This window comes from Micropterus salmoides, unplaced genomic scaffold, assembly GCF_014851395.1.
Source record: "Micropterus salmoides isolate LMB-PRFRI ecotype aquatic unplaced genomic scaffold, ASM1485139v1 Ms_hic_scaffold_15, whole genome shotgun sequence".
NCBI classification, from domain to species: domain Eukaryota; kingdom Metazoa; phylum Chordata; class Actinopteri; order Centrarchiformes; family Centrarchidae; genus Micropterus; species Micropterus salmoides.
Window position 1 is genome coordinate 27,827,750 of NW_024040596.1, and position 104,335 is coordinate 27,932,084.

General features: G+C 41.4%; 4 protein-coding genes and 1 long non-coding RNA gene across 6 annotated transcripts; 3 read left to right on the top strand and 2 right to left on the bottom strand.

The window, feature by feature from the left end:
• Positions 1–13,908: 13,908 nt before the first annotated feature.
• On the bottom strand, positions 13,909–58,020 carry kdm6a (lysine (K)-specific demethylase 6A). Its single transcript, XM_038721388.1, has 30 exons — positions 57,535–58,020; positions 57,301–57,364; positions 53,462–53,570; positions 53,070–53,119; positions 47,786–47,844; positions 38,193–38,313; positions 33,983–34,037; positions 33,483–33,517; positions 30,915–31,008; positions 28,333–28,459; positions 24,942–25,040; positions 24,339–24,558; positions 23,811–23,951; positions 22,556–22,648; positions 22,394–22,471; positions 21,857–21,964; positions 21,289–21,680; positions 20,199–21,089; positions 18,256–18,385; positions 17,953–18,058; positions 17,204–17,409; positions 16,946–16,998; positions 16,771–16,845; positions 16,446–16,594; positions 16,244–16,358; positions 15,957–16,144; positions 15,561–15,702; positions 15,342–15,468; positions 15,051–15,221; positions 13,909–14,931 (listed from the first exon to the last, which is right to left on the bottom strand). Exons 1-30 carry the CDS (start codon positions 57,705–57,707, stop codon positions 14,905–14,907), a joined length of 4,398 nt encoding a protein of 1,465 aa, XP_038577316.1. The 5' UTR covers positions 57,708–58,020; the 3' UTR covers positions 13,909–14,904.
• Positions 58,021–60,029: 2,009 nt separating this feature from the next.
• On the top strand, positions 60,030–64,203 carry fundc1 (FUN14 domain containing 1). The gene is made up of 5 exons (XM_038721387.1): positions 60,030–60,182; positions 60,572–60,725; positions 62,528–62,603; positions 62,722–62,850; positions 63,398–64,203. Exons 1-5 carry the CDS (start codon positions 60,110–60,112, stop codon positions 63,473–63,475), a joined length of 510 nt encoding a protein of 169 aa, XP_038577315.1. The 5' UTR covers positions 60,030–60,109; the 3' UTR covers positions 63,476–64,203.
• Positions 64,204–65,375: 1,172 nt separating this feature from the next.
• On the top strand, positions 65,376–76,556 carry efhc2 (EF-hand domain (C-terminal) containing 2). The gene is made up of 15 exons (XM_038721389.1): positions 65,376–65,587; positions 66,610–66,798; positions 67,413–67,563; positions 67,768–67,991; positions 68,182–68,433; positions 69,241–69,348; positions 70,492–70,630; positions 71,672–71,837; positions 71,944–72,086; positions 72,631–72,827; positions 73,063–73,196; positions 73,522–73,716; positions 74,629–74,721; positions 74,980–75,079; positions 76,336–76,556. Exons 1-15 carry the CDS (start codon positions 65,546–65,548, stop codon positions 76,462–76,464), a joined length of 2,262 nt encoding a protein of 753 aa, XP_038577317.1. The 5' UTR covers positions 65,376–65,545; the 3' UTR covers positions 76,465–76,556.
• Positions 76,557–78,986: 2,430 nt separating this feature from the next.
• LOC119904599 lies at positions 78,987–87,018 on the bottom strand. The gene is made up of 3 exons (XR_005444727.1): positions 86,882–87,018; positions 83,911–84,167; positions 78,987–79,313 (listed from the first exon to the last, which is right to left on the bottom strand). It is a non-coding gene; the product is annotated as an uncharacterized LOC119904599 (long non-coding RNA).
• LOC119904598 (norrin cystine knot growth factor NDP) lies at positions 84,241–100,201 on the top strand. Of its 2 annotated transcripts, XM_038721393.1 has the most exons (3): positions 84,241–84,431; positions 94,263–94,737; positions 97,662–100,201. In XM_038721393.1, exons 2-3 carry the CDS (start codon positions 94,531–94,533, stop codon positions 97,884–97,886), a joined length of 432 nt encoding a protein of 143 aa, XP_038577321.1. In that variant the 5' UTR covers positions 84,241–84,431; positions 94,263–94,530; the 3' UTR covers positions 97,887–100,201. The 2 variants fall into 2 exon arrangements, with proteins under 2 accessions (XP_038577321.1, XP_038577319.1); XM_038721391.1 differs by lacking the exon at positions 84,241–84,431 and having other exon boundaries at positions 94,211–94,737.
• Positions 100,202–104,335: the final 4,134 nt, after the last annotated feature.

A 104,335-nucleotide genomic window follows, 5' to 3' on the forward strand; every position in this document is an offset into this window, starting at 1 on the left:
AAAATCAATAAGCAGGCTCTTGAAACGTGCTTAAAGCATATACCATCAATATTTACATTTACATTTAGGGTATTTATCAGACGCTTTTGTCCAAAGCTATATACAATTACAAGTACATTTTTCAGAATAAAGTTAAAAAGCAATAATCGCGTCGTAAGGATGTCAATAGAGTGAGTTTCCTGCATTCATAATTGCTCGGTTGGCCATTGCTGGGAGACAATAATATATAGTTAGGCTAAGATGCTACACAGTACTGTGTTTTTAAGAGCCATGATGTACAAACATACAAGTGCGTAAGAGTTCTTTTTGTTAATATATTTACATAATAACCATGCACGAAATGACAATGTGAAAGGGGTTGCTACCTTCAGAGAATTATCAGCTGAATCTGCAGCTCCCGTCAGCTTTACAGGGCTTTTTATTGATTATCACTGTTTATCTGTCCGGCCCACATCTTAACTGTTTTGATTCACACTCGGCACTCTGATAGCGTCGTTTTCAGAGAAAAGCTATAACAACCCTCCGTACACTGAGCAGCAAGCAGCAGACAGATGAATGATCACAATGCAGTGTAACTGCTGGATGTGTCAATAAGACGCTGTTAGTTTCTTACATCCGCTTAAAAGTTGATGAAAGTCAATGTTGTGTTCACAACTTGTTTGGCTGTTGCCCCTACTAATCTGCACTGATTTTCCCTCCAACTGTCATGTAACTTTGGTGTTTACCATGATGAATTCTATAATTCAAGGGAGATATAGACTACCTCATTTTCTTATTGTACAGAAAAGAATAAAAGCCAGTGGCAGCAGGGAACCGTACAAAGAAATCAATCCGTTTTCAAGTCTGTCTTAAAACAATAGTCAGGAGCCCATATGAATATTGCTTGATTTAATCATTCCTCCTGTTGATACTGGTCATACTCATCATGCGCTTCAAATGGAAGTGACGGGGGACAAACTCTGCAGTCCTCATTCTGTGTAAAAATGCATTCAAACATTCAGTCAAAGCTAATATGAGGCTTCTGTTAGTCAGATCAAGTGGATATCTTCCAATGTTGGTGATTTTAATTCCCCCGAACAGTGTTTCTGCGCTGCACTTTGAGGTTAGCCACATAAAGTACTAAAAAGGCTGTGGAAGATATCCACTTGATATGACTAACTGTGACAGATTATGGACTGTGGATTTCTTTCCCCCATCACATTAAGAAGTGATCTCTTAACCACCGGCATGTACAGGAGGAATTATTACAGTTAGAATGTTTACATAGGCACCTGACCATTGTTTTAGGACAAACCTGAAAACAGTCCTTTAAGGTAATTCTTCTTTACCTTAGTATTATTATTTTGTGCAGCTAAATAATTTACTATACTACATTTCAGAGGAAAACGTTATTTTTCCTATAACATTTGACCTTTGTTTAACCAATAAACTCTCTTGTGAAACATTATCCTCTTTATAAGTAAGACATTGACTGTCAGTGTCTGACTTAATGGGGATAATGTATCTACTCTAAAGTGCCAATATGACTTAATGGCACTTTAGAGTAGTCAACACAGGATTTATATACAATACAAAAAGAATGGCCCTCAGAGACATGAAAGAGAGAAGCTTGACAGTTACAATCTTCATAAAACATGTTTTGAATGTGGTGTTCAAATGTTTTCAAGTCCGAGGTGCAAAAATGCAAGGTCAGGACAAACACAGAGGACACTAGATTTAGATTGAGACAATCCATTCACACCGATCAGCTGTGTAGCCGCAGACCAGTCAGGGTGTCCATGCCAAAAGCACCTACGATGGGCATGTGAGCATCAGCACTGGACCACGGCACAATGGAAGAAGGTGAACTGGTCCGTTTTCTTTTACACAGGGCACCAGGATGCACTATGGGAAGAAGGCTGAGGCAGTGTGATGCTTCGGGCAATGTTGGGCTGGGAAACCTTGGGTCCTGCCGTTCATGTGGAAGATACACGTACCACCTATGTACCTACCACCCTCACATGGAAAAGGTATTCCCTGATGGCCTCTTTCAGCAGGATAATGCGTACTGTCACAAAGCAAAACTGGTTCAGGAATGGTTTGAGGAACACAACAACAAGTTTAAAGTGCTGGCTTGGCCTCCAGATTCCCCAGATCTCAATCCAATCGAGGTTATAATGTTATGGCTGATCGGTGCATATGATCCTGTATGATAACATTAATCTGATGGCTGCAATTACTATATTCTGCCCGCACAACATAAGGAGTATAAACCAAAAATTGGATGCATTGTGTTACATCAAACTGATCTGGGTAGTTTGACTGAACACCACCGGAGCTTACAACGCTGCTCTCATCATCAACACACTCGGAGGTGATTCTTTAAAGTAAGTACTTGTACTTTACACACACACACACACACACATCAGGGAGAGCACACTGTGTGTGTGTGTGTGTGTGTGTGTGTGTGTGTGTGTGTGTGTGTGTGTGTGCGCAAAATCACAAGACACTCATCAAGTTAACCCGATGCTTCCTGTGACTCACAGCTCCAAAACCCTCAGACTCATCCAAGAGGAATCTGGGGGACTTCTACCACATGGAGACCTTGTTGTTGCCTTGGGTGCTTTCTAAAAACATTAGCTGTACGGTGAACGCTGTGTGCACTTGGCAGGCAAGACAGCTGAGCTTCCTCCGTCACCTCCAGTGATAGAGGAGGAGTGTGATATGTGACGTGCATCCTGTCCACCTGTTTATTAAAATGGATGTCACACTGCATGCAGACCACGGTGCCCTCTCCGTCCATATCTTCCTTTTAGGTGTGACTTGCTTTAGTATTTCTGTTTTAGCATTTTCTGCTACTTTTGCACTTTTACTCTACATTTAAAAGGGAAACCTTGTACTTTTTACTCCCCTACATTTATTTAATAATTGTAGTCATTACTGATCAACATTTTGAAAACAAACTCCAACCTATAAAAAATTATTTTAGATTAAACTACACAAGACTTTATAGTTAGTCTCAACTGCTTACCCTTTAATGCATAAATGCAATTAATCCAATTATATAAAATAATAATGATGTAACACATTCAGGTAGCAGATAGTTCTGCATCAGGACTTTACATTTTGCTTGTGTACTTTTACTTGAGTATATGTTTTAATACAGAACTTTTGCTTGTAGAAGAGTATATTTATGTTGTAGCATTTTTACTGAAGTCAAGAAACAGGAGTGCTTCGTCCACCGCTGATCATCAGCAGCTGATAAAGGAGACACATGGAACAACGCTGGAAATTGAAATCTATTTGAAAGTTGCGATTAAAAAAACAGGGGAACATGCGGTGGCTTTCCAGATAGTCTGATGACTTGTGCTGTCCAGAGGTGGAAAGTACATTTACTCAAGTACCAGTTCATGATGCTTCAGGCCTACTTGAGGAAACTGGATTTGAGAACTGTTTACTTCACTGGCCTGAAAGCTATGGTGACTGGTTACCTTGCAAGTTAAGATTGTGTTGGCTAGTTGCTCTTTTTAGATTGTTATCTCTAAAATGTCCAGTTTTCAGGAACTCTTTTTTTGACATTATCGAAAGAGATAGATTTTTATGACATCAAAGCAGATGATTCTCAGTTTGGATTCAAGGTTTGGAACATTATATGTTCACCTTTAACACTCTGATGGGGTCATTTTTCACTCTTCTAATATTTTAACTACCAGTAGTTAGGCTACCTTTACTGAAAACAAAGACATTGTGACATAAAGCAGGATTTATTAGCTTTTGCTTTATGCAGTATTTTTCCGTTGTTTACTTTATTCTAAGGATTCAACTCTTCCACCAGTGCATGCATCACATGGACTACATAAATAACTAATAACTTCCACAGGAAATTAGTCATTATTTTGGTTACCAGTCACGGAGGGACTTTTTCCACACTTAATATTTTCATGAATGGACGCCTTAAATGCAAATATCTTCATCCATCTATAATGTCGGGCATTTTTGTCAATATTCTATGTTTACATTTACAGCAGAGTTTCCGTTTCCGTTGCCTTACAGAACAACCTCATTGGGTTGTTTGCGGAGGTTTATTCATCCCACCATAAACTTTGCAGTGTCCTCGCGCCCAGGGAGACGCACGCGACCCACCGCGGCGGCGCTGACTCCTGTCTGAGTCAGCAGACCGCACCGGGCTGCCGCCGCCGCCGCCGCCTATTCCTGGCCCGTATATGAGGAGCTGAACAGGGCGGATGATGCACCGCACTGCCACGCTGCTGAGCCTCACCAGCCATCGGTTATTAAAATATAATCTATACAGGGAGTGTGTCTGAAACAGCCAGTCAGTGGAATCATTTAGGTAAAAGAAGCGTCCATTATTTAAAATAAAGAAATTCTGCATTAAAAAATAAAGGTAGGCCTTAATAACGAAGCAAACTGTCAAGAGCTCAGTAAGAAGAATAGTTGGGTTATGTAAAGTTAAATTATTGTGCATCAATGTGTAATAATGATTTAAATGTGACCGGTGCAGGTGGTGCTTCTGCTATATATAGGCTACTGGTGGAAAGTATAAGAATTAGTCACATTTTATGATGTTATGAGGGATTTTTGATATTGTTTTGTGTGAATATACATGAAAGTACAGCTGTCAAATACAAATAGTTGTAGGCCTAGTTGTAAAAATTACAGTCACTGTCTCTGAAATTGGTTGCATAAAATGAAAATAATTTCCATAACATTAATCTGAAGTGCAGCTCTTACTGAATAAATGTACCTCTGCATTAAATAGAAAATGTATAGTGATTCTTTTCTTTTCTAGTTCATATTGCATAAATGTTCCTTTGATATAAGAAGTGTTTTTTTCTGTGATGTTTTTTGTAATAAGAACATTTTTTCTCTTTTGTTGTGGATACTTAACACTTTTTTAACTCTCAGAATTAGTATTGTCTTTGAATAGATGACTTTACATTATTTTTTTATTGATCAAAGTTATGACATGACTTTTATTGATTGACACTTCCGATAATTAGAAACTAAGCTCATAATGATATTCCAATTTTAATTTCAAGGGGTCAGTATAACCGATAAGTTGATGCAAACTGAAGCAGTTGAATGCAAACCAGAACATTGCTTGGTTTATTTGAATAAATATAATAATATACAATAAAAACAATAATCAAAAACAAATTCAAATGTACACATAGCAGACGCTCAACAAGCTCCAAACTGTTGGGTGGCATTCACCGTCAACGAGCATCTTAACCAGTCTGTCATTGCCTTGTCGGGCTTCACATGGCTTTCTGCATTAGCAGTAGTCTGTGCTCCTCGCAGACACATTCCTCACAAACCCAGCACTTCCACAAATGACTATGATTTCCTCTTGGCTGCTGAAAGCACTTGATCCACAGAGTCCAAGAAATATAATTTTTGCCCTTCTGTACATCCATTTCCTGTTCCAAAATACTTGCATATGTTTTCTCTGTCAACTGAAGTGTGAGTCACTTGGTTAAAGAGTAAAAACAAATACAAACGGAACAAATACAAGCTGACTCACATCGGTGACTAAGACATCTGGAATACACCTTTAGGATTTAGGCACAGCTTTGATCCCCTTTATTAGTGTGTGTGTGTGTGTGTGTGTGTGTGTGTGTGTGTGTGTGTGTTACAGACACAAGTTAGCATCCATCTCTTTCATAACTACAGTGACATCTGCTGGCCCCAGGTTGTCACACTTCTGGGCTTCCTGTCTGTATGAGGAACAGATGAATTATCATGCACCAGATATTTGAAACTGCACGCAATATGAAACTGCGCTTGGCCCCAGTGCGAGAAGGTCAGTGGACATGTCCTCTAATCTTTCTACTACTACACAGTGCATGCAGCTCAGCAACTTAAGTTCCCTTGTGTTTTGCTTATTGCTACTTAACTTGAACAGTATGGAAATAGCTGCATGTATCAGAGTATCTGTCTATGTAAGCTTTCAACAGCAGAGTGGGTGTTCATTTCCTGAAGATGTTCAATGTACTCCAGTAATATGATTATTATGTAGTCAATACCACTTTGACTCAATACTTTGACCTTCACTGTGCAGAATTATTTGTGTGTAGAGTTGAAGTGATGTGACAGTGAAAATGGACTTTTCAGGGAAGTGGGGAACATCTTGTATTCAGCTGTGAAACATTTGAAATGAAAAATATTTTCACATTCAAAGGCTCTGCATTTTTAAACGGGGGAAATGGAGTAGACATACGTTTAAGAAATTTTTATTAGATAATTGAACTAAAGCACTATTCACCAAAATAAAAAGTTGCACTTATTATTTTTGCATTTCTACCTATAGACTTATACATATCCTTCTTTGGTCTGCTCTATCCTTGATCCGGGATGCTGCTGCTTTCTTCACTGTGACTCACTGTGTAAAACTCATTCTGTCCATCTTCCTCACTTCATCATTCATCTGAATCTACTGCAAGAGCCAAAAACACAATCTGCCCCTCTTTTTCCTGTACTAGAGAAGCTGATGACAATATAAAATCAGTCATAACTTAAAGATAAATTATTCCTAATTGATTTTCAATAAAAGTAACTATAAAACTTCATCATCACACTGAAGGTCTCACAACAGGGTTTTGTTTTAGGATACATATATTTTAGGTATTTTTGGGCAGTTTTTGCCTTTATTGGAGAGTCAGAGGAGAGGGGATTTGGGGAGGCAGTGGATCAAAGGAGCCAGGGACTAAATTTAGCAGACACCACTTCACCTCCACTGGTTCCAAAAAAAGAAAGCACTCTTAAACCTGTCTTAAAGCGCTAGGACAGTAGGACGCCCCATATATTCACAATTTTTCACATGAACAATCTCAAAACATTGTAAACCTGCTTACTCTGGCGCATTCTCCAATGTTTCCCAGACAAATTGAGACATCTAACTTCCCTGCACCCTTTCACATGTCTGTATCTCAACCATTTTAGGATTTAATAGTTCACTCTTCTTGTATATCTGTTTTAGTCTTCACCAAATCTTAACCTTGTAGATGGTTGACTTTGTTCACCTGCGAGTCCCAAACTCTATCTGTCAGCCATTTGGTGCTGGGCATGTAATGTACAGTAGATTTAGACCATTTTCAAACAACAATAAAATAGGAAACACATTGCAAATGCTAAATAAATCTAAACTCAGCAGATCAACACATTTATGTTGCAATATGAACCTCATAAATACATCCAAAAGAAAAAAAGAGAAGAATCAAAACAGGCAAGTCCAACTGCGTCTTTCTTTTAAGAAATACAAACCACATCTCACCCAGACATTTTATACGAGGCCATGCCTCAGCTTCCAGCTTTGATATTTTCTAAAATGTCAACCTCCTCCCCCTTCTCACTTTTGAAGGTAAGTGGAAATGGGGAAAAAACACAGCCTGCCAGCACAGTTTTTTTTTTAAACCTGAAAATTCAAAAGGGATCACGAATAAATTAAGCGTGTATTGGTTGAAGTGGTTGTCAGTCCGTCGGACCAATGCAGCCACCTGCGGTTGTGATAATGACATAACTGTCAAGCATAATGCGTACAGGCTCTGGTACAGATGAATGATCCCGCATTTATGACTCACTTTGTTACAGGAGCACAATGAATGTCATCTAGCGAGTACAATGAACATCCCCCATCATATATGTTTTAAAGTTTGGAGAAAAGGTTTGGGTGAGGGATTTAATGTTAAATGATTCTGGCACCATAACGGACCAAAATTCTAATTTTACTGTTATTGTGAACTGTGAATTTCTCACCCGGTGTTCATGTAAAAGGCTGTCACGCTAACTCATACCACACTTGATTTTTGGTTCTTTAGGATCCTTTTAATACCTAAAAGGCAGAACAAAACGGACAGCGGCGACCTCTCACAGGCTAAATAAACATCCCAACACAGATGACTGAAAAACTCCTGTTTTCATTTGCTGTGGTTTGATCAGTGGATATTTCCAGGACAGGCTGTGATATCTCACATCTCTTTGTACACAGGCAGGCAGGCAGGCTGCTGAAGCTTTGTCTGTCTGTTGCTTCCTGAATTCAGAGGTTGAAGCATTAGCATCTATTCATTAATTCCCTTTTTTACTTGCTTAATCCTTTCAGAGGCACAGGGGTTGCAATGGGCCCAAGGATGAAAGACCTTCAGAACAAGCTCGATTTATAGGATAAGGCTGGTGATATTCTATATTTTTATCATTAAAAATAAAGCTAAATCACTTCATTTATAGATAACTTTGCTAAAACAGGAGTCTTCTACTATTTATTGCAGCAAAATAAATTATGTACATGATAATGATCACCCAGTGCAATGGTGCGAGGCATTGATGTGTTTTGAATTGTTCTGGACGACAATAGAGCTCTGTGGCTCAGAGGGATAACCAGATTTTGGCCAGTACTTGTTAGCAGGATTATTTCATCGTTGGCTGTGGTTGAATAAGGCTGAATGAAATACTGAGTCAAAATATGAATAACTTTAATAATAGCTTTGTGGAAGAACTACAAACTAACAAGCAAGCCAAACAAGTTTGTATGCTTCATCTGAATGCAAAATAACAGCAATGACAACAATGTGCTTAAAAAAAACAAAACAGTCATGTGTTCAGGAGAGTGGAGCAGCATGTCTGTCTGATGTGCACCAGCTACACTTTACTCCTGCTGGGTTGAGTGACGGGCGAGATGCATTAATAGCTTAAATGGAAATCACTCTTCACACATGTAGAGATAAATAACAATAATTTAAATACTTTTCTCTAAGCCCAACCTTTTATGGCACTTTTTAATACAGTCACACAGAGCTTTACAAGGATAAACGCATAAAATAAAATAGAAATTGAAGTAGCTAAGGGGCCAAAGAAAAATAGAATGTTAGATTAGAGTAATCAATAAGAAAGATTAGGGAAGGGGTTTTAGATATAAAGTGAGTTTGAGCGGGGACATAATTGAGGGAATTGATTTTCTGTGCCTGTTCTACAATTGAAAAGCCTATAAACCAATGTGACACTGAGAGCAGAGGAACCCATGCAGCGATCAGCCTCATAGGGAGTTTAACAAGTCATCATTGTAGGCAGCAGCCTCACTGTACTGAAAACCAACAGCAAACATGTTTCTCAACATCAGCAGGTGAAGACTGGGATTCAACCCCATTTTGTTTCTTTGCAACTCATTTGAAAGTATCAAACCCAATAATACAAATGCATCCCTCGTTAAAATTATTTAGGTTTAGCTTTTAAGAAACAAAAGTTTAAAAAAGAAATATATTGAATATTTCAAGTCAAAGACCTTTGAATGACTAAACCTCTAGTTAGCTAAATGAGTACCTGTACGTTTCTAATGACAGAGGAGAGGGGAGATAAAACACAGGCCTTTCTCACAGCAGACATTTTGACACACACAGGTGTTACTAATCACATTAATGATGCCTCCGTTCTAAGCAACTAAATGGCATTCAGCCATTGTTCATTATATTGTTTACTCCTGTGCTTTTTTCTACTGCGACATGTCAAAATGTCATTTTTGAATTCTAGCTGAGATCACACAAAAATTTCAAATACGTCAGGGGAAATATTTATAAAATGATGCAGAAGTAATGTAGAATATTTTCATTTGATGGAAAGGTGTTAAATAAAAAACCCAACATGTCTTGAGTTAGAATATATCACTTAGGACAGCTTCAGAGAAGAGATAGTACAGAATACATATGTAATGTCAGACAGGAAAAGAGAAAAGGGGGGAAGGTGTGTGTTATACATGCAGTTATATTTGTTTTCCAGCACAGAGCTGAATCCAAAACGAAACCAGCTACATGGCATCCACTCCTACAGGAAGCCAGTGAAGGTAGTGTGTAGGTAGCAAGACAACATGGTTGCATCACCGTGGTACTCAATCATGCAGCAAAAGACAGATTTGATTCACACATCACACAAAGACTACAAGCTTCTGAGTCACAGTCAAGGATGCACACCACAAAAGCATCAAATACATCTGGTTCAATACGTGTGCAGCTGATAGGTCCGATGAAAACCATCGTACTACAGACTTTTTGTTGTGCAGCACTGAACATAAAACATTGTAGGACTCATTAAAATGATGAAATGGCACAAGTGGCTTTTGTCAGCCGGTGAGAGAGGAGCACGGTTGATATTAGTACGTTTGTTGTCTCATCTCGGGGTTGAGTACATGGCAGAGAGCCAAAAACATCAGTTTCTGAAAATCCACTCTGCTGAGTGGCTACTCATAGGTTCCCTTTGAAAGGTTGAGTACCCTCTAAAAATGCAGCATGTGACAGTTAGTTGGTCAAAGCAAGACAAGCCATTTCTCCACACACCATCATCAACAGGTTATTGTTGTTTAAATTGTTTTTCTGCAAAATTCCACATGCAGTGGCTTCTTGTCATAGACCAGTTCAAAAAGAAAAGCTTAAATGTAACCTCTTTTTAGTTGTTTCTTATTGTATAATTAAAAAATAATAAAATGCATTTAAAAAATATTATGAGTTGTTTATTAGCAGAAGGTAAACCAGTCCACCCAAAACATTTTCTATAGAAGCAAGTAAACCATCATGATCAGTACTGTTGCCTTTGATATGACTGATCTGTGGTTAAAACTCTCTTTACACCCTTACTACACCATAACAACATCTTAAATACTGTAAATTGGCTGTATTAGGCAGAAAAGGAAATAAAAAGTGGAAGGAAAGGAAAACTAATTATTTTTGATTGAGTACATTTAGAATTTTTATTTAAAAACAAGAAGGCTTATTTATTTCTGTTCATCATAATTAGTTAACTGTAATTTTACTTTATTCCTAATTTCTTTCTATACATTTATTTTATTATTTCTTTCTGGTTATATCTCTGCTATGACGAGTATTACTTTTAATAAAGTGGGTTATAGCAGAGCACCATTTAGCAGTATTAGCTGTAATTACAGACCAATCAGCACAGTTAGACATCATCATTGTGCAAGTTATAGGCACATAAAAAGAAGGTAGCTGCAGGGTAGTGGTAGATTTGAAAAAACCTGTGGGTCTTTGCAATAAATTAACATTCTGACCTGATGATGGAGCTAGAGGAAAAGTCAGAGAATCACCAAAGTTATCCTTATCCTGAGGGGAATATGATTTCCCTGAAGCAAATTTCATGGCAATCTATCTGATAGCTGCTGAGATGTTTCAGTCTGAACTACAGTGGTGGATGGACCGACCAGCGCCACCATCCATGAAGCCATGCAGCTACACAACTGAAAACACTTTCATTTTGATGGCTGAATTCATGTAGTGCAGTGTATTCTCCCCAGTTTGATGATAGGATCCATTACACAGTATCTGTCAAGCATGGCAAAGGAAGACTGTTATACACTGGCCACAAATAGTCTGAAGTCAGTAGCTAAAAATCACTTAAATATCCATTGGACTTGTTGCATCATTTTTATATATTCATTTGTAGAGGAAGAAAATGCTTTCTGTTCCTCTTTTACAAACTGACAATTGTCAAAGTTCCTCTTTTCATCTCCCGTAAATCATGGCATCATCAGGTCTATTTTTAGGAGGCTAAATCTTGTGCAGTAGATCCAGAAACTGGGCTGCACACTGTAATCTGGGTGGGGATGTTATATACAGAAAACCTTGATTGATCACAGAAACATCAGAAACGCTTTTGATTTCTCACAGCTACTTTGTTCTGATTCATTATTTTCTCCCCAAGATAAATTTTTTTCTTCAATGCTCATCGACTTCATTCTGATAAAAACAGTTCCCACCCCGGAGACGGTCAACTGGATGCACCATGTGGACATTTAATGAGGCATTATGTCTTTGTTATGATGCAGGGATCTGACTGTGTGGCATGTTTGCAGTGGACTGTATATAGTGCAGGGCAAAATTTGCAGGGATAACAGGCTCCCCAGAATACTGTGCATAAAACCAGCAAGCACAGAATGAGACTTCAGCTGTGTCGAAAAACACTAAAAGACAAGAAATCAGATTGTAGTTCTATGAATCGCACAAAGGCTCCCTGAATGTGAAACTATGTCCTTTTTCATAACTTTCATAAATTGAACACACTTTAACACCATGTTACAGTTATTATTAACTCCTTAATACACTAACAGGATGCAAAATCTTTTTCAAGTCTCAAGTGATTGCTAAACATTTATAACTGCTTGGATAACATATCTTTCATCTGCGATCTGCCATCTGTATTGTTCTCACTTGCTCGTTAGCCCAGAACTGTTGTTTCATTTGCTCTTGGTGCAGATCCAACGCAGCAGTAGGCTACTTTGGTTTTCTACATTTCTGGCCACATTCAAATACAAATTTGTAAAGTTTGGGACATGGGTTTCAATGTGTTCCTGATTACAAATACCTATACTCTGACCAACATATTGCCAAGATATTTCCAGAGTCACATGAAATGATTTAAGAAAGACTGAAGTATTCTGTGAGAAACTGTTTTAATGGACCTCCTCGTGATCGTGGCAGCCTGCTGCAGACGAGAAGACCAACTGAGATGGACAAATGGTAGCCACGAATTTGCCAGTGCCTCTCTGTGTTCTTCACAGCACAGTTGCACATTTCATAGCAACACTCATTGTAAAGAGAACCCAGTTGTAAAAATAAAAATAATTTGGTCCAGTCATGTGAAGTAATGTAGCTATCCAGTTCATCCTCTGGGAAACATGAAAGTCTGCACAAAATGTCATGGCAATCCATCCCGTAATTGTTTGTCTAGCACTGAGACACTTTCTCCCAGTATGTTCTCATCCGGACAGACAGCACCCCAGCAGTATGTCGTGTCAATCATCGGTAGTCACCAGGTCCAGTCAGGGTCTGCGAGTGTCATAACAGCTTCTTTTTCCCCCCCACTTCCTGAGCCTCAGGGCCATCCATCTCCCAGATGCACAGGACAGTGCAGCAGAAGTGCTGTCCCACCGAGGGGGGGAGACTCCTCCCAGAAGTAGCGGGAATGATTTGGAGTCAAAATGATGAAGCAGAAGTGGACATCTTTACAAACATAAATGCATTGTCCTCTCTGGTACTCCCTAAGAGGACTGGTCTTTTAGGCCTTAGCTCATGCTTGGTCAACCCGGAGGCCTGACTATTGCTAGCTCTATCAGTGAGCCTGAAATGCATGCATGCCTGGATGGTGCATGGATTCCAGTCCTACCGGATCCATTCTTCCTGCCAGAGGGGCCAGGAAGGCCTCATGTAAACCAAGCCATCGAGTTGGCTGCATTTGGCCCACCAGGCACAACTGAAGGGGTGAAGGAACAGTTAAAGCTTCTGCAAGAGCCGGTGCTAATTTGCGCAGGTCTGGTAGCTTTTCATTTGGTATGGGGGTTGAAAACCAGAGACTTCTGGATTGTGGATGAGATTCTAAATGCTTATAGGTCGCGAAGCCTGCCTGCACCTAGTAATGTGAGGTGTCACTCTACTCTGTGTGTCTGCGTCTGCTTCTACTCCTTAGCACTTTGAATTAGTGGAAAAATGTCAAATACACATTCTCTTGTCCAGAAATAAGGAGCTAACCATCTTGGAATTTCCTTTCCCCTTCATATTCATAACTTTGAGTTGCTAGCAATGTGGATCTGCTGCGGGTTTGGTGTAAACCACAAACAGTCCTGCAACACAGACTCTGCCAATGGGTATGCAGCTTTTCTCACAAAGCAAGACTAATGAATAAGATGGATAACGGCTCAGTGTAAAACCAGCTTGTTTACATCTGTATATACTGTATTCCAAATGTGAGGGGATCCAGGTTTTAACAGGTGCAATTATCTAGCTTAAACTAACAAATCTGGGCAATTGTGGAGGCTGAAAGATAACCCATTAACAAACAATGATCTGGCCTTTACTTGCATCAAATATATAAAAAGTGTAAAAATAAAAATTCTAAGAAAAGGTACAACACAGCTGCTGAAGTAAATAAAGACAGTTCTTGTTTATTGACTCATAAAACATCCTTCAAACGATAAACCCATTTCAAGGTAAGGTCTCTGTACAATGCTTACTAAGCAGTTTTATTTATATAGAAAACGTATGAGGGGCCGTGCTTAAAATCACAAGGCTCCTTCAAATTTAATGGCAGGTACTCTGGAAAAAATTACAGCATTCCATCAACAAATATTTCCAAGCAATAAATATGCATTTATAAATAGTGTAAATTTACATCAAAATAAAAACAAAACAAATTAAAGTTCACTCTTTTGTCTATGTGCAACCCTTCTTCTCTGCGACTTGGCTGTTTGTCTACAAACGATTTGCTCTCCACCACCCCAAAGTGAAAAGACTCATCATAGTTCCAGCAAAATAAAATTTAACTCATCTTAAAAAAAAAAAATAGGGGGAAATGTTGCAATAAGAATGTGACACTCAACTTTTCACATTACAAAACATTTTTTTTTTTTTACCTTGTTGTCCTGACCAAGGAGGTGTCTAACATACAAAAGACAGGCTATGCTAATTACTCATCTCATGGTGGAGAGGGAACAAAGCTCTTGTGTGTCAACTCACAAACAGAATACAAAAACGGAAAAAAAAGAAAACTATCAAGTCAGTAGTCTTTGTGTGACCATGTTGCCAGTTAGAACATAATATGTACAAAACTTTAATTCATCATTTTTATGTGGGATTTTGTGTATTTTCTAGTGAAGTCCAGCTGGGCCAGCAGTAGAACAGTCTGGTCATGACAGGAGGAGCTGCCGTCCCCCTCCAGTCCACTAGGGGGAGGCACACCACTCTGGGCAGGTTGCATAGACGCACAGCTTTCACGCAGCTGCCTTACGGGATAGCTACAGAACGCCGTTTGAGGACTGCCGGCTTACTTCCTGAATATCAGAAAAGAATGTTTCCGGAGAGTTTTTGATTTAAGTCCATTATGGTTCCAACTGTCCTCAGAACAACAGTGTTACCATCAAGAGGAGGAAGGAAGGGGACTCGCCTGTAGGGAGGTAAAGGAAGAACACACTGAGCTATAAGAGGGCATCAGTCTCCTTTATGCTGATCCACTCTGGTCTGAATCAGACTAGTACTACTAGTGGTTTTGTGCACGATACTTACAAGTGTGAACTGGTCATAAACCTGCATGAGGTCCTCTATCTTGTACTGCTCTAGCACCACAAAGTTGTCCAGGTTAGTGCTCCCCCTACGGGCACAGTCCTGGCAGTGCACCACGTACGTTTTCCGGCTGTTGCTCTCGGTGGTTACAAACAGCAAGTCAAACACCTCCACCTGGGCACAAGAGGGGGCCAGAAAGGTAGCAGAAACGTTACTTAGGTAGAAAAACAACATTCACACAACAGAAATGCAGCAGAAAGGATCTAGGCGTGGTTTAGTATACATGCGGTTTACCTCACAGATGCTGCAATAATGTGCCGGCTCGCTCTGGGTCCTCCCGTGCCACACTAGTTCTTTTCCAGCAGCCAACAGCAGTTCCCGCTGCATCTGACACTGCTTCAGAGTCCGTAACAAACAATACCTAACATACAGAAACACACATGTTGGGTTAGTTCAGGGTAAAAGCCACATCAGATTTTTTTTTCTAAAGCAAGAGAAACAGTGAATTCTCACTTGATCATCTCAAAGAGCTTGTGGTCCGACACTTTGATGTTCCTAGCCATGTTCCAGGACAGGTGGATCATGGGAACGATGGATTTGACACTCTGCAGTTTGTTCCACTCGAAACGCTCCACTGCCAGCTTGTACTGATAGGCTGAGGACAAAAACAGACAGGCACTCTTCACGTTCACCTCTGTATCGGTGGAAACTTGTGTATTCATCCAGCTGAGGTTTACTAAGCCTACAGGCTTTGTTTCACATTCATGCAGCTGTACCTGCCTGCACCTGGAAGCTGCACCGCAGGGATGATCATGTTTGCCAGAGGCTGTGCTTTATCTCAGCAGGCAGCACGGCAATGAGCGTCACCATCAGTGAACACATTCATAATGTCCGATTCTCTTTTCTCACCTGTTAGAGGTCCAACATTCCACGCAATATTGTTGCACCAGCCGATGGCCTGAACCCAATGAATAGTGCCCGTGTTAAGCCACACCAAATCACCAGGGCGCTGGATGAAGCGATACACAGGCACGTTGGACTCATACAGGTCCTCCAGGTTGGGCCACCAGGAACCCATCAGGAAGTTGATGTTGTTCCTGGAAGAGGAGGTAAAACGAAAACCGTGCACAGCTATCAGTGTCAACTCTGGGGACTAGCTCGGAAACTAGCCAAGAAAAAAGTCTGCGGCGATGTACCTTTCACAGAAGTCGTTGATGACACCCCAGTACGTTTCAGGCACAGCAAACCACTCGCAGTCCCCAGGACCAATGTTGATGTTGACGGAACAGAAATTGTTGTTCTCTTGGTGACCTGCAACAGAAAAAGGACGTGATTACCAACAGAGTGAGGAAACGTGACAATACTAAGTGCAGTGGTATTCATTCTGTAGATGTATACCTGGTGTCCTGCTCCCTGGAACCTTCATGTAGAGCTGCACGGTGTTCATGCCCAGGATGGTGTGTCCTACATGGCTGAGCAGGTTGCCGGCTGACACAACCCTGGCAAAAGCTGGCAGTTTAGACAACTCCTGAAGCTGCTGTTTCCACCTGAAAAAGGGACAAAAGTTACAGGTTGTCATGTGACAGTATAGGGACAAGTCATCCCCTTTCCAAACTAACAGGTCAAAACCAACATAAAGCGGAGAAGATGTGACACTTTATGCAACCAGATATTTTGTGTTGAGGGAAATACAGTCTAACACAACACATAGTAGTTCACTCACTTCTTTTCGTCGGAGAGGTCGATGTTGGTGCCAAACTTTATGTGTCTGAAAGACCCTTTCCTGCGCCGCATCATACTAACAAGAACATGAGAGTACAACGTAGTTAGCAACAGAAGAAAAGAGGCACACATTGAGTGTTCAAATGTTAGGACACAGAGAGGCAAAGGAGAGTCACCTGTCCGAGGAACCTGCTTCTGCTTCCCCCTCTTTCTTCTTCTCATTCTCCTCCTATCACAAAAAAAAAAAAAGCATTGAAAGAATTGGAAACGTTTGGAGAGAATTTAATTTTAACAGGAAGTCATAATACATTTCAGGCACTATTCTTATCATACCATTAACAAAGATGATATGTGTGTATCGTCATGAATATAAACATTTGTGATAGTAGTCAGCAGACCATAGTCTGTAGTGTGTGCATCTGTCTCCCACTGACCCGTAGAGATTCCTGGAAGGAGGAGGCCTGGTACTGGGCGTATTTGATGATGGTGGTGTGGGAGCGACTGCTCTCGCAGCGCCACATCTTCCTGCTGCCGCTGGGGTCCCAGTTCTCATCAGTGGGCTGAGCCAACTGGGTCCGCACCTCCACCAGATGGTCCGGGTTTGCCTCTACCAATGTTTTCGTGGAGAACAGACCCAGATCTGTGCATGAATGATAGGAAGAAAGAGAGGAGCCAAAGCAGAAGAGCCGTTAGAGGCAAGTTAAGTGTTAAAATATGACCAGAAGAGGATTTTTTTTAAAATAACTTCCTCTCATGTCCACATTATTTTTTTAATATAATTTTTCTGATCGCCATCTTCTGACTGAGGAAGAACAAGGGAGACGTTTTTTGACAATCTAACACCAGTAGTGCAGTAGGGAGGGAGCAGGGCAGATGGGTTGTTGGCTGTGTGGTTCTGTGTCAATTTAGTCTTACTGTAACTTTGGCTACAGCAAACATGTGCAGTTACATTTTCCACTTGCAGGTGGTGCTGTTGTCATACATGTCAAATTCATCCACACACACTCCCTTTCCCATGATTACAGACACACCCACAGAGCCACAGTGAGACTGGAAGAGACAGAAACATCCAGCTGCCGTGCTCACAGCTGCTGTCACAGCTAAATTAAACAAAAATTCAGTCTGTGGTGGACTTCAGCAAAGTGGAGCGCAGGTTTGTGGCCCCTCTGGCACAGCCTCATACCTAGTTTGAGTGCTCCGGCCAGTCCTCGGATGACGGTGACCGGGTTGGAAGGATTGGTGCAGAACTGATGGAGGGGAGGGAAGAAGGCATCCCTCTTGTTTTCTAGCTGTATTTCAGAGAAAGAGACAGAAGAACGGTCAGGAAAACGAGGACTGACGCCAGACCTATCGTGAGAATCAACACATTTAAGAGGAGCTCTGAACTGCGAGTGTTTGTATTTGGTACTGTAGCCAAGACTCTGTTGCTCTAATATTGCACACAACATAACGAATACTTCTCCTTCTACGGTGTAGCTGCACTCACATAAATACTGGGTGTTGGAGGATTGAGTTTGTCCTTTGGGAGTGGTGGAGAGGGCGGGCGAGGAGGTCGCGGAGGAGGACACTTGTCCAGGAGGATGCTGCTTGTTGACAGGCCGTTCTTGCCCAGGTTCCTGCAGCCAGAGCAAAGAAGAGAGATAAGTCAGCTGATCAGCTCTGGTAAAAGCAAACTGTTACCATTAACAACAACAAACAAAACAAAAACATCTGCAAGACAGAAAGCACATTTTGCCCCATATTCTCTCACCATTTCCACAGAACAATGAATTGTGATACTTCATTTCACACAAAACCTATGTAATAAATTATAACCGCTCAACCTGTGGACATTTGAGATGCCATCTATGTTTACTGAATCAGGACTTTACTAAGGTTAGCCTTTCCAGTCAGACATTTTTACTTGTGAAGTGACATGCAAAGCAGGGACATGCAGAGCTGATTGAGGCTACAACTACACCACTATGTTTTTGTACCGGGGTAACATTTTAGTGCGGAAAGGCGACAACGGAGGACTTTAAAAACTACGACGCAGTCAGTAGTTTTTTTTTTTCCATGGCTACGTTTTTGTTTTGGTATTTTTTTTAAACATTCTGTACTGTGCAACACCACCACCATATTTGCTTTGCGACGACTCCCAGTCTGTTTTCCGCCACCACAGTCTCTTTTGTACTCCTGTGTTACTTTCAGTAGCAGTTCCACCTCGTTGTCGGTGCATGCAAAGAAATCTTTGGTATGGTTCTTCACTATTCCTATTCTTCGTTCATCTAGTAGTACTTTTTCTACAAATCTTATTCAACTGCAGAGTGGACAATCTGCTTCCTGTTTACACGAGCATGCCCAGCGTACGTGAATGGGAACTTCACTTCATGTGTGTTTTCAGTCATTTTAATATAGATGGAGATCATTTCTGATACGCAGCTAAAATGCTAGTGTGGACGGAGATCATTCTCATAGAAGTATGGATGTAGCCTAAAGCTTTTGTAAATGAACCAGTACTGCTGTATATGCCAGAGCAGAGGGGAGAAAGCAACATCTTTCTATTAATGACGGTTATACTGCATGATAGTACTGGATTATAAAGCCTGCCAGTGAACAAGGTTAAAATGATTCATTACAGTACAAATTATGCCTACTGCTACTTTCATGCAGTGTCTGCATTTTTTCAACCTTGTAGTGACACCATATAAAAAGCCAGAAGTAGCAACTTTTGTCGTGGCCCATATTTACAGTGGTTTGTTAACAAGTTAGTGAAGGAAGATATAAACAGTGTAACGTTAATTTTAAAATGAACCAAACTGATTGCATTAGTGTCTTTGAAGGAGATACTGTTGAGGACAGAATGTCCAACACAAAATTACAACTAGGAGGCTGACGTAAACAGTTCATCGGACTTTGTCTAAATGATATGATGTGAATGTGATATAGGAGGGGACTCTGCATGTGGACTGGCTCCAAACTACATGGCTGAGAAGTTTAGAACAACATGATGGAAGTAGCCACACCCACGCACACCCAAAGATGCAGCCAAATGTGTGTCTGACATCAGCTCTGAGCTGAGTATTTATGCAATTCTGTCTCAAACAGGCAAACAAGATAAATAAATACATACAGCACACAGAGCAGGGTCAAAAAGTGCAAAAATCAACACATTACGCATTTCTACAAACAATTTCACTGCGCAACTGCTACAAACAAGCATTAAGCATCATACCTTTGCTAGTTGTCTATAGGCTGGTGTGAGCAGTGTTTTGCACACACCTTGTACAATAACAGTTTCTAATTGGTTACCTGACTCAATTAATTTTTAAAGAAGCCAAAAAAAAAACAAAAAAAACAAAACAAAAAGTAGTTCCAGCACAAAAGGATTCAGCACATCACTCTCTCTGACCCACAAAAAGGATAACGGGTGCCATGCAGGCTTCTTACCTGCATGCTTTGAGCACTTCACTGGAGCTGGGGTAGATGGAAACCGAGGACCAGGGTGCCAGACCAGCAGGGACTGTGTGTTTATGAGCTCCGCCAGAAGGCTCTACCTTCAGTGGGCTCTGGGAGTCCTCCAGCCCCTTCCCATTGACTGTGGGCCCCTGGCTGTTGGTGTTGGACGGGCTGTTAAGGCAGGAGAGGCTGTTGGTGGCGTGAGGTTCTGCTGAGCTTGGAGAGGGTGTAGCAGTGGCTAAAACTGGCGAGGATGCCACAGACTGCTCCGACACTGGCTTGGCGGCAACGTGGAGACCCGAGTGGACGTTGTTGATTTTCTCTGAGGAAGGCCCTCCATGGTTACTGTAGTTATTGTTATCGTCATTACTGGCAGCATTGGCTTTTCCCTTTAGCAAGGCTGAGAGCTGAGGATTGTCTGAACTGAGCACGCCGGGGGCAGGAGAACCAGGCTGAGACAGGCTAGCAGAGCTGTCCGTCACCCGCGGCTGGACGTGATTAGTCAATCCCTGTGCGGGGGTGGTGCTGGGACTTAGGGGTGTCCCGGTGGAATGCCTGACGGTGGCCTCGGGACCTGATGGCAAAGTGGCAGCTGCACCATTGCTGCTGTTGTTGCCCCCTGAAGGCGTGGTGTCTTTGGTGTGGACGCCTGAGGTAGTAGCGGAGTGGGAAGGTGAGGACAAGTGGTTGGGTGTGGTCTGGGGAGAGGTGGGGGATAAAGAGGAGGCTGAGGAGGAGGCAGTGCAGGGCCCAGAGGAATGTCCAACCTGATTCAGAATGCCAGAGGAAGAGAACGAGGTCTGAGGGGAGGAGGAGGAGGAAGAGAAAGGGGGTTCTCCATTGGGACCTGCCGAATGTGAACCTGGACCTTTTTTGAAGCCCCTGAAAAGAGAGAAAGACCAAAAAGTACACAATTAAAAAAAATAAGAAATACAAACAGAAATACATCAACACTGTTCAAAAGGCAGACACGTCACCATCACAAGAAATACTATGTAGACTAAAAAAAAACAAGAACACAGGGAAATACAAAGTCCAGGAAGGCACAGAAAGGCAAATATCAGCCTGAAAACAAAGGAACCAGTGAGATACCTGAGTGGTAGTGTTGCGTTGTTGGCTCCTCCATGTCTCGTCTGTATGACTTGGACTACTGGTAGTGCTGCTGGTGCTGGGATGACTGGCGGCTGTGCAGTTGTGAGGTAGAGAGTTCTGCTGCGGGTAAGGCACGTTTCCGTTGCTCGTGCCGCCACCTCCCAGCCCCAGGGTGTGATTTTTGTCCAGGTGTCCCAGCAGCCCCGCTGAAGGACTTGAAGAACAGGATCCATTGGCTGTGGGCTGGGTGACACACGGGGGCCGGATGGCTGTGTGATTGAGGGGGGATGTGCGGGTGAGGCCTGCGTGGTTGTGAGAGGATTCAGGACCATTGGGAAGGCCGTGCCGTGGCTGGCCACTGGCTGCTGCCTGCTGCCTCATCTGACACAAGAGGAGGGAAGCAGAAAAGATTCAAAACACACAGTAACACCGACAGCAATGCAATCTATTAACAAGCTGTGTAGCTACATTAGGAACAAGAAAACAAACAGGGACTTTACATAGCAGACACAAAACTCTTTACAGTCGCAGTCCTGTATAATCAAGGTTGCGTGTACCTGCTGCTGATGTTTTTGCATGAGAGAGAACTGGTTCTCCAGCTGCTCCAGCATCTGCACCTGAGGAGGCTTGAGGTTTGCTCGGTTCGTCCGCAAGTGATCTAGTTGCTGCACATTCCACAACAGTGCTGTATTAATTCAGCATCTTACAATGAGTTTTAAATAGCAAAGTTAAATGCATGATGCAAAATGTTCATCTACAAATGTCGGACGTTAATGATGTCAGAAAAATGTTTGGATGTAACATTTTTATTATCAAACTGGGCTCCAGCTCTCAGAATGAAGACCTTCACGTGATTCAGCATCTCCAGTATCAGCTCAAGAAACTCATCAAGGTGGAGGTTCGTGTTAATTGTAGAAGACCTAATGAGGCTACACCAGACTATAAACGAGTGAGTATGAATCCAGCTTCAGGTGTGGCAGACTCATAACTCATTTACGGATGCACTGAGCAAGTTCTAATGCGTGTTCAATAAAAACAAAACTACTAAGTAAGGAGAGTTGCTGTGAAAGTTGAGTTTTTTAAAAGATTCCTACCTGAAGCTTCTGTGGTGTTAGGTACCAGCTGGGGATCTGCTGTTGATTGGGACTGTTTGCCCACGAGTCTGCACCACCCTGTAATCGAGACAGAAAAAGTGCATGTTGGCTCACCTTCTCAATTGTCCAGCCGAATAGCAATGTTAATGTTCTTAGCCGTACCTTAGCTGGGCTGGCAGTGCGCTTCTTCTTTGCAGGGCTGGCCTGTGGATCTGTGTGATTGCTGGCGGACTGGCCTCCCTCCCCCTTGCAGGCCTAGAAAGTCAGCAGAGACGCAGCTTGTGAGGACACGCTGGAGTAACAATAATATAGCAAAGCTTCTTCCGAGTAATCTACAGTTCAAAATGAGCCATAATGTAGTGGTTTAAAGGGGGAAAAAACACAACATAAATCCACACTGCACAATGAAGGATACAGTTGATACTACGTTTACATGCACAACAAGTGAAGCATTTAAATACTGCATGTTTGGCAATACTCCGATTAAAATATGGTTTGTGTCATTACCTTAATCTAATTGACAGAGGATGATTAAGGTCATAATCAGAGTATTCATGCCTCGTGATTAGGATGTGAGGTAATGCAAAATTATTTGCATCAGTGGAGGGTTGTTTGGACATGCAGACCAAACATTCTGGCCTCTTCAGAGTTTTCACTAGTTGTTGACACAAAACTACACAACATTAAAATGTATACAGATAATTTATCTTTTATTAAAAGTGCTTGGTGAGAGCGTAGATCACGCAAGTGCTAATGATGGAAATGATATTAAAGATTCTAATAGACATAAGTGTATGAAAACAGATTAGATGAGGAAAATAAGAGGACTGATATCTCGATGGGGGGGGGGGTCAACCTTCAGATCTTACGTGCACGTGAGAGATATGTCTCATTTTCAATGGGGGATGTGACAAGTAAAACTCTTTATGCCAGGAAAATATAAAATGTGTGCGTCAAATACTTGACACAAAACTACATGCATTCATCCTTCTTCATATACTGTACCCATTGAGCATGCATTTTCAGCCTTGCAGTTTGATTTGAAGAGAAGATTTGTGCTTATTTGCATTAAGGGTAAGAGTTGTAGGACATTATGAATTCTTTATAGCTGTGCTTAATAATTTTAACACTTGTCATGTGACACAGAGAGGCACTATGAAGGTCAACTACACTCTGGTAATAAGATTTATTGAAAAATGGCCTCGCTCCAATCCCTTCACACTGTATCCCTTTTATCTTTTGGTCCAGAAGCCCTAATTGGCCACGGATGTAAACCAAATATTTTGAAAACATCAATATTGTCTAATGTGGATAAAACAACTGAAAGTGTCGGAGCAAGGCCTCGGCTTTAATAGTCCTTGTTAATGTTCAAGTCATTTCCAAGAGGCTGGATTCTCTTGGATAAGCTGGATCTCACCTGCTGTGCCTGTGCAGTGTTCAAGGCCCCCTGCCTGGACGTGAGCTCAGCAGGAATGGGTAGGCTCCACGCCTCCTCAATACTAGGAAGCATTTTACTCTTATTCTGCAGACTACCTGGCTGTAGGTTACACAACTGAGCCTAGGAGAAATTGTGTGAGACACAAACTTTAGTGCTGAACTTGGGTTTAAAAAGAAAGGCACTACAAACACTACTGCTTACTTATAGGTGGTGGTTTAGGTAACTGTATACAGAATATAACAAATGTTAAATGCCATGAAGGTATGCTTTACAATTACAAGTGAGAAAATGTGTTTAAACACACCAATATGAATAATAATTCATATCTCAGTGGTCAGAAATCAAAATGACAAAAGCACAATCTGCATTTTAAAAAAGCTGATTGCTTTGGCGATAAACACAACACTTCTGTACACACACACACACGCGCACACACACCAAAATACTGCACAACATCAACAAACAGGGTTGCTTGATGGGTATTACCAATCTAAAGGCCAGCCCTACCTGCAGCAGTTTGATGCGTTGTGTGAGTGCAGCAGTGTTAAGGCAGGCCTTGCTGCGTGTAGCATTGATGTAGCACTTGATAGCGTCATGCGGCTGCCCGCAGGATTCATAGAGGGTGCCCAGGTCCATCCAGGCGGCCGCGTGGCTGTGGTCTAGTTGAACAGCACAGATGTAGGCCTGCAGTGCATCCATAGGCTGGTTCTGCTGCTGGTAGAGCACACTGAAGGCAGAGGCAAAGGGGGCAGATGAGTGTTTTGCCATCTACCAGGATTTAGGTCTTTATCTTCCTGAGCAATGCCAACTGTCAGCAACTCCCAGAGGACATACCCCACCCTTCATATATCTATCTATAGATCCTTTCTTAATCTCCTACTGCTCTGTTATCCAGCCTCTCCCCTACATCCTCTGTCACAGTACAGTTGCTCTATCACCATGAGGTGTTTTGAGAGCCACTGACACCCTGAGCACAAACCTCCCTTGAAGAGATTAACAGTTATATGCCAGCTATTTATCCCTCTCTCTCTTACAGATGCTAGCAATCCTATTCTTGTGACCTTTATTATGTCTCTCAGTATAACAATATACTACAAGTTCTGTTCTTACCCTATGGAGCACCAGGTGTCAGCACTGGCCTCCGACTTATCAATGGACTGACGGTAAGAGATGAAGGCATCCTGCACCTTCCCAATACTGGAGTAGCACCTGAAGGAGAGAAGATGGACAAAGAGGAAAGATAGCCAAAAGGGTAGTGAAACGTCTGCTCACAGGTAAAACTGCAATTCAGTTCAAATAGAGCAAATATGTTAAGTCATCCATCAGGCCTAGCATTCGCTTGCATCTATAACCCCATTTACACCAGCAGCGTGTTCCTTTTGGAACCCTTTATCACCAACCTAATGGCTTGCAATACCCTAAAGCAGGGGTATTCAATTAGAATTCAAAGAGGTCCAGTTAGAGAAAATTCCCCGAAGCAAAGGTCCAGAACATCATAACGACTAAAGCCTAGTTCACACTACATGATTTTAGCCTGATTTGCTGCTCGGCGAGCGTCAGGCTGTGATCGGGGGTAAATCAGTGGTTGATCGGCGGTCACCAGTCGTTATGTTTGAACTACACAACGATGCATCAAAATGGCTCCCCGACACATTTCTGACACATCGCCGACATCTGCCAGATCTGCCAAATATCTGGGCATGAATCGGCCGACTCGACATCCAGCCACTGAGAGCAGGCAGCTACTTTTTCACCACAAAACACTTTTTACTCCCCTCCAGCTCTCTCTGTAGCTCAGACGATCCCTGCTTACCTGCGTGTACTAATTCATCCTTTCACCCAGATTCTTTGTCTTTATCATTGCTATCTTTATGAATAACAAACAGCTGTTTCGTGTGTAGGTATACCTCATTTCCCGTTTCACATTTCACATGTGTTTTGAGAAAACGTGGTTTGGAGACCTGCGGCGGGTGACAGAGCTGCTGTCAGCTCATGTAGTGTGTGACCCTCTGTCAACGATCAGTCACGTAGTGTGAACGCCACAACGACTTCAGACTACCGTCACAAGACGCTGAAAGTCATGTAGTCTGCACGAGGCATAACTTGCGTTATCATTCAGTGCCATAGCATATAGTTGCGTTAACATATGTTTTTAGTCAACAACAGACTGTCAAATCAAATAATATTTCAAGAATATTTAGTTTTCACATCAAACTGAAGGGATAATAAATAACTACTCTAAGAATAAATTCTGAATTTAAGTAAACCAAAATAAACTTAGCTTAATTCAGAAAAAAAATTAAATAAAAAGTGTAGCTTGAAGTGATGAAGTGCAGTCTTAACCAATTTTATAATAAACACTCAACACATCTTAACAAATGAACAGCTGTAATACCTCCTCTTCTCTTTCATTCCCTTTTATATACCACTTTCCTACTTTCTCTTGTTCAGTGAGAAACGTGAGCTCTAGTTTGTCCTGCCAGCTAGCATTGGAGATCTATGAGATATTCTGGTTTTGAACTGTCCGTGGGAGGACATGTAAAAATCTGTACATTCTTGATTAAAAGCCATGTGAAATCTATTTTAACTTTCATTTCCTCAATTCGCGTGCATTTCCAAAAGTCTCTGGTGAATCTCGGACTCGACTCGCAATGCTTATCGGAATGCACAGATTTGATTGGCTGAGCTGCATCACATGACACAATTAGAGCACATACGATTAGTCTGAGTTTCCTGGGCTGCTAAACCAGTACAGTTAATTCTTGAAAAGCTGTGCAAGTTAAAATAATAACGCTCCGTCACAAGGTAGTAAGTCTCAATAACAGATCGGCTGTAGGTCGGCGGTCCAGAGAGGAGATACTTAAATAAAAACATTAACAAGCAACTGTAGCCCACAATACAGCAGGCTGTGACAGCTACACTATTAAAAGCATATTTTGCACACCCCTCAATCACACAAATGGAGATAGTTAAACAAATGTGTTACTGTTTGCAAGAACCTACTGTAGCGGGAACTCCACAGAAGTGGTTTTGACTTTGCTGTGTGTTTGTTTGTCTGCCGGTGGAGAGATTCTGTCAACATGATAGCGCCACAACCGTGCAAGATGCAGACACAGAACTTGACAGGTGTGTAGTTGAGATCAAAATGAAGGCAGTTTAAACTATGAGTCATGAGTATTTGTGAAATAATGTAATAAATGACTACTAAGTACCGTAAAACTTTGATTAATAGCCCGGGCTTTTATTTGCTAAAATCACAGAATTGACCCTGGCTACATTTGGGACAGGCGTCCATATGGGACAGGCCTTTAATTCCTTTTGCAGAAAGCTGAAATAGGCTACTATGAAATAGTTTATTTCAAACATAATATTACTTGTATAAAAATGCATCAAATACACATCATTCATTTGATTTACCGCAGAGAGACAGCTTATGCACTTTTATTTTGTAGGCAGCAACGTCACAAAAACAACACGGTGCAGGATGAGAAAAGTGTGCAGAAGTTAGGAGACAGAGCGATTTTTTATGAAAAGCTGTTTTGACACTCCCTTACAGACTAAAGGAATATAAATAATCAAGGAACAGACATATTTGGACTGACCGAGCGCTTCAAAGGTAACGGGAGTCGGCACTTCCCCCCCCCTTCCTTTTTCATTTCTTGTACATGCCAGTTACAGCGCTAAATCTATAAGAATTAGACTTTGGGGCTCGTTGTTTCCGTTAAATGACGTTTAATGGGGACCTGCGTTTATTTATCCAAATGTGTTCCCACACCAGGCCAGTAAACGGGGTAGGTGGCTATTTGGGACTCTGCTATTAATTGAAGTTTTAAGGTACTCATGGGTCGGTAAGTCAACATGTTAAAAGGACAGAGCGGCTGGTGGGACATCATAGGATGGTCTCTAGTTGAAACTGATATGTTTCGCTATTCAGCAGCTGTGTGCTGGGACTCAGGCGAGTTTCAGATACAGGTGCAAGACTACAGCTTATGGACCGGTTCCTACAGGAATGATTAAGAACGGTGGGGAATCTATGGAAACTGGACATGGGGTAATTCTCGAACATCAACATGCTGAGGGCCGAGTGCCGACTGCTTGGTGTAAAAAGGCTGAAACAGAACAACACAGACTAGCCAAGCCTAGCTAACACATTAAGGGACAGCATGGACCTCGAGGGGGGTTGTATGCTTATGCGGTCCAACGCCTGTGTTCATTCAGCCTGTTTATTTGCCCCCAGGAGAAACCCAATTCAACAGCATAGGAACAAGACCATTTGATGGGAAGCATGTGCCTCCATTGGGCCTTTGGAGAATTAATATGTACCAACTATACTCTACCCACAAAAAGCTTGTGTAGCCAGGATTATTATCATAGCACAATGGCAGATGGCTTCTAGCTACAACAAACAGTCTAATCAGGACTCACACAACGTCCCAGGCTCTCTCAGGTTAGAGGCAAGCCCGGAAAAATACACAAACACTCACACCCTTGTTTGCCTTACCTGCCGAGAAAGTACCAGGACTGGCCAGAGTTTGGGTCTGCTTCTAAAGACTTCTGCAGACACTGGATGGCATAGCTGTCCTTGGTGCCTTTATCCCCCAGCTGCTCCACCGTGTGATGCATCCAGCCTGGAAGAGCAGAGCAAAAGATCAGGGGTGAGTCTCAAACACCTCTAACGAAACAGCTGGCTTTGCTCTGGCTCCTAAAGCATCACCAGTCTAACAAGCGGCAGCTATTACATGCAACAGCAGAATTAGGGTAATGTGGAGGTGAATTATGTGAAAAGCAGGTGGAGTCAAGCACCTGAAAGACACAATGCACAACCAAAAAGGCAAGACCACTGTCTGATGTGCAAATGGATTAGACTCAAAACAAATGGCATGACCTTCCAAAGCTCGAAAGAGGAAGGGAGAAAAGAGGCAGACAAAGAGGGGGAGGGGGTATTGTCGAGCACGTACACACATACACGCCCACACAGACAGACACACACTTCAAAAGATCTCATATGAACCAGCCTTTACAAACAACTCCTCCCTACTCTGCAACCACCAGGGACACACACACATCCAACAAACAGCACGGCAGGCACAGACCTCCCCATCTCTCCTCCTCTACACCTGTGGTAAGCTCCACAGGTCACCATGACAATCTCAGCAGGCTAGGCTGGGAATGGTTTTCACAACTGGGTGAGCGGGTCTGTACAGTGGAGGGGATGAAAATGAAAACCTCTCTGTGTTTGTCTGAGAAAACGCACTTTCACAGCAGTGACTTTGAAGGTGACCATAAAGCTTAATTAATAAATTATCACAAAAGCAAACCCATCCTCCTGGTATTTCCCCCCCTTCCTTCAAGAAGAACTTAAGAACAACCAGTGCAGGAAATTCTCCGCTGATAAAGCACCAACTACAGGTTCCTTTTAACCTTGGAGCTACACATTATCTGCTTTGTTCATCACTTTTGAAAATCATAGGCATACATATATAATTCTTTTAATACAAAAAGCCTTCATCACATGATTTGACACAATAATACAACAAACACAAAATTGGAGTTCTATGCTACAGCACATTTACATTAAACTTCAGCGTATGTCGGCTTTTTCTTAGCGCTTTATGTGCATCACTGTAATCAGTGCCTTCTTGTGTTGTAAGCTGCCTCTGGAAAAACCAAGTGGGAAGCTTCCGGGCTGAGAAGTGAATCCAATGCGGAAGTCCCTTAAACTTGCATTTTATTTAACGGCCAGCAGGGGGCGACTCTTCTGGTTGCAAAAAGAAGTCCGGTTCCTTTAGAAATAATGGTAAAATGACCCTACTTCTCAGCTGAATAATTATCTCAGTAAACACTTTCATAATGAGTTTATGGTCTCAGTCACTAGTTTCAAGTCTTCTTCAATGCAGCATGATGTTCACTTAGTAAATTATGGTCCTATTTAGAGAAAAATAGACCATAAAGCAGGGGAGGCTTCAGCGCAGGATTATCTATGATTGACAAGTTGTTGCCATGGCGTCCTGTCAATCAGGCTAGAGTGACTCGTATCCTCGGCACTGTGTACATTTAACCAGCGCTGTTGAAAAAGCTTATTTGGAGTTGGCTATTCACTTTCTCTGGTGAGTACATTTAGTTTTAAGACTGGTGTTTCCTAGACAACATTGTCAGTCCTGTTAATGACAGTTAACGTGAATTACAGATGCACCTAGCTAAGCAAGCTAGCTAGCTCCACACACGGCCTTTAGCTCCACAGTCTTGTCCAAATATGGTCACGTCCGGTGCTGCTGGTTGTAAAAAAATATCCACATGATGGCACCCGGCCAAACACGAGACTTCAAAACGGCAGTCCACAAACCAACATCACGATGACTACGTCCACTTCTTATATACAGTCTATGGGGAAAACCTAGATGATCAGAAAACGGTGATCTAAGCCTTATAGCTCACTGGTGATGTAGCGGAAGATGTAATTAACCAAAACAAATTGAATTGTTGCAGTGTCATTTAGTTTTAGATTTAAAGCAAACATCCCATCATAGATAAGATGAACAAAATTGATTCTATGATTTAATTTGTCTTTCCTCCCTCCTGCCTCTGACCCACATAATCAGATTCCTAGTGTACAAGTTATATACTACCACATTTGTCATGCAATGACCAACAAATTATTTCATATGAAATCACTCCAGTGTGACCACAGACTGAAATTTCTGTAGCATATTTATTAGCAAAATTGTTTTCTAAATGAACTCCAATCCTCACAAATGTACTGACACACACAAACACACGGTATAATTTTGCATTTGAGCACACGTGCATGTCTACACCCTGCGTGGGGGAAGGGAAAGAGAGAAAACAATGCTACGCTGCAGCACACACGCCCAAATCAGCACTCTGAAAAGCAGGTAGAAAGTAGCAGAAAACTAGATTGAGTGACAAATGACGGTGGCAGAGCACACACACAGCATGATGCAATCCTAAACAAAGTAGTAGTAGAATGACAAAATGTCAAGGCAGATTTCAGCCAGTGTAATCTCTTTAGGATTTAATGTGTGGAGGTGAGTGTATTAGCCTGCATGAGCAAGGGACACTCACCAAGTTGTTGCAGTGTTGTCGCCTTCACCTGTGCAGGAAGATTTTCCGTCTGCAGCAGACTTTCATAAGCTTCTTTCGCCGCTCTGTATTTCTTCTGCATGCAGAATGAGAGGGAGTGGAAAATGAAAAGAGAGACACAGAGGGAGAGAGGTTGTTTAAGCCAGACAGGAGTGTCAGTCTGTTTTATGGTTCTATCGGGACAGACACAAAGAGTCTTAAGACCTCCTCACACTCGTAATGGCCAGTCAGACGTGCACACACACACACACACACACACACACGGGGGAGGGTCAGTGTAGAAGTGGAAGAGGGACAGGCCAGACTCAACATGTCTGGCAGCTTTAAGTGTGTGTGTGTGTGTGTGTGTGTGTGTGTCCACTGCAGTGCATACTTCGTATTTTGGGGAAACCTGAGCTTCCTGGTCTGAGGTGAGCTCACTGTTTGTTTTAACTTGGCGACCTTATTGACCTTGGGTCTGAACAGATACGTAATGGTGCGTGTGCACAGCTGAATGTTCTCTTATCAGCTCATGAAAAGTCTTCTTAAAAGCCCCCCATTCCCACAAGCCCTAAAGCTCCAAATGTCAATGAGGGTGTGTGAGGGTACACAAACACACGCACACACACACACACACCCACCCACCTTCCTGTCTGCACACAATCAAGGCACCTCAGGGTAAACAGTGACACTTGGGGCATATAAATGACACAAGCTCTTAGTGGTTCCTTCCTGCTTGGACTAATGATCGTCATCAAGCTAGGTCTGGACTAGACAACAAACACTGCTATGACAGAATGTCTAAGTAGCTCTTTGATCGATTCAAAGCACTAACTCAACTAAAGATTCACTGAAATAAAGACTCAAGTAAAGAGAGATAATTCTACTAGTGCAGATGATCAGCTGTCGATTGTGTTTTATGTTCAAATCTTAGTTTTTAATGGAAATGCTGATTAGCAGCAGACTGAAACCTTTCTGGATGTTTACAATGACTCCACTGTGATAGTAACCCTATCAGCCCTAAAAAAAGTAAAAAAGAAGGACGAGTTGTTGCAATGTGCGGAAATAATGGACAATGTTGAAGCAGAGAACGCCTTCTGTGTCCAGTATTTTTGCGTATTGGTACACTTTGGAATGCAAAGTCAAACCATGGTCCCCACAAACAAAATGGTATGCTATGTGTAAATAGTCAAACATGTTTGAAGTTCCTTTGTAGTCAGTTAAACACCTCGTCTGCACCAGCTGTGCAGTAAAAACAGCCTGTCAGCAGCAGCTGCATGCCTCCATCAGTCTACCCTGAATCTGGTCAGCTGTAGTTCTGCTGATGACTATCACAGTGCAATAAAGAATAAGGTACGTATATGTTGACAAGCTGAAGATTAAAATGACGCCTAGGGTTATAGTTTTGTGAACAACGCATGAGTGACAGGTGGTAATGTAGCATGAACTAAGCACTGTGAGTCCCTCAGACTTGGTGTTACCAGAACTGAGCAGAGCAGGAGTGATGTGTAACCAAGGATGCGTTAGGGAACAGTTCCTGGTTACTCGTCTCCCAGTTATCAAAAATAATCCAAGTAGATTTAATTTGTTGTAGTGTACCAACAAACATTCCTAATGGACACCTGCCAACGTAATTACAGTAATTCCTCCCTTGTTGGTGGAGGATTTACAACCTAATGGTACCTTGAAAGTTTTTTCTTGTACTTCTGGTTTTTACATTGTGTATTTCAATCGCTGAGCTCAACAGCAGTGTGGCTGTTTTCAGGAATGCTGATGTGGCATCCTCTCTCTAACAACAGTTTAGCAGGCAGGCTGAAGTAGTAACATTACATAAGCATGTTGACATGCAAAGAGTCAACGAGCTAGTGACTTGTGTGTTTAACGTGGCCAGAGCTGAAAATACTCGCCAATATTGTTTGCCAATGGTGAGCAATACAGCCACTCAACAATAAACTAAAATGTCTAAAATTAGCATAATTCTGTCTTTGTGTGTGATCTCAATTTTACATAGACTCAAAGAAAGTAAACATAGCAGTTACCAAATGCTCTTTAAGCAAAAAGGGGAAAATGCAGGCCTACGTAACATTAACTTTCATTCCTGTTCTTCAGAATCAAAGTTCACCTGAATGAATATAAGATATAGAGGGGGAAATATCTGATGTAGTACACTGCTGCAAAAAAAGTGGTAACCTAATTTAGTCAAGGGTGTGACTGACTACTTATAGCTTAAGAAGGAACAGCCCTTGTGTGTGAATGTCAAGGCAAGATAAATAATCGCTCAATGATTAGTAACTTCTTTTATTGCCTTAACCACAGGATCTTGAAATTGTTAAAGATACGTGAGAGCTAAAGAATACACTTTTGCACCAAACCATTAACAGCAAAAATACATTTTTAAAGCCTCAGATTGAGAAGGAGGAAGGAATCTTGCAAAAATCTAAGAGATTAGGGGGAACAATGCTGCATTATTAAACAATATGACAAATTGTTTTTACTTCCAGAACTGTCTATAAATCTGTACAACATTAAAATGCCCTAAATTGTGAAACAAAAATGTAACTGATTGCTTACCTGGATCTCATACAAATGAGCAATGTGGAACTGAACTGTGGAGGGAAAAGCAGAAGAAAGAAGAATAAGGTTTTATCAGAAACACACACCTTCACATTTATTTTTTTAAATATCAGGGAAACAAATTCACCCCGTGGACTTCAGTGGGTACAGACTGCAAACAGTGCAAAGCACAGATGGGAGGGGGAGTAGGACAGTTTCCCCAGAGTGTACATATAATCTGAAATCACAGTGTGTATGTGCAATGTGCTCGCAAGCACTTCCAGTTCCTTCTCTCCATGTGCTGTCTCCAAGGCAACCCAAGTCTCGGGCAGAGTCAGCGGGGAAACGTCAGCAGAGGGGAAAATGGTTCTGTAGAAATATTCCTGTGCCCTTTTAATACGAGGTGTCTGCCACTGACAAGCCGGTACATCAAATCTAATTTTACACTGAACAGCAGCGTGTGGCAGGTTCCCATGTAGCCTCTGGTGATTACAAACAACAACAACACTACTACTTACTTTCAGCTTTGGACAAAGTGCAGAGATTGGAGTCGATCAAAGCCAGCTGAAAATGCTGCGGAGAGAGAGGGGGGGAAAAAAGAGATTTTTATTATCAAAAGAAATCTACATAAACTTTTACATGATCAACGGTCTGCATATTCATGTTACTAATGCAAAAAGTGAATAAACATCACTCTCACAACATAAAGCAATAAATTGCTTGCTAGTCTTAAAGGAAACCAGAGAGAAAGTCCCCTTCTCCATCCAGTCTGCTTCACTGAAAGCCCCATCAGATCCAAAACAAACCATGAATGAACCCTGCTGACCGTAACATGAGAGGACACTGATAGCTGGAGGGGGCTGAACCATAGATATTCTCGTCTCTGGGATCACTCATCTTGCTCCACCCTTCCCTCCTCCCTCCTGTCCAACAGTTAGACAAAGTCTTCAAATTGAGACACTGATATCCAGCACTTACGGCATCCTATCCCATCATCTGAGCTAAAGACAGAGTTGCTTGGTAGGGCAGATGTCTGCAGTGGCTTAGCCTGGCTGTCAAGGCGTGGCATGCTACCAGCCAATACCTCCATCCAGGATCAACGAACGGATTAGCCCACAAATACGTCACACAGATACAGACACAACTCTGGGGTTTCTCTTCTGGCTTTCTCCTGACCCCCTTTAGGGTTTCCATACAAGTCTATGACTTCCCTCATGATAAGCCACCATTATTTTGATCATATAAAGTATTGAAGTGTGTGAACTGTAATGCCTCGGGGTATCAGAAATATGCAGAGCAGACTACACCAACCAGCGGGTGAACAGCCAGGCACCTGAGCTGATAAAGTGTAGATATGAATATGAAATTCCAATGAGGATTCTGATCAGGGAATTCTGGCTTCAAGGTGACAGGTTTAATTGCAGTTACAAAACTGCTCCATGGCCCAATGAAGTCACACACAGCTTCATGCCTTTAAAAAGGCATCACCGGTATCTCTTATCTGGGTCAGTAAAAACTGACAACCTCCTGAAACCAGGAACCCACACACACACACACACACACACAGAACAGAGAACAGACTGTGCTGCTGGTGTTGCTGTACACCACTGGTCAACTTGTGTAAAGGGAAAAAATAAAAAATAAAAAAATACAGAAATGCTGTAACCTTAAAAAGGCAAATAGCATCTGGGCATCTGGCAAACGCACACACTTAAAGGAGAAACCTGTAGCCTTGCAGCAGCTACACAGACGGTCAATGTCAGATAAATATCAAGGAGCGTCCAGCTGGATCTTTCTTTGCATGCTTCAGCCAGGGCCAGTGGAGCTTCCACTCACTTACACGTGCGCACACGTACGCACGCGCGCACACACACAACCACGTTTAGAATAAACTCCTTTTAAAGCAGCGCTATGAACCACAAAACATTACACACACACACACACACACACACACACACACACACATCACAGCCAGATGCATTAACGTCTCGCACACAAACACGTTACCTAGATCGCTAGCACATCTCACTCCTCTTGGAACCCCACTGCATCCCCCTGTAGGTCTCTCCCTCTGTCTCGTCTATCCTCCTTTCACACTTGCTCTACCACCAGGCAGATAATGCAGTAGGATTGTCGGCTTGGCATTCCACCTCCCTCCCCATGTCTCGCCTTCCTCACTCTCACTCTCTCTCTCTCTCCCCCTCCCTCCTTCCCCCTCTTCTATCCTGGTGTCACTGATTACTATTCAGCAGACGGCTGCAGTGGAGAGAGTGCAGAGAGATGACACACAATACCTCAAAGCTGGAATAGGCATCACCCCCCCCCCCCCCCTTCCATCTCTCCTCCTTTCTCAGCTCAAAGTACTTCTCTATGGCTACAGGGCTCTGCAGAGGCAGACAACTCATCACCTCACCAATATACAACGCACAAACACACTCTTGCAGTCTCATTTCCCCTTCTCTCACTGGCTTAATTAGCAGCCATTAATGGAATGAAGTTAGTTTGTATGTATAACGTGGGTAAAGAATAGAAGGTGAAGTGATGTGCAAAAAGCTGCAGAGCCTGGCTCCTAATTAGGTTACAATGATTTCTCAGAACCTGCACGCAGTTCTCCATCACTTGATGCCTCTCACTGCCACTTCCTCTATCCAGTATGCTCCAATGGAAAGTGGATGAATAAAGAGGAAGCACCATGAAACATGTATCGTTCATAAAATGTCTCTACATTCTTTTCCTCCCCAACAATCATCATCTGCAGCGATATCCTGTTTTTCCCTCTTTCCATTTCCCTTTTCACTCTATCCTACCTTTTATTCAATATCTGTTCCTCTAAACGTGTACCCACCCCTCTATGAAGATAACTGGGGCAGTCGTGTGTGTGTGTGTGTGTGTGTGTGTGTGTGTGTGTGTGTGTGTGTGTGTGTGTGTGTGTGTGTGTGTGTGTGTGTGTGTGTGTGTGTGTGTGAGTATGTGTGAGATTCTGTCGGTGTGTGCGCGCGTGTTGCTGGCAATGAGCCGGGACTAAGAGGGAGGGGTGCAACCAAGACAGAGTGAGGACGTGCAGCACGTGCAGCCTACTTTACTCAGTGCTGTACCACCACAAGCATCAACACACACAGATACAGTACATCACCTCCTAGACACTACAAGATCTTGCATTTGATTGTAAAAGGGTAGACAAACTACCATCAACACTTGTTAAACGCAACCCACTGCAGCACCAATAGCTTTGCAGTAAATACAACCTGTGTAAAACTCAATTTGCTTGTTGAAACTGTGTCAGACGTAGGGATTGGGGATCGAGACCCGGTTCTATAAGGACATAGTTCCATATTTTTCAAAAACAGAAAATCAATAAGGTCTGAGCTTATCACTGATGGTACCGAGACTGGCAGGTCCTAATGTAATGCAAGAGTCATGTCATTTCAACTGGTGCACAATCATACATCAACTGTCTAATAAAGGTTTGAATTTTACATTTATTCATTTAGCCGACACTTTATCCAAAGTGACTTACAATTGCTATATATGTCAGAGGCTGACGCCTCTGGAGCAACTAGGGGTTAAGTGTCTTGCTCAGGGACACATTGATGGATGCTGCAGTGGGAATTAAAACCGTCTCCAGGCATGCGTCTTATCCATTGCCCCATCGCTACCCGTAGAATTGCCTGCCAATCACCGTTAAACTAAAGGAAGTAGTAGTGAATTTCTTCACAACGTCATTCCCCATCCAGAGGTGCTGACTAACATTAATATGGAATAATAATAACGACATGCTCCTCTAAACAGAATTAGAAAACTAACAGGAATTAGTCCATTCACCTCATAGCCAGGTAATTGTAAAACAATGCTCTGCAATTGCTTATTAATTAAAATGCATTATAAAAACCTGGGTGACAACATCTGGAGCAGGACAAAGCCCAGGATCTGATAGCAGTCCGTCCCTAAAGGCAACCAGAACTCTCAGACAACAAAAGATTCATAGGCTCTAGCCAGAAAGCCCTTTGTTACAGCCTGGACATCTATGACTTCCAGGTGATCGTAGACCAGGTTTAACTCAGACAGACAGGACAGACTATCCACCAGTCTTTGTTAGTCTGAAGACTAGGGAGGACAGGTCCATTTAGGGAGTAAGGAGGCTTCTATGAGTACACATCAGGTATACAATACAGACTGGCATAAATGGAAAATGATTCCACATGCTGTGTATGAACAGACAGTCTGAAGAGAAGAGTCCATGGACATTGTGTGTTGACAGGTCAGTTTTACAGTTTGTGAAACCAGGTTTGCAGTAATTACTATATAGTATAATTAATCTAAATCATTTTAGTAAAATATTTCTTACAATCTCTGTTGAGACCATGACCATCTGCATTGTATATTCTAATAAAATGAAATTGATGGTGGTTCATTTTTAAAAGAACTACAATTAGCTTTAAATGTTTTTCATATGACTCACTGCTGAAGCCAAAAGCAATTCAATCCAAACATGTTTTTTTTACCATAATTTATATTCAATGTATCACTGCAAACTAAATAATTAACTGCACACCTTCCATCGAAATTTGCACAAAATATATTACCTTGAAAAGACACAAGATGTGGTAACTGGTTCTAAAATTTACTCATCAGGCCCTTCTTGATGTGAATCACAATCAACACCATGACTCATCTATTTTCATTCTGTCTATAACACAATTTGTGAGTTTCGCAACCATTTAGGTTTACCTTTAAACTGGACTCGTGGTCCGTGTTGACTTTGAACATGAGTCCCAGTCTCAGATGAATTTCTTTAGCTCTTGAGAAACCGGGGTCAATGTAAAGCACCTCCTGGAATGCCTTGATTGCCCTGGAAAAAGACACAGAAACAGGTATTCAACAAAAATGGAAATGTATACAAATATTACGAATGGCAAAACGATCATCTACTGTACATCCCCTTGCGTCATTTTTCTAACAACAGATTATCTGACTTTTAATCCGCTGCGGTTTCACAAACATTCACCAGAACTGGGCCAAATTGACAAACTTAAATATTACAATATGACTCAAGATTTCAACACTGATAATATTGTGATTATTTAGGTATGACTTTAAATGGATTAAAATCATTTTGAAAGCAAAGCTAAGAAAGGAGGAAACTTCCTAAATGATAAGATAATAATACAGCTTCTACGCGTGACTCAAACTGTTAACTCATTAATGTTTCCATACTCAACACCCACTGAACACCCAGTTTGGAGACTCAGTGCCCTATATCGACTATTTCCCAAGCTACTCTATCATATTTCGCTGGTCCCGGGACTTTCACTAGAAACAAAAGTCTCGCTCAAAGACCAAGTGTCGACTTGTGAGAGAACGATGGAAACGTCAGTCAGTACGTCATCTTACTCTTCAACAAAAAGGTCCATCTCTGTAGGAATGCTGCAGTCTGAGCCTGTCGGTGGCAAAAACAAGCACTTTTAGTGGACGTACTTTTAACTGCTCACAATGATTATATTGCAGCCATTGCAGCCTGTTTCTCTGCTAACAGCTAAAAGTCACTAATCATTATAGTCAATGCCTGCGAGTCCATCAGACGCGGCCGCAGTGCGTCCCAGAAGTGTCTCTCCGCTAAGCGGCACAGAGCAGATCGAACCAGGCAGGAAGTCCGACACAGAATGACATAGAGAATCCAGTGAATTTTCAAAATAAAACACGCTGCTGAGACTCCTGATCATAAAACACGGTTAAAACGATACAAAAAGAAATCACTTAACTACGTAGGCTACTTAATCATAGTAGAAGTACAAAATGCAAACACAGATTACCAAATCAACAAAATCGAAACATGTCAGCAAATTCAGGCAGGCAAAATGTTCTGATTCTGAAATGCTCCTTGTGGGAAATGCAGCCTGACGAACGAAACAGGGTCACAGAGAGCTGTGAAGAAGCTCTATGGACGCATCAAAACAGCAGCGCAGCTGTAACATGCTGTAGCCGGAGTCAGCGGATTCCTGGTGTAAGGTTAATAAAAAAAAATAAAATAAAATAAAATAAAATACTATTAGAGGTGGATGATATTATAACTGAGAGAAACATGAAACAATAGCAATGCGATTAATGTCCGAACAGCTACAGGGATTCTATGTTGAGTTAGGTAGAGCAGCCAATGCTGCCGTTTATAGGACAGTGTTTCCCCTGACAGCTCTAGTCACACTTTTCTTTCTAGTGTTTAAAATTATATCCTGTCTTTATGTTTCACCACTGCTATTGATTAGAGACACCTGCTGTAGATACTACTGTATATGGGTGTTTGACAGTCAGCTGCTTACCATCTCAAGAAGTTATCAATGGGAAGTTTACCTTTCTTAGAGCGTACATGTTAATATCTAACATAAATATCACATTCTATTAATTGGGATATAAAATAATTGAGAGCTTGGGAAATCTGACCCATTTACACCTGCTATCAAAAAGTCTTCTTGGTATTTTAACCGCATGCACTGCAGTTGAGTCTCATTGTGCAAATTTGGCATGAGGAGCTGGCGGACATGCCAACAACCATGTTCCCAGGTCATGAGAGTTCGTGCTGCCGTAAGGGTTGTATCTAGGGCTGTAGTTAATGATGATTTTAGTGCTCGAAGCTTCTATAGATTATTTCAAGGATTCATCGATGCGTTTTAGAAGAAGTACTTTTGTTTGAGTGTGCTATATAATTGAATGGATTAAACGAGGCGTTGATGCAAAGAATTTGCGTCGATGCATTTTAGTGAGCGATTTAATCGATGAATGGTTTCAGCCCTAGATGTATCGTTTGCCAAATTATCCTAGTCTTTTCTCCGGGCTCTCTTGAGAGACTCAGACTTGAAACAGTAGCTTAAAAACACATTGCATTGGTTGTGTTGCTTTGGGAAGCTCAGGTGAGACTGACGATGCACTGAACCAACTGCGAATCGTAAACATAAAATAGTACAGCCAACAAAGAGCACATTCCCCAGACACTAGCCGAACGTTTGGTGAACTACAGGAATTAACACTGAATAGCTGCAGCTGACTTAATGTGTTGGTGACAGTTATTGTCTGCAAAAATCAAGTGAGATTAATGTCTGTTATAGCATAGCTAAAACGGTGGCTCTTTTGACCCAGTGACATTTGTCTGATTTGGCGATCAAAAAGATAAAACAAAACAATGAAATGAATAATAGTATCAGCAAAGTTTATCTGGCCTCTGACCACAAGGCTGGCTAATAAGTGCAGTAAATGTTGTAATGGTGAAAGGCTTCTGTCATGGTAGCATTAAACTTTCTATTGCTCTCTTAATACTGAAATAAACCACAGTCTGCAGAGACAAGAGCACAACAAAACGAGTTTCCATTTGAACCCACTCACTGTGTAGCTATGACAATAATGGCACATGCATGTCAGCATGAAGCCCCTCTCCTTCATGAAACAGCAGAGCTCTGAGCTCAGTGCTGTCTGGGTGACACACACACACTGAACTCATTGCCCCCTATTCCCTCCTCCCGATCTCCTCGTTTATCTGGTCCCTCCCTCCCCCTCTTCCTCCCTCCCCTCTATGCTCTGAGTTCACCCTCTCCTCCCTCCCTGGCAGGATTCAAAGTGAATGTTTGGAGAACACAGCTCCTCTACAGAATCCGTTGTGACACAGCGCGTAAGGCAGACTCCGGCCAAACGATGAGCAAAGAACTAGTCTCTCCTTTAGAAAAGGGCATCTGACAGCAACACTACACATTTTCCCCAAATAGGCCACACAAATAACGTAATTTTGCTCCATTCAATAGAAGCCATTTGCTGTACTAGTTGATATTTTATGGCATAAATGTTCCACAATTGCTCTACATTAAAATTTGATTATATCTAATCTAATATTTTCTTGGGGTGAAGCTTGTTTTGGATGGACTTTGTAATGGCTATAATACTATAACGAGCTCAGATGGACAAGCTGGGGAGTTGAGCCAGTGTCTCTCCGGGTGAACACCACTTCAGCCCTGTGAAGTAACATTCACCATTTGACAGCTCAGCATTCCTTTGGGCCTTAGGCTCACGGTGACGTAATCTATCCTCCAGAGCTCCACATGGTACCCCCCCTCCCCCACTGACACATTCATTTGGCAGGGCAATAACACTGTAGTCCTTCATGGTCATGGATGAAGTAAGGGGGTCAACAGCAGGCCAAACATAGGAGACCGGCCACGGCAAACCAGCCGAGTTGAAGCAGGTATCAGAATGTGGATGTGGTTCAGAATCAGTGCAGCGTAAAACTGCTAGCTTGTTACACCTGCCATTTTATAAGCAAACCGCTTAACTGAGAAATTAAATAAACAAAAATTAACAGGTCAGTGCTGCTGGAAAGTTTGCAGGTTGCGCCCAGTCCCGACCTGCACGATTGAGTGTGGATAGGTCATCAAATAGCTGTTAAATTATAGAAATATTTAACAATAGTTTATGCGACCATCATCACTGTTTTTACCGCTGCCTTGTAGTAACCCATTATGTGACAAATTGAATTTGGCTTTGTAGAACGTACACTTTCCAAAAATTATTGACTCTAATGCGGGTCAGACAGCCAATAGTATATACCCCAAACCACAAAATGACATGGAGTTAAATAGTCAGCAATATAAGTTCATAGTCCTGGTGTGACATTTTTAAAGATGTCATTTATTAATCAGCTGGATTACAAACACATTTATTAGTTTCTGACTGTGCCAAAGTAGAAAAGTGAAAATGTGACTTAACTGACTGATAAAGATGAACAAACCTATTGTAGCTATTAGTGGTACAAGAAAACAGTAATTCTGTCAGTGACAGTGATGCTCTGCTCCCTATGGGAGAGAGAGAGACGGGGCTCACGATGTAGTCCCACACTGGTTCACATTCAACAGCACAATCCCCCTGAGAAACTGAGCCACAAGGGGGCTAATGGGCCCACCTGGACCTCTCTTGAGGAGGCGGATGTGACCTGGACTTCATAAATAGCACAAAGGCAGCAGACCCTGCTACTTTGGCAACATGGTTCATTTGAGGACACTCCAGCAAGCGCAATCCTTATAAGATCTGCCCCTATTTAAAACACGATGCCTTCACTCACATAAGGCATCTCTCTCTGCTGCCACTAAGAAGCTCACATCAATACTCTCACTCCACTTAGGGCTGGGCGATATGGCCAAAAATGTTATCACGTTAAAAACCTATCATTCCATTTTGATAATTATCACAATAAAGTTCGCCCCTGAACGAAAGCTGAAGGGCCACATGGTTAATTGTGTGGTTAAACTATACTTTATGGTCAGAACGTGACAAACAGTGGATCTTCACATATCTGATGTAGCACATTCAAAACAATTATGATAAAATTTCTTTAAAAAAAAATATGATTAGTAACTTATTTCAGTTCCTTTTTCAACAAAACAAACATCTTAATAGAAAAATTAAGTGCTAATTGTGATTCTAATGAATTAAATCAAATATTAATATATAAATATAATATTGAACATTTGTTATATTGTTATTGAGGTAAATTATATTGGGATCATTTTCATTAGTGTTTTATTGCACAGCCCTAACTCCAATCCACAGTCAAACATCCCAAATCTGTAAATTCTCAAGCAGTCAAAAAACACAGAAAAACCCTGTATCTATACTGACAAGCCAAGAAAGACACCCAAATAGAGAAAGCTCAAAATGACAGGCATACCTTTTAAATAAATCAAAATGATGCCACTCAATCATGAACTGTGTTTCCAATTAATTAACAAGACTATGGCAGCCAGTCTATTTTGTTCCGCCATAGTTTCAAAGTGAACCGAAAATAAGGCTGGAAATAGGTGCCAGGGTCCACGTGGTTAACATTAAAGACTTCTAACATTGTGTTTTGCGCCGCTGCTCCCTGCTGCTGTAAACGCACGCGTTCACACACTGGCATCTGACTCGAGACAACCGCTTTTCTTTTGAGGTAATTACGAGAACGTTAACTAAGGGTTTGAACAGTATTGAATATATCCACTGTCTCTCATTTAAGAACGTGATCGTGCTAGTCGCTAAATATAGCGCACACATATAAGTGCCTTTCTGGTAAAACAGGGTCTATACAAGAATCCTGAAGTAAAATTGAATACCTTTTTAAGACCTTTTCAGGACTTTTTCAACATATTTTAAGACTTCCGCGCCACTTTGAGCTGTAACTGATTAAATCAGCCACACACACACACCTTTAAAAAGGGAAATTTTTTAAAAGGAATTTAAGTATAACATATTTATTGCCTATATGTCATCAGGTTGTAACGCCACCTAAAAATTGAGGCATTCACCAACTTTCTCAGTTGCCTATAACAGCCTGTATGGGCAGTTTTCTATTTGAAGGACTGGTCAGATTTCCTGCGAAAAGCAACTGTCTTACATAAGCTATGCAGTTTATGTACGCAATATTACAGCAAATAATGTGAAACAATAATTTTGTGTTTTATTTGGTTTAAACTAGATAATGTGAGCTTGCCTGTAATGATATGTGTGATAACTTTCACCGTCCACTTGATAAACACAACAAAATTCAAAACAGGCCAGGAGGGAACAAAGATGAAAACAATAAACTGAGTGATGAATAATGTAAGTAGTGTAGGCGGTGTAAAACAGGCACAACCTGGAGGAGGAACTAGTCTAAATGACTGTATGACATTAAATTGAAAGTATATTGTTAATTTCATAGTAAACTAAAAGTTTGATATTAATATATTCATTATGCTACTATATTCAATATAATAGTATATAACTTACCACTAGTATAATATTAATTCAAATTACAGCTGCTTCGGTTTGCGGTTGATTTTTATTCATTAACTTTGTGCCTTAAAAATGCTCTAGGCTACATGATAGTCTCCAACCTTGATTTTAGGCAGGCTACTAACTCATCAATAATCATAACCGTTTATGCAGAACAATGAGTTCAACATTTATACAGTTTGTTGCAGCACATCAAGCTTTTTTTTTTTTTTTTTTTTTTTTAAATCCCGCTCCATCCAGGCTGTGATTGATTTGTTCACAAAAACTGACATTGACGAGAGCATCGGCTTTATGAAAAGTTGAATGTGTTTCAATAACAGGCACCGATTAAGCAAAATAGCCGGCTAACGTTAGCCAAACCCACACCCTCCTTGAATTTTCCCTGTTGTTTTCGGTCTTACCGATTCAGCTGCTGCCGGCGCATCTCGCTCTTGTTTTTCCAGGAACGGAGCTGTTCAGGTGGCCACAGAGTGACTGGCAAACCGGTTTAATCCCGTTACTACTGATCGCCACTCCGACTGTGTTTTGGACGATTAACATTGCGGGTCCGGCAGGGTGGGAGATTAAGGTCGGTTGTACTCGTAAATCACTTTCCGGTTCGCACGGATCTATGTTTTTGGAGCGTTTAAGAGTGAAATAGGCGCTCGGTGGATCCCTGCGTCTAACGTTACAGAAAGGAATCACACAGTCGCTACTCACTGCCTGTCTATGCATTATAAATAAATACGTTCACCTACACTTTTAGCAAACAAACTTTTGGACAAACAGGATTTTCACATTGAAAAAAATATCTTCAAAATTTAATACCTGTTAAATGGTGATTAAGACTAATACTTTTTAATGGCCTTAATTTTCGCAAAATTGATTTATTACCGTTTAAGACTTTTTCAGACCCCGCGGACACCCTGTAAGAGCAGTTAAAAGGAGCAGAGCGAGTGTTAAGAGTGTGAAAGTCTTGCCTGAAGAGAGGCTATTAAGTCTTAATTGTACGCAATATGAGCACAACATACAATATAATTTAACAAATTGCGTCGGACATGGTGAATGTTGCACAAGGATACACGTGACAGTCCGGTTTTCAAAATAAGGTGTTAACACAACATGTATGGAAATAGGATCAATTGGATTATATTCACAGGAAGTATAAAACATGCTACATGTGTCCATTAAAAGTAAAATAAAATGGTCATTACTTACAAACAATTCTTTGATTTAAGGTTGCTGGAAAAACATAAAAATATTAGTAGACGTTTTTGCTGTTTCATCACCATTTATATCTATACAGTGAGTTTATCATCAAAGTGTTTACTGGGGCACAAAATTGTTTCCAAGAGTTCATAGTTCTTCATAGATCTAGCCTCTTAATTTTGCTTTAAAAGTGAACCAAATGAATGCACTTAATTTTAAAATGTACAAATCTTTCTTCCGGGGGGCATGCCCCCAGACCCCGCAAGAGGATCGATGTCCACCCACCATAGTCTCACAAAATCCTGTGGGAAACACTGATGAAATCATTGATTCATAAAGTTGACACACAAGTGGAGTAAAGTGGGAGAAGATATTTTGATACACAAAATGTACTCGTGGAAATAACTTTAAACACAGCTGCATCTCATTTAGATGTTTAAAATAAAAAGGTTTGCTGTGAAAAAAATGTTTGCTGTGAAAAAAAAAAAAAACTATCACCACCGTATAAGTCATGAGAATCCACATTACTGTAGAGCCAAGAAAGAGATGTTTCTCCATAATTATGCTTCTTATTCTTGAAGGCGTATCAAGTGCAAAGTGACATCAGGTGGGTCATAAAGACATCACATTCCTCTTTCTCTTATCCTGCACATCATATGAGAGCAGATTTCAGGCTAGATAGAAATCTCACATTACAATAAACTATTTCCAAAATGTGCACAGAGCTGAGGAAATTCAAAAAAGTGTGTTAGCACAAGTGTCTAACTGGAACAGGACTGATGGCTTACTCAGTCCCACAGGAGACCCCAACACCTAGGGGGACCCATGCAGACGTGCCTGCAGTTAGACATGAGAATCAATATCAATTTCATCCGTGTCTGTGAGTTAGAACATTGTTAACCTAGCAGACTGGACAGGAACCAGATAACCTCAACCTACAGCTCCAATTTTGCTCTAGACATTTTTTTACAAGTTATGAAAGTGCGCAAAGCTGGCACCTTCACTGAGACCCAACTGTTGACGGTCAGTAAAGAGGCCCGTTTCCCACGCTACACGTTGAGGCGACATCAGCTGGGTAGCCTCACAATGCCTCCGAGCAGACAGGAAGTGTCCCGTGCTTTGAAGTAACTTTAACTAGCGGTCAAAACAGCGGCTGTAACACGGTGGATCAATATATTTTACCGTCACCCGTTTCACTATCAGAATGTGATCCACTCTGTCGATAACATTTGAAAAGGCTACACCAGCCGCACGTATACAATTTTACCCCCATTCACGTTAACGGAGTGCTAAACAGGAAGTTAGCTTGCTCTGCTGACAAATGCCAACACAGTGGACGCTGTAGAGCTACCGCCAACTAGCATTTGGGAGTGTGATTGCAGAATGACGGCGACACTGACGCACAAGTATAAATGCATGGCTACATGCGTAGTCTACGGCATAGCTACGCACGTAACCCTGACACAGAAGTATAAATCAAGGATAACCCAGAGCCATACGAGAACTGAACACTGCCAACAATGATAACGACCGTTTGGGAACTGTGCGACTTTCAGCATTATTATACTTCCAGTTACATTCACAGAACACTGCACAGATGTTTATGTATGCATATATGTATATAATCTCAACTGCACAGCCTGTACATAGGACCTCTGCAATTCAACAAATGTGCAGTAACATGAACAGCAATATCTCAGCTGCTAACTATAAGCTGTACTGTTTTATATCCGTTTATATTATATAATAATATTTATATTATATTTTAATATATTCTATAGTCCTATATTCAGAACCTCGTTCTTTTCTTAGCTCAAACTTTTTATATTTTTAATTTTGTTGTCATGTTGGGTGTACAATGCACCGTAAGGATTGCACTCAGTTTCGTTGTACAATAAAAGGAATCTGAATCAATTATGGTAGACCTGAAGATTTTGCTAGCAGAGCATTACCTTTTACAGAGTTAGGAAGCAATGCTAAAGTCAAGCCTGATGTCGCCGTACACATAAAATAATGATTCCCAGTCTCTTCCTACAGCTTGATCATTTTAAACTGGTGATGGCATCAGGACTGAAAGTCATGTCGTGCATCCCTGATAACTATGACAGCTATAGAGTAATTAGAAGGCTGCTCTTAGGAATCAAGGACAGCTGTTTTTGCCCCCCCATTTAAAATGTTTGTGGCCTAAACTTTCTACTGAGCACACAGAGATGAAATTATATCAATGTTCTCATCTTACTGCAGGTATGAAAGCAAAAGATATAGGTGTATTCAAATCGTATTTGTATTCATAACGTAAATCATTGTGATGCCATGCATGCAATGAAAAATGTATCTTTTAAAGCACTTACCACTGAAATGCGTTGTAATGGTAGTAAACCATGCCAAGGCCATATAAAAAGGCAGCATTCTGAAAAAGAGCGTGGGAAAATTGTTACCAACAGCAGCAGAGAAATTCTTCAACAAATTGTAATGATTACTTGGTGAAAGCTAAAATCTAGTAGTTATAACCCTGTCATGGCATTTCTACATACAAACTGTTCAATAAAATGAAACTGCACCAAACTGTATTTATCCAGTCCTTTCTTGGTTTGTCTGGTTGTATTATGCTTGATAAATCGTAACATACTACATGCCAAGTTGAACAAGAAACCATTTTCCAGGAGAAGACATCCAAATGACAGACCCTACCATTTCCATGCTAGTTAATTGGGATTTGGAAAATGTAATTTATAGTAAAGGGGCATTGGTTCACCACGGTGCAAGACACACGCAACATTTCAACTCATCGAGCTGTAAGGAGAGGGCGGTATGACCAACATATGTCAAGGTGCTGATAGTAACAACAAAAACCAAGAGGCCGATCAATGGGCATGCACCAGAGTTACATTATGCCCTGATCAACAAGTAGCCGAAACATCTCAATCACTCACTACAAAAAGGACTGTGGCCTTTGTCTATCAAATCAAATCTCATAACCAAACCTAAGAGAAAACAAAATATCAATTGTATCTGCTACCAGCAGGTTTTTCATATCAAGTAAGTATATAACCAGATAACACATCATACAAACTAGTGGTAGATCAATTAATCGTGCCGATATCTAGCATTTTGAGATAATCTGCATCGGCCGAAACCTGCACTCACATGGCCGAGCTAAATTCTAGCAAATCTAATCTAAAACCTTTACTGGATAATGTTAAATATATACTGTTATACTGTAGAGAATAATGCAGTTCAATGACGTCACTTCTGACAAACTGCTGTATTTTTGTATTTCCTTAATGTAAATTCCATCTAAAACATGTTACTGGCTAAGATAACACATATATTAGACAGTCTACATGGATAATACATGACTTTTTTTGTTTTGATATCGGCATTATACATCCGCCATCGGCACTCTAAATTTTGGCATCGGCCTTTGAAAAACCCATACGGTTTGACCACAAATACAAACATTAGACTGAGTCGAGTTACACAGCCATGATGAGATTCAGCCAATGAGTCGCACAGACTCACTGAGCATAATTTAATGCATTTCCATTATCAACATAATTAGGTTGACACATCTTTTCTGCCCTAAAAGTTTTCCCTTCCCAGTTGGGAGACCAGTTAGAGCCATATTTGGTCAACCGTACCAGTTTGGCCCTGGTTTTGGGCTCCAAGCTCAGATTCCCAAGGGAAGTCTGCCCCACATCATTATCTAGCAGAGGGAAGGACCTCACACCCTCACTTCACTGTGCAGATCTGAAATCCCGAGGAGCCCAGTGCTGTCAGATCTGATCATAATCGAATTCTCAGCACCTCTGCTTAATGGGCACTCCAAACAGTGAAACATCAAACGAGCCTATTTATCCACACAGAGAGCATAGAGAAGGCAGGCTGGATCCCATCATATCACAGCTGATTGGACAGTTTAAATCCAGGCCACGAGCAGGAACTGTATGCAATCAAAAGTGAGGCAAATATGTCTGAATACTAACATTGTTACATCCACAATTACTGACCACATCCTCATAAACTGTGCTACGCTGTTAAGCTCGTTAAAATGAAGAAAGTTATGCTATTAGCAAAATTAACAAAGAAAATTATCCAAAGTGGATAGGAGTTCCGTAAGGCTCACGTGGAAATTCCACCCCCCCCTTTGGAACTGCTTTGTATTCCCAGATCCACAGAAACGATTTGGTCGAGTCCAGTTATAATACAATGCCAGTTTAGCTAAGAGCTAAACAACCCTAATCCTTCTACCCAGTGGTCCCAAGAAATCCATTACATCACTCTCTAGCTCTGTCATTCTTGGTTAAATAGGTGAAATACAATAAATGGAGGTGACGGACAGCTAAAAAATTGGAACTTAGTGGAGGCCCCCCCTGGAGCCACAAACAGGTCCCTAGCATCCTGAGCAGTTAGGCTATATTAAAATGTAAACCTATATTAAATCAAAAAATAGATTCTATGTTAAAGAGACAGGTTGGCTGAGATATGAATGAGCCCATTAAACCCACACTAGCTGACATGCAGTAAATATAAACTGGGCAAAGTTGATTTGCTCCAGAGTTTTTCTCATCAGTTATACATTTGTATTTCCCTGCGTGAGACAATTATTGTGTGGCTTGACGTGTGAAAAACACCATTTGCATGAGTCTTGCGAGACAGCTTTTTACCTGATGAGTATTCTGCTTACAATTTAATCTTGCGAGATCTCATCACAGCCCTATTAATTATATTTGTGTATTTCATTTGAAAATATTGAAAGACTACCCTATCGCCTTCTTTCATACCCCTACACCTGTCTCCTACTGCGTGCACACACCTGCTTGTTTCCCCAAAAAACACAACTAGTCTTTCGAAACAACGTGGTACTGAATTACAGTGGCACCAACAGGTGTGTTCCCTACTCTTTGCTTTACCTGGCTAAAATATCCGCTGTGTCCACGTCTTCTAAGGTAACACCAAAGTCTCTCTCTCGTTTCTCTGCACAAATGTGTCACCAAATATACTGTTAGAGCTTTTTGCAAAATGCGAGCTGCTGTACAGCAACATGCCCGTGATTCGACCAATGCAAACCATTTCAAGATACAATCACCACAGCAGGTACAATCTGCGCCTCTGTCAGACCAACCAGTACAATCAAAATTGACACGACTCACCTATGAAGCCTCATAGTAATCCACCGATCAATTATACTCCTACAAAAAAGGTCCAGACGATCCAATCAAGTAAAAACATTTAGTCCAAAACACATTATTCCATCAATAAATCCCCAGGGACAGCTGCCGAATCGTTTCATATTTGCTGGCAGACGTGGCTCGTATGTCATAACTGTAATAACTCCGATTTGGATGTGAACAACTACAATAGCTTGTATTCAAAATTAGCTACTGAACTCTAACCTTTCGATTGACACCAAATCTGACCCATTAGGAGCTTACATGTCCGTTTCACAGCCTACAACAGCCAATGAGAGACCGCGCTGTAAGGAAGGGCCAGCCCCTATTATTTCGTGGGTAGGCTGAGCCAATTGCAAGCAACAGTCACGATGACTGGCACTTTGTGTAGCCAAAAAAATTCTGAAAATAACGATTTCCAGCTTTAAAGAGATACTATGCAATTGGTAACAACATGGTAACCAGGCCTACTCTGCTGAAATATAGCAGAATCCACAGCGTCTGCTGTCCGAGAGCACGTTAGCCTCAGTAAGAGGACATGTTTTAGCAGCACTGTAGAAGGTGTGACAAGCCTGACAATATTTAAATATGCATTGAAGCAAAATACTTTTCTAAGCCTAAATCTAAGACACAGAGTCTAGTTTATTTATCGGTAGGATTATCGAGAGGAACTTGAATAGTTACAATTAGTCAACAAACATCAAACAAACGACAGAAACGCAGCATCCAAAACACAACAGAGTAAAAATGTAAAGAGAGTTATTTGAAATAGTTTGTACAAAAATACAGTGACTAATAAGAGGTGGGAAGCACAAGAGCAACTGTTTTTCTCCAGGGCCGAAGTCAATGCTAACTTTGCAGCTAACCCCCTTCACTTTATTCAACAGTTGGCAGCAACACACGGGAGCTCCTCTTTAGTCCTGAGAAGCTGCAGTCTTTGTTCACCAGCCACTGTAACTTCTACTGTACATTTACTGCTGAACAAGGTGCTGACCCGCTCCTCTCTATTCTCCGTTCACACATAACCTCCGTCTATTCCTCCTCTACCGCACACATACTGACCGCTGCGGCAAAGCTAGCAAAGCTAACCAGCTGGGATCATCACAAACATGACAGACAGACAAGACTGTAATACTGAACCTGTCGTTAATGCGGAACAGTAAAGCTAACTTTACTCACCTGTCCGGCAGAAACAGAGCAACCTCAGCATCGGTTTTCATTCTTTTCAAATCTAGATTTATTCAGCATTGAAACCCCTCACCGATGTTAACACGGGTCTTCCCCCCACCTGGTCGTATAACTTGGATCACAATTCCTCAGACCTTTCCCTCTGTGGCCGTTTCTCAGCCATCGTCCCATAATAAGTCCAGCATGTTCGAATGTACCTCTGTTTGTTTACATTCTCTCTCCTACTGCTTCGAAAGCGCCACCGCCACCTGCTGCTCGCTCCGAGCAGCTTTGTGTGTGCTTAAGTTACAGACCCAGGGCTGTGTAGGAAAACCGGATTTTTTTTTCAGAGCACATGAAAAACAGAGCTAGCGACCAATGAGGAAATATTCCCCGAATTTAACAAAACACATCTGAGTCAAGCTACCAGCTAATACAGAGCAATGCAGCAGTAGCCGCCAAGACATACACTTAGAAAAACCTGCGTATAATAGTCATTTTTCATGGTATTGGTATTAAATTTAAACTAGAATTTATGCCGTAGCCCTACAGTGTTTTCCAGCTAACAAGTCCCAGCTATTGTTGTCTGCATGCATTTGTTAGCAAACATTTTCAAGCGGAAACAACAAAAATATTTTAGTTTTAGTGTGTTTGACTTATATTAATCAATTCCAATAGCACTTGCAATCATTCTGACTTCTGGGTTAAACACTCCAGAGTGTTATCTTTCAGAGAAGCCCAAAACCATGCGTATACTCCAAATGGTTCAAGAACTACATTCAGTTTAGGTTGGATATGCCTTGAAAGGCGTTTTGCATGAAATTTACAGGAATGTTAAGAGGTTAACGGCCTTAAATAATCCCTCACAGAAGCCTTACGTGCACTGAACAGTAAAGTAATGCCACATGTCCTACAGAAATCAAGTACATACAACAGGCTGACAACAAACCCAGTCTTGTTGTGTGCGCAGAAATCTTTCCGTCCCTAATCAACACATGTCAACACATACAGTAGAGTCCACTTGATCTGCATTCCAGGGGTTGTTCTTGTGCAGCGCACTCACAAAGTATAAGGACAGCGATATGTTTTTCCATTGTTTGGCTGCGTATATCAGCACACTGGATTTGAAATTAAATGACTACAGTGACGTTAGAGTGTAGACTTGCAGTTTTAAGACTAGCTGAGCATGTTCTCGTTCATATTAACGTGCACATAATGTTGGGAACATTGCATAGAGACTGCCACAGTTTTAGGGCGATGCATGTAATGTTGCTGGTTTCATTTTGTGTAAACTCACCTTCCAGTAGTCCGACTGTAAACTGAAGTACCTCTGGTATGCAGATAGTGCTGGGAAAACGGTGAAATGAATAAAAGAATGTGATAGCGTGAGAGACACAGAAGGAGATAATGAAGAGTTAGTGACAATGTTAACTTCTTCAGATATTCAACTGTTTTAAGACAAGCTGAAAATGTTTAATCAGAATAATCCTTTGTCACTGTTAACCAAAATATTGAGCAACAACAGCGCACATCGAATGACTCATGAAAAACTAGCCATCAGTTCTCTATTTTGAATCAATATAACACAAAGGGAAAAAACAAAGTTCAGAAAATAATGAACTGATGCGGAGATACAGATTTGGAAGGGAGAGAAAACAGGCAGGATAATGTATACATTGAGACTCTCACCTTTTGAATAGTCCTCCAGCAGGAGGTTAAAGTGGCCCAGCTGACAGAAAATGTCAGGGTCCACTTTCCCCTCTGCTTTCAGGATGAGGGCATCATAGCAGCTAACAGCCTAAATGAAAGAGCAGTAACAGCGTAGAGTTAAAGAGATGCTACACAGCTGCACTGAACATGAAAGACTTCAATGGTTGGTAGAGAATATGCATGTTACATAAAAATTATAAATGGTCAATATGGCAAGCAAATTCTGACAATAGCTTGACCTTAATGGCATAAGTTCACTAGGCGATTATCAGAGACGGCTGACTCACAGAATACCAAAGGCGTGCGTTTTTCAAGCCTTCCAGGGCGGTTTTGCATAGTACCTGCTGTATGCCCACATATGGGCCTTGTCAGTCAGTATTTAAACAACGGCTAAACAAATTACTCATGATAGCCCATACTGCAGCCACTGAGGAGGAATGGTTTTGAGTATAACTCTCTCTCTCTCTCTCTGTGCTAGTCAACAAAACAATTATGCTGGATGCAATATGCCAATTTAGAAAAACTATTTAGATAAATTTCAAAAAGTAGTCATTTTGTGGTGAACAGAGCATTATCTTCAACGTGTGCTGATCTTGTTGAGCTAAAACAGACACCAACAACAGCTTTGTAAAAATCAAACGATTCAGCAATGTATCTGTGATAAAACTGAAAGGCTAATGCAAAGGTCTGGGTGAAATGAAATTACTGTACTGTGACATAATAACTCTAGACATTATGTTCTTGCACAGTTGATTCTGAAGTTACCTGAAGATTTTTGCCTGTATGTATCATTAAGAATACTATTATGAATGTCATGTTTGTAACACAGTAGGTGATACACTCCTTTGGTATTTATTATTACAAAAGACAGAATCTCTCTCTTACAAACGAACAGTTATCAGGTTAAGAGCAGTCAGAAAAGTCCCAGCTTGCAGAAGTAGGCAATATAGAATGTTTCTTATTTTTGCTTCTTGTTTTGAGGAACCTGCAAATTATATCTGATCCTTATGAACTCCTATGCATCTCTATCAAGCAGAGACACCATTAAAATACCTATTATGGTTGTTTATTCGCAGCACATAGTTGAGAGTATACGACCAAAGTAACTCTCGTATGATTGACTGTATGGAGATTTTGACGTCATCTCTTTTCAGAAAATTGACTCTGGCTGTTATTACCACAAGACTCTAGATAAATTCCTAGAACATTTTTCCAGTAAGTGTGCCAAAGAGCTAATTCTGATACCAAACTAGTAAATCACATCCTTCACTGGACAGTCCAAGAGGCAGATACTGTTTTTTTTGCTGTCCTAACGATCATCATCAATTTAGTGCACTACAAAAAAATAAAAATAAATAAAAAACCCACATTCTAACTCTTCATAAATGATGTGGCACAATTTATACAGTAATGTCAAAATGCATATATTTAATAAAAGATTATGTTAGACCACAAAGCAATATATTCAAAAGTGACAAAAAGAACCTCTGATAAGATTGTAATAAAACATTCATGCATCATTCATCACTGGAAAGCCACTCACTTTGTTTTTAAAACTAGTGCCTCAGTGTAACATTTGCAGAACTGTCCATCCATCCATCGTCAACCGCTTATCCCAAGTACAGGGTCGCGGGGGGGCTGGAGCCAATCCAGCTTACATCGGGCGAAAGGCGGAGTACACCCTGAACAGATCGCCAGTCCATTGCAGGGCCACACATCGACAAACAACCACTCACACTCATACCTAAGGACAATTTTTGGAGACACCAATTAACCTAGCCTGCATGTCTTTGGATGGTGGGAGGAAGCCGGAGCACCCGGAGGGAACCCACACGCACAAGGGAGAACATACAAACTCCACACAGAAAGGCCGGGGAAACCGGGGTTTGAACCCACAACCTTATTGCTTTGCGGCGAAAGTGCTAACCACTGCACCACCGCGCTGCCCCGGGAGTTTCACAAATGAAAGAAAACTGAATTATTATGACAAGCCTTTGCTCAAAGAGCCCAAATCTAATCACATTGTGATTAGACCCTACCTCAAGCTTCTCCTGAGGAAAATAATCAAGCTCACATTTGCAAATAGTATGTCTCCTCACACTTCTGTCATACAGCAAATAAAAAAAGGGCATTATTACACACATTTTGCAAGGTGCTGGCATAACGCCAAGCTGCTCTTCTACTTATGAATTTGTGCCACAGAGGTTATCCAGCAGAGCACCCTGCAGACAGTGTGACCCAGCGAACAAAACTACACTTACAAATATCCTCAAATTGTGAAAATTATAGTGGGACAGTACCAAAATGAATTAATGGGTTCTTATGTTCAGCCTCATGCTTAACTCTCCCATCCCCCACATTTTAAAATGGTAGAGTCGAGAGAGAGCATCTAAAGGGAACTTGGTATAAGTACAGTTATAAATATAATTGCGTGTGACACAGCCTTACACATGTGGTGTTATCACGCAGACAGATCCCACAAGCAGACCTTTTTAAGTTTAATGTTGTTGTATGAAAAGGCCTGCTTGGGTACCCAGGTATCCAGCAGAGAATGAAGGACAGCAGCAAACCAAAAATGACAATAACTGAGTGCATGGCTGGGCCTGATCTCAAAGTACACCTGAACAAAACAACGTTACCAGCCAACCCTTCAACAAGAAACCCAGAAGCCACATGTTGAAGACGCAGATCAAGCACAGGCAGCGGAACGGTGCAAACATGGACCGCATGTGCACGACTGCCGTGTGTGCAACAAGCACTACACAGTCAGTTAAGTGTGTTCCACTGGCTTCCGGTTTATAATCAATCACCTTTGTTAAAACATCGTCGTGATAAGGTTTTTTTGCGAATGGTGATTAGCCTAGCCGCTGCTGCTAGTTAGCTGGCAAACGTTTGCTAAGTATTTTCTTCCCATCCCCGCCATCTTAGGCCAAGTCAAGCAGCCATTATTTTGCAACCCTAAAACTACCTCTATGTATTTACTTCTCCCTCGTTGTTGTCTGATAAGTGGCGCCGTAGTAGCTATGTGTGCAAGTGAAGGGGGGGGGGGGACCGCTGGAGAGTTAGCAGCTAACATGCTAGGCTAGCAGAGTGAGCTGACGCACAACCCCAAACTCTGGCTGCCGTTTCAGAGGATGCGACGCAGGGTTTTGCTGGGATATTGTTTCTCCTCTCAATAAAAGGAAGTGTGCATTTACTCTCTACTTTTGCAGGCCACATAGTATAACACTTAAGTTAGATAGCAACGTGTTACATTTAGTTTAGCCCGATTGCAGCAAGTGTAACAAGCAAAGTAACAACAGTTTGCAACATAAAATGTATTTTCTTCACACATGCTTGTCTATCCTTAAAAATATATGTGTTGATAGCGATTTATATGCTTTGACAAACACGTATTCGACAATGCCATCACGTAGCACTGTACCTTTTCTCTCTCAACAACCGATTTTTAGCAGGGTGGATGGAGATTCATATAACGTTATCGTCCTGCAATTTTACCGCAACGTTGTGTCTGTTTAATAATAGTGTAGCGTTAGTTTAGAGAAATGCAACCTTAATAGAGTCATTTTATATTCTGTGCTTTGGTTTCCGAGCAAATGTCGCTCCCGTCTATGCAATATAATCAGGTCCACATTTGTAAGCTGCTTTTACAGTCTGATTCAGCTTCAAAGTTGGAGGGGGATGTAGGTTTGTGTACGTCGCGGCTGGCCATATGGCAAGAGCTGCGTTGGGAGGTCTGTACCACTTATTTCAGGTGGGATATACACTAATCAAGAGGAGATAACCAGGCGGCTGTGATCTTGTTTTCTGTGGCATACCTTTAACAGCAAGGCCTTCGTTCTGGCGCCATCTTCTTGAAGCCTATGAAATCCAAACAGTGAACTGCAAGTAGAGGACAGACAACACACACATACACACACACACACACACACACAGGCGGTTCCGTATTACTTAGGGGGCAATAATAGTTGTTGTTTCAAACTGCGATGAAGAAAAATATATATTTCAGGAGAAGAAGCGGGTGATAGAGCTCACACAAGACATTATCTAACCTGTCAGTTCCGACCAAGCTCTCTTTTTCTTGCGCTGTTAGCTTCGGAAAGTCCTCTTCGATTTCAGTCGCTGTTCCCGACGCCATTTTCTCCTCGTCATTACCAGCAGCAACGCCGAGTCTCCGGGCAGCGGCGGCGGCAGCGGCTGTGAGCGACACTCCGCACGATTTCATGGGAAAGAAATGAGAAGACCGACGGGCACCGAGCAACTCCGGAAAAATGCAATAACAACGAAAAGTGTTGCACACCTATCCAGGACTAGACGGGGCGTAGCGTAATTCTTGCCAAATCCTCAAGGAAATGATCCCGTCAAGTTACCTTCCACACTCCTCATTGTACATCGACACACAGCGTGTATTCCAGTGCCAATTTATGCATGAAGTTGATGTAATGTTGGGTTTTAGGAGTGAGTGTTACTTGATAATGTCGCAAACTTCCCAACCATCGGCTGAAAGTTGTTGTAATTGTGTCACATAGGCAAACGCACGCCGCCACCGTCGGCACGCCTTCTGTTCGCCGTGGCCAATCAGTGGGCGGCGTGTGCAGTCACGTGACAAATAAAAACGGGTTTTCAAGACCCGCCTCAAGCCCTGCAATTGGTTCCCCGTGGTATATTATGATTACGTAACTTTATTTCAAAGAAAGCCATTGGTCAGAATTGCTGTCATTTTTGTCTATGGAGGGGGAACGGCTGTCAAGGATGTTTGTTGCAACGTTGCACAAAAACAGTTCTTTACAACACAGTTAAAAGCCCAATCACATAAATAAAAAGGTAAATAAATATATAAATAAAAAATAAATAACAAGATAATTAAATTAAATTATTTCATTTAGGTAAATTAGAAAAGTAAAATAAATACTAAATAATGAAGTTATGTACGTTAAAGTGGCACACTAAATATATGTATATTTTGGTCTCAGGTCTCTGTGACTTTATGTTGTTGTAGTACATCTCCTATTTTGTTAGCTTATCCTCCCACTGTACACAAAACTGCATTATTATATTATTACAGAAGTTCTGCACACTGTCCATTACATATAATACATACAATTACTAATCTGTTGTAACTTGAATTTAATGGCATTGTTTAATAAACTAATGACTGTAAATCTGCAAGCACTCTTATTTATCTCTTTTCTGATATTCCCCCACAAATATTTAGTCAATGTTTAAATACAACAGCCAAATCCCATAAATAAAAACACAGGATCGTTAATCAAATTTAATTAATTACTTTAGGTAAATAAGAAACAAAGTAAAAATGAATAATACATAATGAAGTTATATACATTAAGTGTCACAATAAATATAGATTTGTTGTCTCAGGTCTCTGTGACTTTATGTTGTTGTAGTGCATCTACTTTTTTGTCTAGCTTATCCTTCCACTGTACACAAAAAAATGCATTATTATATAATCAAAGAAGTTCTGTCCATTATTAGGCCATGCAATGATTTTTTTATTAATCTGTTTTCACTTGAATTTAATGAAATTGTGTATGTAACTAATAACTGCTTGACTATAAATCTGCTAGCCTCCTTATTTATCTCTTTTCTGATGATAATTCCTCACAAAATCTACTAAACTACAGTTTTAAATTTTTTAAGACAAATGAGATGCTAAATCATACTTGGGGCATTTACTTAAAATAAATGTGAACGTTCACCAAAACAGTAATTGTAACATGTTCTCAGTGTTTGTGACAAACCTAGGTGACTTGAGTCTTGTTACCTGAGTAATTAAAGGAAACCAGCTATCACCTCGAATGTATCGACTCTGAAAATGTCTTCATATCATGTCCCATGATGGCTTTGGTTCAACCATGGAAAATACAACACTAAAGGACAAAGTTGCCCCAGAGTACATCACCACAATGTATGTTGGGATAGGAAATAAAATTGACTTAACAACATTTATGTAATTCTGTGAAGAGAAATAAACTATAATTGACCAGCAACAAATAGCAAATTATTATATTATTAAACATAATTACTATTATGTACATACAAGTGGGTGAAAAAATATATAAATATAAAAAGCAACAATGCCCAACAACTACAATGTCTATACAAGTCAGGGTTTCTGTAAATTGTAAATATTATAAATAGTGCGTGAGAAATTAATATTAAATGGATATGCATGAAGTGTGTGACATGTATGATTTGTATTTGACAGTGATGGATGATATGTACATGTTAAAACTGTGTTTTTATTAACATTTGTAGTTAAAAAAAGGTTTTATTGTACAGGGTTAGTGACTGCAGCTTTGACAGTTTATTTTTATAATTATTAAGGTCAGTTTTGATAAACGTTTCCCACCTGAGTAGCAATTATTGCTAAATACCTGAACAGTTGGTAATAATTTTGCTTTAACCCCCCTCAGTGCATTTTACACCACATCAGTTTATTGCAGATCACCCAAAACTTGATGAGGTAACCGGGTAGACTGCCTGCTGCTGTTTCGTCACGTTGTATGTATGTATGTATTGTTATTATAATGATTAAAATCAAGGCATTATTATTATATACACACATGCTCCTGTCTCCGTTTATCTTTCGCTTGGACCGTCAAAATTATGCAAATGACGCCGGACGTGCAGGCATCTGAGGACAGAGCAGCGCACTCCAAAATGGCGAACCGCGACAAGGGTAAGCAGGCCTATTAACTAATTACATCTCTATCTGAACAGGGACACCGCCTTTTCTAAGCATGACTTACACACAAGGCGTGTTTTAAACGATTACCTTACACTTGGATATCCGTAAAACTCTGCCTCCCCTGCCGCTTAAAGCCCGGTGTTTAGACGTAGCGGGTAAAGCTAACTTTTCATTGTCTCTTAGCTTCACTTGTCTGTCATGCTAACTTATTATCAGGCCTAAGAACTTTCCTAAGTTCCTATAGCAGCTAACGGTGGGTTTCTCCTTAGCTTCTTCTGCTATTTTGAAACGTGAACATGTGATACTAGAGCGTTCAACCTGTTGTTGTTGACGTTGCTTTTGTTTGCTGACTGTTTTTATTTTTTCCCATATGTGTGAAGAGCTGGAAGAGGAGATTTACGACAAGGTCGTAGACTTGACGGAATATGCCAAACGTCAGCGATGGTGGAACCGCCTTTTCGGAAAAAGCTCGGGCCCCGTAGCAGAGAAATACTCCGTGGCCACACAGATAGCCATAGGGGGAGTGAGTGGATGGTAAATATTGTGCTTCCTTCAGGTGCTCCTCGTTGACTCTCCCACTTAGTTTTGATCAGGTACTGGGCTGCACCAACTATGTTTATGTTCTCTCCCAAGTTAGGGTGTAAAGTGTACACTAGGCTTATTAGTAACTACTAGTTAGTTTGTAACTAAATCAGCTGCTAACACTGGTTGCACCCATAGACTGTATAAAAAAAGCACCACGATTATTTGGTGCATAACCTAACTAGTTTGGGCGTAAAGTTTTAGATGTTTCCAGTCAGGATGCTTTCTATTGCTCCTCTGTGAAAGCTGACAAGAACTTGGCGTGGGAATTTGGCCTTCTTTAAGCTTCCTCAAGAAATACAGTCGTTTCTGAGCTTTCTTCACCAGCATGGAGATGTGAGATGACCATGTCAGCTTCTCTGTGATGTTGATTCCAGGTACCTAAAACAGTTCACCTGCTCTACTTCAGCTCCACTGATGTAGACAGGAGTGTGTATCTTTAATTTAGGGTGTAAAGTAGACGCTAGGGGCTTATTAGTAACTGCTAGTTAGTTTGTAACAAAATCACTGACTAAAATTTGTTGCACTGTAGACTGTATAAAAAAGCACCACAGTTAATTGGTGCATAACCTAAGTAGTTTGGAGGTAAAGTCAACAATCATATTTATTTATTTAAGAAAACATCTTTGTTTGGTACAGATCCTTGCAAAAAATCAAACCTTAATCATTGAAATATGTTTATCAATAAAAATGAGAATAATGATGATGAATTTCCTCCAATATGACAAGTATTTTTTTTTCCAAAAACGTTCAGCCCTATTTCTGACAGCACTTCGTAGTAAAGCTAAAACGATATGGAAAAATAGAACTAAATTAGGTCTCTACTGGATGAAAATGACATGCAATTAATGAAAAAATTATGCTGTGTGGCAGAAAAACGTCTGTTTTACCCTTAGTTAGTAAAATTCTGTGATATTTTATGATTTACCTGTGGGGCGTGAGTAACAATTTAGTTATTATGAAGAGTTACGTTGTAACTTCTAGGAGATAGAACTTCTGTTACATAGCAGATAATATACAGTGATACATAAGCAGTTTTTTTTTTTTTTTTTTTTGCAATTCAGTGAAGCAGTGCTCAGATTAATTAGAGTTTAAAGTCTTATAGCATATGGGAAGATGCTGCTCTGCAGTCTAGTGGTACGACAGCAGATACTTCTGTATCTTTTCCCAGAAGGCAGCAGGGTGAACAGGCTGTGGCTGGGTGGGTACTGTCCTTTAGTATCCTTTGGGCTCTGTAAGCACCTCACAGATATCGCTGACGCTCGGGAGATGGGTACTAATGATCTTCAGTTTTAATGACCTGCTGCAGAGCCCTCCAGTTCTGGGCCGAGCACATCCTATTCCAGTTTGTGATGTTTCCAGTGAGGATGCTTGCTCTGTGGCGCAACCGCTTTTATTTTAGTAATGCATAAATCACAACTTAGTAATCATTTACAACTAGGCTAAGTTTGAACTTACACACAGCTGGTGCAACAGACTAGATGCATAACAAAAACACTGCTGTCTGGATGGAGAGTGCTGCGTCAGCAGAATATGTGGGAGAAAATACACTATACACTCATGCTGCTGATGCTTCAATAAAACAAATTACGTGCTTTCTACCCTTAAATTTTATACTGTGCGTTTGGGGTATCGTAGAAAAACAATGGCCTAGTTGAGCCAGTCACTGTTTTGCTAACTGTATGGTACTTTTAAAGACAGTTGAAGTAATTTATGTTGGATTGAACTTCATTCTCTGTCTTGATTCATTTTAGGTGTGCAGGATATCTCTTCCAGAAGGTTGGAAAAGTTGCTGCTACATCTGTAGGAGGAGGTCTTCTGCTGTTGCAGGTATTCTTGCATCTCCAGGCATAAACACACATGGGTTAAGCTTTTCAAACAGAATAAAAAAACATTTTGATGAATCTGCCTCTCACCTGTTTTTCAATTTCCCCGACTCTTTCTCCAGATAGCTAACAACAGTGGCTACATCCAGGTGGACTGGAAGAGAGTAGAGAAGGATGTCAACAAAGCTAAGAAGCAATTAAAGAAGGGCACCAATCAAGCAGGCCCAGAGCTAAACACATTTTTTGAGAAGGTAGGATTTTTGATTGTCAGTCACACAAAGGCCAATCAGAACTTCACATATCAGTCTTGAAGAATATTTTTCACCCTTCCATCACAATTGAAAATAAGAGAATTGGGATATCCTGGTGGCCTTGTGGTTAAAACACTTTGCAAATCACCACAATGTCCCTGGTTTGATTTTGAGACTTTAATTGTGTGCCATACCCCTCTCTCTTTATCCCCATGTTTCCTGCCAGTATCAAAGTTGTTAAAGTCAAAAGTGCCACAAAAGAAAACTTTACAACTTCATCAGTGCAGCTAATTGGACTGTAAAATGTCTGTACTCATTTGTAGTAACTAGCATGCTGGTTTTTCAGTCATCCTTGTCGTACATCAGATTCAGCTTGATGTTGCACTGTTCTCTTTATGTGATTCAGGTTTTAAAAATGTGTTGTAGAATCAGAAAAAAGTATAACAGCTTAAAATGTTAATTCAGCAATATTGCATTTCACTGTGAATTAATGTCCGTCTGGAGTGGATACTTAATATACTGAAACATATTTTGTGTATTTTTTCAGTCCACAGAGTTTGTGAAGAAAAACATCGTTGTCACAAGTGGTTTCATCGGAGGGTTCCTGCTCGGCCTGGCATCTTAGGGTCTGCCAAAGGAAAAGAGTCTGTATTTCTTTGATGTCATGAAAAACTGTAGGGGAAAGTAATAAATCACTGCTGGAAGGTTTATAAGTCTTTTGACAGCAAGCAACCAATTCAGATTAGCTTGTAACTATGTGTTTCTACATAAGCTGCATTTCCTTTTTTAATACCGTACCGCATCATGACGCGTCACATGACGACATGTTCATGTGATGTGGGACTTCTTGGTTGGACCAGGATGAACCTCTTAAAATACTCCACTTCCCAGGTCAAATAATGACATATGTCACACAGAATTAATTAAAACAATGTAAAGGCTATCAGCATGTTGTGATGTTTGTATTTATTTATTTTGTACCACAATGAAAGATTGTTATTGCTGCTTTGTTGTGCAAAGTTAAGCCAAGCACAACGCAGCTAAGTGTGTTTAAATTCACCTTCACAGATGGTGTCCATAGGATTCCCTCAGTGCCAGTGTTGTATTGTTCAATTCCAAACATTATAATCAATCATCTTCAGGATTAAAGTGCTGTTAGATATATGGGATTGTATGCCTTTTTTAGATTTGATACATGTGTGATGGGTTATGTCAGCCCGCCCTTCATTTCTTTTTCTTTTTTTTTTTAAATGTATGTTGTTTAGCAGTACATTGATGCTTTAGTTACTGAATGCTGTGGTTCGCCTAATATGTAAGTTTGATGAACAACATAAAATATAACAATCATTTGAATTGTTTCTCATTTATTTTATGACAGTTTATGTACAATGGTACAAGTATGCAGTTGGACTCCTGACCATGAGTCATTGCATGTGATGCATTTATTACCTGAGCTTAGTTTTACTTTCGCTCAAGATGAGACACTACAGGGAAAAAAACAAGTTTTTTCAAGCACTTGTCAGTTTTAAGGTTTTGGGATAATTTGCTTCCACAACATGTCTTATTTCAGACTAGTGGAAAGAACACGGCAAAAATACACATTTAGGTGTTTATTTTATTACTCTTCTACTACTACTCTTGTCTATTTGCGTGTGCTGTTTTCTCCTAAATTCACCACAAGTTAGCATTAGATAAGGCCATGTCAGAAAACTTGAAATACAAAGAATAATTGTCTTTTTGTAAGTAATCAGCCGGGGAAGTTTGACGTTGATATCTGTTAGGTCCAATTGTTTACTATTCACCTTGCAAATATCAAATTTAGTTTTTCCGCATACTCTTAGCCTGAAATCCACAACTGAGCTCTTAAATACACCAAACTATCCACAAGTATTAACTACAATATGAATGTTTTCACAGAGGGGTTTGTTAATCACAAAATCATAGCCTGAATTGTAGGCCTATAACATTGTATTCCCAAACAACATCAAGATTGATTTATTAGCCTGTTGACAGTGTTTTCTCATTTATGGAGTTATAAAAAGAGATATCCAAAGTCTAAAATCTAAAATGTCAACAAAATGAAACCGTAATCAACTTTTACTTAATCCAGTGTTCAGATTCCAGTTCTTGAAATATATGCGAGTTAGTGCATATTTAATGACCTTTTTTGCATATTTAAACATATTTCAGAAAACCTGTAAAAAGTGTTGTCTTAATGTAGACCTAAGTAATCAACTTGGAACGTTTCACGGTAATATCTATTAGTAATTTTATTTTACCCTCTTCACCTGGAGTTCTACCACAGGAGCCCATAATTAAAGAGTAAATTAAAGTATGTGCTTCTGTAGTTTACAGATATGGTAACATAAAAAAAGGCCAGAATGAACATGTTACATGCTGAGTCAACACACAAGACTCGTCATTGTTTGGGGAAGTATACCTGCTTAAATGCATTTTGCACCTTTTTATCTCAATGATTAATTAATTAATTTTAATTCAGCTATAAACTCCCGGGCTGGCAGCGTCCGTAACAAAAGGAGCTATTAATTAATTATTAATTAGCTCCGTCCATTGGGGATGTTGCTAATGAAACGCCCCAAACAAAACGCTTCCATGGTAACGAATAACAGAGCATTGAAACTCAACAGCTGAGTTGTCTCAAGAAAATACTCGACCTGTTTAAAGTATTACAGCCATGGCTTTACCATTTCTACCCGGGAATTCTCCCAATAAACAAGTAAGATTACTATATTTAGTATATAAAATGTTTGGAGCTCAGGTCAGCTAGGGCTAGATACATTCTGGTAGGTAAGCAGGCTAGCTCCTGAGCTAAAGCTATGTTTTTAGCAATTCAGTGAGCAAGGCAAGTTATTTAGCATCTTTTATTACCATACTTCCATAAAATGTACAAAATATAATATAGAAACATTTTTATTTTACTATTTTATTCCAATCTTTGTTAGTATTTTCCATGTAAAAGTTGAAATGGTTTATTTAAAACTGTCCATATTGAATCAAATCATTTGAAAGCTTGTTTTCTAGAGCACAATGTTCGCTAGTCCATATATCATATATCTATAAGACATGTGTTCATGTGACAAAGTGTTTTTATTATGGTTATCTAGGATCTTTAACAGCATGTTTTCTCAAAATGACACGTTTCCTGTAGGCCAAGTCATTTTCCTTGCTTTTCAAGGCAGTTAGATCATCATAATTTTACACACTATTTCTTAGGTCTTACAGCAAGACATTTACAGAGTTTTTTTTTTTTAAATATATCTTTTATCATTCTCATTTTATCTGTAAATATGTGTGGGGAAAAAGCGTCCTTCACATATATAATAACTCCATGAAAAGAACATTTTTTTGATAAACCATTCTGTAAATGTCTGACCATTTGGTATATTATCACAATAAACCAAAAAAATAAATAAAAAAAACATAAAAGTTGTAATTGAAAAACAGCTTCTATTTATGTATACATTTAGGTTGTGAAGTTTCATTGTGATATCTCTGTGGTGTCTCGCCTCGCCAAAATTTTTATGAGCTTCATAATACTGAATGAAAAATCTGAAACGTAATTGTTCGTTGTTTTTGATAATTTTTTATATACTTTATAATTGCCCATACATGACTGCTTGCTAAGTTAAATAATTAGTTGATGTTATGATTGTATACCGTAGTATGCGTTTCATATAAAGTGATATGTGTCATGTTTGAAAGCTGAGTAGAGGTTCTTTTTTCTCTTCTGTGCTACAGCTAGGGAAGGAGAGATTCCACAAATCCCAACATTTTGACTATTCCAATGGAGTCCCTATGCTGGTGGGATCTGAGAAGCCAGGCATTGGGGGAGAGCTGTTAGTTGGTCAGAAGATTAAACCAAAGTTTTCTGTCTACCCCAAAGGACAGGGCAGTGATTTACCGTCATGGGTAGCCTTTGACAAACAGGTGAACTGTCTCGAAATGGATCAGTTTTATATCCCTGGCTACACACACACACGTTTGTCCATACCAGTTGTATGGACTACTGGATATATGTATGGACTGACATCATGCCTAATTCAAACAAATTCCAACACATATTTAGCTGTCTCTTTAAAGGTGTTATATACAGCAAGAGTAAGTGTTCTGTATTGTTTATTATAATGTTATTAGTTAGTTTAGTTTAAAGCATTTTTTACCAACGCTGCACATTTCATATCTTTCAGCAAGAAACTTCATTCACACCTTGAAATGTTCTAAATCTTTTAGTGCGATATGAGGTTTATTCAAATGTAAACTCTTATTAATATTATGTAGAACAGTCACTATGTTTCCACGTCTTCACAGTCCTTCAACTACTTCATGCAAATTAAAGCCAACAATGCAGTTTAGCGTCAGCATTCATACCGCAAATTCTTCAGAAATGTCTTTTCAGTTGTTTATTATTACGTTACTGGTCAGTTTAGTTGCTACAGTAACAGTAATTAACGTTTGTTAAGTCATTAAAAAGATCTTGTTATGTAACTTATCTAACCTAATTTGATTAATCCCATTCATAAAATGCCATTTTGCCCCTCCAGGCTCTGTGTTTTGAAGCCTACTGTCAGGAAGCTGTGCCTGAGGCACGAGATGAGACATACAGAATCAGGAAGTGTAAGATCTACTTCTACCTGGAAGATGATACCATACAGGTGGTGGAGCCAGAGTACAAGAACAGTGGCATTCCTCAAGGTGTCTGTGATATCACAGGAACTGTCTCGCTCAAATGAAAACTGAAAATATGAATTCATTTTCATGTACTTTTTCTACATTCACAATTCCAACTGGCTAAATAAGCCATTACCCAAAGTAAACAGACAATAAACTTAACTGAGATATGACGAGCACTTGAATACCTGTCACTCATCGTTGCTGTGTTGTTGTTCCTTGTGACAGGAACACTTATTCATCGCCAGCGTATCCCACTGCCTCCCCCAGATGATGACCAGTTCTACAACATTTACCATTTCAACGTCAACCAACAGATGGTGCTGTACTCACGCACTTTCACTGTGACCAACTGTGACTCTTTTACAAAGAACTTTCTCACAAAACTTGGGGTGCGCCTAAACGACTGCGCCACTGTACCTGATGACCCCTACAGCAACTTTCGGGAACAGGTAGGCATCAGAGTCAGGCCTTGTTTTTAATCTTGTTTTTTTTATTTTTTTATTCTGGTTTCTTTTTTTAGGCATTGTAATTAAAATAACAATCATAGAATTCACAGAAACTATTATACATTACATATTTTCAAATGAAAACAGAAAAGCAAAGATGATTAATTCATATTTCACATGACCCCTTGTCCAGATTGAGAAAAGTATGAAGCCACACAGGCCGTACGAGAGGTGTGACACACTGAAGCAGTTCCTGGACCATGACCGCAAAGTCCTGCGCTTCTACTGCTTCTGGGACGACACAGAGAGTGTGTTCGGTGACCCGCGGGAGCTCATACTGCACTACTTCCTGGCTGATGACACAATAGAGATCCGAGAAATTATCGCCCCAAACTCTGGGAGAGATAGCATGCCTAAATTCCTACGCCGCAGCAAACTACCTAAGGTGAGGCATAATGAAAGGATCTGTTCAAAGGTCTCTGGGCTATGGGAGTGGAGAAGAGAACTATCATTTTTATCAAGGAAGGGAAAATTCAGAAACCATGATAAATTCTGAGTGGTGGTGAGGAACATTTAGGGAGTACATGAATGAAGCAGAGTGTGTTTCACAGCTTGTCTCGCACATTTAGTGCATTCAGTTTTCATGTCCATTAGCAAGTTTTACATTAATAGATGGTTATTCCAAGCCAAGAGGCTTCCAGTGCCTCTCTTTCTAGTTGGGTGACCTCTTTTCATCTTTCTTCCACCATCCCTCCCTTCACTGAGACCTCATTCAATCTGACAGGGCTGCTGTAGCATCCAGTCTCCCCCAAGCCTTTTGGCTTTCTCCTCCAGTTACTGACTGAAGCCTAATTAATCTTGAAAGACAGCCAGAGCTCAATTATGTGTGTGTGTGTGTGTGTGTGTGTGTGTGTGTGTGTGTGTGTGTGTGTGTGTCAGTCCAGTAATTTTGTTTGTTCTGATGCCTTTTATTAAATGTCAGCCCTAAAGGTTGACCAGAATCCACCATCCAATGGGAAATCACCACGTCCTTAAGGACAGATCACTTCTTTACTTTGACTCATTATTTTATTAGTCTGCCTTCTTCTCTCTCTCTCTTTCTGTCTTTTGGTCTCTCCATCACTCTCTCCAGATTTGTGCGTCCATGTTTTAATGCAGAATGGTTCCCGGTTCTGTATGTTTTGTATGATGTGTCTTGTGTAACAGTTTCTGCCTTTTCCTTCCTGTGGTTGTTTTTTTCATTTCTCTGTAGCGTGCTCCAACCCAAATAAAGCAGCCTGGAGAGATCACGGCCCGCACAGTGCTCAACGTGTTTGCTTCCACGAAACAGGAAAAACGCTTCATATTGGACAACCTCAAAGTATGTCCTGTCTCAGCCATGCTCACACTGCAAACAAAATAAAAAATCAAAGAATGAATGATATTTCAGGTGTCAGGTGTAGTGGGTGAGACTGTAGTGTAGGTCAGAGATTGCAATACTGACAGTAAGCCTAAAACAAGCTATTCTGTTTGGCCAAATGACACCCTTGTCTAATTAAGGTAAAGTTTTGTTCAATTTCAAATTCAATCATCTTAATGCTACAGCATTTAATGCCCGTTCTTTGCAAATTGCTTCCCCTGTGCACAAAACCATAAAGCATTGGTTCTCAATTTGTTTTTTTTTACGCCCCCCTTTTAAAGCCAAAACAAGTTCAAGTTCCCTGATTCCAGCAACAGTGGATTCAGTTTAGCCAAATGGCCTGGCTTGCATCAGAACCCTTTTTTTTGTTTATGCCATCACATGAATCACTTTAATGCAACTTTAGGTCTGTTCAACATCTATGCCCCCCCCTCCCTCCCACAAGAGTGGAGGCTGATATAGTATATATTTTCGTGATTAATCGATTAGTTATTTGGTCCATTAAGTGTCAGAAAATGGTGAAAAATATCGATTGTGTGTTTCCCAAAGCCCATAATGACGTCCTCTAATGTGTTGTTTTGTCCACAACCCAAATATGTTCAGTTTACTGTCAGAGAAGAGTGAAAAAATCAGGAAATATTCACATTTGAGAAACTGAAATCTGAAACTTATTTTCTTAAAGAATGACTCAAAACAATTAATGGATTATGAAAAAAGTTAACAACTTATCGATAATCAACTAATATTTATTCCCATATTAATTTTGGCCATATATTGTATTAGGCAAGCTTGAACATGTTCAACTTTATTGTCATGTGCATTAAAAATGCATCAAAATACTTAAATAAGTGCTTTGGCTTTCCCTGCCAATAGACAATATTCAGTACAATACACATCATAGAGTACACAATAACATTAAATATTTACAAAAGTGTGAAGTGCATGTTGTCTGCAACCTGAACACGTTCACTGAAACTAAAGAGTAAAGTTGGACTCCCCCGGGTTTATTACCAGCAGTGCATGTATGTCAAAAATTTTTAACAAGTAATGTCTCAGGTCTTTCACTCATCTCCTTCTCCCCTGTTTCTTCCCTCTGTCTTGCAGACAGGAGCTGTCCATGAGGAGTTTTATAAGGACTGTGATCTGACTGTAGGTGCAGAGGTGAACGTGTGGGGCAGGAGAGTGGTGATCGTCGACTGCGATGACTTTACCAAAGACTACTACCGCTCCAAATACGGCATAGGTAACCAATACTATTTTGTTGTTGGTCATTTTATTTCAGCATTGCTACAAAGGTGTGTACTGTTTCTTCAGACAAAATAGGCAGCTTTAAAACCTTATTTTAAAGGGCATGTTTTTTATGTTATATAGACTAAATTATTGATAAAAATGATAGAAGTGTACTTTCGCCCGATGTCAGTTAGATTGGCTCCAGCCCCCCTCGACAATGTACGCATGTTAAGTGGTTGACGATGGATGGATGGATGCTGATGTTACAGTAAAGTGATTTTAAAAGTGTTTTGTCTTTTCAACACATAAATATTTTATGTAACAAAATATTTAACTAATATGTACATTCCTTTTCCAATGGCAGTGTGATATTTAACTAGTCGCACACTTGAATGGATTAAATCTTCTGTTGGTTGCTCATATTATGTCTGCAATGCATTTATCTGAACACCTGGGGGCAGTAAGAGCAAGCACCAGTAAGAGCTCTTACCTTCCTACCTTTTGTTCAGAGGATGAAGTTTGTTTATCTATATAGTCAATACAAACGAAATGTTCAGAGTCATTTCTTTCTTTAAAAAAACATATAATATAATGTTCTGGTTCTCTCTGTCACTCCTTGGTCAATGGATATAAGAACCAGTTACAGAGTTCAGCACCACTGTCCGCCTGACATAAGATACTCTGGCCCTCCAGCTCTGGTATTTCTCCATGCCTCCATAGTTAAAGGCACTGGGGACCACATGAGGCACACTGCTCCACAGCAGGAGAAACCCAAGCTGGTTCTGGATGTGTCTGCCACCATGGGCAGGTTTTGGGGCTTGCTGCATTAGTCACAGTAGTAACCCAGGCGGAGCTTCTTGTGACAGACCACTGTGATGGAGGGTCCTGTCTGACTCTGAGCGGTCAGAGGTCAGCTCGAGGTTACAGTCAGACCCATGCTGCTGTGCTCCTGCATGGATGGATTACCTGCTGCCCTCTGATCATTTCAGCTCTCCTCCTGGGTTTCTTTCTTTTTTTAAGTGTTTTGTCTTTTCTTTCTCCTTCCTCCTCTCAGAGGACTTCACCCCAGTGCAGTACAAAGCTCCCCCAGCCCCCAAGCCCCCGAGGCCTGTGCCCCCCTACAACGGCTTTGGCTCAGAGGAGGACTCGCTGAGTTCCTGCCAGGGCCTGCTGCCCAAACCCCCACAGAAGGATTTCCACAAATTTATGCAGAAAGACAGGTTGGATGAGTTGTAGTCACAGTCACAATCAAATTACACAGTGCAGTGTTTGTGTCTGTGTGTGTTAGTGTTAGCCCCCAACTCTAGTGTGTATATGTCTCACTAGGTGTGGCCTAGAGAGTAATGTGCTGAATTTCCGTGCTAAGTTGGTGACCACCGATCCAGTTGACAAAGAGAGGGTGTTCATTATCTCCTTCCACCTCTGCGATGACTCCATTAGTGTGTTTGAACATCCACAGAGGAACTCAGGTAATAAACTTGGAACAGAGCTGCACCAGAACTGCTCCTAGGACTTGAGATACAAATCTATGACTCTCATGGTAAACATTAGGTTTGTCAGGTTCAGTTTCCATCTCCAGAATCTTTTGAAAACGGGCGAAACAGATGACGTAAAAGTTCATAGACCTGCTTTTCAGGGATGGAGATATTTCCAATGTAAATCAATATTTGACAGTATTTGTTTTTACAGTGCATGATGAATAGTGTGTCATGCCTTCAAGGACTGTTCAGCAGGGGTCCAAATGAGATAACCAACCGTTGAAATTATGTAAAACGAAACAATATGAGTTTAGACTCAAATTAGATTTGAATTTAATTTAAAAAATTAAAACATATTGCCAACATGTAATAATAATAAATGCTGGTGCTTTGAAACTGTGGACCAAGGTTACTTGTCAACAAAGTTTATTGTTGAATAATGTTTTTTAAAAAGTCATTCATGTTTCAACATGATAAGTAAAATTAAGAATTACCAACCGTTTTATTCTTCCCTCTCTCACACATCGTGCACCAGGTGTGCTTGGCGGTAAGTTTCTGGAGCGTGGTCGTGTAAAAAAGCCAGGCCAGGAGCTGTTTAAGAGCGAGTTGTCTGAGTACTTTACAGCACAGGATCTGTTTGTCGGAGCTACCCTCTGCCTCAACAACAAGAACTTCCAACTTCTGGATGCTGATGAATACACCCTCAACTATATGGAGCAACATGCTGTGGAGGTAGGGAGGGAGATGAAGGAGGAATATTTGTTTCCTGTGGTTTTCTATGGTTTATGTTAGGTTTTGTATCGCAAGCTTGTTTATAGTGGTGGTCTGGTTCAGGGGTTGTTTACCAGATCTACAATCCAAACCATCAGTTGTTAGCTGTGAATTACTCTGAAGCAGTCATCTTTTTTTGGCATTACTTAATGCAATATGTGATTAAAGATGCATGTTTGTCTGTAACTGTCTAAAGTTCCCCAAAGCCAACGTGGGAAACATCCTCAGTAAACTGCGTTCCATCCCGGAGGAGAAACAGAGTGAGATCAGGAAGTTTCTGAGTCTCAGTGACCCCAACAACACTGGCTTCATCCCTTATGAGTCACTGAGGTAATACAGCAAAAATAAGTATAGTTCAGTCTGTCCCCTTTGCAATGGTATGTACTGCAGAGGCTGATCAGAGTCTGCTCAGTTGGAGCAAAAACCCAAATTTAATTCCTCCTGATACATATGTAAGATGTGATCATAATGGTAATTATCTATTGATCAAACAGATGGCAGAAAGCTTAGATACTTGTCAAGATTCAAATGATATCTAGTAATAATTCACAGGATGTAAATAGTACGAGAGGAAGTGACAAAAGGAAGTAAAGAGATATTCTATTGGAGTTTTTGTGTTATTTGTATCAAGTGTGTGTGCCTGTATGCACCACAGGGGCCTGATGATGGGCCTGGACTGCGGTCTCTGCGAGCATGAGGTGCTGGTGCTGGGCCGATGTTTCTCAGAGCGCGAGCAGCCTGAGGTGGACGTGGGTTTGATGCTGGCTGTGGCCCAGGACTTCCTCAAGAAGAAGCACTTTGAAGAACTCCCTGACATGGCCAGAGCCTTCACACACCACGACCGACACAAGTAGGCGGGCGCTTACACGCATACGTTTGCTTAAGATAAATTACTGTTGTAACGCAAACACGAGCAAACACACACAGGCAGATAGCATCACCACAAGACATCAATCGTGCAGCCAGTGGCCCCATATCTCAGAGCAACGATTAGTTCCAGCAGTGTGAGAGTGGAGCATTGGAACCAGATGGACCCTGAAGACCTGTACGGCATGTAGCTCTACAGACCAGTGGACACACACATGCTTGGTTTCTTTCTGTCTCCGTCAGATTCCTTCTCTTTTTGTGCATAAAATTACATGGTTAACACAGGTACACAAAGAAGCGTTGTTGGGTTCGCTGAAATGTATGGTCAGCAGTGCCATAAGGTTAAGCAGATATGTCTGTTTATGTGGCTGTGTTGACATTCTCTGTTAGTGTCAGATTGTTCATCAGCGTCCCTGTAATGAGGTTGGCATGACAAGAATGGGCCTCTGGAACGTCTGGCATCACCGTGGAAAACAACTGTGGCCTTAAAGGACAAGCATCATCTGTTTCACACACACACACACACACACACACACTGTCTTCATACAAATTCTGTTTGAGACATTTTTCTATAAATAATATATTGATGTTAAGAGTGGTAGCTTTTTAAAATGTCAACAAAGCCAACTCATGTGCTGCTGATGGCATATTTTCTGTTCAACTTGTCAGTACTGACAGATGATGAGATCCTGCTCAGTGGGGTCTGAGGAAGTCATAAAAATATTCTAAGATTGGACTATTTTCAGTAGATTCTGTAGCCTCTGAGAAGCATGTGCATTTTATTTGAGCTTTATTCATATATCCCACCACAAATAGGCAAACCCATACTTTGACAAATAGGGTTTCTTGGCTTTTTTATGGATACCTGTGTCTCTGTATTTCTACGTGTCTCTAGAACCGGCCGTCTTTCTACCAAAGAGACAAGGACCATCTGTAAGGCCTTCCGGCTTCCCCTGCCTGAGAACCTGCTGGGAGGTCTGCTCTGCAAGTAAGAGCCCACTAATCACCACACAGTTTAGTGTAGAACAGTTCCAAGGCCCCACTGCGTTTTCAGAATAGTTTTGAACGAATCATTTCATTCATTGTAAATGTTTATTGGCATGGTTGGAAAATCTCTGTACCAGCGTTTAGACTGAATACCACTGAAACATTATGCATTGGAAGTAGAGCAAAATACCTTCACTTAAATCAAGTGGGAGCCGTTGTCTTTGTACTCGTTTCTAATCTGAATTCATGTCGGCTGTAGGTTTACAGATGGGGACGAGATTGACTACCATGGCTTCCTGGCTGGCATTAACTGGATGGAACACCCTGCTCCACCAGTAATGCCCGACGACATTTTAAAAGTGAGAGGGAAGAACGACAGTAAGACATTGAAAACAAAAGTAGCGGATAAAGTGGGGAGAGAAAAAGGGTGGAACTTTTTAGATGAGAGTGAATCAGAAAATCACAGTAAGTGACTTCACAGTGTGTGCACAGATTTTTAAATAGTTGTAACTGAAAATCAATCTACATTTCACCTCTGCGATGACTCAGTGGATAAGCGAGCCAAAAGCAGAATGAAGTGAGTGGGAAGGAATGGTCAAATAGACAAGAGGACAATTTATTGAGTACAGAAAATGACTGTGTGTGAGACAGAGAGACACACACAGAGGTGGTCAGAAAGGAAGGAAGTGGCTCCATTGTTCTTCTCTCCTGTATTTGTTTCTTTTCTATGTAATGCTGATTTAGCATGCTTTGCTGCAGCCAAATCTAAGCAGAAACAGGTGAGATACACGCCGTGGCATGACAACAAAGGGAGGCTTGCATGGATAGCGTGAATCTGTGTGTGTTAGGGTGTGTGTAAATGTGATGTTGTCCTCTGTCACGGTTTCCAGCTGCTCTATGTCTCGCTGGTTTTAAGCCCAAACTAGTCGCTCAGTCTCTTCTCAACTGCTCTGCCCTCATTAAAATTTTCCAAGGTGAACCACCAAAAAGACTGAAAATGGCCACGGAACCATGTGTGCATCTTTGAAGGTGTCACAAGTATTGTATAGTGAGGACACAGGAATGTCATGTTGTCAACCCAGAGTGACTAACTACTTCCTAGGCGCCTTTAGTATGGCCAGTTTTCTTATTACTTTTTTTTATTTTCTTTCTTCATTTCTATTCATTATATTTAATGATCTTGGAACCGACTCAAAAAAGCCTGCTGTAAAGTAATTGCTAAATTGCATTTGTCCTCTCCTGTGTTAAAAAGAAGTTGTTTTCTTTTCTGTGTATGAGGTTTAATCAATATAATGGAGGTTAAGGACAGCACTGCTTTTTAAAACTTTAAACAAGACAGCGTTATTTACATAGCACATTTGATACACACTGAAAACCTAAGGTGCTTTTCAAGTTGTATAAAGTTCATAAAAGAGAGTAGGACAAATGAAGGAATAATAAAAGAGAGATCTATCACAGAGAAACGATAACAAAGTTGAAATATTAAAAGGAGAGCGACAAATAATAAAACTCCAAAGTGGAGACTAAAATAATCAATTATTGGCAATGCTGAACAAGAAAGTATTTTAATGCTGCCAGAGTTGTGTCGTGACTTGTGTATTCCTGTCGTCTCCAGTTTTATGGGAATGCGAGGTTTGACGGCGGTGGTGCTACAATGAAAAACGTCAACTACTCTTCCCTTCTGGGGGATGTGTTCAGCTTTCCCTCCGACAACGGTGACCCAACAACCACCACCTCAACATAGGCACAAAGGGAGAGGTGGAACAAAGTTGCCTCACGAACACACGTACACATTTAGTCCTCGCTAATTAATTAAAGAACATGGTACATCAACTAGCCAGCGTCTTTGTTTTCATTGTGTGCCATGATTGAGGTGTGTGAAACTGCAGGGGGGTGGGATGTGTGTGCCTGATTTGAAAATTTGTTTTCTTGTAAATGAATGATTTGGCAGTAATGGTCCAATTAACTGAAAAATCGATGCTTTAGGTGGGGAAAGTTCTGAGAACGCCATTGCTTTTTGATGTGTGTGTGTGCCCGCGTGTGTGTGTGTGTCTGTGTGTGTTTACATGAGTTAGTGTAAATCCCTCTGAAGACACGAGGAGTTAAAGCAGAACCATATTTCAGCTCTGGGCAGCGTGCAGTCACACACATTATGATTGCAGGGAATTACACTTTATCCTCCAGCAGTGTTGATAATGGGGAAAATTGTCCTTGGAATGAATTATGTGTGCTATACGTTGACTATGTATGCTGGCTACATCTACCAGCAAGACAGACACCATATAGATGAGTCCAAAAGCTAGAAGGTATATCCAGGCCAGAATGCATTTTGGCGTGAAATGCATTCTCATATACTTGGTTATCCGTCCATACTAGTCACCTCCGATGCAGGCTCGGTAAAACGGGCGGAGCAAGGACACATCCGGGTATTTGACTGTACTTGGCTTGACTTTTGAATTGGAGCAGTACTTGGGCTGCGACTGATGACGTTTCACAAGTCCACAAGAACACAAGTACAGACAAGAACACCTAATGGGACCTATTTGTAGACACTTTATTTTTTTATCCCCTTTGAACTGTGCCCTGAATTACATAGAAGATGTTTGTCAATTTAAAAGATAATATTGTCTATCAAGGAAGTTACAGTTTGTCGTAAAACAGTACGATAAGATTTAGTTTTTTGTGAAACTGCTCAATGAGCTAGGCTACATCTCTCACACAATATACGTCACCAACATGTTGATGCTGTTATGCTAAGCTAACGCTCATTGCGTGGTTGCTACTAGCTAAATAACGTGGCTACGTTCCACACACAGATGCGTCTCACCTGATGTGTTTAATCCAACGACTCCTGGTCCTTTGATCACATCATCTACACATCTATCATGGAAGTTCTTTGTCGTTAGCTTCAGTAACGTTAGCTTCAGTCACTGAGAGAAAAAGACATCACATACGCGACTTTTGGGTTTGTGGTCTATATAATTATTTTCACGGTCTTATACTTCAACAGTTTTACAACAAACTGCAACTTTCTTTACTTGCAAAATGATCGTTTAAACTGAGAAACATCATATGTGTAATTCAGGGCACAATTCAAATGGGATCAAAACATTTGTTGTCTCTTGCCGTTTACTACTGCACATATTTTTTCTGTAACAAGTCCCATGGTGGTCCTCGGGAAGGGGAGGGACTCTATAGTCTATAGTTGCTCTTCAGAGGTCTAATTTAAATGGAACTACACCCTTATTATGTGTCTGTGTGCAGCAGTGTTAGACTATAATAAGGCACAGGTTGTTCAGGTTGAGGCGCCACTGTAATCAGAGCCTGCGATGCAAATTCTAGTAAGGGGATAACATTAGGTAATCAACAACCCAATCCCCTCTATGTAACCAGCACTCACACATACACACACACTCCTCCTGCCTAACCCCCTTCACACTGAGCACAGAAACAGAGCATTACATCACCCTGGGCATTATCAGGTCCTCTCTGTCTGCTTTCAAACATACTAAAATATTAGCTTCCCCCAGTCGTCCACCACCACAACACAAAAGGGTGACGTCGATGCGATCACTGGTGGCAGGGAGCGTCCTGACTGCACACATGGCCTTTTTTTGCCTTATGAAGCAAGGTGCGAGAGAGGGAGGACAGTGAGAGAGGAACTTCCACTCCCCCTCCCTCCCTGCTCGTCCACCGCCCCCCTTCTCTTCCCGTCAGCCTCCGTCTCTTTGCACCCACACATTTTCTGCCCTGTCATGCTCTGTGGCACAGCAACAGCCAAACTGAATGAGTTAAGCATCCTCGTCACTGGCCTCAGAAAGAACATCCTTTACACAAAAGGTTTAATTTTCCATATGCAGTGTTAATCAGATGATGAGGCTGGCCACACAAAAGACCAAAACCAACAATACTTTAGGTCTTCCCCTGCCTGACTGTGGCTTTCAGCACCGAGACAGTGCAACGGTGTGACTCACTGATGTGTGTTTTAATCGATTTTGGACAGCAACGGAGCTCCATGGCGCAGAGGAATAAGATATATCAGGCAGTGATACACAGGCAATACATAGAAGAATGAGTTCATTGTTGGTTTTAGTCTTTTCATGGGTTTTGTTGACAATGAGAACACCATATATATTTCTTTATAAGCTGTAGGACAGGAGTGTCATGTAACTGTGACAGTCCCGCTTCGATTCTTGCCAGTGAATATTTTTAAAGGCAAAAATGACATTAAATGTATTCTAAACACAGAGATACAGGACTGCAATGCACATGATAGTTTCATTGCCTTTATTGGATTTAATAGATAATTGATCTACATGCTGTAGAAGAGGCCATTAACATCTTCTAGTTGTACAAGCATTCAAGAAATTAGTTGTCGAACTTCAACCGCCACGTTGACTAGCATGTGACTCGTGAATCACTCTCCCTGCTGATGTCTCCTCTCAGCATGCAATGTTTTGTTGATGTGGTTTGAGTGGCCGCTTTCTGTTGTCTCTGTCTCAGCAGAAGCAGAACATGGAGGCTTGTAAAGAATCTGGTTCTCTTGTCTTGTCCTCGTTCCACTTTACTGCTGTTCTGCTCAGGACCAAAGCACTGTAAAAACCGATATACAGGAAAGTCATAAATGTCTCTGGGGTTATCGGAGTGTGTTTCTGCACGTGCAAGTGCGTGTGTGTGTTTGTGTGCACGCATGTGAATGTGCGTGATGGGCTTAATGCAAGTCTGATGGAGTCATGGCTAATCTATGAAGTCTAAACAGATATCTGAGACAGAGAGGGGGAAAGTTTCTGTTTACTGGCGGCGTGCCTTTTCTTTTCTCATGACAACAAATCCTAAACCTGGAAGCACAGAGACAACACACACATCACAGAGCACCTGCATTCAGATGTTTTTCTCAGAACTCTTCCCCCAGAGCTGCACGTCTTGGCCCGAAAGTTCACTCTGAAGAAGCTTCAAGTAATTGATATCATGATGTAAGTTTCATATTTTAATGTGGTTGCTTCATTTTATTTTTGTACTATTTAAAACACAAATGTTTGGATTGTTTGGTTTCTGTATATTCTGTGTATTTCACCATTCAAAACTGAAAGATTTTATGTAAAACTATACAAGCTTAGGAGTCTACAGCCATGCTAGCAGTGAAGCACAGCGCTGCTTCAAATTAACATACTCACAATGTTATACTAAAATGCTGGTATTTAGCAGGTATAATATTTACCATCTTATCCAATCCAGTCCAAACCAATTTTTTATATAGCACATTTAAAAAAACTGGGTTACAGCTAAGTGTTGCACAAAGACTAAAAGATAAAACACATAAAAACACAGACAATACACAAACCAATGCTTCAGAAACAGTCGATGGGCAACAGCAGAAGACAAAGAACTCATGCTGGGTTAAAAAGCCAGGGAATAAAAGTGAGTTTTCAGACGGGATTTAAAAGTTGTTTAGCATGCTAGCATTTGAGCACTAAACGCAATGCACAGCTGAGGCTCATCGACATGCACCTATTTGGTCGTAAACCACAGTGTTGGACACATTTTGACCTGATGATGGCGCTTAAGTTAAGTTAAGAGTCGTCTTCTGGGAACCATGAATGTTTGTATAAAATTTTCACGCCAATCCATCCTATAGTTTGTTGAGACATTTCAGTGGTGGACCAATTGAACCGACCATGATTGCTATTCCTAGAGCCATGCTGCTAGCGTGGCTAAAATAGGCATCGTTTCATCAAGACATTTCTGGTTTGGACAAACATTTAACACTGTCAGAAAATATGCCAATGTGATGGCTTCTAGTTCCAACTGGTGTCTTGGTTCTAGCTGGATGGGCAACATTTTGGTTTACATTTGGGTAACATATTGTTCCTTTAACATTAAAATGAGAAAACAAACTTTTAAATGACGCAGTCGATGTAGTCACACATTCTTGAAAACTATGTGGCGGTGGTGGTGTCTACCCACCTGTTGGCTTCTGATCAGAATGAAGTCAGTTAGCATTGGAGCCCGTCAGCGTCCCAGGAGGGCTGTAGAAAAGATGGAGCAGCCAGCTAAGTGTTCTCCGTCTGAGCCAAACTGGAGGGCCTCTACACTTCCACAGAGATGAGGAGAATTTAGCAGACTGTTTTTGGCTGCTCTCCCTCATTCCAGTGATTCCTCAGTGCCTATGGGCATTGGCATTGGGCGGAGGGAGAGAGAGCTGAGGCTTAGACCCCGCTTTACAGGTCAGCCACTGCCCCAGGTGCACATGGGGAAACACTTAGCTGCTCTCTCATTATTCCATCTCTCCTTCTATCTCCGTCGCAGAATTTTTCACTTTCTCTTTTATCACCTTCTTTCCCCCCACCCAAGGGCTGCTGTTCTCATTCTACATACAATATCATGCACATGACTATGTTAAGATCATTAGCTACACTGTGGTCTGCACTCACTGCATCCTCAGCGCCTGAGAAGTGCAGCTTCTCTGTGAAGCCGGTGTTTTATTCCTGTGCTATTCTGTGTTTCCCCCCTGAACTGAAAACGCAGACCTGGTACGCTCATCAAACATCAGTTGTCTTTGGCAGCGGCTGTGACTTTACCTGGTCAAGAAAAGAGAAAGTTATTCTACACCGGCTGTAAATTACAACTATGGGACTTTTTTTGCAAGGTCTTTGGCTCCCAGTGGAGACCATTTTTGAGGCAAACACGCCAGTTTTTGTGTTGCTCACCGGTCCTCATAAATCTCCCAAAATTATAGCCCCTTTCCATTTTTTTCATGTAGCTTAATATAAAGCTGGAAATCAATCTTCCAAATGAAGACTGAATGTGTCTGTGCACCATCAGTCAGTCTACAGCTTTGGACTGATAATACGAACCGGCTTGAAATAGGCTCCCCTGTGCTTGAAGGAAAGAGCTGAGAGCTTTCGTTGAAAACTGACTGAGCGAGATATTTAACTCTTCAGGCAGGCAACCAGATTTTCACCATCAGCCCAAATTCTTGTAGAACCGAGCCCAGATAAACATGGTTGGTGTTAGGTGAAAGTGTGACTCAGGTGTGATTGAGCTGTGATGTGACCCTGCCCTGCTAATCCCGTTCTGATGAGGAGATGGCTCATGTCACGTCAGGTCCAGTCACATCTCAGTTGCTGGTGCTCATGGGGACAGCATGTCGGACGGCCTACAGCCAAGGTGGGACTTGGTCAAGAAAGGGACAACTGCCACATCATTAGCTTATTCACTGCTGTAACAAGGGTGCAACCTGACCTTAATCACTACTGTGAGCAGCCATGGGGTATTGTCCAAAATGCCAACCAGACGGGGACACATCACTGAGATGTGTCAGGTTGAAATTTGGATTAGTGAGTTACGAGTTAATCGTGATCTTAAAAAGCAAGTTACCTGTCAACAGCTGACACATAGGGACAAACATAACTTTGCTCTTTATTACTGTCCATTTACCAGCTATCGCCACAGAAAGTGAAAGCGTTTTTACAAGTTGTCAGAAAGCTGCTCTTGTGGCGGTATGTCATCTCAGTGGATCCCCTCCTTTTCCCTCAATATATCTTCTGTTTCCTGGCTTTTTCCCCCGCTCTCAGCCTCTCACCCCACCCTCCTTTCTCCGCATATGGGATTCACATTTGGCTTCACTAAACATTTTCTTAATGTGATATTATGATACATTATCTGAAGCCATTCACTCGCTGTCACCACCCCTCATGTGGACACAAGCTGAGTAAGCCAAGGAGAGGCAGTCAGATTCTGTCCAGGTGAGTTATGGCCATTTAATTTGACACTGCTCACAGTGGTGATCATTTACAACGCCTGACGGGGAATCAAAATACAAACTGTGCTTACGTGGGTCTCTCTCTCTCTCTCTCTCTAGGAGCCTGTTAGTGGTGTATAAGTCACCCTCTCCTGCTGCCGGCTGTAAATCGCCTCTGTCAAAGGTGTGTGTGTGAGGGAACAGAAGGTGAGAAATTTGGGGGTCAGTCGAGGTCTTTCAGGTAATTGTGCTTCTTAAACTTTTGACCCACTAAGCCCTACTTAGTGTGGTGCAGCTTGCTCCCGTATTTTCCCCAAGAGTTTTGACTCTGCATACCACGATGCGCGCCCTGTGTGTGTGTGTGTGTGTGTGTGATACAATGAGTGTCGAAGCTCATTCCTTAGCACCTATTTTGACATTGCACTCATTGTTATTCCCACACTATTTGACCGCCCTTTTCTTATTTAATCATGAAAAGCACATTTGTCATGTTGTGCCTCCTGCTCTCCCCCTCTGTCTGTGTGAAACATGTTGAAAAATGCATCTTAAGTACTTAGGCACTGGATGATGTGACTTATTTGTCTGTCTGTGTGCTGTTCTTTTTCCTCTGGCTTCTTTCTGCGCCCCTATTAGATGATTATACCTTGTGTCATTTTTTGATATCACACTGCTCATTTTGGTAACTTAAACTGTTTTTAAAAAAAACTAATTTGGCAGCAGTTGTGTGCAAAGCCTCAGAGAAGGTATAAGCGCATATTGTCTCAGGGTAACAGTGATGCCTCCCTCATTATTAGCTTTCCAGTCATCATAGTTTGTCCCCTTTTATATCTTCAGGGTGTCTGTCTTCATGTTGAGCCATGTGAGAATGATGGATGAGGTCATTACAGTTTGGATTTGCTGGGCAAACATACAGGCACGGCACCATCACATCGTTGTTTACAGATGAAGACAAATAATCCAAAATGAAATGTCTACCAAGTGACACGTACTTACCCACAGGGTCCTGTATGTTTATAAAAAGTGAGTGATGAATGCATTTCTTTTTTTTAAACTCAAATTCATATAGCTTTTGAGAAATGACACCGTCATGTGGTTATAATTTTGAACATTTGCAAAACTTTTGTGATGAGTGAATTTGAACATGCTTTACGCTTATGATGACATTTCTAACATATATATAACTTTAACTTTGCCTGCAGGTGGAGGAAACCCCAGCGTCACTCTCCCGACTGCATTAACTGTCCTTACAACACAGATATCCCCATCAAAGGAAGATTGCTGAGGTGAGTTATTTAACTCATCTCTTTTGATTACTTCCTCCCCCTCACCCACTCCACCTGCGCACCCCCACCCCTCATGTAGGGGTAGGGGAAAGCGCGTGAAGAGGTAGGCCACGGGGGCCAGTTGTTTTAAATAAACTAAATCTGCTAACAGTTTTATAACCCTGACCTCGTAAAACTGGCTGCAGCTTTTGGTCAGCTCTCTCCTGATGGGGCGAGCAGAGCTGTCCAGGGCTGGAATTCCCATTTGCCGCTGTGGAGCGTGTCGGTGCGTCAGCTGGTGCATGTGTGAGAGAGAGGGAAAGACAGAGAGAGAGAGAGAGAGAGAGAGGGCGTATGATATACGATTGCTGTGTCACGATCCACATGTGACGACCGTCCTCACAGGCAGAGCATCCAGGCTGCTCCCTCTTTCTGGTGATTTCCCTGTTAAAGAAAAAGTGAGAGAGTGTCACTGTGGGACAGAAAACAGAGAGAGGGTGGGAGAGAGAGAGAGAGAGAGAAGGTGAAAGAGACAGTGAGACAGAGGGAGGAGAGAATAGCACTCAGACAATCTGTACGTGTGAGAGAGGTAGAAACAGGAGGAGAGAAGCGCTGGCTGGGAAGCAATAGTTGAACAACAAATCCAGTGTTGTGTACAGATCTCAGCCTCTCTCTGGATTGCTGTCTTTCTGCTGCTGGGCGCTGAAGGTAAGTCCACCAGCCTGGGTGTCACACCTCAGGACCAGCACAACTACAGCTTCCTTTTTAACATATATACCAAACCCTGAAGATACAGTCTATCAAACGCTATAGTTTCTTTTTGACAGGCTGTAGACAATGCTATAATTCAGTACACACTACTACAGGCTGAATGGGAGGTAATGTGATGTTTGTTTTATATTTATGCATTTTCACATAGCTGCATGATACATGGCCATACTCGGACAGATTTAAACTTTTTCCCTGTTTTTCTCCCCTTACACATCCCTAAGCTCAGGTGCACATTCCTCTTTTATTGCAGGTATTTTCTGCTCCGCATGTGTCCAGAAACTGCAAGTGGTTGTGATTAGGATTGTGTGACATGATGTGTAATAGGAGGAAACATGTTTGGGTTGGCACTGGTGGATTCACTAATCAAGACTGGAAGGATAGTGGAATTGCAGGGCTTGTAGGGGAGTGTGTGTGCTGGAGCACAAGGTTAATAGCGCTGTGAATAACTTCAGATATGTATGGATATGTGTTTTACAGGTGTGTGCGTTTACATCTGTGAGTGTATGATTGACTTGGCCTGTTCTCTTGGACACCCCGAGGCTGCTGGCTTATGCTAGAAGGAGATGATGACAGATATAATAGACTCTGTGGTAGGTAGGAGGAGGAGGAGACAAGCTACCACTTCCCATCTCACTGAGAAGGAGAGGCGTGCGTGTGAGAAGGAGAAGGTGTTTAAATGAAAAATGAAGTGAGTACAAAAGACTAGGGGAGAATGAGAGGGGGAAGAGGAAAAGTCCAAGTGGGAGGAAAAACAAGAGACAGGAACAGTGAGCCCTTCGGATGGACAAGCAGTGCCAGAGAAGGACACAATAAATAGGAGAAACAGAATGAAACTGAGATGTGTGAGAGGGGAGAGAGAAATAGGACTGGAGGAGGTGAGAGTGACAAAGAGTCTGACACAAGAGGAAGAAAAAGAAAGAGATTGAGTCTGTGTGATGAAAACATCCTCCAGACATCCTTCCCCACTTCCAGTGACACCAGATGAGAAACAGTTTGTACCGTAAGAAAATGTCTGTGTTTTCTTTGTTTTGTTTTGTCGCTGTGCACCGATTGACTCCTGCGTCCTCGCCTCAAACTAAAAATCACCTTTGACCTGTTTGGAGAAGAGAAAGGCGAGGAAAGGAGTAGGAGGTGTGTTTGAAAGATCGCACATTCAGCCAGGTGCAGATAGACAGCAATGCTCTGGCGGAGCAGTGCATGGTTGGTTTTGTGTCTGTGCTCTCATGTTTCATATTCTCACACATGCATGTAAGCACATACACTCACACACACGCAGGGGCCCATTGTGAGTGTATTTATTTGGACAGTGTTGAAGCTCCGATAGGCAGTTCACAATGTCTCACTGCCGCAGGAATGTGCTTCTGACAAATGGATGCTCTGCACGAACCGCAGGCCATCGAGAAGATCCTTAACACCGCCCTGCCAGACAAGCATGTGACAGATCTCTGCTGCCCGAAGAAACCTGGTCCAACGCGATAAAACAAACACGCCTACGACTCCTTCGCTCACTATTTTCGAGAGCGCCTTAGGCTTGGAGCTGAATGGAGGATTGATCTAGTTTCATGCGCTGGTTTTAGCCCGCAGCTCACTACGATACTAGTATTATTTCTTCCTTTCTGATGAAGATGGAGAGAACAGAGGAGGCCGATTTCGGATTTGAGGTGCCTGATTAAGGGTTCTGTTTTTGTTCTGTTCTATCAAAGCAAATTTAACACCACACTCGCAGCGGTTCCCACACTATGTTACACTGAATAGCCAGAAAGAACTAGAAATCTGAGAATATTCATACGTATATGTCCTCTGTGTCTCCCTCTCCCCACTGTTTCTGAGAAGCCTAAATTGTAAAGCTAACAGAAGCTTAGCTCCGGCTCACATGCCTGTCATTGGCTGCACACTGCTCTCAAATCCGCACTGTTTGTCTTATCTTTACTGTGGGGGGGATATATTTAGTGAGGAGCTTAGCTTTTAGGAGGCTGGCGCGTGGGGAGGGTAAGAGAGGGTGAGTGTGTGTGTGAGAGAGACAAACGAAAGAGTAAGTTTGTGTGTGTGTTTCTGGAGCTGGCGTCAGTAGACAGTGGAAGAGCTTGGCACTCTGCATGCCAAACTGTGTGTGTGTGTGCTTGTGTGTGTGTGTGTGTGTGTGTGTGGCTGGAGGACAGGTCTGTGGGTCTGTCCCCCCTCTCGCTCCAGTCAGGAATCTGCCCTTTAGTTTATTAAAAGCTGGTGAAACAATGGAGGGAGGTGAGGCTGAGGAGGGGGCACGGTGAAGCACTAGAGCAAATTACAAAGGAGTGTGATGATGTAGTTGGAAAGAAGAAGACAGGGAGGGATAGAGATAGGCAAAGGTATTCACGATGGCTCAAGAAATTACACTTCCCCCACTCTACCTGTCATTTCTGTCACTTCCCCTTCCCCTGGTGTCCTTTGATGCACCTGTTTTCTGCACGTGGCGGCGGTTCTATAACTGAGCTGCCCACTGCCGCCGCAGACAGACCCAGTCCCTGGACAACAACTGTGCACTCAGCTGCCGGCTGGCCTGGGTGATAAAGCAGAGGATCCCTCTGAAGATCTGGCTCCTCAGCACCGGCCCATGTGCCATCACACACCACCATCCCAGCAATGTTTAGAGCCCCAGAGCGGCAGCACAACGAGAATACCACACCACTCAGCCCCTGTGTTACATGTGTATGTACATATGTGTGCGGGTCTGCGTGTGTGAGAACAAAAAACCCATAAGTGAAGTGGGCAGGGGATATTTATACATGCACCCCACTGCTAAGAACAAAACGTGGTGACGTGGACTGAGAAATTCTGTTCTACACAACATATGGCTTGAACAGTTGGGAGGCTTCGTGGTGCCACTTTTCATAACAGATTTTGAGATGATGTCATCGTTTCACTTTTACCTCGTGAACAAAAGTCTTCATTATTACTTCTACTTTTTTTTTTGCACCTTTCTTCCCTTTGGGAATTGTTTCAGTGTGTCACTGTCACTTTCCTATAGAGAGAGAAGCTATGAGATTATAAGGAATCATTTGATTTATAAATTGTCAAAAATAATAGAAGTCTCCAAAGTCTGACCACCAGTCTTAAAATCAGAAGAGATTCAATTTACATGGAAATCTTTGCATTTGAAAAGCTTGAACAAGTGAATAAATAACTTTAACATTTAATTTAATGTTGACCGATGTATTGATTAATCAACTATCTATTTCAGCACTAGGAGCCATAGTTATTTATTTCCCTTTTACTGTTTTACTGTCTTTCTGAGATTCCACTTTTCCAGTGGTGGAAGAAATATTCAGATCCTTTACTTAAAATCACTACACCACTGTAACATTACTCCAAAACTCCTGCATTAATATATTACTTGTAGTATGCATTATGCAGAAGAAGGACTCTTGTCAGTGTATTTTTTTATATTCCATTTCTATAATGTAAACTTATATTAGATCTTGAACTTCAAAGAAATTAATAGCTGTCACTGTTCAATAACTGCACTGGAGTTAAAACAACATTTTCCTCTGAACTGCTGTGAAGAAGTATAAAGTAACATTAAGTGAAAATACTCCAATATAGTACCTCCAAATTGTAGTTAACTACAGCAATGAACTTTCATTTCAAATTCAACTTACATTCGACCACTGTACCTCAGTCAGTCAGCGTGTGTGTGTGCGTGTGTGTGCGTGCGTGTGTGTGTGCGTGCGTGTGTGAGTGCGTGGGATGCATCTTTCCCACCATAGCCTCTAACAGAGATATCACAACAACACTCCTTAAGCTTGGAATCACTCAAACTCATAACTCCCAAAGTCCTAAAGCTTCAAACCAGAGGGATTGTGGTATGTAAGGAGGGATTGTAGTGTGGTCTGGTGGTTTGGCTCCCCAGATATTCTTAACCCAGACTGGGTCTTTTTTGCAGATACTCGGCCCGTCTTAAATGATCTGCCCCTCAGCAATGCTGCTGAAGCTGATTTGCTCTAAGACATTTGATATGTCTTTTAATAAGCAGTACATGCTGATCTAGAGATTGGTCTCCACACTCAATATGTGTGTGGTTAATGCATGCTGTTTAATAATTTCATCGGCCTGTGGGCCTCTGGCTTTGGGTCTCTAATTAGTTTTTGAGTACCGGGAACTCCACATTGGTCAGTTAAAGAGGAAAAGAGAATGCCTTAGATTTTTGGATTGTTGTGCCAAGTTATTAAAGTTACAGAATTTGTTTAAGAAAAGGCTGAGCCAACAGACAAACTCTACTGACCGATGTAGCAGTGCCACTTACCTGGGAGGCCAAACAGGGTAGATGTCTGGGTTCAATCTAGAGCTGAAACAATTGACCGTTTACTAAACCTGTGCTGCCAAACTGTTGTTTACTGCAACAGTAAAATAGCATGACAGGCCTGTGTGGCCAAGCTTTGGATTTCTCTACATGCTGAAGCGTTCTGCGTGGGGCTTTAGTAAGAGCGATTCTGGGCAGTTAAAGTTTGAAGGGTCTTTTTAGCCTGTCCCAAAATGAAAAACTGAAGCGCAGAAGTGTGACACTATCTGCTCTGACATCAGATGCAATTCGGCCTACAAGCTTACTGTCTTCAGTAACTATATAGTTTGTGGGGTTACAAGTTACATCCACAACTAACTATATAGTTATTCTTTTAGCATGATATCACGTATGTAGCCATAAACTTCTTTCTTTTACAAGATTCTCAGAGATTAGCTTAATTAGCAAGCAAGATACATTTTATAAAATCTGCTGGTGACAGTTTTAATTTCAGGCGGCCAATTCGACGGCCTTTGGCTAGAAATGAGGAGCCTGCTTTTGCATGCCTCTGTCTGAAGGGAAGGACCCATTGTTTGCCACAAATTAAACTGCATATGTGTTGGAAAATAATAAACCAATAATAAAAAGCCTTGTTGAATTGTGCCTTTATTGGCCCAGAGTCTTGGTCTTTTATGGCATTTCCACACAGAAATCACAGCAGCAAGTCCTCCACTGCCCCATCCTTCCCCTCTGATAATAAAGCCACCTTGGACTGCTTCTGTTGGACGCACTACAAACATGGGACGGTTGTGATTTACACAACAGACGCCACCCCCACCGCTTAAAGCAGCAACATGGTTGTCACTGATTTCCAGTGTTTCACCACATGCACAGTTTTCCCACCTCACTGAACATGGCTTGGTGTTACTGCGCAGAGGATGACAAAACTGATAACCTATACGTGCAGCATTTAGGCATGATGTACTCACTCAGGTTCTTGTCCCAGACTGCATACTATTCCTCAAACTCAAACGTATCTGAATGCATTTTAAGATAATGTTGCTTTGCACTCCAAAAAAACTTTGCCTTGTCAAATGGAAAATTTGACTGTCTTTGTGGAGTTTTACTGGATGGAGCCTGGCCTTGCAGCAGATTTTCTACAACAATCATCAAGTGAAGTTGTTTACTTTAATTGAGCTGAAATTTCATGGGTAATTCAGAATGGATTACTTTTTTGTGGAGCTCTGCTGCCAACATAGCTGCTTTTTGTAATGAAAACAGTAAGGGCCCAAGGTGACATAGTGCATGTTGATCCAACACTCCTCCCAAAGATGTAGAACCGCTGTAGATCAGACCTGAGCATTACAACAGAGGGGTACAAATGCTTGATTTGTCTTGGGGATAAAGGAGGACGTGATGGAAGCAGGAACACCTTTAAAGGGGGGTTGCTTTTGTAATTATATCACAAAGAGAAGCTCAGTATGACTGGATGATGGGGTCGAATCCAAACGACAGATCCAGGAAAGACACAGACCGTAACGGTTTTGTGTTCGCCGGTCATTATCCTTGGGCGAGATGGTGGGGTGGACAGGAGGATCCAGCTGCTGTTTGTGAACACCCAGGGGCTCTATAAATCTGAGTCTAGGGCAGGTGTGGGTGTGCTGGGGGAGAGGAAGCCACACTGGCCCTTACCCTGCCCCAAACCTCCTGACCTTACAACTGACTGCTGCTTCAACATACAGTGCAGTCCAGGCAGGGAGGCAACACGTGGATAAGCGCTCAGTTTTCACACTCGCAGTGCAGTAATGAACTCGCTCACACAGATACTATCTCCATAAATTATCCTAAAAGCCCCTATTGTCAGTGCCAGCTGCCATTCGTAGCTATATATTGATATCACCAGCTTTGAAAGCTAAGTGTAAGTCAGCAAAAGAAGCAGTAATAATGATGTGTAGTCACCTTGTAGTGAGGGATGTCACAGTGCGAGTAGCTATGCAGTTAGAGCATGGCTGTCTCCGCTGGCTGCATAACAGGCAGATGACAATCAATAGAAAAGCTTCTCTTTGCTGCACATTAAAAGGCAATATGGTGGGAATGCCTGGCTAGCTCAACTAAGTGCTAATCAGGAAGGACAGAGCTGGCTGTAGAACAAAATGACAACGTTTATTTGGCTAGTCCTGGTATTTACAGGGTGGATCGCTCCTGTCATTATCTTTGTTTGTTTTGCTTCACAGTAAGGCCAGGACCTGTTGTCTGTTTAACAAAAACACATGTTCTGGGGGGGATTTGTGATTACGAGGAAATACTGAGGATGTTTTTCTTGTCTGACCAGAAATACAGTTACATTGGCATGTCTGATCTGAATTGATTTAACATGTTTTCACTTAATAAAATCCATGTATTTGAGTTGAGTTTAGAGGGTGCTACAGTCCCATATAGTGTCTGTTCCTCCCTGCAAAGCTGGATTACCATCTGGCCATTTGCCACTTGGCCCCAGACCTATAGGAACCCCAAACTGACGGCGTGTACAGAGCCACCAAGTGCAGTATCAGTTAAACCTGCAAGAACTGACCAGCTTTGGACACAACAATCAGGAAAACTCATTGGTAAACATTTGTGTATTTACATCTAATAAACATGCAGCAAAATTAGCATTCAGTTGCAGTCTTGACTCTGGCCACCTGGCAAATGTAAGTCCAATATTCACCCTCCTTTTGGTTCTGTTGTTGGTCTCCACCAACTCCTGAGGGAAAAATCTGACTCTGGCTGCTAATTACTCGACTGTGATCCCCAGTTAGTTGCTAACTTTACGTTAAGGAATGTGCTTTTTGTAAAAAGCTGCCTACTGCACCTGAAAGCGACGTTATGAGAGTGATGAGATTTAAAATTCTGGGCTATAAACCAAAACAGTAATCTGAAAGAAGCTGAAACTCGCTGAAGAGCTGAGGGGAATGTCAGAATTTAGTAATTAGCTGGGCTCATTACTATGTCATTTGATCAGTTGTTATTATAAAAACATTGAAGATAGCAGCTTTAAGACAATTCATGCAGTTGTAGCCAATCTTGTGGGCTCTGTTTTTTAGAAGGGAATTGTATAATATGCTCACACGGTGCATATTCCTAAAGCTGTGGACCACTGACTTAACTGACATGCAGATATTCCATCATAGCAGTACCAGTTGTCTCTGGGTCTGTGGGCATAATGAAGTTGCCATGTGTAGTTTGCTGTATGAACTGTACTTAATGGGAACTTGGAGGCCACAGGGCGCATACACAATGCACAGTAGGTGGGGGTTCTGGTGGGGGTCGATAGGGGCCCAACAGCATATTTTTTCCCCGGTGCCCCCTTACAGGTTAATCCAGCTATGCCTCCATGTGGAGCTTCAAAGAGGTGGAGGTAAACACGTAGATATCTTGTAAAAACTATACAATACCTGCAGGAGTCTTATCTTTAACGCTTGCCTCTACTTGTCCCACTTCGCTCTCTTTTGTATGGAAACCTCATATTGATTTAATCCGCTAAATTATCCTGTAGCCTACAATCAGAGCTCTATCCTAAATAACTTGAGTGTGTAATGCCTAAGACAAGCGCACTAATGATGCTGATGGTAATACCAGCAGAGATGGGTATAACTGTCACAATTGTAATGCTACGGCTGGCAAGGCTGGAGGTGCTGATGGGTGCTGGCTGGATAAAGCAGCCTGCTGCAGCGAGAAGACCGGGCCATCTGCTATGTAAACCCTGCAGCACATGTTCGACGGGCCAACAAAACATCTCGGGGAGTATTTATTTTAACAAGTCAAATGATACTTCTATTTCTCTCAGGAGGAATGTAAAGGTTAAATGATTCCCCTTAGAAAGAAAAACATTGGGTTTGGAATTGCAGGGGGTGGAGGGGTCTGGGGTGGGGGGGGGTTGTATAAAAGTTTCAAGTGAACTTTTGTGATTTCAGTTCAAATGAGGAAATCAGTGTAGAGGCATGCAGTGATGAAGATGGATACTAAAAAGGGAGCTTTGACAGAATACAGAAGTGCGTTTCCTGCCCTTTAACTATGCCAAACACTCCTGCTCAAGAGGGTAGTTACTGCCACAGAAAGTCAGTACACAAGGCCACTGACTTCACATGCAGTCACTCTTATGTTCATGTGCAGGTTCCCACAAGACACATACAGACCATTTACACCAATTTACCAGGTGTAACACAGTTACATAGTAACTGACTCCGCTATCGTTAGCATGCTAATGTACTGTCTACATGTCTGGCCCACTTTATCAAAATACTGTTTAACAATGTTGCAACCCGGAAAGGCTAATTTACCAAATGTCAGCTTGGTTGGTATAATCCGATATTTCCTGCTCATTTTAAACTGCATGAATGCTAACTCTGAAAAACACATATTTCTCCATATATGCACTTTTAAGAAATACATTTACAAAGGACTGATGGTTAAGCTTTTTGCCCCCTTAAAATTGTTAGTTTGGGTGCTACAGTACCATCCTGTTTACAGTTTTGTTTGATTAGACTACAGATACCAATTAACACAATTTACAGCCACAGAGTAGCTTCAGCAGCAATGTGCATAAGCACTATAGTTTCACCTTAACCCCTTGACGCACAGGTATAAATCAAGCTTCAGAGCTTCATGCACAAACTAATTATTGAATTTACAAGTAGCTCGTGCAAACTATTCCAGTAGTCAAGACAAACTCCTGGATCCTTATAGACATATCGCCATAAAAAGCCTTGAAGATGCATTTCCATAAAAACTGTAATAACAATATTTAAAAATTCTTCAACCTTAAACCTTGATCATTACGCTCTTTTCTCACTCCCTGACCCTACATGTCTGCACACCTCTCCCTAATTCACAACACATTGCCTGTTAGCAAGCCTGCCTCAGCCAGCACCAGGCTCCCTCTTAACACGAACCCTATTATCAGGAGGACAATAAAACTATGAAGTTGGAAAAAGGAAAAAAACTACATAAATACATGTGAAAATATGCTGCGGTACTGGCAGAGGGTGTGCAGTCATGAGAGGGCTTGTTGGGAGAGTGATTTGTTTTAATGAAAAAGTCATTCCTGGGGAGAGGAAAGGACCTGGCTGCAGGCTGTTTGTGCATGGCTTAAGTTTCTCCCCTGTAATAAAAGCACCACGACTTATGTGTCTACATGTGTGTGCAGTGTGTGGGTGTACAGGAGCGACCGTGGAATAAAGGAGACGAAGTAGGCAGCCAGGTTCGGAGACCCACACACAGTCATCAAACAGTCAAAACTGGCAAAAATATCTATGAGAAGCTGTCTGGAGGTAGCTCCATTCCCTACACACACACACACACACACACACAGCGAGGAGTGTGTGATCTTTTCAGCAGCACTTATAGTAATTCCCTTGGATATACAAATGTCTAATAGACAAAACATACTGCCTACACACACAATATTGTTTCTTTTCTTGCCTTTATCAGTTCAGGTTCCCACTGATGCCTTCCTGTTTGTCTTCTTCTTCCAGACTGGATCCAGACAGCGGGGGATGGAGCGGCCCGACGAAGCAACCCTCCTGCTACCTTTCTCCATACAACTCGCTGACCTTGAACCTCCACTGTACTAGCAGGAACGATAGGGAGACAAAGACACTCCTCTTTGTGAAACCCTGAGATACAGCTTGGGTGAGAGGTGGACAGAACTGTGAGAAATAAAAAGGGAACACAGAGAATAACAGAGACAACGTGACGTGTTGGACATCCAGTGAGGATCGAGAGCCTCAGGGTGGTTCGATCATGAAATCTTCCGTCTCTGTGGGGCCCCCTTCTGGCCTGCTACTGGTCCTGATGTGCTGCCCGCTGCTGGGCTTGGTCCAGTCTGCCAGCAGCAACAAGGCCAGCGATAACATACACCCACACCTGGGAGACACTGACCCTGAGCGCTGCATGAGGCACCACTTTGTGGAGACCATCACACACCCGATTTACAAGTGCAACTCAAAGGTAAGGCAGAAACAGACGCACTGTAACCAATCTGCTTCATTGTGGTTACCCACAAATCTTTGGTTAAACGTTGTTTAAGGTAGCCAGTCCACCTGACAAATGAAATCATTTGTTACAAATGTCAGGGAAGCAATTTGTTTCAAACCAAGCATCAGAAACCTCAGAGCACCAGCCCAAAAATATCCTCCAACACTAACTCATTCATCTCAGACACATTTTTCTCTTTCTACGAGTATTTCTCTTGTTGCCTCCTCCTTTTGGCCAATCCAGTGTCTCTTTCTTTCCTTCTCTTTCTTTATCTCCATCTCTCTGTCATTTAGACGAGTCACGCTTGGTTTCTCCTGTGTGTGTGTGTGTGTGTGTGGGGCTGGACATGGGCCACGCTGCAGACATATTCTGCACCTCCACTGGGACTCGGTTTTGGCTGGAGTGGACGTCTCCCTGTCAGCTGGCTCTCTCCTGCCTCTGCCAGGGGCTAAAGAGAGAGAGATGGGCTGAAGAAAGAAAAGCAGACCGTTACCTAATGAGATGGAGACGTGGGGCTCGTTCTGTTTCTGTCTCTGAAGTGTCGGACAACTTAGAGACAGACACTTTTTGTGCAAAGTATGAACGCTGTTGTGGAAAGGGGCTGTCAATTTTCACTCTTTCCTTTTTTGTTGCGCACCAGTGCAGTTATTTAGATAGCGTGAGTGATCAGTTCTTTGGTCATTTTTTAACATTCTCCTCTGAGTGCATAGAGCAGGTGGCCAAACCACAGCTCAGCTCAGGCAAGGCAGGGCTGAACACACTCACAGCGTGAGTTGGGGCTTTCTATTACAGTACACAGAGAGACGACGGGACGCCTGGCTGAGCAACCGTTTTCCTTCTCAGTATGTACAGTTCACACAGAATCCACCTGCACCATGACTTGCTCGGTGTCTCTGTGTGTGCATGAACAGCATGTGAGGGGTCTGTGTGTGGTAGAAGAGGTAGAATGATCGTGTCTCTGTGTGCTAGTTTCTTTAAGCTCACAAATTGTACATTGGCTTTAGAACATTTTCTTTAGGTTTAATGATACTATAGGTGTCATAGGCAACAGTTACAAACATTGTGATCTTTGAACACTTGTGTACTGATAGGTACGTATGAGAATAAGTGATGAGTCAACATTTGATAAATGTATTATATACCTAGGTTTTGTTGGTCATTTCATATAACAAGTGACAATAAGCCAGAGAAAGCAACGAGAGAGTAATATTTATACAAACTATTAGAGAAACCAAGCTCATGCAAAACACTGTTGTTCAATACACAGTGTGCAGGAGCTTTTACTGTAAATCTATCCAAGAAATCCCTTTTTCTGTTAGTGTTCTATGAATAATGTGCCACTCAAGGTCAAAAAACTTCATCAGCAGATGGAGCTTGCCCACTTGTCGTGGAGATGACTCATGACATGTGAACCATCTCAAACTATGAATTTCAAAATCAAGAGTGAACTTTTACACTCAACAAATTTAGAATTAGGGCTGCAACTAACAGTTATTTTCACTATAGATTAATCAATTCAATTTTTAGTCAATGAAGTGTCCGAAAGTAGAGCCCAAGAAGACATCCTAGAAATGTTTGATTTGTTTTGATGACAGAAAGTTTGAATCGACTGTTTGAGTTCTTGTTTTGTTGCAGTCGCGCCACAGTTGTTTAATTCATCCAAAGTCTGAAAGGCAAATTGATCAACTGTGTGTATTAACTGGTTTCTACAGAAAGAAATCTCTCACCTCGACCTCGTAGAGTTTAAGCTCAATGACCACAATAATCCAAGGGAGTCATTGTGGACTTCCCTTTTTGTGGATGTTTATTAAAGGATTTTTTAAATTAACTTGTTCATCATTTGTACTGATAATTCACCCAGGACAGTTTCATTCCCACCCAGGCATTGGAAGTGCTCCAGCTGTCGCTCATCTCACGTTGTCTGTGCAGAAAAATGTTTCCCAGAAACCCTGAATGTCTGACACTCCTCCTGCTCCAGTTCTCTAAGTGTTCCCCTGCACCTCCAGTTGTCTCTGCCACATCCTCCTTTGGATGACACCACTAGCAAGTTCTTCTGTATCACCAGCTTAGTAAATACACAAAGAGGTGAATGATCATCCACTGTATCAGTTGTTTTTTTTCCAGCTGGTCATGAATGAAAGGAGCAGCAGGAAAGGTGCCGACAGAGAGGAAGCGGGTAGAGGAGGAGAGGGGCGCCACAGAGGAGGAATTGTCACAGATTGACAGCCTGATCCTCTGCTAGGACAAAAACAAATGCTCTTAAAGTGGCGACAGCACTGCTGATGGGTCTGTGTTTGTGTGTGTGTCACCCTGCCATGGCCCCAGACAGGCTTTTATCAAGTGGGTACATGGGTGGCGACACACAGCAGCTGACAGAAGGACACGACACAGGAGTCAGTTTAGGGAGGTGACAGGAATTTAGTGCCCGACAGAGGAAGGCCAGTCAGACGGTCACACCACTAATCAGGCCAGTGCTGTGTATGTGCATGCATGTGAGTGTGCATGAGTTGACTGGTCAGACCTGGGAAAGCTTGGTCAGTGTATCAGCAAGTATAAGTGCCACCTGGATCAGTCTGGATGAACTAGTAAAACTTGTGCAAGTGGCTTTGTGTGACCCTGAGCGTCTCTCTGAGCTGAAGCAGGTGTAGGAGTGCTATCTCTCATTGCTCGTTGCTATCTCTCAGTTTGCAGGTGCAAGGCCAAGGCTGGGAAACATGGGAGACATCCTGAGTCCAGACAGATGGCTCACTTTTAGACTGGACTCAAACACTGCTTCATTGTAGCCAGAGACCTTTTCTCATCCCTGACAGAGCATGAAGGTCATAAAAAAACCTGTGTGAATGACTTATCTGTGCTGTCTTTACTCTGTTCTGCCTGTTCTGCATGCTGTGTTCCAGATGGTGTTGCTGGCGCGCTGCGAGGGCCACTGCAGCCACACGACCCGCTCCGACCCCCTCATCTCCTTCAGCTCGGTGCTCAAACAGCCGTTCAAGAGCACCTGCTCCTGCTGCCGGCCACACACCTCCAAGCTGAAGGCGGTGAGGCTGCGCTGCGCTGGCGGGACTCGCATTACGGCCACTTACAGATACATCTTAGCCTGCAACTGTGAGGAGTGCAGCTGAGCAGGGAGCACCTCCCTCCCAAACTCTCAAGACCCAGGATCCTCTTGGCCTTGGGCCGTACTCTAAAACTATTCAGAGGTTTTTGGTTGATTATTGGATCCGAAAAATTGCCCCAGAGGAGGAGTGGCTCAAGTTGCTTGTTGTTATCTTGGGAGTGATAGTTTGGAGCAATTGTACCACTCTACATAGGCCTTAATATTGACCCGCAGCCTTTGGAACATAGACAGAACATACTATACCCTCTCCGTTATGTGCATTCAATCAGTACAAATCATACGAAGCATATTACACAAGGCCAGACACCACAAACTGCTGCTCCCATGGGCCGGATGGAGACCCTCCTCACTGCGGAGACGCACTGCACTCATCACAGGCCTCCGTAATTCATAACACACATGCTCACAAACCACAGTATAAGAGCTCATTAAATATATCTGTAACAGCTTTCTGTCTGCTCCATAAAAACCCCACCGCGCATTTGACAACAAAACAACACGCCTCGTTAAAAAGCAGCATGGGAAAGGATGAGGCTTGATGAGAACAAGCGGGTCCACATGTGCCCAGACATGTGGTGGATCTATAGACCAGCACCTGCGCTGTGCTTATTCACCCAATAACATTTTACACACTCCCTGCAGACTTTATCTAGCTGTGTAAAACATGAGCGATGCTGACAGGAGAGCTCGTCAGGCGAACAATAAGAGAGAAGTGGCAGACAGTGTAAGAAGAGCTCTGAGGACGCAAGAAGACCAAGGAGAAAAGTTAAGCCAGCGTCTGGGTGGTGGTGTGGATTGTCAATAGACTGTCAAGGCTAGCAGTGTTCATTTTAAATCTAATCTATTCTATTTGAATCTTTGTGATGTTTCTGTCTGCATTATTGAAACTGTAACTGGTGGATCAAACAAGCTGCGCTTTGCCTGTTGCGTATTGACATGGAAAGACTTGGAGGAAACATGTTTGCTCTGCATACATCTGTCCAGCCTGCATACCGTTTCCTCCTAGTCCTCCATGGTGAATACAAACTCACGTGTGATTGATTCGGTGTGTGTGCCAGGCTCTAAACTTTATTGGCCATCAGATCTTGTGGTCAGTTTATCTGAATTCAAAAAGTCAGTCCCATTGTACCAATTGTGGTTTCTTCTATTAAAACTCCAGTTTTCCTAAACTACAAACATTTCAGGGCATGAACAAAGTAATGGGGGGCCATAATTATTTGGATTTTATTAGCAACTGAATACGTTTTTTCATGACATAAATAGAATATTGAATAGAATAGAAAGATTTTAATTTGAAATCTATCTGACTTAAAAATTCAAATTAAGCTCAGTTTAATTCTGATCTAAAACATTCAAGTGAGGTAAAATAATAATAATAATAATAATCTTGTTGACTGGCTACATCCAGACACCAGATCAATCAGACCTTTGTCTGACTGTCTCAGGTTACATCGTCTCAGTCACATGATCCAAGAAAGAAAAGTTCTGATGAAGGACTGGAAACTTCAGACACTGGAATTTTCTGAATTTGTGAACTTGACTTTTTGTTTTTTTTTAAATAAGGGAATTCAAACCATATGATGGCTCTCTGGTACCAGCTTGACTCATCTATACTCAACTCGCTTTTGGTGCCCCGTCCTCCATTTTCCATTGCAGATATATGCCGCATTCGAGACCGGTCGGGAACTGGGAATTTTCCAAGTTGAAATATTTGACTTCCGACCTCAAATCGTTTCAAGTGCATGGTGGTGCATGACGCCAAATGTAAACAATAAACATGGCTAGCTAACTGTGACAAACTTATGTTTCTTTTCTGTGTTTACTTTAACCAGCTGCCTAGTAACATTGACAAAATATGTCTACATCAATTTACATGCAGAACAAGTTTCACTATTTGATACTAGTATGTATTCTATTTAATTTAATACTTTACTTTGCCTTTTAGTTCATGGTTTACCATTTACAATGTGTGCTTCCATGGGAGCTGCCATTATTGCGTGACGTCATTCGGCTGCTACTGGTGGTACATATTTTTCACAAGTAGGAAATCTGACTTCAGGTGGCGTTCCATAGTACTTTTTCTAATTGGAGGTTGGAAATTTCCCTGTTCCGAGTTGCCTGAAATGCACCCTTCAATCTCACTGGTCATCATAGCGAAGCCACACGAAACCGCCCGTGACGTAGCCTAATCTTCAATGTGAAACCTTTTTATATACAGTTAATGCGTGAAACACATCGGTGACCCACACATAACCAAACGCCCCACACACCTCTCCACACATAGGACTTATTTGACCATAGCGTGGACTTGCGGGTTGCCATAATAATGATAAAGTGATAAAGTACAGAGAGTATCCTTACAGTTACTATCTCGCAATCTTTTGCTAAACTATTTAAAAATGGCGGGTTTGTTCATGACGCCCCGTCTGGTACGCACAATGATGATGCAGTGAAATGTGACGATTCTCTCTGACCAATCAGTAGTGTATCGACAGCGGCAATACCAAAAAGCCTACCAGATACCTACCAGGAACCAGATTTATCCAATGGAAAACCAAAAACAGAGAGTAGAGGTGAGGTGCATTGAGCTGGTACCATCGGGTGGAAAAGTGACTTAAGGTTTGCAATCAGTGGTATCAGCAGCAATGTGTTTGTAACAGCAGGATTTTTTTCCATCTCTGACACAGCTGTGGGAAAGTGAAGAGTAAGCAGTCTGATAGCAATGGGAGAAGTTTACAAACAGTAACGCTGGACTACAAACATGCATCGCTTCCTCGTGCACAGGAATGGCGGACTCCACCACTAACAACAAACACAACTATAAAAAGAGATACTGCAGTTACCATAAATTGCATCAAAAGTGGGGTTTGATTTTAATGAAAGTTATAAGTATTCAGTGGTGGTTCAAACACACCATTGCTTGTACAGTTACTTTAATTAGGCCTATTATGGCATTCCTTTGCTTCCTTAGGTTTTGACTGGCATTCCAGCAAAAAAAATGCAAATGTCAAGCCAAAGTCTCTTTGATGATAAAAAACAAAAAGTTATTCTGATGTCTGCAGAATCATGGCTTACTTGTAACCTCACTGAAACTTGTATCCAATATACCTTAATGAAAACCAGCCTGTTACTCTCCAGCCTGAGGTACAACAAAGCTGAATGTAAAAGAAATAAAAACTGAGAAGTATAAAAGAAGACTGGAGGTGGTCGAGTGCTCAGAAAGACTGTCCATTTTGGCAGTTATGTCAGTGACGGATGCGATCAGCAGAGGTGTCTATGAGCAAGACACTGAATCCTTGACTTCCCTGAGGGAGAATAAAAGCCAAATCTCCTCGTGTGTATTAATTGTCCCATTAAAAATGTATGTGAATGCGTGACAGTGTTACAGCTACAAGCCCTCGCCCTTATAGCTTACAGACTTTATGGTTTTTCCACACACACATGCATACAGTATATGCACCCTGTACAGATGTGTTGTGTTCAGAGCTGAAATGTTACCCTCCCCTGTGAAACAGCCCAATATGCTGCTCTGTGGACGTTTCAATCCCGACTGCAACTGACAGCACGGCCAGCTGCTTCACACGTGAACATAATAAAATCGTTTTCCTTTCGACTCTGGAGATTAATCTGCCTTTCTCTGCCGTCTCCTCTCATTGTGTCTCTCCTTTATCAGCACACACACACACACACAAACACACACAGAGTGGAGAGGAGGCATTTTGTGACACGAGGCAGGAGATGTAATTATTTGGAGAACCATTGTGACAGAATGACAGAGGGGCAAGATAATGGCTGTCAAGCTGATGCTAACTGCATTCTTTATGTTTTTTTGGTGTTTCTTTTGCGTGTGTCCTAGCAGAGGGAGCACGAAGGAGATGCTTGGCAAGTTCCAGACTTTCTAATTAAAGAAACAAAAATATCATTCATCAAATGCAGTTTTTCATCTCAGTCTATTTCCAGGTGTGAGGCAGGCAGACACGCACATGTGGTCTTTTTATAATCCTTCACATCAGCAGACATCGCACACATTTGTTCATCCTTGATCCTAATCATGACCATCCAAGCGTTTAATAAAAATCATAGAAAAGAGGCATTTTATTGGACTGCATTATAGGTGCCTCCTTGTTAAAGAGAAATTCACATCTGTGTGTTTTGCATTCCATTAAAATGCCAGACGAGAAACATGGACAGCAGCCATGTGCTGGAGGGCTGACAACATGACTGTTCACCAACTTTGTACAATGCTGAGGTTTGTGGCCGAGCTGTCAGCACATACTCGACCAAGAAAATATGAATGTGATAATGACAACCAGAACAGTCTGAACACAATCTTAATGTCTTAAGTAAGAGTTTAACAACATCTTCTATAATGGCCAGTGTGATCGGCAGTGAAAAGAAGGCGAGAGGACATGATGTTTAGTGTCTTAGACAGTTGCACAAGATGGACCACGTTTAAGGCTTAAATGTTATTCATCTGAAAACTAAAACTGGTAACAATTAATGACACCAGCAGCAGGACAACATTGTCTCAACATGAATGCACTAACAATGTCCATGATGATCGAATTTTCTTGTAAAATGTCTCTTAAAATCCTCCAAATACAAAAAAGAGCAGGCAGCATAAAGATGTAGCTTTATTTTTAGTTCAAAAATATTATTTAGTTCATTTGTTGTGATTTTTCTGTCTGTTGGGACAACAGACAGAAAAATCACAACAAATGAGTCACACTTCTTTATTAGGGCTGCAACTAACGATCATTTTCATGATTGTTGGTTAATTGTTTGATCCATAGTGTTTCACAAAGCTCCAGGTGACCTCCTCAAATGTCTTGTTTTCTTCACAACCCTAATATATTCAGTTTACTGTCATAAAGGAGCGAAGAAACCAGTAAATATTCACATCTGAGAAGCTGCAATCAGGGAATTTTTACTTTATTTCTTAAAAAGTGGCTCAAACGATAAATCAGTTATGAAAATAGTTGGCGATTATTTTGATAGTTGACAACTGGTTGATTAATCGACTAATTGTTGCAGCTCTACTTATCATATTAACAAAGCGTACAACGGCTGCTGTCAAAGTTTGTTGTAAAGTTGTTTAATAGGAATCTGATCAACCTGTATGTAGTTAGGCCAGTCTTCATTTTGATCCTTGATACATGTAATGGAGTTATATAACTAAAGTTCAGGAACAGGACCACGCCTCTCTCTCTCACTAATTCGACCACTTGCGCCTCATTCAATTCCTCCAATCCAACTACCTGTGCTTCACTCATTTCATCCACCTATGCCTCTCTGATCCAATCACACGCACATACATATATAACCCGTTTAGCCCCTTTCTCCCCCGTTTCTCACATCCCTCCCCCCCAAACCTTGTTTTCTCACCTCTTTTAATGGGCAACGGGTCACTGTTCACGACACCTGCTGACAATTGACAAAAAGAGGGAGATGTGACTCAGTGTGTTGCTTGTTCGCAGTGGCGAAGCTGACATTATTCTGATTATATTGTTCTTGAAAGTCATTGTGACTCAAATCAAAAGGGGTAGCATCAACCAAAGAATAAGACCATTTTGTGCAACTGTTGAACTTAGACATCCATATAAAGTCTATTTGAGCTAAGCCATAATCAATATTAATAAGTGTTGTCTGATAGACCTGTTAGGCCCGTCCTGACTTTGCTCTTGGATTTGTCTGTCTATACTGTATGTTTGGCAGAATTAAAAGAGAAAAGTGAAGAGCTGATCTGATCAGTGACTCCTGCTGACAAGACAGACCTTTATTTATCTCAAACTAATGTTTTATGCAGTAAAATAAATACAGAGCATGTAGTCCGTTAGATCTAGAGTTGGTCCCTGGATGCTGCACAGTGGCTGCCCACTGCTCCTGATACTTGGGATGGGTTAAATGCAGAGAATGAATTTCATTACATATGTTGTATGTATGTATGTTGTGTATGTGCCAATAAAGTATCTTCCCATACCAGAGAGAGAAAGAGAGAGAGAGAGAGACAAAGATAGATAATAATAATAATAATAATAATCTTTATTTGTAGAGCACTTTTCAAAAAAAGTTACAAAGTGCTTTAACAAGTGTAAAGACAATAATACCCAAAAGACAATAATACAAAAACAATACAAGATAAAAGCATGAAAACATTGAAAGGACTAAAATACACGTTTAAGATAAATATAAAATTAGAAAAATAGAATAAAATAAAAGGGATAACATAAAGTCAAATAAGATCGGGAAAGGCTCTCGTATAAAAGTATGTTTTAAGAAGGGACTTAAAAGAGTTCACTGACTCAGCTGACCTTATTTCCTCGAGTAGTTTTCAGTCGAGACTCTGGAAAAAACAACAGACCTCTGCCAGAGGATCTCAAGGTACGTGCTGGTGCGTATGGGACTAAAAGTTCAGAAATATAACAAGGCGAGAGGCCATGAAGAGCTTTAAAA

Coding starts and splice junctions, on each gene's coding strand:
- kdm6a (XM_038721388.1), bottom strand. CDS start 57,707: ATGAAATCGTGCGGAGTGTCGCTCACAGCCGCTGCCGCCGCCGCTGCC. Junction 34,038..38,192: donor ACCACGAGTCCAGTTTAAAG/GTAAACCTAAAT, acceptor CTCTCTCCGCAG/CATTTTCAGCTGGCTTTGAT. Junction 16,145..16,243: donor ATCAACGACTTCTGTGAAAG/GTACATCGCCGC, acceptor CTCCTCTTCCAG/GAACAACATCAACTTCCTGA.
- fundc1 (XM_038721387.1), top strand. CDS start 60,110: ATGCAAATGACGCCGGACGTGCAGGCATCTGAGGACAGAGCAGCGCAC. Junction 60,726..62,527: donor ATAGGGGGAGTGAGTGGATG/GTAAATATTGTG, acceptor GATTCATTTTAG/GTGTGCAGGATATCTCTTCC. Junction 62,851..63,397: donor TAAACACATTTTTTGAGAAG/GTAGGATTTTTG, acceptor GTATTTTTTCAG/TCCACAGAGTTTGTGAAGAA.
- efhc2 (XM_038721389.1), top strand. CDS start 65,546: ATGGCTTTACCATTTCTACCCGGGAATTCTCCCAATAAACAA. Junction 71,838..71,943: donor AAATTTATGCAGAAAGACAG/GTTGGATGAGTT, acceptor ATGTCTCACTAG/GTGTGGCCTAGAGAGTAATG. Junction 74,722..74,979: donor CTGGGAGGTCTGCTCTGCAA/GTAAGAGCCCAC, acceptor TGTCGGCTGTAG/GTTTACAGATGGGGACGAGA.
- LOC119904598 (XM_038721393.1), top strand. CDS start 94,531: ATGAAATCTTCCGTCTCTGTGGGGCCCCCTTCTGGCCTGCTACTGGTC. Junction 94,738..97,661: donor TTTACAAGTGCAACTCAAAG/GTAAGGCAGAAA, acceptor GCTGTGTTCCAG/ATGGTGTTGCTGGCGCGCTG.